This window comes from Petaurus breviceps, unplaced genomic scaffold, assembly GCF_028583685.1.
Source record: "Petaurus breviceps papuanus isolate PSGF00001 unplaced genomic scaffold, PetGlider_PUasm1.0 176, whole genome shotgun sequence".
Lineage (NCBI taxonomy): Eukaryota > Metazoa > Chordata > Mammalia > Diprotodontia > Petauridae > Petaurus > Petaurus breviceps.
In genome coordinates this window covers 15,335,459-15,478,818 of record NW_027185771.1, presented here as the reverse complement: position 1 = coordinate 15,478,818, position 143,360 = coordinate 15,335,459, and the positions used below count along the sequence as shown (strand labels likewise).

Genomic DNA, 143,360 nt, shown 5'->3' with positions numbered 1-143,360 from the left:
TGTGTGATTTGACCAGATGAGACTCTGGGCAGCCATTGAGCCCCCAGCTTTGAAAACCCAGATGTTGGTGCTTCTCTCTCTGGTGACTAATTGTAGGTATGTGATGGTCAGACAGCTAGAAGCCCTATCTGTTGGTCTGCTGAATTGTGTTATTTTCTCTGTATTTTTGTCTGCTTGTAACTTCTGTTTGTATTCTCTGAAGTTCAGGGAGCTGACTTTTTCCCCTGAATGTTTGATTAAAGTAAGATTGTTAGCACCCCCCCCTTTTTTTTAAAGCAATTGGGGTTAAGTAACTTGCTTAAGGTTACATGGCCAGTTATTTTGTGTGGGTGCCAAGTATCTGAGGCTGGAACCAATCCCAGGGCCAGCGCTCTTACTCACTGAGCCACCTGGCTGCCCCTGTTAGCCCTTTTTGAGTTGCTTTCCTTTAGAAAAACAGATAAAGAACCTGTGCTAGCAGCCACCCTGGGTATGCTAAGGTGCTTGCTACTACACATGTCTATACAACACCCTAGTGACACCTGTCCTTGTGTCTCAATGAATAGTAATAAAGATGTGTTAAACACTGTCCTCATATGGTGTCATCACTCTTCATCTGACTTACACAGTGACACTAGTAATAATCATGATAAAGAACTAACCTTATATAGTGCTCACTATGGTGACTAGCACTATGCTTTACAGTTATCTCATTTGATTACAAAATATACCCTAACTAGCAAATTTTATAGTTCATACTGTTCCTAAAAAGTAAACCTTTAAAACAAAGAAAGATAGAGATTTTTCCCTGTGCCCAGAGTAAAAAGACTTCAGGATCCCATGAGGAGATCAAGGGGAGAAAGCAGTTGCAGTATTACTACCTGAGGGGGCAGTGATTGTCCCAACCAACCTTCAAGCAGTCTCACTCCCAGGGTCCTGGTCTTTCCTTTTGTGGTGGTTGACTCTGCCTGTATTTCAATGATATAGTTTTGCAAAGCTTCTTTTTTCTCTAATCTCTTGCTGCTGTTCCTTGTCCTTGTCAAATAGATGGGTTCCTCTTTGCATCTGCCTCCTACACTCACTGAATTTACTAAGACCACCTGGAAGTATGTGGCTTGTCGTTCTTAATCCTCCAGTGTTCCTTCCTTTATGTTTCACTCAAGAGACTCATTTACTCCTCATAAAGGGATCACCTGCCCTGGCCCAGTCTTTCTAATGGGTCTTCTCTGACCCTTTTGCTGTGATAAAGTATGGGAAAGACCTTTTAGAAAAGGAATGGTGGAGATAAGGCAGGGGATATGTTAGGTTCTGTCCTAGGATGACTAGAATCAGAAAGCCTCTAATAAGGAGACCCTCTTTTCCTAAGGTTAATTAGAACTAGAAGCCCCAGGCTTGGATTTACCTTTTTTGGAGAAAAAAAATGGTGGATGGGTATTGGCAATGGCATCTCTTTCACTGTTTGAGATCCAAGAACAAAGCTAGGGTGAAAAGCTCTCCTCTCCATTGAGATGTGGAGTTGTAATGTAATGCCAAAAGAAGGCAACTTCCCAGGTTCAAAATACCAGCATAGGTGCTCTCTATTTTTTTTCAGTGACAAACCAAGAACAGAGAAGATCAAAACATGACATCATTCAAAATACAGCATTTACTAAGTGTGATTAAATAATCTCCAAGTACTACCCCACCCCAGGACTTTCCAATCATTCAATCAATTACAAAGTCCCTGTTCTAAATACTACTCCACCCCTAGGCTATACCTTCATTTGGTCCACCACAAAACCCCTCTTCTCAAATGGAGATTAGTTTCCAAACATAGGTAAAGTACCTTCATTTGTCAATCACAGAGCACAATAAAATCAAAAGTTCCCCACCCCTGGATCACAATTGAATCTACCCCAGAGTTACATCAAGTTTAAACACAGCACTTAATACCCAAATGGAGGTCTTTTCTTCATCTTGACACGAGGCAAGTTCTCAGCAATCTTAGTTCCTGGGGAGACAAGGCTTAGCAAGGCCATAAGATACATTGCCAGTCCCTTCATGAATTTATTCTCTGTCTGTAGAACAGTCCTAGAACCCCTGAACACATTAGCAAAGCCCTCTCCCAGGATTTCTGTAAACATACAACAAGAAAATCCTTCTTCAGGGCTTCTGAACCAACAGAAAGACTCCCAGACCCCTGCAACAACAGCACTGTCCTTCACCAGTGGACAGTATTCATTCTGTCTGCAGGACAGTCTCCAGACCCCTGCAACAACAGTACTGTCCCTCACCAGTGGACAGTATTCACTCTCTGTCTGCAGGACAGTCTCAGGGCTTCTTAGCGAACAGCCAGGTTCCAGGACTTCTTCAACAAAAGGACTGTCTTTCACCAGTGGACAAATCTGGCAAAACAACATCAAAACAGACAGACAAAGTACCAGCAAAACAGCCATGTCTCCTCAGTCCTTCGCAGCTCAGGGGGCAGGTCTCAAAAGTCCAGGGCAATTCAAAGCGGCCACCAGCAATTCTCTTAGTCTCTCTCTCTCCACGAGGTGCTGCTTCCAAAAAGATCTTCCGCCTCTCTCTAGTGTCTCTCCAAATCTACCTCACCAGCTCCTCCCAGTTCAGGACTTTCTTTTCACATCAACAAGCCCATCCCACAGATGGGATTAACAAACTCTGGGTTTTAACACAATCAATTTGAAAATCAAGCCAATACAGGGGAATCTTTAATTGCCATTACTATCACAGGAGTCTCCTCTGGTTCTTCCCCATGTCCTCTCAGGACATGACTTTCCCAGCATAACTATATATCCTTCCTTCTCAAATGTTCTGTGGTAGCTGGGGCAGATAGAAACTATCACAATAAAGTACCAAAACTTGTTTAGTCATTCCCCAATTGATGAACATCCTCTCAATTTCCAATTATTTGCTGCCACTAAAAGGACTGCTTTAAATAATTTTGTACATATGTGATGAAGAATCAGCATGTGTGTCATGGTGTCCTTCCTGAAAGAATTCACTCAGACCATCTCCAAGTTAAATAAAGGCATTTATTGGGGTGATGCACCCACTGGATTCTATTCCTTATGAGAGGCCAGAGTACCCAGCAAGGTTAGGTATCTGGTCTATATTCAGTTTGACAGGATAAAGGGAAGGGGAGCAGGAGGGAAATCAGGACAATGGAATACCTGGAATGTCAGGTAAATGCATACAGATAAGCAAGAATTGGGGAAGAGCAGTTCTGGAATGTCAGGTGGTTGGAAGGGGTGCTTTGTGAAAACATACAGATAAGTCCACAGTGGGGGCATCAAAGCAAAGTTTTCTTGTTCACTTTTTTGGCTGGTCACATTCTTCATTTTATCTCATATCTCAAATCCTGAGTCCTATTTGCTTCATCTGCCTTGGATACTCCCCTCTGCCTCACCATATGAATCCTTTTCCTTTTTGTTTCTTATCTTTTCAGGGTACAGATGATGCCTGTTCCAACTCACCCCCATTTAACCTTCTTCAAGTTCAAAGAGCATACCCACTGATGTGAAAAGAAGTTGAAGTAAAGGGGAGGGTTGGGGCAGTGGTTGAGATAAGGAATGTTGCCATATAACAAGATAAGGTCAAAATGGGTACATGATTTAGACACTTCATCAATTGGGGAATGACTTTACAAGCTGTGGTATATGATTGTGATGGAATATTATTGTTCTATAAGAAATGATGAGCAGGATGCTCTCAGGAAAACTTGAAATGACTTACATGAACTGATGCAAAGTGAAATGAGCAGAACCGGAGAAACATTGTACACGGTAATAGCAATATCGTATGATGATCAACTATGATTGACTTAGCTATTCTCAGCAATCCAATGATCGAAGACAATTCTGAAAAATTTATGATGAAAAATGTTATCTATCTCCAGAGAAAGAACTGGTACTGTCTGAATGCAGATTGAAGCTTACTTTTTTTTTTTTTACTTTACTTTTCCTGGGGGTTTTTTGGTCTGTGTTTTCCCTCACAACATGACTAACATGGAAATGTTTTGCATGACTACACATGTATAACCTATATCAAATTGCTTGCCTTCTCAATGAAGGGGAAGGGGAGACTGAGGGAGAAAATGTAAAACTCAAAATTAAAAAAAAAACAAATGTTAAAAATTGTTTTTACATGTAGTTGGGGAAAAATGAAATAATTTCTTTTTTTAAAGAATAGAGGGTAGGATCAGGGCAGTGTTCAGAGTGGTCAGGCAACAAATGGGAACAAGAAAGATCTGATATTAAAGGAGGGGTCAGGTTAGGGCTAAAGCTAAGGATCAAATGAGTTATCATATTATGAAGGCAAGGGGGCTGCACAGGAAAGAGAGGAGGGCAAGTCGGAGTAAGGCTGAGATGAGGATCGGGCCCTGCTTTAACAGGGGGGAGAGTCACAGAAGGAGGTAAGGGAGCCTGGACAAAGATGAGAGAAGAGGAAGTGGTGATAAGTGAGAGTCAGAACTTTGATGAAGTAAGGGGAAATGGAAATAAGGGGACCAGCATGAAATAAGAGAAGTTAACATCATGAGAACGTCAGGGTAAGGCTGACATAATGGAAAATTGATGTAAAGTGGGGTTCAAGGTTGTGCCCAATCAAGATTGGGTTAGGATTGGATCATAGCTAAGAAGAAGGGATTGTGTGTAGATAAATATAGAAGATAATAGCTAAGATTTATACAGTACATTAAGGCTTGCAAAGCACTCCATAATGTTATATCATTTGATCCTAGTATAATGCCCTTTTTTTTGCCTTTTGGAGGGCAATTGGGATTAAGTAACTTGCCCAAGGTTACATGGCTAGTTTTTTTGTGTGGGTGTTAAATGTCTGAGGCCAGAACCGAACTCAGGTCCTCCTGACTCTGGGGCCTGCACTTTACTCATTTCGCCACCTAGCTGCCCCTATTATGCCCATTTTTACAGAAGAGGAAACTGAGGCAAATAGGTTAAGTAACTTGTCCAAGGTCATGCAAAACTAATAAGTATCTGTGGCAGAATTTGAAATCTGGGTAGATCAGAGGAAGCTGAAGCAAAGAGCGGGGAGTGAAGTAAAGATGGGGGTTGGGAGGGAGCTGGGGCTAAGGTTAAATTGGGGAGGGGTGATTCAGCACAGGATTAAGGTGATGAGGTGAGTCAGGGTGGTGTTCACCTTAAGGGAGGTGTTGAGATTGTAGAGGTTGAGATAAGAAAGGGCTGAGCTTTGGTGGGTTCAAGGCACTGGAGAAGAAGAATCCCATCTGCCACACCACAGACAAAGGATCTCAGGCTTCTTTTCAAGTCCCAGCCAAAATCCCACCTCCTACAGGAAATCCTTCCCAATCCCTCTTAATTACAATAACTTCCCATGGTGGTCAGAAAAATCTATACAAGGACACTCTCAAGGTATCTCTTAAGAACTTTGGAATCAATCTCATGACATGAGACACTGGCACAGGACCGCCCAGCATGTCGTGCCCTCATCAGAGAAGGTGCTGTGCTCTATGAGCAAAGCAAAACTGAAGTCGCTCAAAAGATGTGAGATGCACAAATTTAGAGAATCCACTGCAAATATTCACGTGGACTATTTTGTTTCCAACCTGTGGCAGAGCATTCTGACTCATATTGCTTTGATCAGCCACAGTGGGACTCACTGAAACTTGACTCTAGCATGGCAATGTCATAACGAGGACAAAGGACAACAACCTACCATCGATCCCATTTATTGCTTCTTTGTCCCTGGTTATTTACACATTGGCTCTTCCATTCCGTTGGGGAATTCTTTTGCCTTTCATTGTATTCCAGCCCTTAACATAGTGCCTGACCCATACTAGGTACTGAGAGAAATTATTATTAATAGCCAAGGATTTGGGGAGATCCAGAGCTTCCCTTTTTTCTGTAGTCCCCATTTTAAAGTTCAGTGTCTGGAAGGATATTATTGATAATGAGATTAACTCTCCCCAATCTTGATCAGACAACCCAACCCCTCTCCACCCCCCCAGACTCACAAGGAATTTAATCCCATGGTGTTCTACTGACGTTTGGGTGGGGATAAATTATTTGATTGGATTGTCCAAGGCTGGGGGTAATTTAGAAGTAAATGACATAATTAAAGTTCATTAGAATAGGCAGAGCCCCTCATGGTAATGGAGTTGGTTGCCACCCTTTGGAACACCCACCATGAGGGTCTTTGGCATTCAAGAGTGTCACTGACCTCTTTTATTAATAACATGCTAGCCTTATTAATAAAATTATTAAGTTACCTAGAAATTATGTTTCTCAATTTTTAAACATCATAGTACTTAAAAATGTTTCTTAACTGATTAACTATTAATCATCTTGGTGAATCTGAACCTGTTGGTAAGTAGCCCTCTTCCTCCCCTATAGACACCACAGGACTGATTCTATGGAAAAGGCATTGGAGGGGTAGTCAAGAGAACCAGGGTTATACAATTCTACTTACTGGTTGTGTGGTTTTGGTCAAATTACTTAATCTCCTTGGAAAAAGGCAGCTACATGAAGCCTGGAATCAGAAAGACCTGAGTTCAAATTTGATCTCAGACATAAAACTATGTGACCTGGGCAAGCCACTTCATCTTTATTTGCCTCAGTTTCCTCACCTGTAAAACAGGGATAATAATAACACCTATTTCCCAGAGTTATGATAATAAGAGTTATGAGGATCAAATGAGATATTTGTGAAGCATTTAGCATAATTGGTATTTAATATTTCCTTTCCTTCCTTATCTATAAGGGGGTTGGATTCAATGTCCTTATCTAAGGTCCATGTGCATGTCTAAATCTATGAATTTATAGTCCTACCCAGCAGATACTACCAGGACTAACTATAGTGAGAAAAGTACTGGGATTGGAATCAAGGGATCTGAATCAGAACACCAGCTTAGGCTTCCTAACTGTGTGACCTTGGGCAAGTCACTTAACTTCTGAGACTCAAGTTTTCTCATCTAGAAAATGAAGGAAGTTGTTCTCTATGACCTCTGAGGCACCTTCTAGGCTTAATATTACCTGATGATTGTAGACTGTGGGAGAGGGTTATGCTTAAAGAGGCCTGGGGACATATGAAGGAGTCCTGGCTCTAGGAACAGCAGAGTGGGAAAAAATCCCCTATATTTCTTTTTCTAGTTCTGCCCCTCTATGTATGGCCATGGGTTTCATACTGGCTACCATTCCTGTTGTTATAGCCTCTGCTTATTCAGGGTTTTAATGTGGCCAAAGGGAAGGACTCAGTGGGTCATCATCTTTGGGTGCCTGTGTTTGAACAACACCTCTGCCCCCAAGACACTATTAATCTTTGGAATGGGTGAGGGTGCTACTGAGGGGACCTTAGCATAGCCTTGCCCAAAGCTAAACAGTGTTGGTAATGAGGTAGAAAGGAGTGTTTGAGGCAGGTGGGGCAAACAGGATGAGGGATTTGACCAGCCAGAAAGTGTTCATAGATCATCTGCATTCACAAAGCTCTTCCCTTTTTCCTTGCTCATCTGTATGGATTACATGACATTCCAGGAGCAGCACTCTCCCTCCCCTCTCTTGTTCCCCCTTCCCATTTTCTTAAACCATAGTAGCTCCCCGGGCCCCTCATCCCATCAAATTGTATATAGACCAGACACGTAACTCAGCTCAGTGCTTTATCTCCATGGAGAGCAAGGCTCACTGGGCACTCTGGCCTCCCATGAGGAACAGAGTCCACTGGGTACATCACCCCAATAAATGCCTTTACTTGACTTGGAGACAGTCTAAGTGAATTCCTTCAAGGAAATACCATTGATACATAGGCCTGTTCCTCATCATTCAAGTTTAACAGCTAGAAAGAAGCAGCTAATCATTCTCATTGAGCTAGGGAGAGTTGGGGAGGTAAGGGGATAGGTTGGAAAGTCCAAAGGATGTGTCATTGGGGAAGCAGTTCTCTTATTTGATCATTCAGGGTCTATGAGTACGTATGGGCAAAGCTTAGTGTCCTTATGGGCATCAAATGCCCATATCACTTCCAATTTTCCTCTGGGGGCAGGAAGCTACCCCATTCACACACCTGACTCCACAAATATATCAGGGTTCCTACAGAATGTATTCGTCACGCCCCAGTCCATTGGTTTCATGTTCTCTCTCCCAACTTCACCCCTCCTTTCCCACAGTGCTATACTGACTTTCTCTTGCTGCAGATTGGAAAAAATGAACACAAGGACAAAGATAACTTTTCCAAACACCCCCAGAATAAGTCAGTTACTGGCCCAAGCTATGATTCCATCCATGCCCAGGAAACACTTGCTTTACACCTAACCCAAGGGTGTCACGGGAATGACTTGAAAAATAGAGGCATCAGGTGGCTCATTGAGTAAGAGGCGGGATGACCTAGTGATCGAATCCGGGCTCAGATACTTAGCACCACACCCAGAAATAACTGGCCATGTAACCTTGAGCAAGTTACTTAACCCCAATTCCTTTAAAAAAAAAAAGGAGGCATCCTGGCCCCCAATCCCTGCAGGTACCCACAGGTCCTCATGTTGGATGCAGCCTTACCTGGAAGCTGGGGGAATGGATTATCTGACCTCACAGAGTCCCCTCTAGGCCTATTCCCCTAGTACTAAGGGAGAAGGACCCAAGTTTTCTGCAGTGGAAATGTCCCTTGGGGGAGAAAGGTGGTCTGGACGCCAAGGCTGGTTAGAACAAATGCCCCACCATTCACAAAATACTATTTATTGAGTTCCACTTATGTGGGGCCAGAGGAAGTCTGAGAGTAGGAGGTAGCTGACATTCCCTTGGCCAGGCTTCTCCCTCCCTGGCTCTATAGTCCTTCTGGCTGAGGAGCCAAAGGCTACCTCATTCTCTGGACCTTCCCTTCCCCAGGGGTGACCTGAGGAGGAATCCTTGGCAGGCAGGAGAAGAAGGCTCTAGACACATTCTGGGAATGGCTTGACTTTGCTTTCCCAGCCCCTTTCAAACTGTCAGGACAGGCCACCCCCATCTTCTACTGTTGCCCTAGGTCTTCTGAGATGAGTTTTGTCAAAGGCAGCTGCAGCTGCAGCCACGGCCTCATGACCTTGGGGGCTCTCTCCTTTCTGCCTCCAACATGGAGGTCTGAACCAGGGATGCTGGCGGCCTCTTGGTCCTTCCTGTCTTGCCTTTTCCCTCCTTTCACATCCTTGGCCCCAACTTGGGACCTCCATCAGAGATAACTGGCAGAGACTCTGGGGAAAAGGTGACTTTTGGGGTCTTCTCTTAGTTTTCCCCGTGTCCCTTTCCCCATGCTGCTTTGTCTCAGAGCCAGTCTTTCCAGTCCAGTGATGAGGCTGGTGGTCTTTTTCCTCCACTGAGAAACTAGATCTCTAAGAGCAGAACAGAACTGAGCAGAGAAGATCCTTCAGGAAGTAAACAGCTGTTTTAGGCTAGCTCTCCTGCCCTGATATATGGAAGGCAGCCCCTTATTTCAAAGGTAGTCCATCCCATCTCCTCTCTATAATCAGGGTCAGTGGGAGAGGGCCTGCCAGTTAGAGAAGAAGCATGAGCTCTTCTCCAGGCTCAGCCTTCTAGCTCCACTGGTCAGCAGTGGGAAGTGGGAGGTCACTGCAGTAAGAGCTGCTGACTTAATCCTAGGGAAACAACGTCTTTAGGAAGCTGCTTGGCTCGAGTGCTCCTGGCTGGGAAGATTCCTCCCCACACGGTGCCACCGTCGAAGGACTTTGGGACTGGTGGCTCCCAGCTCTTTGTCAGGCCCTTCCAGGGCATGGTGCCGCTTGGGATTTCGTCTGGAAACTGGTTTCTCTGCTTCTGCCTTTTCCAAAGAGGCCACAGGAGCATCCCCATATGCTCGGTAACCACCAACTAGGCAGTACGTCTCCCCATGCCAGCCCACCTGAGTCTCTCCACAACCTCGGTAGAGGACATGGTAGTGACCAGGCGTAGGGGGAGAAATGGGAGCGGCAGCTGCTGGGAAAGAAATAAGAACAAATCAGACATAGCTGCTTAGCACTACAGGCTTGTAATTCAATTCAATTTATTAAGTACTGATAATCATTTAATATCAATTTAATAACTTCAATAAGGACCAGGGCCTGAACTAATCAACCAGATTAGCTTCTTTGTTCTCCCAGTAAACTGAGAGAATACCTCTTCCTATGTCAGCAAAGCCAGATGGGGCTGACTTTATGGCCATTAAGGATGAGACCCTTTACCAAAGGCATTAAGTTGAGCAATGGGACTTTTTATACGTGGTGAAGAGGGTTACCCACTAAGAGGTTTGCTCCAGAGACCCCAAAATAACCACACACCGGGTACTGCTGAATGAATTCGTCTCAAGTCTTTTCAGCCAAAGAAAAGTAAAATTTATTAAAAGTTCGCTTGCATTAGACACAGAGTAAGTCTGTGCTAGAAAATTCTACGGCCCTCTCACTCACATGGCATTCTATGGCACTCTCACTAATTCTATGGTGCTCTCACACATGGCATTCTATGGCGCTCTCACACCACATGGCATGAGATGGGGTCTTATATACAGAAGGTTGTGGGAGCAATCTAGGGGTGGTCTAGAGGAGTTAATGAGGTCAATGAGTGATTAAGGGTGGGAAGTAGCTGGAGGCTTCCTGGAGACTACAGACAATGGTGGGCTAGGCCAGTTCAAGGGTGGATCATATATTTTGATAGGTGGGAAGTCTAGTAACAGAGACTTGGGCTCAGCCATCAAGTAAGGCTTATTGCCTCATCAAATGGGACGACTTAATCAATAGTCCAAGGGAGGTTCCCAGAGCCTGTACCTCAAGGACTCAAGGAGAGCTCTTGAGGGGGCTCCCAGAGCCCATACCTCATCAATGGCATGTTAGTAGTAAAGAAAGCACAGATTTCCTGGGTCATAATTTCAATGACGACCTTATCAACTTTCTTATTTTATTGTATTTACCATCTATTCAATTAAGAAAATTCCTGGGTCGGCTAGGTGTCCCAGTGAGTAGAGTGCCCTGAGGCCCTGAATTCTGATTGGGCCTCAGACAATTAACACACACATACATACATACCTAGCCATGTGACCTTGGGCAAGTTACTTAACCCCAATTGCCCTCCAAAAAGCAAAAAGAAAAAGGAAAGAAAAAAAAAAGAATTCCTTTCTCATACAATGATTAAATATTTATGGAGATAATAAATTTGAGTGACACAGCCATCCTGAATTGGGATGGTTCTAAAATGTATTTAAGCCTTCTCATCCTTTTGTTCAGGCAGTCAGAACTTAGGTTTTGGCTCCTTGTACATAAGCTCGATAGCTTCTCCAGCTTTAAGGGAATAAACAATATGGATTTACATTATCACCTGCCTCCTTTACCCAAACTTTCAGGTCAACAGTATCTATTGTACAACCAAGCACCGTGTTAGGTACAGAGAATACAATGACTAATATAAAATAATCCTTGCCTTCGAGAGAAGCTCCAATGGGGAATAACAGTGTGTACTCAGGTCAATATAAACCGGATTCCTGCCCCTCCCTTACCCTAGTAAAAAAAAAAAAATATATATATATATATATATATATATATATAATTTGGGGATAAGGAAACACTAACAGCTCAAGGAATCAGGAAAGGACCTGTGTAGGATTTGAATTAAACTTGCAGGGAGAAAGGGATTCTATGCCTGGGGCTAGCCTGTAGGGAGCGTCAGCAAGGCAAATGGGTGGGTCTCCATGCAGAGATGGAGAAAGTCAGGTGAAATCAGTCTGGACACAGAAGCTCTTAACCTGAGTCAGTACTCTTATTTTAAAGATGTTTTGCTAACTGCATTCCCATATAATTAGTTTCCTTTGTAATCCTTTGTGTTTTATGCATTTAAATCCATTACTCTTGAGAAGAAAATGAATCTGTCTTCCCCAAAACTTCCAAAAGGGTAAAAAAAAAAAGCTACTTGGCTCTAGAAAAACTGTGAAGGGTTTTAGTAGACAAATAGCAGAGTTTACTTTATCCTAGATGCAATAGGGAACTACTTAGGCTCTTTAGCAGGGAAGTGACATAAATGAGTGAACCGGAAAAGCATTTAAGTGCTCACTATATGCAAAAAACTGCTAAGTCCTGGGGGAAATTAAGAGAGTCCCTGGTCTCAAAGAGCTCACATGCTAATATGGGGTGACAACACAATATAGGAAGGATCAGATGGAAAATCCCAGTAGTGGGGGTGTGTGTGCAGAGACTGTACTTTAGGAATATCTATTTGGCAAAAGTCTAGAGGAAAGATTGAAGAGGAGAGAAACTGAAGGTAAGGAAACTAGCAGGCTATTGAAGTTTTCCAAGCAGGATATGCTGAGGGCCTGAATCAAGATGGTGGCCCTATAAGTGGGGAGAAGACAGATGAGGGAGATAGTATGCAGAATTGACAAGGCTTGGTAACCTATGGATATGGAGGGAAGGTGAGCTGAGAATCAAGGACTAAGGATGACTCCTAAAGGTATGAATTTGGATGACTGGAAGAATGGTGGTCTCTTGACAGAAAGAGAGATTAAGAAGAGGGGTAGGTTTAGGAGGAGAGATCTTTTGGATATATTGAGTTTGAGATGACAATGAGACAATCAGGCAGAGATACCCAAGCGGGCAATTAGAGATGCTGGACTAGAATGCAAGATAGAGACAAGGTCTGGAGAGATAAATTTGGTAGTCATCTGTATTGAGATAAGAGTTAAATCCATGGGATCAGGTGAGATCACCAACAGCAAATGTAGAGAGAAGAGGAAGGGCATAGGACAGAACCATGAGATACATTGAGGAGGGGAAGGGACCAGGCTGCAGAGAGGAGAGGAGTTACCCAACTGGCACTGACCAGTTGGGTCCCCAGTGGGGCAGCTCAGACTACTCACATGTGGTTTGTCCTTCATTCTCCGAGAGGACCAACGACATCAGGAGGGTGATATCTTGCAAGTAAATTGGATTTAAGAGAGGGAGGGCTGTTCAAGGTTACCAGCCTTACTTTCTCCTCTAGAGCCGTCCCGGTCCAGGAGCAAGATATAGATCAGGAGACTGCAAATGACCCGGATACAGTGGGAAACCTTGATCTTTCTAAGCTAAAGTTTTTCCTAGGTATCAGTTTGACGGAGGCAACACCCACTCAAGGATTAAGGTTGATTAAGAAGTGAGCCTAAGAATGTTCCCTTTTATCTAATTAAAAAAAAAAATCAGCCTGGGAGAGGAAAACCCTCAGGGTTTCTGGCCAAAACAGAAACAATTACTATTTACATTCACCTTGAGGTATCTGGGTCCAAATAATGACCACTAAGTGGTGCTTGGACTAGGACTTATTGCTGGCCAATCGATGAAGGCACGGTCTTTAAGAAAGAAATCTAGCCAGTAAACCCCAAGATATCTTGCTAGGTTTCAGCCATCAAAATGTACCTTCCTTTGGACAGAGTATCCACAAGAAGGGCATGATACCCCATGTGGAAGGAGGAGGGGAGGGAAGGGGAAGGGAAAAGAGGACCAATGATGTGAGGAGGGGGATGTCTTGACTTACAAGTGAATTGGATTTAAGTGAGGCAGAGCTGGGCAAAGTCATCAGCCTCACTCTCTCCTCCAGAGTCATCAGAATCCAGTGGCAAAACATAGGTCAGGATGACTGGTGATGGCCCTGATGCAGTGGGAGGCCTTGGTCTTTTTAAGCTAAGGTCTTTCCCAGGTCTGTTTGTCTGAGACAATACTCATTCAGCGGTTAAGGCTAGGTAAGAATTGAGGCAAATGATGACTTAGTATTGACTTCTCAAAAGAATCAGTGTGGGAAGGGGAGACCCTCAGAGTTTCTGAACAGAAACAACTGTTATTTACACTTACTCTGAGTCATCAAAATCTAAACTATGAACAAGTAAGGCTTGGGCTGGGACCTATTATCGGCCAATCAGTGGGAACCAGACTGATTGGGTTTAAAGTCAAAGAATTAATTGTTCCAGTTTAAAAAAAAAATGAAACAAGACAATGATAAAACAAATAAGGAAAAAAAAAAACCTAGCCCCCCAAACCCAAGATATCTTATAAAGTATAAGATCAAAACCACATGTAAGGATACAACTCTCCACGTGGACAGAGGGAGACAAGAAGCAAGAAGGGGATGTGGGGGAGGAGGAAGAGGAAGAAAAAACACTTTATAGATATATCCCAGGGAAAAAACCCTCCTCCCTACTCTACCCCTATTCCTAGATTCTACTTTTTGGAATGAATGAATTAACACTGTCCTAACCACATTAAATCTGAATTTTTCAAACTGAAGTTTATTAAATTAGAAAAAGACCAGAGGGACCAGAAGCTGAGGGGGCCAAGGACAGAATGTCCTCTTCTCACCTGAAACCGAATACTTTGTCTGGGGCCTCTTTTCTCTCTATATATCTTCCATTGATGATCTCTTTAGCTTCTGTAGATTCAATTATTAGCTTCTATGCAGATGACCAAATTCTACATATCTACCTCTCTCTCTGTTCTCATCAGATATATCCATCTAGTTTGTCCATTAAGCATCTCAAATTCAATGTCCAAAACTTAACTGATTATCTTCTCTTCTCCCCCATTTCTACTTTCTATTGGACGCAAAACCCAGCTTTCCTTCAGTCTTTCCTATTTCTATGTGTGGCACCACCATTTTCCAATCATCCAGTCCCTTTCCAGGCTTTCCCACTCCCTCTTAACTCTAGAGCCTTCACTCTGAGATCATCTCTAATTTATCCATACTTATTGTGATGGGGTAACTCGGGTCTAGGTCAATTTGTGGAACCAATTTGTAAAACCAGTCTGTGCAGTTGTAACTGTAATTTGCATTGTAAAATTGTAATCTGTGAAATCCCTTTCCCAGCCTCAAACTCTGCCCCTTCCCCCTATCCTCACTCGGCCTAGGCAACACCTTGTGACTCCTTTGTTCTTCCTTAATCTCTGGCCCAAATCCCATCTAAACTATCTATGCACTAAAGTCACAAATTCCTCTCAGTCAGCTCTAACCTTTATCTATTCCCTGAGGTCCCTTCCCTCCATCCGGTCAGTCCTGACAATGGCAGCCCTACCCTTTAAAAGTAAAAGCCTGTACCCCTCTCCCTTGCAGGTCCCCTAAGGACTCTTGCCCACCTCTCATAGAAGCATAACAATAAACTTCTACAACTCTCACTCCAATAAAGCCTGAGACCTTGAATTCTTTCCAGACAATATTGCAGGTTTTCTGGTCTTAGGTAAGATCAGAGTTCCTGCTGAACCTATTGGGAGCTATCCCTCATCAGTTGCATGTTATCTCCCCCATTAGATTGAAAACTTCTTGAGGGCAGGGACTTTCTCTTATCTTTCTTTTAGTCCCTGTGCTTAGCACAGTAAGAACTTAATACATATTTGTTGACATGTGAACTGACAGTCAGGTTCACTGACCTGAGTCCATCCTAGACTCATCTTCCTTCCCTCTCATCCCGTGAATCACACTGCACACCTCTCAAGTCCATTTTCTTCTCTTCACTCCCAGTCTCTAAAGCTGAGTCCCTCATCACCTCTCATCCTAATTGGTCTCCCACCTTCCAATTTCTTTCTCTCTCCAATCTATTCTCCACATAGCTGCCAAACTGATATACTTAAAATATCTATCTAAATTTCATTATGTACTCAAAAATTTGTACATGGCTCTCTTATTTCCTGGATAAAATACAGACTCTTCAGCCTGGCATCTAAAGTGCTGGGTCCTACATATCTTTCTAGTCTTACTTCCTATTACTCCCCCCTCTTTCTGCAATTCTCTGTTCCAAACTGTCATGGTAGCTGTTCCCACCCACAAGATTCCATGTCCTGTCCCAATGCCTTTCTATAGGAGGTCCCCCATGTCTGGAATGCAGTACCTCTGAACCATGGCCTCTTAGAATTCCCTAGCTCAGGGACCCCAGTATCTCCTGATCGTTCTCCCAGTTGTTAAAGCTCCCTCTCTCCTGAAATTCTTTTGTATTTTCTCCTTGTGTGTATAGTATCTATCACCACAACAAAATGTAATCTCCTCAAGAGCAGAGACCATTTTGGGTTTTTTTTTGCACCTCCAGCAAGGACTGTTTTGTATGTAATAGGAACTTAATATTTGTTGAACTAAATTAAATCTCCAGGAGCAGATTCCTCTGGCCTTCTTCCATAACTGTCTGTCAGTATCACTTTCATTCTTCCTCTGGCAGGGTCTGCTCTTTCTAGGGCTACCACTTTATCCTTTTTTCCATCCAAGTTCAGCCTTTGAACATGGTGGTCCAAAATTTCCCCATCAATGTGAATGGCTTTCACAATCCCTCCAACCTCCACGGAATCAGCACCTACCACTCAATTCACTCTATGCATTACTTACTACTGGTCAACAAAACCAAAATTATTTTGCTGAAAAGGCTGACTTGGGAAAATACCTGTAGCATCAATGTATACATAGTACTTCCAATAAATGATTCACTAATTCAAGTATCAATGATCTCATCATCATGCATCCTACCATTACTGACCACAAACCTTCCACAACTCATCAGATGGTCTTTGATGAATGAAGTAGCTCAAAAAAATGAGGTTGGAGTCAACTTCAGCCTTTCTAAACTTCCCTAGTCTGGTTCTTGATTGACAGACTACACAGCCTATCATTGGCCTTATATACAGTCTTTTCAGGTGGGTAGGATGGGCCAGAACTTGGACTCTATTGGCAATAGCTTTTGAGAATCTAGGGTCAGTTCCATGGCACAAGACACTGGTGGTGGACTTTTGTGAAGGATCTTCTCATATGGGGAATGGCCCGTTGTGCATCTAGTCACACCCCCACAGGCAGATGCTGTTGTACAGTTACTTCCTCTGTACATCAAGCCTACCTGCTGTCCTGCCCTCCCAGGGAACAAAGGATAAGTTGGAGTTTATATACAAGATCCGGTCAGACATTCTCACTCAGCCAACCAAAGAAATTGGTATCTCTTTGAGAAATGGCAGGGAAAGATTCCCCTGGAATGACCTGTTTATGTGCTTACCTCACCATGGAAACTGTTGGGTAGGGGGGGGCCTGTGAGGTGCTCACTGCCCTGTGAGGTCATCACTGCCACCGTGAGATCACATAAGAAACTTGCCTTAGGACAGCAAGAGTCTCAGTGTCAGAGTTTTCACATGGGGATGGTGAAAACTCTGCTTATAAACTGTTTTAAGCAATGTGGTAGAAGAGCAGCAGCGTTCCTTGGCCCTAACACACAGCCTCCCTCCCAAGCAAACATGTATTTACTAAGCATTTGTATCCCTAGCAATGTGCTAGGTGTGGTCAGAGATATGTAAGAAGTTCTCCATGAAGAACTTGGAGTTTCTTTTTTTTTTTTTTGGAGGGGAGTCCAGATCTGTGATTTAATTGCTGTGAGGAGTTTCCTCCATATCTGCAGATTTGCAGCTGTTATTTAAAGTCTTAAGAGAGGTGACCAGGGTACCAGGAGATTAAGTGACTAGCTATGGGATGCCCCACATCTAAGATGAGTCCCAGGCAGAGGCCTTCCTGACATTGGGGCTAGCTCAATTATCGATCACACCTGCTGCCTCTTGGAGACAAAACTAGCATGCATAATAGAATTATTGTGCTAAACTGCAAGGTCTTAGGCATTGGCAACATTCATAAAAGGAAAATGTATGTGGACTGGGCTGGCCAGGGAGGGCTTTGATGATAGAAGCAGGACTCTAAAAGCATATGGGTTGGCAGGAAGGGGAAGACATTTTGGGTAGAGATGCTAAAGAAATGCTGAATCAACTATGAGCAGAGATAGTATGGTGAGAATGTACACAGCAAGTGAGGACTGTGAAGGGGACAGATGGTCTGACCAGAGTAGAAAAGGGTACATGTTGGAGAACCCTGGATAGGATGGTACTTACTGGTCCACCAGTTCTTGGACCTGAGTACTCATAAGGGACACCTTTCATCTAGTGATTCAGAGGGCTTTACCAATCACTACCCTGATATGCTCGGCAGGTAACTCACCAAGAAAGAGTGTGGAAAGACACTGTGGAAAGAACATTGGCTTTGCAATCCAAGCACCTGGGTTCAAATACTAGCTCTTTTACCATGAGACCTTGGTAAAGTTACTTAAAAACAGCAAATATTTACCCCCAAACCTACTATATGGACATTATTACACCAGCAATACAATCTTGAGAAACATTTATTAAGTACTTACTATGTGCAAAGAATTGTGCTAGGCACTAAAGATACAAAGATAAAACAAAGTCCCTACCCTCATGGAGCTTACAATCTAATGGTCTTACATGATAATTTGAGGAGAGAAAGGCACTAACACCTGAGGGAATCTATATATACTGAACTAGTAAAGAACAATCAATAAACACTTAAAGTTCCTAGTCTTATAATAACACTTCTCAAACTGGAAATTTAGAGGGCACTCTCAAGTCTGAACAACAACAAGTTCTTCTAAGACCTGCCTCATCTAAAGTTGTGTTATAATGTCTGTTTTGTCATCTAATGTTAAAGATGTTAAAGCCCACTAACAATGACATTTACATAGCATTTTAACCTTTGCAAAGTTATTTTTGTTTATTAATAGCTCACTTGAGCTGGGGAATAACCCTGTGAAACAAAGACTAAAGATATTACTATACTCATTTTAGAGATTAAAAAAAATTGAGGTTGAGAGAAGTTAAATGATTCACCTATGACCATGTAGCTCATAAATGTTGGGAAAAGGATTGAAATCTAGGTTGTCTTCTCCCTTCTACCCCAATTACATGTAAACACAATTTTTAGCATTCATTTTTACAAGATTTGAGTTCCAAATTTTTCTCCCTCCATCCCCTCCCCCACTCCTCTTCCTAAAATGGTAAGCAATTTGACATTGATTATATGTGTGTAATCATGTAAGACATTGTTCCATATTAGTCACAATTGTGAAAGAAGAAACAAATCAAAAGGAAAAAACTACAAAAAAATAAAGCAAAAAAAGTATGCTTTGATCTGCATTCAGATTTGGACATGGACATCATTTTTGGACGAGTCCTTTGTAATTGTCTTGAATCATTGTGTTGCTGAGAAGAGCGAAGTCATTCATAGTTGATGATCACACAGTGTTGCTGTTACTGTGTACAATGTTGTCCTGGTTCTCATTTCACTTTGCATCAGTTTTCATTCAAGTCTTTCCAGTTTTTTCTGAAATCTGCCTGCTCATCGTGACATCTAGGTCTTCTTGACGTCATGTCCAGTAGACTTTTCTCAACACCATGCTAAGGAAGCTTACTTTACACAGAAGAGAAGATTAGGTGAAAATGAATGTAAACCTAAACCATCCTGGTACACAGAAAGAGCCATACTCTTGTTTCCATTTCAGCTGCAAACGTCAGGTTCAGCCTTAGGAAATCTGTACACTTTGAGGACTGGAGTCTTTGCAACTTTTACTGTTGAGGGTCCCACCATCCTGCTAGCTACCCTAACTCACCACTCCAATGCCATCCTCAATTCCTCATTCACATTTATCCTACACGTCCAGTTTGTTGTTGAATCTTATTGACGGGGTACCCGGGGTCTAGATCAATTTGTGAAACCAACTTGTAAAACCAGTCTCAATTGTAACTGCAATTTGTCCTTTCCCACCCTTGAGCTCTGCCCCTTCCCCCTATCCCACACTCCACCTAGGCAACACCCGGTGACCCCTTTTGTTCTTACTTAATCTCTTCATTTCTTCTCAGGCCTGGCTCACACCCTCCTTTGTCCTTGCCTTTTGTCTCCTTCCACCAGGCCCAAATCTTATCTACCCTATCTATTCACATGCTCCTCATGGTCAGCTCTGACCTTTATCTATGCACTGAAGCCCCTCCCTCAGGTCAGCCCGACAATGGCAGCCCTACCCTTTAAAGGTAAAAGCATGTACCCCTCTCACTTGCAGGTCCCCTAAAGGACTCTTGCCCTTCTCATAGAAGCTAACAATAAACTTCTACAACTCTCACTCCAATTAAGCCTGAGACCTTGAATTCTTTCCAGACAATATTGCAGGTTTTCTGGTCTTAGATAAGATCATAATTCCTGCTGAACCTATTTGGGATCCCTTCCCCCATCATTATCATTTCTACTCTCTCGTCTCCTTCTCTCTCCTTACATAATATGGGCTCTCATCATCTCACACCTGGACTCCTGCCTTCTGGTGGAACTCTCTACCTCACCTCTCTCCCCATTCTAATCCAAAGCTGCCAAAGTGATTTTCCAAAAAACTCTGGTCTGCTATCACCTTATCTCCTAACTTAAACTCAGCTGGTTCCCTGTTACCTTCAGAATAAAATATCAGCCCTTTTGTGTTGTTCTTGAAAGCCCTTCATAACCTGGCTCCTTTATGCTTTTTTAATCTTCTACTTTATTCCATTTCACACACCCTACGACCCAGTGACATTGGCCTCACAGCATCTCCCCAACTGCTTTTGCATGAACTCTATCCCATACCTGAAATGTTCTGTGACCTCACCTTGGACTCTCAGTTTCCCCTGGCTTTCTTCAAAACTCAGCCAAGATCCTACCTTCTCCAGGAGACTTTTTTCAGTCTTCTCCAATGCTAGTGTTTTTCCTCTAGGATAACCTCGCATCTACTCTACAGCTTTTCAAGTATGTTATTTACATATTGAATCTCATTAAAATGTGAATTCCTTGAGGGCAGGGTCTGTCTTTATATCATCAGTGCTTAGCACAGTACCTAGAACCTAGTATGTGCTTAATAAATGATTGTGTATTGATTAAAGTCTAACAAATCAAGTATTCTCCCTGTGCCCTAGAGATCATGATGAACATGGGAGACTAGAATTTTTTTTTTTTTTGCTTTTTGGAGGGCAATTGGGGTTAAGTGACTTACCCAAGATCACACAGCTAGTTTTTATGTTAAGTGTCGGAGGTCAAATTTGAACTCAGGTCCCCCTGACTCCAGGGCTTGTGCTCTATTCACTGAGCTACCTAGTCACCCCGGGAGACTGGAATTTTTTTGGAGGTATCCAAAAGAAAGTCCACATCCACCTAAACAAGAGATCTGATTTATTATCCAAGGGGTAGGAAAGTCCCTACCTTTAAGGATTTTACATTCTGGATCTCCATTTCCACATGTGCAAAATGGGGGGCAGGAGGGTTGGCCTAAGGCCCCTTCCAGCTCTAACCTCTATGACCTTCAACTTGATCATCATCAACTCCTTGGAATGACTAGTTCTCCCACCACAGATGCCACTTTTACTGATCTTCTGAGGGAGACGTTGCCTCCTTGAATACTTCCTTGTTACCCTTCTCCTTTGTCAGAGAGAGAAGGATGCCATGCACTTTAAACTCAACTAGTCAGCTAGATACCATATCAAGGAGAGTTCTAGACTTTGAGGCATGAAGACTGGAGTTCAAAATCTCACCTCAGACACTAACTGTAGGACTCCAGACAAGTCATTTACCCCAACTTCCTTTTCTCCTAGTGATGTAAAGGGCTTGACAAACTTTAAGTGGATATAAAATGGCAACCATTAGTACTTATTATTTCAACCCAGTATTAGGACAGGGCTCTGGGTTATTTTTTTTTTCATTCCCTGGCCCACATTTATAGTCTAATAATAGGCAGGACATCCCATTCCAGCAGGATCACAAAGCCAAGTCCCAAGAAAGGAAATAAAAGCCCAGAAGTCCATCCATAGAAGCCTTACTCGATCACAAAGCCAAGTCCCAAGAAAGGAAATAAAAGCCCAGAAGTCCATCCATAGAAGCCTTACTTGGGCTAATAATGTGTTTGCTTTTAGCATGATTCATTCACATGCACTATGATTCACATAGTAGTGACAGGAAAGAAAGGGCATTGCTGAATTAGGATGAGGCACTGTGCATTAGTCACCTCCTATCTACCTATTCCAGCCAAAGCCCAGTATTGCCACCTGAATGAATGATGTTCAAAAAACCCAATAAGAGGGGTGGCTAGGTAGCACAGTGAATAGAGAACCAGCCCTGGAGTCAGGACCTGAGTTCAAATCCAGCCTCAGACATTTAACACTTACTAGCTGTGTGACCTTGGGCAAGTTACTTAACCCCAATTGCCCTGCCTTCTCCCCTCCAAAAAAGCAAAAAGAAAAAAAATCCAATAAGGAATTACAGAAAGTGATTTTCTTCACTCCAGAACTACACAACATTCAGCCAGAATCTCATGGATAACAGGAAAGGGAATTCTAGCATCAAAGGCAGCACCAGGTAGGCACAACCAGAGATAGGACATGTGTAACTTTTTCTGTGTCCCTAGGCAATAAGAGTAACTATTGAGAAAGCTCCAGGGTGGTCAGAAAGCTTCAGATAAGAAAACCAGAGTCCCAGGGGCTCAGATGCCTAATACTTCGTCTCTAGACACTAAAGGAGATAATTTCAGAGAATCATGGATAGAACGAACTGATGAAAAGTGAAGTGAGTGGAACCAGGAGAGCAATTTATATAAGAACAACACCACCATAAAGACAAACAACTGAGAGACTTAAGAACTCAGATAGATGAGTTTATTTAGGTCCTTATTTTATTCCAATCAGTATTAATCAACTCAGTGAAATTTCATAGGGGTACTGATTGTTGGCAATTATTAGTGATATACTCATCTAGTAATATGCAGTTAGTCAGTTTAGTTGACTAGTATTAGGATAGGAATTACATACATTAATACAGATTTTACATATTAATGTAACTAGGGATAATTAGATAAGATAGATTCTTTCTTATAATAGGCCTCAAACTTTAAACAACAGACTATAAATTCACCATCCACTGTCTAATAATCTGTTATAAAGGTCTCTTGCCTAACCAAAAGAATGCTGACTAGGGGACTCTACCGACTCTACCGGGCATTCATGAGAGTACCTGGATCTTCATTTTGCTCAATCACTGTGACCAAGCTCAGAATGGGTGGAATTTGTCTTGATGTAGTCTGAAAAGCCCCCCAATTTATTTGTTTATCTTCAGACTACCCTCTCTTGTCCAACATGAGGAGTGGCCTATCTTATGATCTTTTAGTCAGCAGAGATGAATGACCCCTGCCTTGCCCATCCTGTGATTCCCATGCTGATATATCATTTCTGGTCCTCCTGGAGGGACAAGAGTAAGGTCTATCAATTAATGAGATTTTGTATTTTACCTTGCCTCTTCTGAGTGTCTGGGTATCAAACCCTACAGAAGTAAGGCCCTGGGGATAAGGCAGCATCTCAAATTGTGAGGAAGTTTTGAGGTCCACTTCATTAGAGGGAAGCCAGGTTCCTTTAATAAAGTGCTATTGGCTTGGAGCTCTGCCTCCATTTCTCTTATTGTAGATAGGGTGTTTTGGAGCCCACAGAACTCTGATGAATGTAATGACTGACAATGTTTCCGGAGGATCAGTGAGGAAGCCTGTTATCCACCTCCTGATACAGATGTGCCAGAAATGTAGGGGGTGTGTATGTGTTTGCCCATGGAGATCATACAGTGCCCACGAGGGATTTACATATGTCTTTCAGGGAAGCTGGAATAGGCATCTGTAGAGTCTCTTCTTGTGTCATGGGAGAGACAAAATGACTGAGGAAACAAAATATTAAGTAATGTATGCCAATTGCCCAATAAACCCAGACCAGATCACCTCAGCTTAGGCCTGGCCCTCAATACAGAGGGAGACATTAAAAACAATTAGATACATTAAAACAATTAAATACATTAAAAACAATCAGATAAGGCCAATTAATTAAAAGGAAACAATATAACATTAGGTAGTTTGACTTCTAATTATCTGAAAGATTAGGGACTTTCTAAATTGGGTGGGGAGATTGAACAGGCACAATTCCCTAAAATCAGAAAAAGAGGTGTTCCACTGCCCCCAAGTGTGTCAATAAATAATCAAAGGAACATGTTTCCATTGATCAGTATAAGGCCAGTTTTCAGAAAAGACATATGGGTTGCTTGAGATATACAACTGTGAGAAAACTCCTTGCATCAATCTTTGCATCTGACTGGGTATTTGGTCATTATAACCTACGTTTTTGGTTAGGGGTCTCTAAGCAGCAGGTAGAGGGGGTCCAGCTTCCCAGCTGTACAGAACTAGGCTCAAATAATATAATAAGGTTTTCTCCCAATTCTCCCAAGATTTTCTCACAAGACATAAGTTGGACTAGACCCATCATTGAATAGAAAGAGAACTGAGCTAACTTCAGAATTCAGTCACAAGATACAGTCAGTGTGGTTCACTCAATTCCCACAATTAACCGCTTATTGTCCTAATTCCCTTGCTCTGTCTACAGTTATCTGAGTTAGTTTTCGATTCTTGCCAGGAGATGAAGCAGGCAATTGGCACAAGATGTGCTCTCCTCTGAGAAAGGATATCAGGCCAGAATTACATGGATCTTCCCACTAAGTACTATTAATCTAGGGAAAATAATTTTTAGGGTCAAGTTGAAGTCCTGGTCACTATTCCTTCCCAAGAAAGAATCCAAGGCTTGTCTCCCCTCCCACCAAATGCCAGTCTCACAAAGACCATACCTAGGGGCACCTAAGTGGTACAGCTTATAGAGCACTGGCCCTGGAACGAGGAGGACCTGAGTTTAAATCTGGACTCAAGATACTTACTAGCTGTGTGACCCTGGGCAAGTCAACCCCATTACCTAAAAAAAAAAAGTGAATAGCAAATAAATCCAGAAATCAGGGAAGGTATATAGATGAGAATATACTAGACAGTACATAGAATGAATGAACACCACCATTCAGAGTGAGCTATCTCAACTAAATCAAGAGAGTCCCAGATCTCACCAAAGTGGAAATTCCCTGCTGTCTAGTGTAGTAAACTGGGGATACGGACATGAGAGAGTTACTAGAACTTCTACAAATCAGCTTCTTTCTAGAATACTTTTCTCCCTTTATAGACCTCTCCCTAAACAGCATCTGGAATCACGTCTTCTCTCTCAAAGGTGGACTCAAGAAGATCAAGATCTTTCTCTTCTCAAACTTCATTAATCCCACCCCTCAAGAAGGCATGGAGAATTGAGTAATCAGTCTTCATCAATGAGGAAAGTCTTATGTACATGTGAAGCTAGGTGGCACAGTGGATAGAATGATGGGCCCGAAATCAGGAAGAACTGAGTTTAGAAACTTATTAGCTATTTGACCCTAGACAAGTCACTCAGCCTTTGTTTGCCTCAGTTTCTTCAACTGTAAAATAGGGATAATAGAGGGGGGCTAGTTGGCGCAGTTAATAGAGTACCGTCCCTGGACTCAGGAGGACCTGAGTTCAAATCTAACCTCAGACACTTTACACTTACTAGACCTTGGGCAAGTCACTTAACCCTAATTGCCCTGTCCTCTCCCCTCCAAAAAAAAAAAAAATGGGGATAATAACAGCATCTGTCAGGGCTGTTGTGAGGAATGAGATATTTGTAAATCCCTTAGCACAATACATGGTACATACTAGTTACTGTATAAATGTTTATCCCCTCACCCACTCCTCCACTTTTAAGCCCCTGGGTACAGATATGAGGTACAGAAATATACATTTTTGGGCATGGCCACTCTATGTATTTGTTTTGCTTTACTACTTAGTTGTTATGACAGGTGCATTTTTATTTCTCAGTTTTTGATTGGGGGGAAGGGTCAGAGGGGAGGAGGGGTACCACAGTGATAATAATAAAAAAAGAGAGGGCCATTGGAACTTTTTTTAAGTGCACAGAAGAGATCAGAAAGAAGTTCAGAAGTAAACAAGGATAAGGAGGAAAAAAATCTGAAGTAACATGTGCAATTTGTTAGATTCTTTTATTACATTCCTTTAAAAAAGCAAGTGGTAGAAATGGAGATTTGGTTTCATCTGAAATCCTCTTTATGTGTTGTATTTATTGTGTGTATGAAAATGCTCCCTTTTAGGTGTTTAAATTTAGGACTTTTTTTTTTTTTTTAAGAAAAAGCTCTGGTATATGAAGTAGAAAATCTGTGTTCAAAACCTGGCATTGCCATTCAGTTTCCTCGGTAAAATGGGTTTTAAAAAATACCTGTATTTCTATCTTACCAAGAAGTTAAGGCTAAAAGCAGGGAATATATGAGGAATGTTTTGGAAAAAACAAACACTATGCAGTCCAGGCATGCCACATGTCTCATTTGATCCTCACCCCTTTTTGGAGTAGGCATATCAATCAATCAATAAGTGCCTAGGATGTGTGTGCCAGGACCTGAACTATAAGCCAGAGATATAAATTTAAAAAGTGGAAAGTTTCCATCCCATTCTAGGGAGATGAATTTTCACAGATAAGTAAATACAATATGTCTCCAAAGCAAGGGTGGTCTTTGGGGATGGGGTGTAATAAGGGCTTCTAAGAGTAAAAGTTGCATAGGGCAGAAGAGGTGGCCTGGGCAAAAGCCCAGATGAGTGAGACAGAATGTGGTGTATGAGGAATAAGAATCTGCCTGGAACATTGGCATCAGACTATGAAGTGCTCTAAGTACCAAAGTGAGCAGTTAATATTTTATCCTAGAAGTAGGAGGGAGGCACTGAAGTTCCTTAAGGAGGGGAACAAGGTCAAACTTGTGTTTTCAGACTATTAAATGTTCCTAATATTAAGCAATAAAATATTAACTATTAGCAGCTGAGTAAGGAAAATGTGGGAGGAGAGAAACCCATCAGGAAGCCAGTGAAATATTCCAGGCAAGAAGTATGAAGGCCTAAATTAGGGTGCTGGCTATGAAGAGAAGGGGACAGATGTGAGGTATCAGGATTGAAAAGGTTTAGGAACTGATTGGATATGAGTAGGTAGTAAGAATGAAGAGCTGAAGATGACATTAATACACTGTTAGTGAAGCAGGGAATTTTTACTGTCATTCTGGAAAGAAATCTGGAACTATATCCAAAAATCTACTATGCTGTACATAACCTTTAACCCACAGCATGATACCATTATAATACCTATACCCCAAAGATACCAAGGAAAAAGGAAAAGAATACATGCGTACAAAAATATTTATAGCAGTTCTTTTTGTGGAGGCAAAGAACTCAGGAGTGCTTATTAATTAAGGAATGGCTGAACAAATTGAGGTATATGAATGTGATGGAATATTGTTGTACTGTAAAAAATGGTGAAAGGGATGGTTTCAGAGGAATCTAGGAAGACTTATATGAACTAATACAGAGTGAAGTAAGCAGAACCAGGAGAATAATTTATATAAGAACAACATTGTGAAGTCTTAAAAGACTTATGAACTCTGATCAATGAAATGACCAACTACAATTCCAGAAGACCAAAGATGAAATATGCTACCTACTTCCTGACAGAAGTGAGATATATTTTTTTGGACATAGCCAATGTGGGAATTTGTTTTGCTTGACTATGCATATTTGTTGCAAGTACCTTCCCCCCTCCCCATCACAATGGTGGAGGGATGAGAGTGGGGAAGAGTGATAAAAGGAAGAGAAAATAGATTCCTGCTAAGTTGAAATAAATTAAAATTTTTTAAAGTTGAAGATAACTTTAGAAGAATAGTAGTGTCTCAACAGAAATAAGGAAGTTAGAGAAAGGGGTGAACTTCAAGAAAAAGATAATGAGTTTGCTTTTTTGATCATGTTGAATTTGAAATACCTCTTGGACATCCAAGGGGTGTCCAGTAGAAATTGTAGTTGTGGAACTAGAGCTCAGGAGGAAAATGAGATTTGGGAATAATCTGCATAATTGAACCCATGAGAATTAATGAAATTATCAAGTCAGTCAATCACAGCATTTATTAAGCACCTATTTGTTAGACACTGTCCTAAGCCCTGACGACACAAAGAAAGGCAAAAGACAAGTCCTTGCTCTCAAAGAGCTCACATGGGAGAGACAATACAGAAAGAACTATGTACAAACATTGGAAATAATCTCAGAGGGATGGCACTGAAATGAAAGAGGATTAGGAAAGGCTTCTTGCAGAAGGTGAAACTTTAGGTAAGACTTAAAGAAATCCAAGGATGCCAGGAGATGGCAGTTAGGAGGGTGAGCATTACAGGCATGGGGGAGAGACAGTGAGCATGCCTACAGTCAGGAGATGGAGTGTCTACTGGGGAGATCAGCATGGAGGACAGTATCACCAGATTGAAGAATATGGAAATAGGGAGGAGGAGGTGGTGTGAACAAATTGGCTGAATTTGGTGCAAAAAGATTGGAAAGGCAGTAAAGGGGTCAGGTTATGAAGGGTTTTAAACGCCAAATAGAGAATTTGTATTTGATCCTGGAAGAAAGAAATAAGGAGTCACGAGAGTTTATTGAATAGGGGGTACCACAGGCAGACTTTTACCAGGGGAAGTTAGAGAGGAAAGGGCCCAGGTACACACAGGAATAGGGGATAGAAAAAGGATGCTACTCCCGAAAAAGAGATGGAAAGAGATTTGTCAGATAGGTAAGAAGAGAACCAGGAGAGAACAGTGTGACTAAAACTCAAGGAGAAAGAAGTATTCAGAAAGAGAGAATGGCCAAGGGTGTGTCACTTAATACATAAAATTAAGGATGGCCCCTAAGAAAATTCCATTAGATTAAGCAATAAAGACATCATTTGTGATCTTGGAGAAATTTTAGTTGAGTGATCAAAAGGGAAGCAGACTATAAGGGATTATAAATCAGAGGCAAACAAAAGGAGGCATCTTTCTTTTTTCCTAGAAGTTTGACTATTAAAAGGAGAAAAAACATAGGATTAAGGAGACAGTAGGATCAAATCAAAGTTTATTAAGGATCAATCAATCAGCAATCATATATTAGGCACAGAGTATGTGCTATGCACTGTGCTTGTTGTTGTAGATGCAGTGACAAAAACTGGGTCATTGCCACTTGTCTTGACTTTTCTCCTGCCAATGGACTCCAATGACTCTGGAGGAGAGAGTGAGGCTGGTGACTTTGCACAGTCCTGCCTCACTTAAATCCAATTTACTTGCAAGTCAAGGCATCACCTTCCTGTTGTCATCGGTCCTCTCTGAGAATAAAGGACAAGCAACGATGACAGTGACAAAAATCAAACAGTGCCTCCCTTAATGCAGCCTACATTCTGCTGAAGGAGGCAATAGCATTCTACTTTGTCCTCATCAGGTATATTGTGTTCAGCACAAGATGTATGTTTAAGCAGGATGTTCATAACCTGGAGAGGATCCTGAGGAAGGCTATCAGGATGGTGAAGGGCCTTCAGTCCATCACATGAAGACTGGCTAAAGCAGCAGTTCTTAAACGTTCTGTTCTTAGCACCCCTTTACTCTTTTTTTTCCTCTTTTTTTTAATGCTTTATTAACTTCTAATTTACATCATTCGTTTCCGCCAGATTTTGAGTTACAAATTTTCTCCCCGTTTTTCCCCCACTCATCCCCCCAAAACAGCAGTCCCACAGGATACCCCACCTCCAATCTGCTCTCTCCCATATTTTCTCCCATACCCGTTTCAACTTTTCCAGTGGATCTCTATGCCTCAGTGCCTGTATATCTTTTTTTTTCTTAATAACATGTAAGATGGTATTAATAATAGTATATATATACACACACACACACACATATATATATATTTGAATATTTGATTTTAAAACTTTCAATTCCAGATTCATTCCCTTCCCCCCCCTGCCACCCACCCCCACTGGGGAGACAAGCAGTTCAGCATAGGTTGTACATGTGCGGCTAATGCAAAACAATAACATAGTAGATGTATTGTAAAAGACTGATTATATTTCCCTCCCTCCTATCCCACCTCCCACTTGTTCTATTCTCTACTTTGATCCTGTCCCTTTTCAAAAGTGGGTGCTTCCAACTTCCCTCCCCCCCAGCCCGCCCTCCCTTCCATCATCCCCACTCACATCCCCTTCCCCCCTATTCTCCTGGAGGGTGAGATCCCCTATTTAGTGTGTATTTCCCTCCCTCCTCAAGCCAGATTCAATAGGAATAAGTTTGACCCATTCCCTTTTGCCTTCCTATTCTTCCCCTCCATTGTAACCATTTTCCCTTGCCTCTTCTGTATGAGATAGTTTGCCCCACTCTGTCTCTCCCCATCTCCTCTCACCTCTTAATTTCACCTTTTAAGTATCATCCCTTCCTGTTAAATTGGTCCCGTGCCCTCTATCTATGTATACCTGTAAACGTATATACACACATTCACATATGTATTCATATGCCCGCATACCCTCATATAAAGACATATATATATATATACACACATATATATATATTTCTAATCCCTTCAACTACTGAGAAAAGTTTCATAAGTTACAATTATTGTTTTTCCATGTAGGAATGTTAATAGTTCAACTTTGGCCAGGTGGCTCAGCAAGCAAGAGCACCGGCCCCAGTGCCGGGAAGACCCGGCCCAGACACCTAGCACCGCACCCAGAAACAACAACTGGCCGTGTAACCCCGAGCAAGCCACTCAACCCCGATTGCTTTAAACAAAAAAATAGTTCAACTTTGATAAGTTCCTTATGATTTCTTTTCCCTGTTTACCTTCTCATGCTTCTCTTGCTTCTTGTATCTGAATGTCAAATTTTCTACTCAACTCTGGTTTTTTCAGCAAGAATGCTTGAAAGTCCTGTATTCCACTGAATGACCATATTTTCCCCTGAAACATGATACTCAGTTTTGCTGGGTAGGTGACTCTTGGTTTTAATCCCAGCTCCCTTGACCTCCGGAATATCACATTCCAGGCCCTTCAATCCCTCAGTGTAGAAGCTGCCAGATCCTGGGTTATCCTGATTGTGTTTCCACAATATTCAAATTGTTTCTTCCTGGCTGCTTGTAATATTCTCTCCTTAATCTGGGAATTCTGGAACCTGGCTATAATATTCCTAGGAGTTTTCTTTTTGGGATCTTTTTCAGGAGGTGATCGGTGGATTCTTTCCACCTCTATTTTGCCCTCTCGTTCTAAAACATCAGGGCAGTTTTCTTTGAGAACTTCCTGGAGGATGCTTTCCAGGCTCTTACTTTGGTCATGGCTCTCAGGCAGTCCAATAATTTTTAAATTATCTCTCCTGGATCTATTTTCCAGGTCAGTGGTTTTTCCCATGAGATATTTCACATTGCCTTCTATTCTTTCATTTGTTTGGATCTGTTTGACAGCATCTTGATTTCTCACAAAGTCATTAGCTTCCATTTGCTCCAATCTAATTCTGAAGCAATGATTCTCCTCAGTGAGCTTTTGAGATTCTTTTTCCATCTGGCAAATTTGACTTTTTAAGGCATTCTTCTCCTCATTGCCTTTTTGAGCCTCCTTTGCCATTTGAGTCAGTCTGTTTTTTAAGGTATTATTTTGTTCAGTCAGGCTGTTGACTCTCATTTCATAATTTTCTTGCATTGTTCTCATTTCTCTTCCCAATTTTTCCTCCACTTCTCTTATCTGCTTCTTAAGGTCCTCTATGGCCTGTAACCAGCTTGTATTTTCCTTTGAAGCTTTTGGTGCAGGAGTTCTGACTTCACTGATTTCCTCCTGTTCCATGCCTTGCTCCTTCTTATTCCCAAAATAGGAGTGTAATGTTGTAATCTGTCTGCTTTGTTTCCTTTGCCTGCTCATTTTGCCACTCAATGATTTGACTTTTGGGCTTTTTGCCACAGTAGGACTCTGCCACCAGACAGGGGAGTTTTCGTCCCAAATGCTGGGGTTTTCTCAGCTGCTGGAGGTATTAGATGGGTGCCCTCTCTGAGGTCTCCACACGCTCTGGCAAGCTGGACACACACCCCAGGACCTCCACCCTAGACTGCAATCCAGATCCAAGCAGGTTAAAGCAAGAGCAATTACCCCTCAGACTGGTGCTTGGTCCCCCTACACTCTGCAGGCCAGGAGCTGAAGCCACCACGTGGCGCTGGCAGGCTGTGCCAGCGTCTCAGCGGTTTCTCGACCCGGGGGTAAAAAGCCACGCACTCCCACTTACTGGGTCCCAAAGTCCAGACTGCACTGGCCTCTCACCTTGTCCTTCGCATCTGTGTATTGATAAATCTGGAAACGGCCACAGCTGCTGCTGATCTGGAGTCCCTCTGGCTGGCGGCTGGTCAGGCCCGCCCTGGGGCTAAAGCCTCAGCGTGGTGCTGGGCTCGGCTCCCAGAGCGTTGCGCTGGCGATTCCTGCCGGCCTGCTGGGCTGTTCTCAGCGGGAGGTTAGCTTCTCTGTGTCATTTTGTGGGTTCTGCAGCTCCAAAGTTTGTTTAGAGTCCCCTTTTTACATGGATTGGGGAGGGTGGAAGCCGGAGCCGCGGGAGGGTCGTGCTTCTACTCCGCCATCTTGGCTCTGCCCCCAGCACCCCTTTACTCTTAAAAATTATGGAGGACCCCTCCCCCAAAAGCTTTTGTCTATGTGGGTTATATCTATTGGAATTTACTGGATCTTAAAATCACAGTATTATTATGGAAATAGTTTTGACCTAGCAGACCCCCTGAAAGGTTCTTGGGTACCCCTTAAGGGTTCCTAGACCACGTTTGAGAACCAGTGGGTTGAAAGGATATTTAGCCTAGAGAAGCATAAAGACTCAAGAATGTTAGGGTTAAGCACCCTGGAAACTGGGAAAATGGTGCTGCCTTTGAAAGCAGTATGTTCACTGGAAAAGGTTGATTTTGAGGAAAATGAGGTTTGAGGATCAGTTAAGTCCTAATACAGAAAGTGGTATTTGCTAATCTTTGAAGGAAATCAGGGATGCTAGGATGCACTGGTGAGGAGCCAGTGAATTTATGAGGGAAAACATACAAAGGCACAGCATTTGGTTGTGTTCAGTCATTTCCAATTCTTTGTGACCCCATCCTTGGCAAAAAAATTCTTGGAGTGGTTTGCTATTTCCTTCTCATTCCAGGTCCAGCTATTAAGTGTCTGAAGAGAGATTTGAACTGATTCCTCCTCTGTTATTCTATCCACTGGGCACCTAGCTGCATACCTAGCTGATATACAATAAGGCAAACTGACTCAACCATGGGGTGGATGAAAGGCAGTATTATCTATGTTTAATAAGGCTGGAAAGGTAGCGTGGAGTCTGGTTATAAAGAGATCACAGCATCACAAGATTTAGAGTTGGAATAGACCTTAAAAGCTATGTAGTCCAACCCCTTCATTTAAAAGATGAAGAAATAGGATTAAAAGGCTTTCCCAAGGTCACAGAATTTGGTTCAAGAGGTAGGGTGTGAACACAATTCCTGGACTCCAAGCCTAGCTGGCACTTTATCCATTTAATCAAAGACTTTAAATGCCAAATGGGAGTTTTTACTAGACTCTATTACTTAATAGGGTGTCCAGGAATTGAGTAGAGGAATGACATGATCAGACTAGAGTTTTAGGAAAAAGAGATCTGGTCATATTTGAAGGAAGAAGGGGTTGGTAGACAAGACTGACATTTAGGGAAAGGGGATGATTGAAGAAGCAAGCTCTCAGATGAGTCAGCAAGACACAATTCTGGTGGCTAGTATTATCTAAGAAAAGGACCACCACAAGTCACTTAACCCCAATTGCCTTGCTTCCCCCCCCAAAAAAAAGCAAGAGTAAGAAAAGGGGGGTGGCTAGGTGGCGCAGTGAATAGAGCACAGGCCTTGGAGTCAGGACCTGAGTTCAAATTTGACCTCAGACACAACACAAAAACTAGCCACATGACCTTGGGCAAGTCATTTAACCCCAATTGCCCCTCCAAAAAGCAAAAAAAAAAAAAGAAAAGGGCCACCAGTTATAAGCTGATCCCACCATTCTGGAGGACAATTTGGAACTATGCCCAAAGGCCTATAAAAATGTGCATACCCTTTGACCCAGCAATACCACTTCTAGGGCTATACCCCAAAGAGATCACAATAATGGGAAAAAGACCCACATGTACAAACATATTTATAGTAGCCCTTTTTGTGATGGTCAAGAACTGGAAATTGAGGGGATACCCATCAATTGGGGAATTGCTGAACAAGTTGTGGTATATGAATTTAATGGAATACTATTGTGCTATAAGAAATGAACAGGCACTGGGCGGCCAGGTAGCATATCCAGTAAGAGCACCGGCCCCAGTCTGGATGACCTGGGATCGAATCCAGGCTCAGACACTTAGCACCCACCCAGAAACACCTGGCCGTGTAACCTTGAGCAAGTTACTTAACCCCAATTGCTTAGGGGTGGCCAGGTAGCGCAGTAAGAGCACCTGCCCCAGAGTCGAACCCAGGCTCTGATACTTAGCACCACACCCAGAAAAAACTGGCCATGTAACCTTGAGCAAGTTACTTAACCCCAATTGCTTTAAAAATATAAAAAAGAAATGAACAGGCAGACTTCAGAAAAACCTGGAAAGTCTTATATGAACTGATATTGAATGAAGTGACCATAACCGGGAGAACATTGTACACAGTAATTGCCACAGTGTAAAATGACTGATTTTGATAGACTTAGCCCTTTTCAGCAATGTAAGGACCTAAAACAATTTCAAAGGACTCATGATGGAAAATGCCATCCACATTCACAGAAAGAACTATGGAGTCAGAGTGCAGAATGAAGCAGACAATTTTCTTTTTTATTTTTGTTGGCTTTTTTTTTTCTCATGGTTTCTCCCATTTGTTATTCTTCTTCCATGCAAACATGACTAATGTGAAAATGTGTTTAATAGGAATGTATGTATAGAGCCCATATCAGATTGCATGCCATCTTGGGAAGCAGAGAAAATTTAAAACTTATGGAAGTGAATGTTCAAAACTAAATATAAACACATCAAAAAAAGGGCCACCTTATCCTGAGACTGGCACAAAGGCAGACAGAATGGGGGATGATGTTGAAGTGATAGGAAGAATGGGTCTGAAGTAAGCTCTTAACAGGTTGGTCCATTTCCTTCAATAAAATCAGTCAAAGTCCTCTATGGAAGTAGATCAAAAAAGTGTCAAAGTACCCTGAAGAAAGAAAAACCCCATTGTAGTTTGTAGGGCAGAGCCAATTATAATAGAGTTAAGTATCCCTTCTGGCCCAGGAGAGGCTGATTCACAATGTGCAGGTACAAGTTCAACAGAATGTGAAGTGGAAAAGGCAGGTAGGAATGACTCAGGGTTGGGGTTTGGGAAGGTATTGGTGACAATAGGTCAAGAGTACAAAGAATTCAAGGGTAAAAGACAGGTGTAAAGTTAAGAGGTTAATTACAGGGTCACGATTACAATTCCACTACTAAGTAGGTATATACACTCCAAAGAAATCAAAGACAAAAAGAAAGGTCCCATAATAGAACGAAGTATTCAGAGTAGCACTTTTTGTGGTAACAAAAAACAAAAAAAATTTTTGCTTTTGTTTTTACCTCATTTCAATGTATTTATCTCGTTTCTCAATATGTTCCCTCTATCCCATGAAATGCCATCCTTTTTAACAAAGGAAAAAGAAAAAAAACAGTTCAGCAAAACTAATCAACACATCACCTAAATCTAACATTCTAAAGGGAGTCCCATACTCAGCCCCCATTATTGCAAAGGAAGGGCATGCTCTTATCTTAATTCCACATTGTTTAGTTTTGTTTTGTTCTTTCCATTCACTGTTTTAGCCACTGCATATATTTTCCTGGTTCTGCTCAGGGAAAAGGGAATAAAGATAAGATAGATTTTATGTGCCAGCCACTGGGTGAAAATCTTTATAAATATTATCTCTTTTGGTCCTCACAACTACCCCGCAAGGTAAACAAAGAGGGACTTGCCCAGTCACACTGCTAGTGTCTGGAAGCTGGATTTGAACTCAAGTCTTCCTGATTCCAGGTCCAGCATGCTATCTCTACTGCACATCTCACTGCTGACTTCACTTTGCATCATTTCCTCTGCTTTCTCATGTTACTATATATTCCATTTACATTCATATATCACAATTTGTTTAGCCACCCCTAACAAATGAACATCTAATTTGTTTCCCGTTTTTCGCTACTACAAAAATGTTTTGGTGTCTATAAGGCCTTTCTTTTTATGACTGACCTTCTTGGGATATGTATCTAGCAGTAAGATATGGACACTTCAGTTGACTGGGCAATAATCAAGCAAATTATGGTATATAAATCTATCAAATCCTTCTGAGAGGCAGCATGGCATATAGGACAGACCCAGCAGAATAAGGACAGGCCTCAGTGAGGAGTGAGCAGGAGCAGGATTCAAGTTATCTCCCACACAAACTAGCTGTGACCCTGGAGGAATCACAATTTCTTTCAGTACCCAAGGCTACTAGTCACTAAGACCAAAAGATACTAACAGTTAAAGATCTGCATTAGTAGGGTTTCCTACACTGATGAAATCACTGGTCTGGAAAGCAAGAAATAAAAAAATAAAGCTTAAGGAAAATTTAGAGCAAAGTAAGAACCAGAACCATTTACTTGACTACTGAATGTGGAAGACCAGGATTGTCACAGTTGCTCTACTGGCAAAACTTTTTTGTTACAAGAGGGAAGAGCATATAAAGAAATGATTGTGATGCAAAAAAGGACACTAATTACAAACTGGGGGGAAAAAGGATATTTCACCAGGCAAGAAATTCGTATGGCCTGCATAATTATTGATCATGTATCCCATATTAAAAAATTTTGGACATGCCCGCACTATTTAAATAGAGCAGGTGATATTATTGCTGAGGTAGTTTACACTAAATGCAAAACAGTCAAATTAGGATTTATTACACAAAAGTTCACACTATTATGCAGAGCTACACAAAATCCAAAACCAAAGTTTGGCAGCCCTCCTATAGCTACAGACTGGTACTTCACAAGCCCAAAGACTTTTCCTATGCCAATTTAATCCTCCTCTCACTCTGGAGTGGGCTCTTCACATTCTTTGACAACCACAAGTGTCCTCTGTTCAGAGTTATAAATACCCACATTTTCAGTGTCACCGGCTAGCTAACCAGTCAATTCTATGGGGGGCAAAGGCTCTTTGACACAAGTTTTTATGCCTGGGAGGCTTCTCCGCCTCCGAGCAGCCAGCTCAATCTTCTGAACCAGCTCCACATCCCAACGATGAGTCACAAAGCTAAGCACAGATCCGGGCAGCTGGCTCCCCACTCGGCCCACCCTGCCCGCTCTGTGAATATAGTCCTGCAAAGTTGGCGGAAAGTCGTAATTGATAACCAGATCCACCCTAGTACTGTCCAGGCCCCGGGAAGCGATGTCCGTGCACAGGAGGACGTCCCTGGTGCCACTCTGGAAGGCTTGGAAGATGCCCGCCCTCATGCTAGCTGGCATCTGGCCCTGAAGCCTCAGGTGCTGGACCTTGTGGTCGTCCAGGATGTAGCCCAGCCAGTTCACGGTGCTGGAGGTGTTGCAGAAGACCAGCACCGCACCAGAAGAGCCAGGCTCGCCTTCCCCATGCTGCTTGAGGGTCTGTATCAGCTCGGTGACCTTCTCACTGCCCTTGAGCCTCAGGAACCTCTGCCTGACATGAGGCATGAGGCAGTGCAGCCTGGGGCTGGTGATGGTGGTGAGGGAGCCCAGGTCCGTGACTTTGCTCAGAAGCTTTCCCACTCCCTCGGGGAATGTGGCGCCCACCAGCACCAGCTGGGCCCTAGGGTTGAAGGGGTCCTCCAGCTCCGACCGGTGTTCGGCCACGGGGCTCTTGGCCAGTATATATTCCACCAGCTCCAGGAAGCTCTCGTCCAGCAGGGTGTCCGCTTCGTCCAGCACCACGAAGCAGAGCTGCTCCAGGCTCAGCAGGCGCTGCTTCAGCGCCTTCCACAGGGCCCCCGGCGTGGCCACCAGCATATCGGCCGGGGGGTCCAGGGAGAGCTGCCGCTGGACGCTGCCCATGCCCCGGCCGCCGCCGATTTCCCGCACGTGCAGCTCCAGGGCCCGGCCCAATGGCCCCGCCACAGCCCGCACCTGCTCGGCCAGCTCTCGAGAGGGCACCAGCACAAGGGCTCTGGGCGCTGGCAGGGAGGCCACCAGCCTGGGCCGGCTCAGTAGGCGCTGCAGCAGGGGCAGCACATAGCTCAGGGTCTTGCCGCTGCCAGTCTCAGCCGCGCAGAGCAGGTGGCAGCCACGGAGCAGAGGGGGCACCGCTTGTAGCTGCACCCACGTGGGCCACACCAAGGCAGGAGCGGCCTGCTGCAGGGCCTCCAGCACGCGGGGCTGCAGGCCCAGGGCGGCGAAGCCAGCCCCAGCCTCCTGCTCGTGCTCTGCCTCTACCTCGGTCCCGGCTGAGGCCGGCAGCGCGGGCGCCCTGCGGTGCGTGCGCTCGATGGAGAAATGGTCGCCCCGCGAACGCCGGTGCTTCCAGCCGCGGGAGGCCAGCGGCGTGCGCTCCCAGCGGCCCAGCGTCAGACGCGCCGGCTGGCTGAATTCGGGCCGCCGCGCGGCGATCAGCAGCGGCCCGGGCCGCTGCACCGCCGCCCGCGGCGGGGGCCTGCTTCGGACCCCGACCTCGCGCCGCAGCTGCAAAGGCCGCGGGACGCGGATCACAGGCAGCGGCTCCTGGGGCCCTTCCGAGGCCAGGCCCCGGCAGAGCCCACCTGGCCCCCGCAGGAGGAGCACCAACAGGCGCGGTGGAGCCCTGAGAGCCATCACTCTGCGGCCGCTCCTCCAGGTGGAGCTGGGCCGGTCGGACGCGCAGCAGTGACGTCACCGTCGCACAGCGTGACGCACCACGGAAGCCCACGTGCTAGGGGTCGTCTGGGGTTTCGCCTGATCGCGGAGTGAGCAAGGTTCGTAGTCAGTCCCTAGAAGCGCCGCCGGGCGTCTAGTTGGGTTTCGCCTCCCCCACCCCGAACCCGCTACCCCCGGAGTCCGGGCCTGGCAGAGGGTCGGGGTTCGTTAGGGCAGGGTCCCCTTTGCCTCAGAACGAGCGGGGGCAGACCAGAGGCTGCGGAGGTCCGCTGGCGGGGCCGGCGGAGAGGGTCGCCGCGCCCTAGGGTAGGGGCCCGGGGCCTTGTGGCTTAGGCCTTCAAGGCCCCCCTGCCCGCAGACTCCTGGTGGAGGTATAAGTCCGGGGGACCTTGGCTGGCGCGGGGCAGCCTCAGTCTCGGGAGCCCGTGGGAGGAGCCGGACGGGCACGGGAGGGCTGCCCTCCCCGCGGTGGGGCGGAAGGTGGCGCGATGCCGAGACCCTCGATGGGCTTCTGGGCGTCCGGGAACATCTCCCTTCCGAAATGAGAAATTGCCTTCAGTTACCCGAGAACCTTCTTTCAAACGGGAGGGGTTCACAGGCTGTTTTGCTGGAAGCACAGACTCGACCCCGGGCTCCTCGTGGGGACCCTGGGTCATCCGCCCCCCGTGGGAGGGTCTGGGGGTCGGGAGGCTAACCGCTCAGGGTCCTTCGTGGGCCTTCGGGGCCTGGAATCACCTCGATTCTTCTCTTTTCACGTCCAGCCAATTCACCGAAATACCCTTACCCTGTTCATTCACTAAACATCACAAAATCCAGATGAGACACAGCCCCTTCCCGCCCAGAGCGTAGCGTCTAGGAGAGGTGACTCGCGAGTGTAGACGGATTTAAGCAAGTATTTTGGATATTAGAGAGACCCGAGCATGTTTGTACACAGGCAAGCAACCAGCATTAACCGAGCCGGTAGTAACTGGCAGCATCACCTGGCCACAATTGCTGCTGGAAGGACCTGGGCTTGAGCAGAGGTGTGCTTGTTGATACACCGGAATAGCCTTGCCACTGCATCACCCAAATCTACCCAGCTAGGGAGGGCGCAGTGGGGTGAGAGGGTCGGCGAGTGACTGGAGGAAGCACCCAGGCATGGGATCAGGGCTGCACTGGAAGGGTGTACCTTGGCAAGGAATTAGGGGCAGGTGAGGGAGGGGAGGAGGTGTGGAGAAGTGTCTGAACGAAGGGCTTCTTAACACACTCCACTTTCATTGGCATTGAGAGAATGCTGTATAAACTGTGCATTTGTTATGAGAATATAGAGAAAAGAGAGGTCTTTGTGGGTTCAGCCAAGAAAGTCTTCTTGGAAGTAAACTTTGAATTGATACCTGAGTGAAGTAATAGACAGAGATTGGTGGAAAAGGGAAGAGGAGCAGCGTGGCCAAAGTTTTGGATCCAGTAATGAAGAGGCAGGCAGGCAGCTGATTTATTTGCAGAGACACTTTATGTGAGATCTTGAAATCTGGATCCCTGTCCAATATCTGGTTCTGTTACCTCCAGTCTCTGCTTCTTTCAGTCTTTGAGACTTTCACTCTTCAGCTAGAGGCATAGCAAAAAATCTACTGGATATGAGATCAGGAAGACCTGAATTCAAATTTAGCCAGACACTATCTTGATAGCTGTATGACCCTGGACAAGTACTTAACTTATGCCCCAGTTTCTGTTGTAAGTCAGGAACAATGCTTTGGCTTCCCAGGATTGTTGTGAGGATCAAATGAGTTAATATTTGTAAAGCATTTTGGAAACTTTAAAGCATTATATAAATGCCAGCTATTATTATTTTTCGAAGCACTGAGGTGGCACACAAAGTAATTAGATGCTGGGCCTGCAGTCAGGAATACCTGAATTTAAATCCTGCCTCAGACACTTTAACTATGTGATATTTAAACTCTGCCTTAGTTTCCTTAACTGTAAAATGGAGTTCATAATAGCACCTACCTCATGGTTGTTGTGTGAGATTGTATTTGCACAGTGCTTGGCACATAGGAGGGACTTAATAAATGCTTGTTCCTTTCCATTGTTACCCTCAGTGGTTCCCACTTAAATCTAAACCTCTTATGCATTTTAGGGCTATCCTAACTACCTTTCATTTCTCCTTACTGTCTTACTCAACTAAATCATAATTAGCAAATGACTTCCAAACCTTTGTATGTGTTTCATGGGCACATTCTCCTTTCTTTCTTTTTTCTTTGGCCTTTTGGAGGGCAATTGGGGTTAAGTAACTTGCCCAAGGTTACACGGCTAGTTTTTTTGTGTGGGTATTAAGTGTCTGAGGCTGGAACTGAACTGGAGTCCTCCTGACTCTGGGGCCGGTGCTTGACTCCCCTTTCCTCTCTTTCTGACTGGTTATGTTCATCCTTGCCTCCAGATGCTAATGCAAAGTTGATCTCGTTGTCTGAGAAATGAGCCATGAGACACTACTTAGAATCTAATCACTCCAGTTGTACACGTTAGCAGTTATATATCTGTTGTGTGTAATGGAAAGAGTAGTTGATTTATAATTAGGAAAGGTCTGGTTCGAGTCCTGTCTCTGATATTTGCCAGCTGTGTGATCATGAGTGAGCCACTTTAATCTTTTGAAGTTATTTTTTAAAATGTTCTAGTATGGTACAAAGTTTTCTTTCCATAGCAATTTATACATATCTTCCTAGATTTCTCAGACTTAATCCTTTTTGTTATTTCTTAAAATATAATAATACCACATTACATTAATACAGGTTGCTCAGCCATCATTCAATTTTTGAGCAACCCCATAAATTAGTTCTTTGTAACAGCAAAAAGTGCCTCTCTGTGAATATTTTAGTATATATAGGTCCTTTTCTCTCTTTGATCTCTTTGGATATATGCCCAGCGTCTACATTTTAATAGGGAAAACAACATATCAAAAATTGTACAAGAGAAGGCAGGTGGGGGTGGGGTAATCACCAAGGGAAGACTTCTCACAGAAGGTGGATTTTGAGCTGAATCTTGAGGGAAGTTGGGAGGCCATAGGTGAGGAGGGAGATCATTCCAGGCATGGGAGATAAGGAAAAAAAAAAAAGAGATCTGGAGATGGAGTGTTGTGTTCCAGGAACAGCAAGAACACTGTATTGCTACATCTTTTAGAACATGGAGGGAAGTAAAATGTTAGAAGACTAGAAAGGGAGGAAATGGCCAGGTTATGTGAAGACAATTAAAGCCAAACCAGTGATTCCATGTTTGATCTAGAGGAAATAGAGGGCCCCTGGAGTTGATTCAGCTGGGGAAGGAGGGGGTGTTTTTGTGACACAGATCAGACCTGTGCTTTAGGAAAATCCTTTGGCATCTGAGTAAATAGAAGCTGCTTTGAAGTGTGGAGAGTCCTAAGGAAGAAAGGACCAGCCAGGAGAGTGTTGCAGTAGGCCGGGCAAGAGGTGGTGAAGAATCCCTGCCCCAGAGGGCTGGCTGTGTGAGTGGAGAGAAGATGTGAAAGTAGAAACTAGACTTGGCAGCAGATGTGGAGGTGAGAGGAAGAAAGTGAAAATGGCACCAAGATCATGAGTCTGGGTGACAGGGAGAATACTTAACAGTGATAGGAAAGAGAGGAGGGCTTGGGGGGAAGAGAGAATTTTTGTTCTGGACATGCTGAGTGTGAGAAGTCCATGAGATATCCAAGTCAAGATGTCCAAAAGGCAGCTGGTGATTCGAGACTGGAGCTTAGCAGAGAAGTTTGGGCTTGGACATTTACATCAGAGAATCATCTGCATAGAGATGACCTCTTGGGGGCTGGCAAGATGGTCAGTAAATAGGGTGGGTGGGTGGGGTGGTTCTTTTTGTATCATAGACTGCTTTGGCAGTTTGATGAAGCCTGTGGACTTCTTTGTGTAGGATGACCTTTTTGACTGCATAAGATTACATTACTTTAGGGGAAATAGGAGGCACGGTAGAAAGAACATTGACCCTGGAGTCAGGAGGACCTGAGTTCAAATCCAGCCTCAGACTTTTTTGACATTCAGTAGCCTACTGGGCTTGTCACTTAACCCCAGTTACCTCACCAAATAAATAAATACATTAGTGAATATGATTACAAAGGAAATCAATTATATTGAAATACAGTTATCAAAAATTTTTTTTAAGAGTTTGGAGACGCCAGGTTATAAACCCCTGGTACATGCAGAGAGCACAAGATGGCCTGGGATAGAGCCTTCGGAAACAGCCATAGTTAGTGAGTTGAAGAAAAAAATTAATACTAATAGTGTACTCTGATACTTAGGCCAAAGTCTATCAGAAGCAATTTTAATATATATCCAAGCTAATTAGTAGTTTGGAGAGAGAGATATAAACTGACCTGCCTTCCAACATATCTCTCTGCCCCAAGAACATTTCAGGTAACTTTTGTAGGCATCTTGAACAAGGAAAAGATTGTATGTTAAAATGCAGTTTTGGGTTTATATTCCATAATAGTCAAACCATCTCAATTTCTTTCTGACTACTTCCTCTTAAGGAGTTCATTCTTGTGATCATTATCTTAACCTTGAATTTCAGAAGAGCAGACCCCATCTCTATGTGGGTCATGGCAGCAGTCACTCCAGTTGGTGGAGAGGCAGGCATATCATCTAGATTAAGTTTATCACCCTGTATTCCATTTCAGAGGAAGCCCTTTGTTCTTTCCACTTTCCCAAAGGGAAAGAAGGATTTTCAGCTAGAGAAATAGTATTTCAATTTCTAGAGAAACTAGAAAAGGTTTTTTTTTTTTAATATTTGCATAAAGACCCAGCAAAGAACATTGAGAAGGAGCGGTCCAAGACATGGTAGGAGAACCAAGAGAGGATGGTGCCCACGTTGTCCCAGAGGCTGTGCAGAGGTAATTCCAAATTAGCTTTCAGAATGGTTGGATCGGCTTTCAGCTCGTTAGAGATCTTGTTCTGCCACATCTCCCCTCCAGAAATGACCATTTTCTTTTTTTTTAACCATCTCTGCCAGTCTTATTGGCATGAGGTGAAACTTCAGAATTGTTGTAATTTGCATTTCTCTTATTTCTAGTGACCTGGAGTATTTTTTTTTTTTTTTGTTTTTTGTAGCTTTCTTTTTTTTCTTTTAAGACCCCCCCCCCCCCCCCCAAAAAAAAGCAAAAAAAACAAAACCAACCCCAAGAAACAAAACAAAACAAAACAAATTGAGAACCACCTTTTGAAATCCTTTGACCATTTTTCTATTGAGGAATGGCTCATATATTTGAATCAGTTTCCTGTATAGCTTAGCTATCAGACCCTTCTTAGAGAAACTTGCTGCAGATATTTTTGCTCATGTAACCACTTCCCTTCTGGAACCGACTGCATTGATTTCTGTGTGTGTGTGCATGTGCAGAAGCTTTTCAGTTTTATGCACTCAGAATTGTTCATTTTATCTCCTGTGGTCTTTTCTCTCCTTCCCTAGCAACGGTTTTGAAAGACGTCTCCTTCCATGCTCCAAGAAGTTCTTTATGACCTGACCTTTTACTCCCCGGTCATATTTCCACTTGGTGCTGTTGGCTTTTGGTTAACAGTACTTACCAGGGTATGTGATCAGTGAGATGTGGGTCTACACCTGATCTGTGTCAGACTGCATCTCTACCTCTGTTTGCCAGTTGTTGAAGTTCCTGCTGAGGCCGAGCAGAAACTCCAAATTGTTTGGTACTAAAGGTTCTTTACCCCACTTTATGTCTTGGAAGAAACAAATGCCAGGGCTCTGGCTTGTGTCACATGGTGGTTCAGTCACTCGGTCACATGTGTGACTCGGTGCACTTGTCCACAGGTATTTTTTTTTTTGCAAAGATGGTGCCTTTCCCTTCTCTAGCGCATTTTACACACCAGGTCCTGAGACACAAGGGTTAAGTGACATGGCCAGGGTCACACATCCAGTAAGTGTCTGTCTGAATCTTTGAACTCAGATCTAACTAGCTCCAAGCCCAGTGCTCTCTCCATTGCACCCCGTAGCTGCTATGGCACCTGTACTTAGTGGCAGCCACCACTAACCTCAGAACTGGGATTCCCATCATCCAGGCTCTCTCTTCAGAGTAAAAGTGCCCTTCTAGATACTTGCTGTTCAGTCATTTCAATTATGTCCAACCAAAGACACTGGAGGGGCTTGCCACTTCTTTCTCCTGCTCATTTTACAGATGAGGAAACTGAGGCAAACAGGGTGAAGTGACTGGAGCAGGGTCATGCCACTAGGCCAGATCTGAACTTGGGAAAATGAGTCTTCCTGACTAGGCTCTGCACTCCGTCCACTGTGCCATCTTGCTGCCTTATGCCGAATATTTAACTAGATTTTCAGATGTTTACACACTATCATTAATTAAAGGAAGGGAACATGCATTTATTAATTACCTGCTATGTACTGTGTTTCCCCGATAATAAGACACTGTTTTATTAATTTTTTGGACAGAAAAACACCAGAGGGCTTATTTTCAGGGGAGGGCTTATTTTAATGAACATTGACAGCAATTTTAATAAACAGGTAAATGTGAACAAAAAAATGTACCTTTATTCAATAAGCAAATCACTGGGGAAGAACAGGATGACACACTCACTGCTGCAGCTCTGATTGGATGCAGCTCGGAGCGCAGCGTGCGTTTCACAGGGGGAGGGGGGGGAATGGTGCATACAGAGGGTACCGTAATGTAGCGTGTAGCGCAGGGGATCACCTTCACTACAGTAGTAATCTCAATAGGGCTTATTTTCGGGGGAGGGCTTATTTTAGAGGAATCTTACACAGTAAGGGGAGGGCTTATTTTCGGGATAGGTCTTATTATCAGGGAAACATGGTATGTGTAGGCACTGTGCTAGGCATGCTACAGTTACTACTTTATCTAATCCTTACAACAACCCCATTAAGGAAGTGCTTTTATAATCCCCTTCTTAGTGTGAGGAATCTGAGGTGGAGTGGCTTGCCCAGAGTCACACTGCTAGTGAGTGTCTGAGATTTTAATTCGGGGCTCCCTGAATCCAAACCAACCCATTGTGCCACCTGGCTGCCTCCCTCACATCGATTCCCATACTCTTGGGGTTCGGCCCTTTGTGCTGGCGGCTGTGATCTGCCTGTGTGGCACACGCTGCCCCCCATCTCTCCCTTAGGTACCTTGGTGTTTGAGCTTTCCTGGCTTGGTTGGCAGCTGGGGGTGGCTGGCCTCTCCCGAGGTGGTATTGGTCAGTTCATAGAGACAATACACTATAGTTACGAGAGCACTGGGTTTTGAATCAGGAGAGTTGGACTTGAATCCCAGCTATATTTTTTTGGGGCAAGTCACTAAATTTCTCTGTGCCACCAGTCTCTTCCTGCATAAAATGAGATTGAGCTGGAGGAGCTCAGTCCCTTCTGGTTCTGACTGAGGGTTGGAGGGAGTCCTCTGGCCCTTCCAGGTGAAGTCTCTGAAGGTGCAATAACAGAATTGGGGATCTAGATTAGGGATCGCTGAGGTTCAATTCAATTAAGCAAATGTTTATTAATTATTATTAATAGTGCCCACACTCCGCTTGGGGGAGAGAGGGACCGAAAAATGACTGAGAATGAATTGGCACTGGAATAAAAACATGGTTCCTTTTCTCAAGGAGCTCGAGGGCGCACGTGCATATACACCATGCAGTAGAATCCATTGTGCCCAGGAGGGAGAGACAGACACAGAGGGAGAGAAGGAAAGGGGGAGGGCAGTGGCGTGGGCTTCTGGGGCCAAGAACATTTCCTAGAGGAGGCCCCTGGAGCTGGGGCCTAAGTGATGAGTGCAGATATACAGACCGGAAAGGGTGGGATGGGCACAAGTCGAGATAAGCAGCCTGAAGTTCTAGGAAAGTGTGGGGTCAGAAAGTCCCCTTGTTCTTTTGAGATGTTGTCACCTAGCATGCCACTTCCCTTCCTGTCACTGTTTCAGTCACTGAGGCTGCTTTGTTTTCCACCCACGTAGAATAGTGATTGAGTAAATAGTTGCCAGCAACTATGAATCTTAAATTTTGGTGTAATGCTTTGCAAAAATAAAAAGTATCAGCCATAGAGATTGTTTTAAATACCAGTAACTTTGCTGTATGATTTTTCTTCAGTGCTGCTGAAATACTCTTTGGGGTAATCCATACATTTTAGCCTCCATTGGCTGTCTTCCAGTGAATTATCAGGGGGATTTCTAGGTGGTGCAGTGGTTAGAGTGCTAGGCCTGTAGTCAGGCAAACCTGAGCTCACATCCAGCCGGGACACTCACTAGCTGTGTGACCCTGGACAAGTCACTTAACCTCTGTCTCAGTTTCCTGAGCTGTAAAATAGGGATAATAACCTACCTTGCAAAGTTGTTGTGGGGATCAAATGAGGCAGTATTTGTAAAGGCATTCGTCATAGTGGCTGATTCCTAGGAGGTGCTGTATAATTGTTGTTATATCAGGGTGACCCTGGACTCCTGATGTTTGAGTCATGATTAGAGCTGATGAAACTGGAAAGGACCAGTATGGACCCAGTGAAAAATTGTGCAGCTTGTGTGACAACATCCAGGATCGAGTTTGAAATCTTGTTTGACTTTTATAACTGTTCATCTCCCCCCCACCCCTTCCAGCCTTATTGCCCCTTTCTCCCTGCCACATACTCTGCTATTTAGTGACATGGCTTTTTTGCTGTCTGTCTAACAAGACACTTCATCTCCTACTTAGTGCATTTTCACAGGCTCTCCTTCATCCCTGAAATTCTCCCTCCAAAGAACTGATGGAGGCTGAATACAGACCAAAGCACACTATTTTCACTTTCTGTGTGTGTAGTTTTTTCCTGCTGTTGTTTCTTTCCCAACATGACTGATATGAAAATGCCTCACATGATTGCACATACATACCGTATATCAAATTGCTCACCGTCTTAGGAAGCTGGATGGAGGGGAGGGGGAAAATTTGGAGCTCAAAATTTTATAAAAAATGAATGTTAAAAATTGTTTTTACATGTAATTGGGAAAAATAAGATATTAAAAAAAAAAAGAATTTCCCCTCCTCCTCTCTGTCTCCTGGCTTCCTGCAAGTTCCAGCTAAAATCCTACCTTCTCCAGGAAGCCTTTCCTGATCCCCCTTCTTGCTAGGGCCTCCCTTCTGTGGACCCTCTGATCTCTCCTGTTTCAGACACTCTCTCCCTCCTTAGACTGTGAACTCCTTGAGAGGAAGATCTGTTTTTGTTTCGAGTGTTAACACCCTCGCTTAGGACAGTGGTTGGCAAGTAGTGGACATTTAATAAAGGCTTCTTGTTATTGTCATCTTCTTCATCCTCAGCTAACCTCTGCTAAGTTAGAAAAGGGTTTATCATCAAAGGGTTAGCCATGACTCCAGCAACATTCTACTAAGACATGGAAGGACTGTGATCTGCATTGGCAAAGGGAATAACAGCAAATAGTCATAGCTGATAATCAGCTAACATTTTAAGGCTTACAAGGTATTTTATATACTTTGTCTCATTTGCTCATCACAACAGCCTTGTGAGGTAAGTATTGTAGCTAGTTTCCTCATCTGTAAAATGGGGGTAATGCTAAGGCTGAGAAAGGTTCATCAGCAGATATGGATTAAGTACTTACTTTATGCCAGATACCATGGGTCAGGAGATGGGGGGGTACAAGTACAAAGAATGAAACAGTGCCAGCTCAAGCTTACGTTCTAATGAGGGAGACAAGTACATGTGTAAATGTATGCAGCACAGATTCAAAATGAATGCATACAGATAGTTTGGGAGAGAGGGTGCAGGCAGTTGGAGATGAAGTTTGGAAGATGGAGTAGTATGTATGAGCAGTAAAGAGAAGACCACTTTTGTTGGGTTGTACAATGCAGGAGGGGTAGTAATGTCCAGAGAGGCTGAAAAGATAGGTTAGGACTGGGTTGGGAAGCGCTTTAAATGCTAAGCAGAGTTTATATTTGACCCTGGAGGATCCAGGGAGAGCACTGGAGTTGATGAGTAGGGAAGTCACAGTCCAACATAAGCTTACAGAAAATTACTTTGTCAGTAGTAGGGAGGATGGAATGGAGTGGGAGAGATGAGGCAAGGACACCAATTAGGAGGCTGTTTCAGTAATCAAGGAGAGAGGTAATGAGGACCTGCACTAAGGTGGTAGCTATGTTAGCAGAGACAGTGAGTTAGTATAAGAAATATTGGGAAGGTAGGAATGGCAAGATTCAGCAACTGATTGGATAAGTAGGGGTGATGGAGAGGAGTTCAGGATTCCCTGGAGGTTATAAATCTAGGAGCCACAAGAATAGAGAAGTTTAAAAGAGGGAGAGCATTGAGGGGCGAGGGAGTTCAATTTTGTGCTTGTTAGGTTTGAGATGTTTCTAAGACAAATAGTTTGAAATGTCCAATAGGCAAGGGTTTCGTGAAAGCTCAGGGATGATTAGGGAAGAAGATTCACCTCTGTGAATAGAGCTAATTAAACCATGGGAACTGATGAGGTTATCAAGGGAAAGCATGTAGGGAGAGAAGGTGGGCTAGGAAGGAACCTTGGGAGGTATACACTCACAGTTAGGATTCATGAGCCAGCAGATGAAATTGAGATACAGCAGTAAGATGGGTAGGAGAACCAGGAAAGTCAGAGAGGAGAGAGTATCCAGGGGGAGGGAGTTGTTGACAGTGCCAGCTGCTGCAAGTTGGAAAGTCTGAGGTTTGGAAACGACCACCAGATCTGGCAGTTGAGAGATTGTTGGAGAAAGTTCAGTGGGGTGTTTAGGTCAAGCCAGACTGCAAAGGGTGAAGTTGTCAGGGCTGTAGCTCAAAACCCAGACTGTCAGATGATGCCATTGATTCCTTCCACTAATCTACATCTAGATCAATTAATCAACAGATACTTATTCAGCAAACACTATATGCCAGGAACCATGTTAAGGATTGGATATACAGAGATAAAAATGAAAATGTTCTTGCCTTCAGGGAACAACGATATTAAAGGACCTTATGTTCTTATCAGGGGAGGGTTGTGTATGTGTGCGTGTGCACGTGTGTGTGCATGTGTGTGCACACACGAGCCTTCCCAGAGCAGATGTGGCCACTCTGGATGGATACACACAGACTAGGTTCCTTCCTGGATAAGCCTGACCCAAAACAAAGGGGAGTCAGACTTTTCCTCACTCAGGCTTATTATGCCCCCTGATATTCCAGGCTTGTTATATTCCCCCAAAAGCAAACCCATTCTTTCCTTCTTTTTGGAAGCGATTTGATATTTAGAAGGAGAAAACAGCAGAATTCTAGGAGACTGGGAACTTGAGAGACTGGTGAAAAAGTATTGTGACCCTGAACTAAAGTTGTTGTGTTTTATTGGGGTTCCTTGTTGCAGCAGATTTTGGTATCAAACAGCTTAGGAAGATTCCTAAAAAAATTAAAGTGGGGATAATGCTTATATAACTAGTATATCTCTGTAAGCATATTGGATGAGAATCTTATTGTTCCTGTATTCTCTAATACCAGTTTCCATCCAGCTTTAGGTGAAGCATTCACCTTGTAATGACTGTGATTATTTCCTTAGCTAGGGATGGCTTTTGGAAGGTTTGCTGTCCTTTGCAGCATCTAACAATATAACTCAGGTATAACTATGTGACTGCATTTGTTCTGAATGAGGGATCCATGTTTATAATTACAGTGGGATTCTTTCCTCTCATAGAAGCAAATCATTTCAGTGTTTAAGTAAACAGTAAACAAAGAAGTTGCTTTGAGGCATCACAGTATAGTGGAAAGAATACCCACCTTGGCATCAGAAGGCCAGGATTCAAGTCCCAGCTCTAAATTTTAGTAGCTTCAGTTTCTTGATCTGCAAAATGGGAGTGATAGCACCTACACTAACAACATCCCAGGTTTGTTGTACAGTCATTGATACTACCATCATAATGTTCTGAAACATCAGATGCCATGTGACTGAAAGGAAAGAAATCCAGTCGTGTTTCATCATAGAAGATACCCTTCTTTCAGTAGAAAACACAAACAGGACAGTGTTGAAAATAGGTTTAATTTGTTGTGTACTAGAGGGAGAAGCAAGTCGTATGCAGTCTTCTTTTTCTCTTCTGCTTTTGTGTGGAAATGCTCGTTATATGTGGTGATGATGGGGCTAGGGAGAAATGTGATCTTGGAATTGGGGTCCAAGCACAAACACTCCATCATTGATAAGTTCAGAATTAAAAAAAAAATAAATATTTTAAAGATAAAATATCCTCCCCATTCCACTTTTTCTGGCTATCAGAGAAGCAAGTGCTTACTAGTTGGTCTGGGAGCATTTAGGACATGAGACGAAAACTTGAACGACATCTGTTGGTAGCTGCATCAGAGAGAGAGGTGATTGTGCAGGTTGGGAGCCAGGGTAGCATAGAAAGAGTTGAGTGGTATGTGCAGCTGGTGCATTCAGATGAAATGAGGGCAGGACAGGCATTTGCAGTGAGAACGTGCCACACTTGGGTGTGGTGAGTGCTTGACAGAGATTGAAGTAGTTTACTGGAATCAGGGTGTGAACTGATTGCTTGCTAATGGTACTCTCCCCTCTGTTCCCCTCCCCCTCCCCCTTTCCACATAATGCCAAATGAGCCATGAAGATGCCAGTGAGCCATGATGAAAGGCTGTAAGATCAGGTTTCATTTCATATAATATGTGTGCATTGTGGCTTCTGAACTCCCTCCAGGGTTCTGTTTTCAATGGAGATTACCAGGGAAGGGGGGACAGAATAATTGAGGTGATGTGAGTCTGTCTCTCACCTCCACTCTTCCTTTCCATTTACCTTATACACAGACCATTGCTGTTAATGTCAGCATTCTTGCAGTGATTCTATAGGACTATGAGTCATTGAATACCATTGTCTCTGAAGAATTAAGGTTTCAGGTTATCCAGAGGATGATGGAGAGAGATGTCGTGGCTGTGAGCAGCCTTTATCACATTACTAGTGAAAAATTGCCTAGTAGAAGTGGCATAAACAGTATCGTTTGAGAGATCGATGACCAGCAAGAGGTCAAGTGTTAAGATTGCTATTTAGCAGACAGCCCACATGTTACACTGGAATTCAGCCAGGGTCAGGAGAGCTAGAGGAAGGCAAAGAGTGAATGGGCTTCAGCTGGCACCTTTAGGGTCATTCACACTGAGGAGACCCTGGGCTTTATTCCTTTCATACCGGTCTCTCTCTGGTGATGTTGTATGATCACCAAACAGGTTTTATGCATCATGGAACACAGTCTGGGAAGACTTGTAGTTCAGTATCACCCAGAGGGCAGTGGGAGTGAGGGCTCTGGGGTGATGATAACTCACAGCTTTTGTAGTACTTTAAGGTTTTAAAAATGCATTTCTCATGGTAACCCTGTGAATTGTGGGGTGTATGTACTATTGTGTCCATTTCATAGATGAGGAAACTGAGGCTCAAGTAAAGTGGCTTGGCCAGGGTCACACAGCCAGTAAGTATCTGGGCCAGGATTTGAATTCAAGTCTCCTGAATCCAACCCCAGATCTTTTCCTCACTGTGCCATCCATGTAATTTCATCTGTTGCTTTCCCCAGAAGGCTGTTAAAGAATCTAGAATTTGCAATTAGCCTGAAAGCCCAGAAGTTTTCTTTCTCCAGCTGAGTGAGTAGTTTGTCCAGGCAGACAGTGTTTTCAGGTTATCTCACTTTTGGTTGAAACAAAAGCTTCCTGTCCCAGAGGTGTTTGTGAATAGATCTTTATCACCTCTGTCTCCCACCGAGTACATGCTAGACTGACCTTCTCAAAGACAAAATATATTTTCTGTTGTTGAAAGATGCCTTATGGGACATATTTCAAAGTCTGGGGTTTCTACAGTGAACTTTGAAGCAGTTTTTGGTGTCTGTGTCACCAATAAAGAAGTGAATGTATCATTAGCTTCCATTATAAAATTAATGTTAACAGGAAGAAAGAGAGGAGAAGGACACAGAAATAAATATGATGCCATTGATGTGTTTTGCAAACCTACATTTTTTATTGAGGGAGGGACCAAACTGAGTATTTTGGAGCTCAAGTTTCGTTAAAATTTTATTTTATTTTGTTTTTCAGTGGTTTTAATGTTTTTTATAATAAGAGTAAAACTTGGAAAGAAAATTATGTTTAAATAAATATTTAGAATGGAAATAGTCAAATCTTTGCCCTCTATTTATATTTTCCCCTCAATAGGCATATCACTTTTTATTTTCTTCAAAACTATATGTAGTATGATCTGACTTCCTCTCTTAATGTCATCTTGGTCAGTTTGATTGCTTAAAAATGTCGTAGCTTTCATCATCAGTCAGTAAGCTGAAGCCGTTTTAAAGAACAAACATAATGATGAAGAGATCCAAAGAGATGTCACACAGGAAGTTTAAGGAAGCAGGGACCTTTGTCCTAGAACGAGTGGACTCAGGAGGGCCCTGCCCACTGTTCTCACATATTGGAAGGCTAGTCCATGGGAAAAGGATTAGCTATTTTCTCTGTGACTCCACAGAGCAGTGTGGTGAACAGTGGTTACAGAGTTATGGGGAGGCATATCACAGGGCAGTGTTCGAGCTGCCCAAAGGCTGGGCAACCGCTGGTTGAGGATGTATTCTGCACCAAGTAGGAGCTGTCTGAGCATATTTTTGTGACATTTTTCAGTAGTTTATCATGGGAGCTAAGATGGACTTGTGTGTGTTGGCCAAAGACCAATCCAGCTTCATTTGGAGAGGCTCATCACTGTTAACTATAAGGTGACAGATTTCTCTGCCATAGCAACTTTTCAGGGAGACCAAAGTTGTAAAGGGGTTACTGGCTGCATTGGTGGGGGCAGTGCTCACAATGACAAAATCACAGATACCAAAGCTTCCCTTTACAGGGAGCTCAGGATTTTCCAACTAGATCCCACCAACTTGGTTTAGATGCTCAGAAACATCCTGCCTCTCCCAGGATAAGCTCATCAGCTAAAATCTAATCATCGTGGAGATTAATTCAGTTTTGGTACCTTTTGATTCCTAATTTTCCAGCTAACTTCATATTCTGTGAGCTGTGCTGCTTGGTTTCATCATGCTGGAGGGACTAGCTTTCATACTCCCTCTTACACCCACACCTGATCCATCTACTATCACCCCACCATCTTTTCAGCTTCCTTTTGTGTATTGTCTATTAGATTTTAAGCTCCTTGAGTGCAAGGACTGTTTTTATTTTCATCCCCTGCACATAGCATAGGACTTCACACATAGTAGTTGCTTAATAAATGTTTATTGGTTATGACTATGAAGTAAATTTCTTAGTAGCATTATAGTCTCTTAATAGGATTTGAATTCTTATAAAAACTCTGACCATTAAATCCAAATAATTCACATGGAAGCTTAACCAGTTTTCTTTTTTCCTCAACTCTGTAGGCTTTTAAAAATTATTTCCTTCTCAGTTAGCAAAAATCTGCCAACTCCCTCCCACCTTCTCACCTTTATCTCCCACTGAGAAAGAAAGAAAAACAAACCCCTTCTACAAACAGTCAAGCAAAAGCAATTCCCTCGTTAGCTTTGTCTCCCCCAACCCCCTCAAACTAGGTTGCACTCTGAGTGCATCATTTCTGTCTGAGTAGATGGTATGAGTTCTCTGTGATATAGTTGGCCATTGTGTTGATCAGAGTTCCTAAGTCTCTCAAAGGTGTTTATCTTTTTAATTATGTGGTTATTATGTAAATTGTTTTCTTGCCTCCACTCATCCACTCTGCATCAGTTTATACAGGTCTTCCCAGGTTTCTCCAAAACCATCCCTTTCATCATTTCTTACAGCCCAGTTGACTTTAAGAAATTGGGCTTAATTACCCTGTTAATTTGTTCTTATCTCCTGTGAAACCAGGCAGTATTTTATAAATGAAGGCTCCAATGGCATAGCTGTGTACGACTCTGTGTGTGTGTGTGTGTGTGTGCACTCATACAAGGTGTGTGTGTGTGCACATATGTTGTGTTTGTGTGTATTTTAATTTCTCCAAGAGTCTTGGTGACTTTGGGGGTCTTAAGTCAGGTATTGTTGGTTTCCTATTTTTACTCTCCTCCTTGATAATATTCATAAAACATTCTTACCTTGGTGACTTTTTTTTATGGAACTAACCAGTCAGGTCAAAAGAAACAAGGTCAGTCAGGGGCACAAGGTCAGTCAGGGGCAGAGTACCCTGGATCAGGCATAGGATGAAAATAAGAACAATCACTTTGAATGTTAGAGATGATTTTCCCTCTTTATCTTTCTGACTCTTGTTTCCTGTTTCAGCTCACAGCAGAGGAGGAATGATTGTGAACAGTCTCACCCTGTGTTACCAGGGCAAAGTCATCCTGGCCCCTATGGTTCGAGTAGGGACTCTGCCCATGCGTCTTTTGGCCTTGGATTATGGAGCAGACATCGTCTACTGTGAGGTAAGAAGGCTCCTGAGCTTCCTCTCTCTGGAGTAGGGGAAGATTCACCAAAGCTCCTGAACTTATTTTTCAGAGACCTGCTGGAGCCATGCAGAAGGAAGAAAAGTGTGCTTAACTTGTAGGCATGCGCACACACGTGTTTCCTGAATGAATTGTTTTGGCTAAGGAGAGCTCAGCATTGAAAGCCTGGCATTAATGGGTCTCTGGCCTGGTTTATTCTTTGTAGTCATGTCGTGAATCTGAAGGGGGACATGTGAATGAATGCCTGGTACAAGGTCTTGTTTTTCCCTCTTGGAGACAGGTCTGTTTAAGGTTCAGCTCCAGAAAAGGAGATTGACCTAGGAACCTGGGTGCCTTGAGGGGAAGGACTCATAGATAAGTTCTGGAATGGCCTTGGGTGACCTGGGGCTCAGACTAGAATATGGAAGTAGACCCTAATGCATATTAACCTGGTGTCTTGGGGTCATCTGGAGATAAAGGGATTTTACGTGGAGTTGGGCCACAAGTCAGTTACTTAACCTCGCTTGGTCTCAGTTTCCTCTTCTGTACAATGAGGAGTTTCAACCACATAATCTCTAAGGTTCTTCTCTAAATTCTGTGATGTAGGCCATAAGACCGCGCACACGCACACACACGCACACACACATGCACAATCTGAACACGGGAATAACAAAAACGTTTGTGTCCATGATTCTCGTTCCTTCTCCCTTGTGGATTTTAGTGTGCTCCTCTTCATTCACTTGTCCATCGTCATGCTATTGTGCATGTTATAGTTCTGCTTTCTTCGCATTGGCCTCCTTCATCTAAGTTTTCCCTCATTTGGTTCTTATTAATGTCACAGGCACTTAGGAGATACAAAAATGACACAGCCTGTACTCTGGAGGAGCTTACCTTTTGGCAAGGAGAAACAGCGTATACATAGAATATTCAGTACAGACTGTCTACCGTGTAATTTGCTCAATAGAAATATATGAGGATGAGCAAGGGCAGCCTCCCAGAGGAGATGGGAGTAAATGGGATCAGGGTTCAAGTGGAGGGCTGGCGTTTGGCATTGAAACAGTTGCTGATAGAGTGGCAGTCACTGAGGGCTAATGCAGCCAAGATAGGACGGCCCAAATTTGTAGTCGGCTCAGTAACACAGTGGCGTGACCTCTTCCATCCATGTTCAGAGGATGTATTGCACACCAAGAAGTGGAGAAGCTGGGTGGTTGGAGTGATCCTGGGTGGGGTTTTGGAAATGGATGAATGTAGATAAGATCAGGAGCCAAGGAACTCACCTTGGCTAAAGGACAGTGATACAAAGTTGAGCTGGTTGACTATCAGGTCTAGATTTTGAAGGGAGAAGCCGGACGCCAGAGCAGTAATTATGGGGAAGCCTAGAGGAATGGATTAGAGGTTGATATGAGGACAGAAAGTAGGTTTTGCATGGGTGGTGCACAGGAAGGGCCGGAAGAATAAGAGGTTCTGGTCAGAGGACTGGCAGAATCATGGAGGCTGGAGGTAGAGTACTGGTGGGCGGTGGAGAAATCCAGGGCATGCCCGGGCCCTTGCATGACTGAGGCAGAATGAAGATGTGGATCACGGAAGCGCCAGTGTGTGAGGGTCGTCCCCATGGAGATGAAGTCTTTGAGTAGGAGGGTGGGGGTGGGGAGAAGAGGAACACCCTATTTCTTTACATTTCCTGTTTGTCCTTTGTTGTGATACAGTACTGTTCCATTACATTCGTGCAGTACACTTGGTGCCATCATTCCCAGATTGTGCAATGACACGGGTGGTTATAAGCATGTATTCTGTGCTCTCAGTCCCTAGCTACTCCTGTGCAAGCTAGCCAGCAGGGCAAAGCTGAGCACTTTAAATTCCATTGTGTGGCTCTCCATACCTCAAGAGTGTGGGGGCATGTGAATGTATGTGCATGTATACATGTGTGTATGCACTTACATCTGTGTACATGCATGTACTTGCATATGCATGCTGTGTGCATATGTGTATTGTGCACACATATGTATATGTACATACATGGGTACGTGTATATAGGCACAGGAGAGAATTTGGGTGTATTATGCACGTTCACATGCATATAACATGTATAGAGGACTGTGGAGTCTATGTGTATATGCATATATGTGAGCACACACATGTATAGAGAAAGTGTTTGTGTGAAGACAGCTTGGCATAAGGGACATGAGTCAGGGAGGTATAGGTTCAGGTCTTGACTCTGTCATATGGACTGCATAGCCCTGGGAAAGTCAGTGATTTCTCAGTGCCCCAGGCTACTCTTTAGAACTGTAAGGTGCAGAATGGATGCCTATCTGCATTGGCAGTAGGCTTTTACTTACTGGCAGCCCTTTGGGCCACTGAAATCCTGTCCAAAAAAGAGTGTTAATAAATACTTGACACTTTCTCAGAACCTAAGAAGACTTTGATTATTATTATAATTGTATTAACTTAGCTAGTCTAGTATTAATACTAGAAAGGCTAAGTGGGCCAATTAACACAAAAATTTACTTTGAAATAAAAAAATTTCATCCTATTATTTGTATTTTCTTTGCCTCATGGATTAGGAAAAAATGTACTATTTTGAATGACACAGGTTGGTCTTTCAAGGTATTGTTAAATGCCAGTCCTTTTGGTGTTAATGCAAAGGACAGTAAACAATATTTTTAGTTCATATTTCTCAGTTGGCACTTTCCTAATGTTTAGAGCATTTCCCCTTGAGCATCAAAGAAGTTAGATAATTATAGAAAAGAAAGGCCAAGACTCCATTGAAATGTCAAGAAGGGAAAACACTCTATGGTAGTCCCTGTTGAATAGAAGAATCATTTGTAGTGTTGTTAGTAACAAAGGATATTTTGGAAAGCATAATTCTAATGGTAAAAAAAATTGTGTTCTAGTGTAACTGTCAATTCTGTTTCTTCCATGCTATTCGCCAGTCACTTTTCCTGGGGGGGGGCAGGGTTGATGGCATTTTCAGTTATTTGTGGATTCATTTATAGAAAGACAGTTTTTCAAGTTCCGAGCTGGAGACTGCAACATGGCAGAGTGAACAGGACCAGAATCAGCCAACTCTCACATGGCAGAGTGAACAGGACCAGAATCGGCCAACTCTCACATGGCAGAGTGAACAGGACCAGAATCGGCCAACTCTCTCATCCAACTACCCTGGCAGTTATGAATAAAAAGAACATCAGGCTGAGTATGATCAAGTAATCTGAAGAGAAGCTATAGGTAGTGCATTTTTTCCAGCCCAGGTCTCCACAAGGAGATAACCAGGAGCTTGCAAGCACTAGAGTGTGGGTCCGTGCACGAAAGGCTGGCCCAAGAGCACAGAACTTGAATGCTGTACAGGGCAAGCATGGAGAGCCCAAGGCTGTGTAGCTCTAACCTCAGACTGGTGATGGGGAGCATTCGGGGTCTTGACTGAGAAGGCAGCAATCCAGCTCCACTATGGATTGTGCAGCCCCCTACTCTGACCATCCCCTGAGGCCCTTGAGAAACACATCACTTAGTATAAGGAAGAACCAAGGGCAAGACCCTAAACGTGACACGTTAGGACCAAACGAGGCCCTGCCACTCCTTCCAGTGCACAAAATCTGGTCTGACACAGATACATTCAGGTCTTAAGACTGGAAAAATTAGTACACAGAAGAAAACCCCAGTGATAAAGAAATCCTGTGGATCCAGATATGCCCAAGATAAAACTCAGAAGTGAGTCAAGAGAGCCTTGCTTCGTCTAAAAGCATTACATTCTAGTGGTGGGAGAGGTAACAAGGATCCCCTTAGAACTAAAGGTCTTCAAAGGCAATAGAGGGAGTAAATAAGACAGAGGACCTGAGGGTAGCTTTTCTAGGTTTTGATGATTTTTAAGAAAGAAAAGGGAAGGAAAAAATAAACTTGAGAAGGAGGAGGGATGAAGGGAGTTACTACCTCACATGACTGAAACATGGTGAAAGAGTTGGAAGAAGTCAACCATTACATCTTTCATCTAAACCACACAATGCAGGGTTGAAAATATATCTACTTGTACCCACACATGCATAAAGATTTTGGGGCAGAACTATATTGATCCCAATAGGGAAGCAGGTGGGAACATGGAGAAAGGAGATGGGAGTTAGAGGAAGAGTAGACTTATGGAGAGATTAGACATTAGCAAAATAAACTCCAACTTCAGAGAATAGATGCAAAAGGGAAGAATAAAAGGAAAGAAAAAAAAGAATATGTGATCAGGGACTGGGTGAGGGGAGAAGAAGAGAGGAATGGAAACAGATCACATCAAATATATATCACTAGTGTTGAGCGTGCTCTCATCTCACCACCTTTTCTTTGTGAAGAAGGAACCAAGGGAGGAAGGGGATGGGGAGAAGAGATGAGAGAAAACAATATAAGAGCATAGGATGGAAGGAAATCCAGGAGTAATAATCATAACTGTGAGTATGATGGGATGAACTCACCCATAAAATGGAGAATTCACAACAAATGAACAAGAAAGAAAATTATTCAAATCTATCTTGTCCAGTTATGCCAACAGAACTTACAAATGAAATGGCAGCATCAGAGCAAAGAAATGAATGTATAAGAGAAATGGTGAGAAACTAGAAACTTCAGGACTTGGCAGCTGATTAGACTTGGGGTGAACTAGAGTTGGGGCTAACATGTTGGGAGTTAAGTGGCTGGAGAATGAGGAGTTGAGGAGGATAATGCTGAGGTTATGAACTGGGAAAATGGAAGATCTCCTTGACTGAAATAACAAAATTCAGAAGAGGGGAGAGTTGAGGCGGCCAGGTGGCTCAGCGAGTAAGAGCATCAGCCCCAGTGTTGGGATGACCTGGGGATCGAATCCCGGGCTCAGATACTTAGCACCACACCCAGAAATAACTGGCCATGTAACCTTGAGCAAGTTACTTAACCCCAATTGCTTAAAAAAAAAAGAAGAAGAAGAGGGGAAGAGTTTGATTTGGGGCATGTTGAGTGTGAGATTTCTCCAGGATGTGCCGTTTGAAATATCCAGTAGACAATTGGTGAGGTGAGTCTGAAATTCAGTGGAAAGACTGGGGCTGGATATAGGGATAGAACTGGGAGTCATCTTCTTAGAGGTCATGAATAAACCCATGGTAAAGGATGGACTTACCAAAGGCACGTTGAGGGCCTGGTGTGATGTGGATAATGAGCCAGCAAAGAAAGGGTCTCCCTTTTCTCAAAATAGGAGGAAATGTCCTCATCCAGGGGTTCTGGGGAGGGTTGAAGAGAGAAGACAAGGTTTGGAATACCTTCTTTTGGAAAGTGAGATAGGGAATCAAAGAGAAATGAAATGACTATCTTCTTGAGTAAGGGCCCAGTTGAAACTGAATAATGTAAATTTGTAATGTACTTTGTCAGTACAGTTGTGAAATATTCTAGCTGCATGAACTACTCATGAATAGGAGCTCAGGATAAAATAAAAATTGAAGTTATGGGCCTTGGATTTTTGGAACAGCCCCAGAATCAACTCTCTCTTCAGCTGGCAGAGCCTGATTTTTTTCTGGTTTTGGCACAGAATCGAATAGAATGAAGTGAACGAACACCGGATTTGTAGTTACAAGAAATGACTCAGTTCAAGACGAGTCTCTGTCACTTCAGTTCAACATTTATTAAATTGTTGCTGTAGTTTCTCTTCGGGTATTTACACTTCAACTCTCTATTATCCCTCTGGTCCATCCAGAATAATCTTTCTACCCACAGAATTAGCCATGTCATTCCTCTGCCTGGCATTCAAGGCCCTGGCCCCACCCACCAGCTTGCCACTCTGTCTCTTAAAACTTAAACTCCTTGTTTTCATTCATTCTCTCCGTGCCAACCAAGCTAGACATCCCCAGCCCCTGAACGTGGATGTTGTTCTTATGGGCATATATTCAAGATGTTCGTCCTTCTGCCTGCAAAATTTCTACTCCTTCTTTAAAGGCTAACTTAACTTAGGTGCTGCCCTCCCCCAGAAACCCTTCTTCCATTTTCTCCTTAATAACAACCTGCGCCTTCAGGCCTATTTCTTTGTATATTTTACTTCTCTGTGTGTTGAGGTGCTCGATAGTTGCTGTTCAGTATTATCACAAGCTTACTACATGCCAGGTGCTAAATTACTCTGGGTGAACTGATTAGTCTCCCAGAGTCCAAATATTCCAATCTGTTAAGTGGAGGATGATACTTTTTTGCCCTCCCCACTTCAGAAGGTTGTGTTTGGATCAGATGAGGGAATGTTTATGAGAGCACTATCTTTACCGTTTATTTTATTGGCTGTTGGCTATTTATTTTTATTATCTCAGGTTACCCACCCTCCTCAGGCTCAGCTTGAGTTTGGACCTTTAGTCATAGGAGGTGATTCAAAACCTTTGACATTTAAAAACACAAAATTGTACTCTGGAAAGGTTACAGTGGTTTAGAAATACACAGATTAGGTAACCATCAGGGGATACTCTGGACTGTAACTAATTTTGCCCAAAGTGGGAAGCACAGTTATTCCATTCAGAGAAGTAAGATGATAATGTAGCTGGCTGTATTTTGTATTTACATTATGTGACCTGGTCTTTCCCCTCTGGGACTGTTAAAGGGATGTGCTGCCCTCTAGTGGAAGCAGCCTTCATCGAGCGCCCGCCTTCATCAGACCTGATATAACCATCAAAGATGGTACAGTTGTAAGCTGGAAGGAAACTTAGGGGTCATCTCCCCAAATCTGCAGAAGAAGAAGGCCTAGGAAAGGAAAGTGATTGTGCTGGGTCATGTGGGTGCTAAGTGGTAGAGCCAGGATTTGAACCCATGAACTCTGATTCCAGTGCCAGGGAGGGCTCTTTCTGGATCAGATCAGCTCTTTGTTATCTTGGAGCTTATGAAAAGTAGCCTTCATGTCTCTGCTTTCTCATTTCGAATATGGGGATAATAATATTGGCCCCACAAGGCTGTTTGAGGGTCAGTCAGTGAGATCATTTGGCTGAGAAAGTGCTTTGTATGAACAATATCTTTCGTCTTCCTACCTTCATCCTCCTCCTCATTTTATAGGTGAGGAAACTGGAGCTCAAGAGAAGCTGGCCCAGACTCCCGTGGCTCATCGGTCAGTGGGCAAGCCAGCGTTCTCCTCTGGGTCGCCTGACTCCAAAGCTGTGTTCTTTTCCTCCTCCCCCACCCCCTGTTGCCTCTGTCTTACAGACATAGGTCAGATAGAACAGACTCAGCAGCACAGCCACCACTGGCCTTAATGTAGGTTGTTATCCAGAACTCCCTACAAGAATTCTCCAAGACTGTCCTTGGAATTAATTTCTCTCCATTCCTTTTCGCTAACAAAGCTGGGAATCGGCTTGCATCTCCAAACCTTGCTTTGTTGAATACAGCAGTAGGAAAGGAGGTGGTGGTCCCAACACTAGGTTATTCACTGCCTCAGCTCAATGGTTGCCTACTGCCCGGTTCCACTGATTAAAAAAAAAAAAGATGTTATACTGTGGTGATATAGGAAACAGAAAGCAGCAATAAAAATCATTTTACAAGAAAGGTATTTGAGATTGTCAGAAATGTTGGGATGATTGTTGGGTATCAGCCAGTAATTAGTTCAGCACACCTTGATCAAGCATCTCCTACATGCCAAACACAAGGGCCAGTGACAGAAGTACGAAGGGGAAATGTGCCTCTCAGGTCCTGAATCCAAGGGGCTCACCGTGTGTTAAGGGTGGAGGGGGATACACCGTGTCTGCTGGGAAGTAAGTGTGACAAGGCTAAAGGATTCCAGACAAAATGCTGTAGGAAAGGTTGAGAAAGAAACGAGAACACTTTCAGCAGAAGTAACTAAGGAAAACTTCGTGGAGGAGATAGCTCTGAGCTCTGAGCCTTGTAGGGATAATAGGAGGCCTTTCACATTTCAGACATGAGGAGAGGACCTGCTTAAATGAGAGCAGAGTTCGAGGTCCAGTATGAATGGGACAGAGAGGGCGTGTAACAGGTGATGAGAAGCAAGCCTGGGGAGGTAGATTGGAGCCAGATTTTGGAGGATCCTACTTACCAGGCTAAGGCGTTTGTATTCTATTCACTCAATAGTAGGAAGCCTTAGAAGGTTTTAGAGCAGGGAAGTGATAGGATTCACAAGGATGAACACAACTAATTTTGCTGCCTGGACTCTGCTCTTGATTTGGGATTTGGGGGACTTGTTCCCCAGCCTTGAATCTGGTGTTTTCCAGGATAAAAGGTTTAGATGACCAGGAGAAAAGAGAGAAGGGGTTATTCAAAGTTTCCCGGGCCTCCTTTGTGAGCATATGGCATTCTTTATATTGTTTATGCCCAAAAGTGGGTGAAGAAAAGACTGAGATATTCACTAAAACACACACAACAAAGCAGGCAGCAGCTAAAATGGCATGTTTCAAAACAAAACATGATGATGAATAAACATCAGCTGTAGCTCAAGACGCCTGTCTGCTGGTCAGAAGGAAAGAGGCTGTGTGATTCCTCATTGGCTGAATCAGAAGCACTCAACTCACTACACATCCCCCAGGAGCCCTGGATTTGGGCCACCTGGATTTCTCCCTAAATTGAGGATTGCTAAATTAAGCCATCCCACTTCTGTGTTTGTTGGAACCTCAGAGCAGGGAGAGGCCTCAAAGGTCACCTAAACCATCCCCTGAGAATCTCTGCAACAGCATCTGCAAGTATGGATGACTTTCAGGCTTGAGAAGAAATTCACTGCCCTCTCCTCCCCTCAGTCTGTACCTCTTCCAGACGATTTGAATTATCAAGTTCTTCCTTACTGAGCAAAAAACCCTTTCCCTCGAAGTTTCCACTTTGTAGTTAGTCCTCATTCCTCCCTCTTCCCCATGGCTGCCTTCCAGGTGGCCGAAGGGAGCCCAGGAGCTCACCACCTTCTCTTCTCCAGGAGAGCATGGTCACCATTCTGGAGCCGTCGCACCCCAAACTGTGAATGTCATTTCTAAAGGTGGCATCCAGGACTGAGCACGTAACATCAGTTGGGCTTAGGAGGGGATTCAGTCTCCATGCTGTCATCTCTCCAAGTACCCTATTCTCAAGTATTATCCCAGGCAGAGGCCCCGCTTTGAAAATACTGGGAAGCATCCCAGAGAGCTGTCTGCCCAAGGACTAATGTAATACTCTTTGATTTCTTGGCAGGAGCTGATTGACATTAAGATGCTTCAGTGCAAGAGAGTTGTCAATGGTAAGCACAGGCCTCTCCAGCTTTTCTTTGGGGTGTTTTCTTTTTCATGTTCAATTAGTGCTGGCCAGCTTGAAATAGACTTCTGTTCTTTCATTTCATTTGGGAATGATATTGAGGCAGTTGGTACTTCAGAGCCTAGAGTTAGGAAGACCCGAGCTCAAATCCAGCCATAAGCACTTACTAGCTATATGACCCTGGGCAAGTCATGTCACCTTTTGGCCTTCATTTTCTCATTTGTCAAATGGGGATAGTAATGGCACCTGCCTCCCAGGTTTGTTTTGAGATTCAGTTGAGATAATAACTGTCAAGTGTTTAGCACAGGGCTTGTCATAAAGTAGGTACCATATAAGTGTTTCTTCCTTGATAAAAGCCTGCTTCTTTGTGGCAGTGGCCAACAGGTTGCCATTGTGTTTACTAATATGGGACGTGCTTTTTCATTTTGTTTTCATATTTTAAGTTTCTGTAAGAGCAATTAGATTTCTTAAGATGTTGGTAAATATGAAAAGCACTAGGAGTATTTTTCATCTGTAGATATTTTAAGAAACACTGTTTCATAACTAGAATATGGATGAATTTTAAATGGAATTGTCTGTTAAGAATAGTCTGTTCATAGCTTATTGACAAAGTTAATAATACAGTTTGAAGTTTCTGTCTTGATTAGCATTGTGTACTCAGCCTTGTGGAATTCACGATGTGTAGGAAAGCAAAACTTTTTTCCATTTAATCTCATTTTATGAAAATCCAGCATTCAAAAACACGAATTTACAAAATAGATAAATAGGGGTGATTATGTCATAAAATAGCCCATCATAGATTTTCACTATTAACTTTCTGTTCTTTAAAATTTTATTTATATGAACTTTTTAAAGAGAGGCACATTTATGTTAATAGTTCTAATCAAGACATAAAACCTACATTTGCTTCTCAGTAGAAGACTAAACAGTGATAGTACATTTCATCACATTTTTTAGAAAATCCTGTAATGTGGTAACTGTAGGAGATATGAGTCACACACATACTCAGTACTGCTCTCGGGAGCTTAGAGCTCTATTTCTTTTTTCTTTTCTTTTTTTTTTTTTTAAAGCAATTGGGGTTAAGTAACTTGTTCAAGGTTACAGGGCCAGTTATTATTTCTGGGTGTGGTGCTGAGTATCTGAACCCGGATTTGATCCAGGTCATCCCGACACTGGAGCTGGCGCTCTTACTCGCTGAGCCACCCGGCCGCCCCTAAGTAATTGGGGTTAAGTAACTTGCTCAAGGTTACACGGCCAGGTGTTTCTGGGTGGGTGCTAAGTGTCTGAGCCCGGGATTCGATCTCCAGGTGTTCTCAACGCTGGAGCCGGTGCTCTTACTCGCTGTGCTACCTGGCCGCCCCATAGAGCTCTATTTCTAATTGTTCTTGTTTGTGATTGACTTTTTGCCAGAACTGACTGTATCTGTGATATTTACTTGCTGATAGGAGTCAAGCTGGAAATGATGGGCAAGAATTCAGCAGGCAGAGAGGAAGGGAGGACATTTTCAGCACGTGGAACATTGTAAATAAAGACTCAGGACTTGTCAAAGGGCCCTGGAGGGTCAAATCCAGGGGTGGGATAGTGTGAAATCTGGTTTAGAAAGTCAAAGTCATACCAGATCATGAAGAGCTACAAAGAATTGGGTAGAGGAGAAGCATGACGACTGGGAGAATTAGGAAAGGCCTAGTGTAGGACATAGTATTCCCTGAGCTGGACCCTGAGGGAAGCTGGGAATTCTGAGTCAAAGGGGAGGAGGGAGAGCACTCCAGGTATGAATCAGTAACTTGGTTATGGAGCACTTCCACTGTACAGTGAAATACAATTACAAAAGTCACTGATCTTGAAGAGCTTGCTTCAATCAATCAACATTTAGTAATGCCTACTGTGTGCAAGGCACCGTACTAAGCCCTGGGGATATAAAAAAGGCAAAAGACACTAACTGCTCTCTAGGAGCTCACAGTCTTAAGAGGGTAGACAGCAAGCAAACAAATGTGTACAGACAAGTTGCCTATATAAACCGGAATTAAATACAAAATAATTAACAGGAAAGGCACTGGGATTAAGAATCGTTGGGAAAGGTTTCCTGTAGAAGATGGGATTTTAGTTGGAAATTTTGGAAGCTAGGGAGGTCAGTGGACAGAGTTGAGGAGGGAGAGAGAATGCTTCAGGCCTGGGGGACAGCCAGAGAAAATGCCTGGAGCCGAGCTATGGAGGGTGTTATTTGTGAGACAGCCAGGAGGCCCGAGTCACGGGATTGACGAGTGTGTCTGAGGGAGCGAAGTGTAAGAGGACTGGAAAGGTAGCAGGCGGCCTGGAAGTGAAGGGCTTTGAACCCCAAGCGGAGGATTTTGGTTGTGACCTTGGAGCCCATGACAATCTATTCACAAGTGAGTCAATACAGGATAGATACAGAATAAGCACAAAGAATAAGGACAAGTAGACCTAGGGAAGGAAGGCCCCTCAGAAGAGGACCACCTGAGCTCAGCCTTGAAGGGAGAGCATCTCTGGTCAGAGGGAAAACCTGTGCCAAGCAAATTCACTTCAGTTAATGAGCAATTTCTACCACAAAACCATAGTCTGAAGGAGTAACAAACGGGGGAGAACCACAACTAATGGCATCTGAACTGTCAGTGAAGATGAAGGCACTGAAGTTCTTAGATTTTTAACATATTATGGGAACAGAGAAGGAAACTAACTCCTAGACAGAAGAAGAACAGTTTTCCAGAGATACTCACTTTTTTTGGGACCCAGATCTCTCACCTCGTATTATGGAAGAATGCCAAAATCAACAGTCGAAGAAAAAAAGCGAATGGAAAAAAATCCTTAAGGCCATTGGTGTAAGTCTGTGTGATTCTTGGATCCTGACTTGGTCTTAAAACCACTGGGGCTGGTTTTTTTTCTTCCAAGGAATCATCCTAATTTGTCCTTCAAGCATGTATGATGATTGATCTTCCTCAGGATAACCCTGGATCATCAGAAAAGGTTTAGGACTGATGGGCATCTTTTCCAGCCCTTTCACTTTACAGATGAGGAAGCCGAGTCTCAGAAAATTGAATCAAATCCTCCTGTGTGTGCCAGGCACTGTTCTTAGTGCTGCTCTTAACCCGGGGTCTTACAAGCAGTAGGTAGCAAAGCCCCAGTCCCAGTCCCAGGCCAGGCCCCTCTGACTCTAAATCCAAGGTGTTTTCCAGGCCCCCCCCCCCCCAGACACAGTCCCTGACTCCCCAGAGACACGTTGCTAGCAAGTACCACAGATCTGCTGTGTCGCATTGCCTCTAATAGAATAATTACAATGATGATACTACTATTATTAATAATCATTAATGCTATTAGGGTAAGGTTTCCTTTATCAATCAGTCAGTAAACATTTATTAAACTCCTACTATATGCCAGGCACTGTGGTAGGGATTGGGGATACAGAAAGAGACAAAAGACAGTACCTTCCCTCAAGGAACTCATAATCCAGTGAGGGAGACAACAGACACATAAATATAGACAAGCTATATATAAAATAAATAAGAAATAATTAGAAGAGGGAAATCACTAGAATTAAGAGGAGTTGAGAAAGGCTTCTTGTTAGAAGGTAAGATTTTAGCTGGGATTTAAAGGAAACCAAGAAGATAAGTGGTCGGAGCAGAGAAGGGAGAGGGTTCCAGGCCTAGGGGACAGCCAGAGAAATGCCTGGGGCTGAGAGATGGGGTGTTTGATTCAGGAACAGCCCAGAGCCCACTGGCATCACTAGATCAAAGAGTATGGTGGAAAGTAACTTGTAAGAAAACTAGAAAGGTAGAAGAGGGCTAGGTTATGAAGGGCTTTGAATGCCAACAGAGCATTTTACATTTGCTCTTGGAGGCAATAGGGAATCACTGGAGTTTGTGGAGGGGGGTGGAGGGGGTTGTGGTATGATGGGACCTGTATTTTAGTAAAATCACCTTAGTGGCTAAATAGAGGTTGAATTGGAGTGGGGAGAGATGAGGCAGGGAGACTCACCAGCAGGCCATTGCAGTCATCAAGTTGTGAGGAGATAAGGACCTGCACCAGGGACTGCAGCCTCAGAGGAGAGAAGGGGATGTATTGGAGAGATGTTGCGGAGGTAAAATCAGCAGGTCTTGACAGCAGCTTGGATATGGGGGGGGGGTGAGAGAGAATGAGCAATCCAGGATGACTCCTGGTTTGTGAGCCTGAAGGCCTGGGGGAATGGTGTTGCCCTCTACAGTAACAGGGAAGGTAGGAGGGGAGGAGGGTTTGGGGGAAAGATAACGAATTCTGTTTTGGACATGTTGAGTTTAAGATGTCTACTAAAGATCATCTTGATCCAAGTCAAGATGTCTGAAAGGCACCTGAGATGCGAGATTGTAGGTCAGCAGAGAGGTTGAGACAAGGGTAGGTAAATTTGAGAATCACCATCATAGTCATTAAATCTGTGGGAGCTGATGAGGTCACCAGGTGAAGGCAGTGCAGAGAGAGAAGAGAAAAGCACCCAGGACAGCACCCTCTGGATCCTTCTTTAGAGGGCATGATCTGGAAGAGGGTCTAGTGAAGGAGACAGGGAAGGAGTAGACAGAGAAAGGAGAATAACCAGGAGAGAGTACTGTCCTGAAAACCAGAGTGTCGAGGAGAGGTGATGGAGAGGCTAGGGAGAATGTGGATTGAGAAAAGGCCGCTGGATTTAGCAACGAGGAGATCATGAGTAACTTTGGAGAGAGCCAGACTATAAGGGGCTAAGAGAGAGTGAGAGGAGAGAAAATGGAGGCACCTATTGTGTGGGGATTGATCAAATTCAGGGTCGAGGAACATGACCAGGTTTATAAGCAGTGAGTAAGGAGCCATTAGACAAGAAGATGTTAAAAGTAAGGGGAAGTAGAGATGATAGAGGGTGCAGTCTGGAGATGGGTGAAGTGGCATCTCCCAGGTAGAAGGGTTAGCCTCGATAAGCAGTAAGACCACCTTATGGGAGACAGAAGTGAAGAGGGAAGGAGTGGTAGAAGACCCCTGAGTGATAGCAAATGAGGAAGGGAGAAGACAGAGCTCATGGGGAATGACCTCAGTTTTTTTCTGTGAAGTATGAGACAAAGTAATGAGCTGAGAGAGTGGGGGGAGGGAGAGCCATGAGAGGTTTGAGGAGGGATAAAAAGGTTTGAAAGAGCTGCGCTTGAGTGGGATAGTGAATTGATAAGGGGGGTAAAGTTGGCTTGCCTGGTGGCAGTGAGGGCTCAGTTGAAGCTGTGTGACATAGGTGTGTAGTGGACCCAGTCAGAACAGTCATGGGTTTAGCAGTGCATGTATAGGAGTGAAGCTGGCAGATGGCAGGATGGATCCCATGCTAAGGTTTGACTGGCCGTAATCACCATATACTAAAGGGGCCAGGGATTCAAGTGTAGAGTTGAATCAGCTCACCAGGGGGGTCAAGATGGAGAGAAGAGGTGAGAGTGGCTAGTGTAGGGGAGATGGCCTGGCAGAGAACTGAGGAGTCTGGGGCTTGGAGGTCACAGTGTGGACATGGAGGAAGGTTATCTGGAGCATTCTCTTATGTAGACAATCCAGTTACACATGGTGCTGGGTCATTGAGATGTTTCTGTACTTGAAGGCTGTGCCTTCTACTTGTCTGTGTAAAATCTGAGAGGCAGGTACAGATCCATATAAAAGAATGCATTTTCCCATGATAGCATTGAGTTTTAGATCTGCAAGAGACCTGAAAGGCCATCTAGTCCCCTTCCTCATTGGACAGGCAAGGAGCCAGCTGCAGGGCCGCCCTCGTCCCGTCACAAGGGTCCTACTGCTTGGTTTGATCAGAGCGGCCGCTGGGAAGATGCTGTCAATAAGTAAACATTTTTAAGAGCCTGCTGTGTTCCAGGCCTTGTACTGAGCTTGTTCTTCCTCTCTGATTGCCTTCCTTTCTGGTTTTTTTCTCTCTTCACACAGAGGTGCTGGATACCATTGACTTTGTAGCTCCTGATGAGAGAGTCGTTTTCCGTACCTGTGAAAGAGAGCGGAGCAAGGTTGTCTTTCAGATGGTGAGAGACTGAGGGCCCTGCCCCGCTCAAGCTGCTTCCTTCCCTCCCTCCTGTATTGCTTGTGATGCTCTTGCTGCCCCACATTCTGAACATCCTTCTGTTATTTCTGAAGTTTGCTTTCCTCACTGCCCGTATGTTCAGCACGTCAATTATGTGATGACCCTGGTCTGGCCTCTCAGAACTGAGTTTTTCCAAGAATTATAAACATATGACAGTACATTTTTTTTTTTTTGAGCCAAGATAGTCTGGTATATTTTTCTGTTTGAGAATTTAATTTTTATGAACTTAAAAGGAATAATCCAGCTGTGTAGCTTGAGTTATTTATCTTTATTCCCTGTACCCACTTCCAGGTCTTTATATCAGTATCTTCTATTACTGTTTCTGGGGGCCAGAATTAGTTGTTTTTTTTTTTTCCCCAGGAGGTTTTGGGAGAGAAAATTTCTTCTTGCTTTTCTACCTCTGGGAGGCAGTGTGGTACAAGGAAACATCCCCTGATTCAGAAGACGGGTCATTCCACAGTTAGGCCACTTCCTCCCTACATGATGTTGGGCGTGGGACAGAATTTCTCAGGGGCTCAGCTTCCTCCATGTAAAAGGCAGTGTTGGGTGGTGATGAGGGGCTAGATGATCTTTGAAGCTCTCTCCAGCTGTGAGGTTATAATCTTCCCCTTTTTCTGATTTGAACGTTTCTTGGTGTCTTTTCAAAAGTACGTCCTGGGGGCGGCTAGGTGGCACAGTGAACAGAGCACCAGCCCTGAAGTCAGGAGGACCTGAGTTCAAATCCAGCCTCAGACACTTGACACACTTACTAGCTGTGTGACTTTGGGCAAGTCACTTAACCCCAATTGCCCTACAAAAAGGCAAGAAAAAAAAAGTAGATCCTAAATGCCTTTCTAGCCTTAAAAAGCTTCAGCATCAGCTGGATCCTCTGGTTTTCAAATGTTCTCATCCCTTAAACATTAGTATTTGTATAGCAGCTAATGAATCTGGTGATAATGTCCCTTCAAGAGAGAATAGCCAGATTCCTATCTGTACTTAACACATCTACTCCCAGGCTTGTTACTAATGTCTTATTTTGTGTCCCCAGGGATCTGCCGATGCTGATCGAGCCCTTGCTGTGGCCAAACTTGTGTAAGTTCTGCCCAAAGGTTATTCTGAGTGTTTCATTTGCCTTTCTGACAGGCCACCCTTGGAGGCCGTAGCTGTCTTAATCTCTATTGGTAATGGTGCTGCTTGGTCAGTGTTTTGGACTTCACTCCAGTAGTACCCACCTAGAGTGTGGCATTTACTTTCTGATGGGAGCTCCCTTGGGCCCTCTGATGAACTTGAAAGGTGAGGTCAAGTGAAATCTCTGTGACTGAGAAGGCCAGAAGTGGGTGAGCCGCCTTCTGGGGTGCACAAGGCCAGCTCTTCAGACATATCTCTTCTAAGACACCAGTTTGGGGGAGTCTTAGTCACAAGTACAGCAACATCCACTGGGGCTGTTTGTAAACAAGGGTGAGACTTGTGGATCCCTTCCTAAGTCAGGTCAGACTTACTCAGACCACTCCGCTTTCTGAAGCTGCAGAACCCCGGCTGTTTATATCCCTGACACTGGGTAGGAGAGCCTGTTTGCTTCTCCCTTTGTGTCATGAAAAGACCACCAGCTCCAACACTGAGTAGCTGTGGGACCACAGACAAGGCATTTACCTTCTTGGAGCCTCAGTTTTCCTCTCTGCATAATGCAGTTAAGCATCCTTGGCTCCACCTAGCTCACAGGGCTATTGTGGGGAAAGCTCTCCCTGAGTCTGAACTGTTAGTGTTATTACTTGTGCTCTAGGACAGGCCTCCCCCAAGGCTTCATTGCAAGGCGGAGGTAAGTCTCTGAGGCTGTCAGGAAGGTTTTACCTTTGGGCTCCCAGAAAGCAGTGTTTGTGTGACTGGTCATCAGGCCGAGCAGCTGCATTTGGTCCTGAGGGGCTCCTCACCGTGAGGGGCATGCATTACGTTTCCTAAAGAAGTTGTGGTCTGCCTTGGTGAGGAGGCTGCCTGCACCAGAGCAGTTGTGGGTCTTTGAAGTGTTGGCATTATCACATATAGAAAAGGAGGCAGAAAGTCCATGTGCCTGTGCACATGCTGTCCTCTGACAAGCAGCGACTCCAGGCCAGAATGGCCTTCAGTGGCCCACACAGAACAGAAGCCCTCATGAGCCCTTGTTCTGCAAGCTCCTTGTGACTGCACTTGGGCCTGGGGCACACGTTGGCTTTGGAGAGGTCCCCCCTGCATCTTAGTTCTGTGGCCAAACAGTCAGGGCTTCCTTCTCTAGCTGTGTCTTTGAGAGCTGTGATCAGACTCCACGCTTCTATGTTCAGTAAGATTGCAGAGGCTTCCCCAGCTTCCTTACCCCTCAGGAAAGTTGTGTGTATCCCCAAGTGATGTGCTGAGGATCCTCTGTGAGCCGTGTGTGCCTCGCATCCCAGAAGATCTCCGCACATACCTGTGCTTGGATAAGCCCATGGTATCAGCTTGTGCACTCCCACCAGCACAGGTCACAGCCCCTCCACATCTTCCTGTCCATCCTATGCCACTCTCCTTGACGTCCTTGTGGAAATCTTCCATGGGGGAGCCCCTGGCATGCTAGAGGCCTCCTCCTCTTCCTCCTTTATTTTCTTGGGGCTGGACCTCTGTTTCTGCTAATCATTATTACATGATTAGCCTACTTGCACCCCTTGCCTTTTCTTACTTATACTTTCTTCTTTGAGTTAAATATTTATTCCTTTTGTTTCTTTCTTTTTTTTCTAGAGAGAATGATGTAGCTGGTATTGATATTAACATGGGTTGTCCAAAAGAATATTCCACTAAGGTAAACTGATATTTCTTTTTGCTTTAGAAATATAGAATGAAACCTATGTGTGTAATTGTTGTATATTAAATCAATCCTTATGCTTACTTTATTGAAAGCCATGGGTTCAGTCATCATCTAATCTGTTTTCATCTTTGAAAAGATAGTCCAGATGTGACAGCTTGAGTGACTGAAGTGTCTGGGTTCAATACAATATTGTCCTGTCACCCTGACTCCATAGGGGTAGGAAGATTTGCTTTCAATTTATTTCAGCGAATATTTGTTGCCCTCTGGACTGTACAGCCCTTTAAGTATCTTTGATTTGGTCTAGGAGCCTGTACAGCTCCCCAGGGGGACATGAGGCAAAGGATAGATGAAAAATAGAGGGCCTTCTACTACCACTTTCCGTACTTTAATCATTGCTGCTAGGACCTAGAGGTCTTACCTGGCCAGTGTAAACCTGAATACTTGGGCTCCGTCTGATTTGTCTTCAAAGAATTTCCTATTAGTTGTGTAACACAAAGGTTGACTAACCGCATACGACCTGGTGGCCAAATCCAGCCCATCACCTGTTTTTGTACAGCCTGGAGGCCAAGAATATTTTTTACATTTTAAAATGCAATAAAATAGTTTTAAATCCCTGCTCAGCTCACAAGCTATGCTAACACAAGTGACAGGCTGCACGTGGTACTCAGGCTGTGGTTGGTGGCCTGTGTCTCATCATGGGTGGGGCTTGGAGTCCAGGCAGCCTGCCTCTGACACACTGTGGGCATGTGGCCCCAGGCCAGTGGCTCGGCTGTCCTCAGGTCGTTGTGAGGCTGTTGAGATAATGTACGTAAAGCCTGGAAGTGTTCTATCTGTCAGTATTAGCTCTCCCTGTCCTTCTGAGAACAGCTTATCATACCTGTCACCTGTCACCAGGTTAGAGGCTCGAGTCTCAGCTGTAGGGGGGCATGCAGGGTGCATCCAGCGTCACAGGTTCAGCATGAGTGAGTCTTTACCAGTTTAATTATCCCTCTGATGTTTAATCTGTCTTCCTCAAACATCAAACTAAACAGTCATTATTTAAAATCAACCTTTTGAATGTGTCCCGCAGACATTCATTAATACTTGGCATACATGTTAAAATAATTACTGCTGAATTCTCTCCCCTCCACCCTCCATGCCACTGTTAACTTGGCGGCTTGCTGGGTGAGTCATTGGTCTTCACACTATTTTAGAGGCTTTATGTGGCTAACAGGTCCCATTAGTGAAAGCTTGAATTGGATGTCACAGATTGAGGAAGAGAGAGAGCTTATAAATGCTTAGATTAGGATGTTTGAGGCAAGTAATGGTGGAATGAGTGGATACAGTCAACAGGTTGAAATCTCTCCCGGCCTTCCATTTATTTTTTAAGTCCTTAATACTGTTGCTCACTTACTGTGGGATTGGGGCACGCGGTCTCCTAAGTCCCCGTACATTTATCCCTGAGATGTCTGATTTTCCTTTCATGTGTGGAGAAGTTGTTGATGGAGAGTAGTGCAGCCCTTGAGTCCCTCAGAGGTAGGTCTGCTGCAGTGGTAAGGGATAATACTGAAGCTGACAGAAGGTCTTTTCTCATGTGCTTTTTCTGAAGGGAGGAATGGGAGCAGCACTTCTGTCTGACCCTGACAAAATTGAGAAGGTGAGTGACTAGTTCACGCTTCCCTAGACTAGACTGCAACATATTTCTACTAACCTCGTTCAGATTCCAGAAATTACGTAAAAGCAGATTTATAACCTACCTTCTCTTCCCAGCTTGGACAAGATATCAAGCAGGGCCCTAAGCTTTCCCCACTGTATCTTCCTCTGTGTGCGCTGAGCGTGTTAGGTCAATTTCAGAGGCTCCCTGCTGGGCTGGACATTTATAACTATTTTTAGGGAGTTCAGACCCCACATATGTCTGAGATAGACCACAGAACTCTCACACTGCTAATAAGGCAACAATGATAGCGTCTCATGGACGAGCAGTGCAGTGCGGCAGATAGACCCATCTTCCAACCCTGCCTCAGTGACCAGGACTCATTGCCCAGCCTCTGGGAGACTGTAAGCCACGAGGGAGGTATTAACAACAACAATCAGCATCTATTTGGCACTTTAAGGTTTGCAGAAGGCCTTTCAGACATCTCATTTCATCCTCACAACCACTCTCTGAGGGAGGTGCCATTATTTTTCCCCACTCTACTGATGAGGAAAATGAGGCAGAGGGTAAGGGATTTACCCAGGGTCATGCCACCAGTCAGCATATGAGGCCTGATTTGAACTCAGGTCTTCTAAACCCAAGCCACAGTACTCTATCCACTGCATCAGCCAACTGTCTAGAAGCAAAAGAATCAATAACAAGGGCCCCAAAGAACAATGGAAAGATAGGTTATGGTTCAGTTAGGTGGCACAGTGGGGAGAACACAGGAAGACCTGAGGCACTCACAGTGTAACCCTGGGCCTCAGTTTCCTCATCTGTAAACTGATGATAATAACAGCACCTACCTCAGTAGTTGTCAGGATCAAATGAGGTGATCCTTTTAGAAAGCTTTGAAACCCTTAAAATGTTACATAAATGCTAGTGCCAATGATGAGGACGATGTTGGGTATATATTGGATGCAGCACATTCCCAGCCCTGACTTGGGCATAGGAACAGTACATGAGACATCAGAAATCTGTATGAGCAGCAGAGGAGGTGAGACAGACAAGAGCAGGGGGTGACAGACGGACAGTCCACGGGCTGAGCTGTGGGCATGATCTTCACGAAGGCCTCCTGTGCTTTGGTTGGGGACCCTTGGGGGTATACACCAAGATAGACCAGGATGGCAGGCCTGGGCGGGCTGGAGCCTGAACTGAAGAGATGATAGAGATGTCTAGGTAGAGGATGGAATGTCAGCCCCTTGGGTCAGGAGCCATCTCTCCAAGCAGGCAGGGTGCTGAAGACGGCCAGTCAGAGCTGGTAACTTAAATAAAGCCGTAGCTGTAGAATAAGGAGACTTGAAGGACTGACTACAAATGAAAACCTGCCTCCCTCTCTTAAAGGTATTGATGCGATAGGTCCATTTTGGGATGAAGGGCACTGCTTTCATCATCAGGACTAGTTGAACCCTCCTCTCCAGTGCTAGATGCATTGTCTCGGTCTCATTAGGTCCCCGCCATGGAGCAGAATTGCAAAATGAAGACAAAGCTCAAAGGGGTGGCTAGGTGGCGCAGTGAATAGAGCACTGGCCCTGGAGTCAGGAGGACCTGAGTTAAATCCAGCCTCAGAGACATAACACAAAAACTAGCTGTGTGACCTTGGGCAAGTCATTTAACCCCAATTGCCCTACCTTCCCCCTTCCAAAAAAGAAGACAAAGCTCAATTGGGAAAACAGACCTTATAAGAAATTACCGTGACTCTTCTTGACTGAGAAGTTTTGTTGGGGGGGAAGAAGAGAGAATTTATACTCTTACTTCAAGTGGTAACATGATGTAGTCCTGTAGAAGTCAGAAGAGATCCGCTCTTCTGGTCCAAATGTCACCTCAGCGTCGTGGCCCGAGAAAAGTCACTTCACTTCTGAGCTGCGGCATCTGTAAAATGGGGCCAGTAAGTCTTACTTCACAGTAGCTGCGAAGAATGTGCTCCTGAAACTTGAAGACGTAGAAATACCGCTGTCATATTGTGAGCACGTCCCTGTTCTGCGCCCCCGTGTAGCCTACAGTCCAAAGGGCCCCAGTGGAGAAGCTGAGAGGTTAGCAAGGCATGCTCTATCGGAAGCTCCTCTGGGCCTCCATCTCATGCTTTCACATTCTCTAAAGGTGGTGCAGCTCTCTCTGAAGGTACCTGTGTGTGAGAGGGAGCGTTATTGGCAGGCCCATTTAGTCGGTTAGGTTTTAAGCTTGGTCGCCATTTTACCGCTGCTTGTATCATGGGATTTAGAGTGGGAAGGGTGTTTCTGGGTCATGGAGTTGAGTCCTTTCCTTCATTCTGCAGTGGAAGTGACTGAGGTCCAGTGAGGTTAAGTCACTCACCCAAGGTGACCTTGGGAGTAAATAACACGAGCCACAATTTTAACCCAGACCTTCTGACCCAAGATCAGAGTCTTTTCCACCATCACACACACACACTGTATCTATGGTGTAGGGGTATGTAGGTCTTGTTATTACATCTTAAGTGATTTATATAACAACTTACTGATTTTACGGAATTAACATATAGTAGAGTTGCTGCCCCAAGTGCTCCTGTTTCTCTCTCTCTCTGTAGATTCTGAGTACCCTTGTTAAGGGGATTTGCAAACCAGTGACCTGCAAGATTCGGATCCTGCCAACGGTAAACACAGTTCATGACATTGAAAAGCGCTTATCAATTTCAGTGAAGTTGGGGGAGGAGGGAGGCTGCCAAATGAGATGTTAAGATGGTAAGCTCCTCGAGGGCAGGGGCTCTGTTTGGCCTCTTTTTTGTAGCTCAGTGCCTGGCACATAGTAGGTGCTTAATAAATGTTTATTGATTTGAATTGAGGTTGGGAAAGGCAAATAGAGAAGATCTGAGATACCTTTGTGACTTAGATGACAGGAATCCTGTTCCCATAAAAATTGAGTGACATGTCCCTCCTTGGTCATTTTCCTCAGCTTGAGGACACACTGAATCTTGTAAAGCGGATAGAGAGGACTGGGGTAGCAGCCATTGCAGTCCATGGGAGGTAAGTAAATTTGATGGGAAAGAATTTCTAAGAATTGCCTTTTCAGTGGCTTACTCAATCATAGATTAGAGATCATTTTACTTTGTCCCCTCATCTTACAGATAAGAAAACTGAGACCCAGAATGGAGAAGAAGCTTCCCCAAAGGGGCAGAGCTAGGATTTGAACCCAGAACTGACTCCAAATCTCATGTTCTTTCCTTTGTACCACACTGCTTGTTAGGGGAAAGGAATGGATTCTTCTCCATCCTCAGGCCAGATGAGTTTACCCATCCCTCAGCATAAAGCTCCAGCCTTAAGTTGTCAGCTCTTATGGCCAACTCTTGTTAGTAAGAAAAAGGGGCAGTCGCTTTATGGAAATGGGCTTAGCATTCTGTTGACATTCATATAATAGTAGAAGTTCCTTCTTCTGGGATTGAAGCCTTGTGATCAGCTCTTTACCATCATGGGCAATATTGCTACATCATTGTTTCATTCAGCCTTCTCAGGTAGACAGTTCCTAGGCACAGACCCCATCTGCAGTCAAGTGAGCAGTCAATTGATGGGCTCATAAGACCCTACAATCTCCTACTATGAGTGGTGCCGTCAGTGGCCCAAAAAACCTAATAAGAGAAGGAAACCAGGGGCTGGCATGAGTTAAGATGAGTTCTATCGGTCTTCACTTGTCACGCCATCATACATAATGTTCTCTGCATTGTCCTTGTCCTTGTGCACTGTGGGGCCGTGAGTTTCGGTCACTGAATGGTGATGTAGCATGGTGATGCCTTTAGGACCTGCTGAAGTGAACAAGCCTGTTGGGCCCAAATTTACTGTTCCCATATGGCCTTTCTTCTGAGTTTTCCCTCAGTGGTCACTGGCCACTGGCACTTACCAGTGGTCCAAGTGTCTCATTTAAGCGTCCCTTATAATCAGTGCCCCTACAGATTATTACCAGTCAGTTGTCTTACCAAAGGTAGGATAAGATTGATGTTTCCAAGGAAAACCAAGTCAGCAGTCTCGTTCAGCCTTTGAACCTAGTTTTACTCACTGTTTTAGTTCCATCCCCATGGTGGATGGACTTGGAGGCTACTTCCCCGTGTGCTAGTTTCTGAGTTCATAGCAGTATTCTGGATGGCAGAGGTGGTTGGTAGCCTGATGGAGAGATTAGTGGGGTGTCAAAAAGGGTCATAAACACCAGTGGCCTTTCTTGGAGATTTTATTCTCATTAGAGCAAAGTGGAGGGGCCCCTCCCCTGCTCTTTGCTTTACAATTAAAGGGCTATAAAGCCCAGAGGGGAAGCCATAAGAAGAACGGGGCAGGCATCCTTCCAAGCCATGTGCCTCCTGGAATGTGATCTGTAACCTACACAAAATGTCACCATTGTGTCAAAGGGTAAATCTTTTACAGATCGTCTTAAAACATCTGAGAAATTTTAATCTTCTTACTGCATTTTAACTGATAGCTATAAATAACTGAGTAACCAGGATCATAATAAGCTGTAAGGGATGCTAAGTAGAAAGCCATTATTTTTAACTTACAGCTAACTGAGCAAATGATTGGGGATATCATAGAATGCCTGAGCATGTTGTATCTGTAATTGAGCCAGAGTCTTGACAAGTGGCTGGAAGCATTTTGTATTCTCTTGGAGAACTTGTCAATGGAGAGGCTCCTTAGAGCAGACTAAGGTATCAGATGATTCATGGCAGTCCTACAGGTCCAAGAGCTGAGATCCTCTAGTCTCCGACAGCATTGTGGGCAGAAGAAGGCTGTAGCTGGTCTGTTGGGTGGAATCTCTGAGGCCTGGGTTACTGTTCTGCCACAGCCCCCCCCAGGGTTTCCTGATGCTCGGGAGGTGACCTTGGGTTCTCTGGTGCTAGGCCAGCCCAACACTCATCCTGGCTGGCTCCAGCAAGCTCTAATGAGAGCTGACATTCACTGAGCACAGGCAGTCATGTGAAGAGCTTAGGTTATCTCATTTGAACCTCCCAGAAATCCTGCAAGATCACCACTGTTGGTCTTCTCCTCATTGTATAAATGAGGAATTGAGCCTGGTTATATGGGGTTATGCAGCTTGCTTTCTTCTTTCAAAGGAAAAATCTGAACCTAAGATCATCTTCTGCCTGTAAGTTAAACACTTTTTCCCACCATAACTCAATGCTTCACACCAAAATTTCAGTTAGATTGACTCTGTCATCCAAAGACGTCTCCCACCCCCACCCCCCCCAAATCAAGGGCAGAAAGATTAGCTCTAGGCAGATGAGGTTCTGCATCATTCACACCAACAGATTGTGACTCCTTGAAGAATTGAAGCTTTCACTCAAAAATTGTAACTTATTACTTCAGAGAAACCTCTGTCTCTGTCTCCATCTCTGTCTCCTCTGGGCTTTTTCTTCACCCAAGGCCGTTGACTTTGGTAGTGGCTGCAGCCAGTGTTTCCTGTGCTCTGTAGCACAGAAGGAGATCTGTACCCAGCTGGGATGGTGTGAGCCATTGACAATGAATTGCCCAACCAGGCCCCCAAGGAAAGGGCCATCAGCCCCACAGACATGCTGCACTTCTTTCCTCCACCGGTCAGGGCATTGTGCTGGACTCTCTGTGGCCAAAGAACTCGAGTTTTACTGGGAGATACAACAGGTACACAGGGAGACGGCATTCATAACTTGAAGGTGAAGATTCAGAGGGATCTATAGGAGCACATACAGCCTGGAAGGGGAATGGGGGGTTCATGGTGTGAGGGGATTGGTCTTGAGTTGTGTTTCCCTCCCTGAATAACATGTTCTTCACCTTTATCATCTGGGCACTTCCGGACTGAGGTCATCAGCTGTTTAATTGGAAACTCCCTCAAGGACCAGGACCCAGACGTTTTTATTGATTTTTCTTGGATCGCCGTGGTGTCTCCCCTAGCCCTCCCAGAGAACCATCCCACATGACAAATAGTATGTTTTTTTAGAGAGGACAGAAAAGCTGGCACAGTTGATTGGAATGTTGGAAAACTCTGAAAACCTGTGGACCTCCCCACGGAGGGGCTAGGATGGGGGTATCTTCTCATCTCTCTTCATTGGAGTCCCGCTTGATTTTGTTACATTTACTCACGGTTTTTGGTGTGTTGTTTTCCCCATTTCCATCAGTTGTAGTCACTAGGTCTCTTGTTTTCTTGAGCCTTCCTACTTCACTGCATCAGTTCATGGAGATCTCTCCATACCTCTCTGTAGTCGTCACTTTCACAGAACTGCAGGGCTGAAAGGGATTTCCAAGCCTGTCTAGGTCAGTCTGTCCATCTGAACTAGAATCCTCGTCTGCTCTTGCCTATTCCCCGTTCCCCAGCCCTCCGGGGGCCTTGACAAGTAGTCTGTGCTTCTGCTTTGTGGCTGCTCTCTCCATCTCCTGAAGCAGCTCGTTTGGGTATAAATCCAGTTGTTAGGAAGATTTTCCTTACCCGTTGATTGTGAACCTCCTTCTGCAGTCTTGTGCTGTTGTTCCTGGTTCTGCTGTCTGGGCTAAGCAGAAAACATTGAATCCCTCCTTCACAGGGTGAAATAACTCATTAAATACTTTAAAATAATGATCTCATGTCCTCTGAGTCTTCTTTCCTCCAGGCTAAACACACTTCCTTTCTTCTACCAGCCTTTTTTTTTTTTTCTTGGCCTTTTGGAGGGCATTTGGGGTTAAGTAACTTGCCCAAGGTTACACGGCTAGTTTTTGTGTGTGTGTGTGTGTGTGTGTGTGTGTGTGTGTGTGGGTATGGGTGTTAAGTGTCTGAGGCCAGAACCAAACTTGGGTCCTCCTGACTCCAGGGCCTACGCTTTATTCACTGCACCACTTAGCTGCCCACTACCAGCCTTTTTGATGGTTTGTATAGCAGTGCCCTCACTCTCTGGACACTTTAGTAATGGCCTCCCTGTGGCTCGACCAGAGCAGAATGCTCATATCTCTAGAAAATTTGGGAGTTCACAGAACACTCTTCTCCTGACAGTGCCCAGTGGTCCGTAATGCAGGTATTATTGTCCCTGTCTCACATGGGAACAGACTGAAGCTTTAAATAGTCTACATGATGTCCAAGGTTGTCCAGCCCTTAATGTTAGAGCAAGGTCTCCTCCCTCTGACTCAGCCCTCTTTGCCCTCGATCATGTCTCCCATCCTCTTAATCATATGCTCTAGACAGGCCCACTGTGCATGAAGCAGGCAGCCAGCCATCTTGGTCACTCTCTTTATAATGATGCGACCCTCTTCCAATGACACACAGCTTTTTGTTCCCTTGCCTTGGGGGAAGAGGGGTAGCGAGGGTGATTCTTTATGTAGGTAGAGTACAGTGACTTCAGTTAAGCTGCACTGTCTTCGTTTTGCCATAGTTGGACTAAAACAAAAACGACCGAGTTTTGGTTTCCTGAGAGACTATTCTTGCTATAAAATAACTAGTTTTTCTACCTTTTGTGTCTAAATCTAGAATTCCCTTGAAGTATATAATTCCCTCATCATAATACCTATAGCATGAATCGGTGAATCCTAGGACCTGTATCCTCCCAGATACACAGACACGGGGTCCTTAGGATGACCCCCTGGCACTTACTGACTGTTCACCAGGCGGCACAGCATGGCTGCTGTCTGGGGTAGGCCACACATTTTGAAGAACATCTTCATAGCCTGAGTCTCAGATGCTTTCAGAACTCTCCTGTGGGTGTTCTCCCATCCCAGTGATTTATCTCTGTCTTGTTTCTTAGCTTGTGAGCGTCCTGTTTTCTTTGCCCTTTGCTTCAGCAGCTCAGACTTGTCTATATCAAAAGGTTGTTTAGGGGTAAGGGATCTTCTAGGCAAAGAATTGGTTTGCCCTCCTCTCTAGTACATTTTCATCCTTGAATATATATCTTGATTAAGTGGTCCTAGGGATTCCCTAGCTAGCATCATTCCTCTCACTATAGTTGAAGATTTTCTTTATTGAATTTGAAGCCCCTTGCAAGGTATGCCTTGAATGATTTTTATCCCTCTTAATTTCTAGGTTACTTTTCACTTGCCATAGGATATTTCCTTCCTTCCATCTTTCCTCCTTCCTTCTTTCCCTTTCTCCTTTCTTTCCTCCTTCCCTGTTTCCCTCCTTCCCAGCTTCCTTCTTTTCTCCCTCCTTCCTTTCCATCTCTCCCTTCCTCCCTTCTTTTTTTGAAAGATAATCTTTATTTTCTATGGTGGTAGCCTGTTTGACTTTGCTAGGTAGCCAGACAGGGCTTGGTTTTTCTTCCCTCTGCACCTCATAGCTCTGGTATTTTTAATCCTGGGCTTTCAGTCATTCCACTCATTTCAGGAAACATTTGGTGGAGATACAATGGTGGAAAATGGCATAGTCCTGACTTACTTTCTGCTATAGGGAAATGACATAGAGATAAGAGTCATGCAAGGCTAAGGGTTAGAGGAGAACCAGGGCAAAACAGAGACAAATTGTTAAGGGAAAATTTGAGAAGAGAGGGAGTCCTTCCTGCTGAGATCACGGATCAGGACATTCATTAGGGGTGGTCTTTCAGATTCCTTACCATTGCTCATTATCAGCTTAGATAGGATCCCATTTGTCCTTCAAGGCTGGTTTCATTGAAAGCAACTTCGGAAATATGTGAATGTCGTGCTTAATAGTCTGTAGCTGGCCTCATGTCCCACAAACCAGGAGACCCAATATTCGGGCATTGTGCTGTCTGTATTCAACCTTCAAGGTTGAAAAATTGATGGATCCAAAGTGATCCTGACATAGCCTTGGTCGGGCTAGTTTGGGAGGTCCAGGGTCCCTCTCCCCTCCAGCCCCACAGTCTGCTTGGACATCATGCAGAGAGTAATTCCAGGACTTTAGTTTTTGTGGCTTCCAGTCTTCTCAGAACTAGTGCAGGTATGTGGCCTCTGAGTCACATTAGTCACGTCCACCTTGTTATTCTCTCACCTACCACCAATGCACCTTCACTCTTGTCCCACATTGATGTTTATGTTGGGGATCTGGACTGATAGCATGAGTGGGTCAGAGTTTTTTCTCTCTGTTGCACAGGGATGCACCCTCCCACATCCCACTGAACCAAAAGTGCCTTCTGGTTTCATGAGAGTCAAGCTTCTTTCTGGGACTCTCCAGGAAAAGCATGATTGTGTTACCTGACAACCCAGAGAAAGTTTGGTGTATATTTTGTTAACCTCAGTGTTTTCTCTCCCTTCTTTTGTTGTAAAGGAAGAAGGAAGAGAGACCTCAACATCCTGTCCACTGTGATATTATCAAAGCCATTGCTGAAGCTGTCTCCATTCCAGTAATAGCTAAGTAAGTTTTTCTTATTAATCAGTAATTCAGTATGATCTAAATTGGGCCTGGATGCTAGCCCATGGAAATTTAGCTGGGGAACAGAGTTTACTTTGTAGTTATGGTTCTGCCCTTTTTGTCAACATAGAGGGCAGGGGTCACCACTTATTTTAGTGACAGAGAGATAGGAGCTAGGGAAATCACCTACCAAGTGAACATCCTTCAGGGATATTTTCCGAGTTTCTGAGTGACTCCCAGTTCAGTTTTGTTCTGCCTTCTGCAAACCCAGGAATCGGTCCATATTCTCCCTTTTTTGGCTGCCACCACTTATTCTTCCAACCAAGGCTTTCTCTTCTCCAGAGTCCACTAAACAGGGCTCAGCTTTTCCTTGTCTCTGAAGTAAACACACACTTTTTTGATGCCTCTTAAGATTTTTTACTATTTAACTACTAAACCACTTAAGTAGTTTTTGCTACTGTGAGGGAAACATACTTAAAAATTACAAGCTTGGGAAAGTTCAAAGAAATTTCTGCTGTTGGTTGGAATGTAAATAGACGCAGGCCTAATCATCTCTTTTAGCCCTTTTGTTTGGCTCCTTTACTACATCATCTTTTGTTCTTGTCTTGAGAGAACCTTAGAAGGTGACCCCCCCCCCCTTCTAGCTCCCTTTTTGTTCTGAGACTAGTGATCTAGGGTTTTTTCTCCATTCCATATAAGGAGGGTTTAAATCTCAAAGGAAACCCTAGACCATCATCTCTGTCATGGTATCTTCCCATTCCACCAAGGACATCCTTTGAAGTCACTCCTTGAAACAAGGTGAGGCCATAATGTAAGGCAAGGGTACAGGAACAGACCAGACATGGGGCCTAGGTGGAGATGGGGAGGCAGGAGCAAGGGAAGCAGTTGGAGTTAGAAAAAACACAGGTGCTGAGTATCACATCAAAGCACCAAGTCAGCAGGTGGGCAGACAAGAACTGTAGAGTAGCACAGCATTTGGGGATAGGGTGTACAGTGTGTTAAGGATACCTGCAGCAAAGAGATACCAATGCCAGGGCAGAAGCCAAAGGTGTGTCCAGCCAAGAGCCTGCAGGTGGGACCATGGGAGCCACATTTGGGGACTGATTGTCAAGTCAGCTTAGCCGAAAGCAGAGGCTTGAGTAGCTTCTGCTTGTTTCAGATCTAGGTAGGGTGGGTGACTGGGCCCCTCCAGGAGGGGACTTAGAAGTGGTTCTGGGAAACTTGGGACCCTTGATCCCCATGTCCAGGTCTGGGTTTTATGACTTTCATCTTTCTCACAGCAATGTCAGAGGTTAGACAGTGGGTCAGGCTGCAGAGTGTGGGCGTATTGTTAGCAAGCTGCTCGAGTTACTGTGATCTCCACAGAGTGCTCATGCCTCTTAGAATGCTGCAGCCTGCTGAGATAGGTGTCATCCTCCCCACTTAGCGGCCTGCTGAGACATGGCGACACGTGGCTATCGCCTCCATTGACTGTCCTCTTGTCTCATTCCCATTAGGGATGCTCACAGCATCTCAGGCAGGGGTTGGTCTCCCATCACCACTCTGCTTTGTGGGGTTGGTCTCATAATTGCAAACAGTCATAACTCCCTGCGTTGGCTTTCAGCGGAGGATCTCACGACCACATCAAAGTATATTCAGACCTAGAAGCCTTCCGGCAAGAGACTTCAGCATCTTCCGTGATGGTGGCACGCGCAGCCATGTGGAACCCATCCATCTTCAGGAAGGAGGGCTTGCAGCCTCTGGAAGAGATCATGCAAGAGTACATAAAATATGTAGGTCTCATTACTTGTCAGAACAGTCACAGAGATTCTGGAAGGGACCTTAGGGATTGCTTTGTCCACCTCACTGTACAGAGGGGAAAACAAACCTGCAATGCCAGAGTAACTTATCCAGTGCTGTACAGGTAGTGCTGGAGCCTTGGTCCCCTGCTTTTTCTGTCGTACTGTGTTTATCATCATCCCTCCCCCTCCCCAACCCCTGCAAAAACCATGGGTGTGTGTGTGTGTGTGTGATATTTGTAATATGACAGCTGATTATTTGTGCTGTGCTTAAAGCTGCCAAATTATTTTACTTATGCATTATCTCATCTGATTTTTACATCAACAACCCTGTGAGATATGTACCCCGGACGTTATCCCCATTTTACATATTAGAAAAATGGGAAGTGAAGTGCTTTGCTTATTGTCACAATGCTTTTTTTCCCTGTTCACCATGCTGCCTCTGGTTAAAGCTTTTTCCTTTAAAATCCTTCTCATTTGGGAGCATCGTGTTAATGCACACCCCTGACCTCATGCTCTGATGTTTTTTTCTCCCTTCTTGGTTTTTCAAACACCTCTTTTTTTTTTTTCTTTCCCCTTGCTGACTCCACTAAGATAGGGGAGATTCTAGATGAAGAGTCCTTAGAGCTCCTTGCAGAACTGGCCAAAGACTCACTGGTTGGCCTTGGTAAAGACTTGTGTCTGTCTTTTTTTTTTTTAAAGAAAGCATAACTTCTGCCCTCATGAAGGCAGTAATCTTCAATGGTAGGGAGAGAAGGAATGGTGTAGACATGACATTATAGAATAAACAACTTAAGAACAGGGACACAGCAGATTAGCCTCCCACCCACATAAAAACAGGACAACCTATAGTGCATATCAGTGCAGTGAGCAGAGTAGAAGGGGTTAATGTAACAGCTGTTGTGGACAAAATCATCTCCATGGCAATATATCTTTGGGCTGCTAATCAAAGCCATTTCTAAGAATCTCCTGCTTCATTCCCAGAATATTTTAAACCCATGAGCCAGGAAGGTGAGATTGGGAGTTAGCGATTCCTAAGCCAGTTTCTCTTAGGGGGAGGGTTTGAAGGAGCTGCCAGATGCAGTTATAAATAAATGCTTAATGAGTATAAATAGGTGAGGGGCAAGGGGATAACACTTGAGCCTAGAAAATAAGAAGTTGCCAAAATGGTGTTTCTGTACTGCTTTTGTCCCACTGACAGAGGGACCTTAATCATATCTTTGACTTAAACAGTCACACAAGTTGGCCAAGTAATGGAATACTGGTGGAGGGATGAAAGGTTCTGAACAACAGAGGCACTGTGATCCACAGTCCAGAAAGAGTCTAGAGCAGCTCTCTTGTTCAGTGAAGGCCAGTTACTAAACACCATAGGGTGGCATGGTGTGTCCTCAAACAGCAGATCATTTCACTTTCTTTTTTTTTTTTAAAGCAATCGGGGTTAAGTAACTTGCTCAAGATTACACAGCCAGTTATTTTTGGTTGTGGTGCTGAGTATCTGAGTGCAGATTTGATCCCCAGGTCATCCTGACACTGGAGCTGGTGCTCTTACTCGCTGAGCCACCTGGCCGCCCCTAAGCAATTGGGGTTAAGTAACTTGCTCAAGGTTACACAGCCAGGTGTTTCTGGGTGGGTGCTAAGTGTCTGAGCCTGGGATTCGATCCCAGGTCATCCCGACACTGGAGTGGGTGCTCTTACTTAATGTGCTACCTGGCCGCCCCTCATTTCACTTTCAAGCCTCAGTTTCCTCTAATGTAAAATCAGGGATTTGGCCTGGACTGAGCTCTAAAATCCTTTCCCTTTCAAACTCTTTATGGTCATCCCCCACACCCATCCCCTTCTGGCCAGTAGCTTTATGTATTTCAGAAGGGAAATGAGATCATAAGGGAAAAACCAAGTGTAAGTTCAACTTGTGAATTTGAAAAACATAAAATTGGGTGAAAAAGAGATGTTCTTTCAGACTTTTTGGTTAGCCTGTTAAGTGACTCCCTGTGCTCTCTTCCAGTGGGCATGCTATCACATAGGAAAGAAACAGCTGACTTGTTTGAGCAGAGCGCCTCTGCTTAGCCTGCCAGGTGTTGCCTGTAGAAAACAAGCTAAAATAATGATCGTAGGTGGCCTTGCCTCCCTGCCTGGCTGGGGTACACCCACTCCCAGTCTCACTGTGAGCCAGTAACGGCACCTTTACAGTTGTTGAAGATGCTGAGATAGAGAGATGGATATGCTTGGAACAAGGCAGAATGTGCTTTCATTGCTAAATAGAAGAAGCACAGGTTGCTGGGGTGAAACCACAATGAACTGATGAAACAGCCAGAGGAAATGGAGTGAATAAGGCTGGGCAGAGTTTTGCAGAGTGAGATGACTTGTCCTCTCCCTCTCCCTCTCTCCTCTCTGTCTCTCCTCTCTCTGTCTCTGTCTCTCTTTCTCTCTCTCTCTCTCTCTCTTGTGTAACAAAACCAGACTCTTGAATTGTTCCCTTCATCTTGGGGTGCAGGCCACTTCTTCATCTGTAGTAGTCAGGTTTAGGATCTCTCCTGCCCTGCAGCATTGAAGGGGCAGCCCCAGGAGGGCAGTGAAGGGAACCCTGAGTTTGGAGTCAGAGAACCTGACTCTCTCCACCTTGGGCTTGTCACATTGGCTGACCTGAGTTCAGTTTCCTCCTCTGTAAAAATGAGAGGATTGAATGACATGGCCTCTTCCAGGCCTCAAGCCTGTGGTTCTGTGAAGGAATGCATGTGATGTGAGGGGAGTCCTCCTGCCTGTGGCTCTAGCTAGGGTTGGCAGGGGCTTTCCTTGGAGTAGGAGCTCTGAGCGTCCCGCTCATTGATGAAGGACCCTTTGCCCACCTGGGCCTCTCCACTGCTTCTCAGCCTAGGGACATGAATTGCAAAGTTTACTCATCATGTGCAGAGCACCCTGAAAGCTAAGGGTCAGGAAAAAAAGAACAGTAGTGACAGTGGCCAGCTCATTTCATCCTCTCTTGGGGCATCCTTCACCTCATGTCTGACTTCTGATAGTTGGCTCTTCACCCCTTACTTGGAGGGATCAAATACTTAGTTTAAGATACAGCTTTTTCTGTGGGACTGAACACTCTTTCCTGCTCATAAGAGGATCCAGGTGTTCAAATCCTCCAAAAGCTGCCCTGGAGGGTCCCCTTATAGCGAGGGAGGGGCTGCCCTCGGTGTCAGAAACCTGGGTTCATGTCCTGACTTTGACACTGCCTAGCCATGGAAACTTGGACAAGTCAGACAGTGGTCATCCTCTCACAGGGTTAGCATGAAGGAACCACTTTAAAAACCTTAAAACATTATTACTACAACCCACAGCAGTACCAAGGAAGTGGATCTCCTCTCACTACTCAAGAAAAATCCCGCCATCCTCATGGACCAGGCAGGAACCATAGGGCTGTATTGCAAAGGGCCTCAGAGTCCAGCCCTCTCATTTTACAGATAAGGAAACAGACAGAATTTGAACCCAGATCCTCTGACTTCAAAGCCTCATGAAGGGTCATAAAAGGGGGTTCTCTTTCCTCCCTCACTCTTCACATAATCCCTACACCTCACTGACCCCTCTTCAGCCCTGTCTCCTTTCTTTATTTTTCCTCCCAGGCTGTGAGATATGACAACCACTACACGAATACCAAGTACTGCTTGTGTCAGATGCTGAGAGAACAGTTAGAAACTCCCCAAGGAAAAAAGCTCCATGCTGCTCAGTCTTCCCAGGAAATCTGGTGCGTATGGGGGAGAGCCAGACAGACCTGCCACCTGGGGAAGAAGCCCCTAGACCAGGGCCAGGCCTAGAGGTGGCCGGGATGGAGATCCATTCCTTTCCTCCAGGGTTTTTGTCAGACGTCGGGATTCGCAGTCAGTTAGTCAGCAATCATTTATTGAGCACGAACTGTGTGTCAGGGCTTGGCAACACAAAGACAAATCCCCAAACAGTCCCAGCTCCTGGGGAGTGGCCGTGTCCCCAGGAGGGGGCCAGGCAGAGCACCACTAAAGAGCCCTTGAATCACCAAGGAGCTTCCCTGGGCTGCCAGGCTCTGGCCCCCAACTTACATTCTGGGGGCAGGTGTACTTCTCTGTAAAAGGTGACGACTTACTGCCAGGAACCCCATGAATTTCTGATGGCTTTTTGGCTACTGGGGAAGATCCAGGGGAGCATGAGGACACAGGTGTAAAGATGAAGGCTGCCATGAACATGGGCCCCTTTGAAATGGGAGGCCTCTCCAGCTGTGAGTGTTGGAGAAGTCAGGAGGACAGAGGTGGCACAGGATCGGCCAGGCTAAGAAAAGGGGCCCCATTCAGTGTTCTTGCAGGCCAGTCTGAACCTACTGCACGACATCCCTAAGCAAATGGTTGTCCAGACTGCCCTGAAGTGTGGCCTCTGGGGAAGCTCACAAAGAGGTCCTTACCCTGTGACCTTAGTCCCTAGAGCTGTGTCTTTCTGAATGCAGCTCAAGGCGGCAGTTTTTTTGGCTGCCACATCACACTGCTGACTTATAAATTTTCCAGATCCTTTTCAGACACGTTACTTTATGTATTTCAGAAAGGAAATGAGAGCTCAAATGTAAGTTGAACTTGTGAATTTGAAAAACATAAAACTAGGTAAAAAAGAGACATTCTCTCTCAAACTTTTTGGTTAGTCTGTTAAGTGACTCCCTGTGTTCTCTTCCAGTGAGTAGGTATTTAATAAACATTTATTGAATTAAATTGAATACAAGGAGGTGAAAGACTATGGTTGTGGAGTATTGCATATATTGTCGAACACAGTTGAAGTGTTAGTTTCTTGAATTTCTTATTCCCTTTTTTGGATTCTTTGTTACTAGGAATGGCTCCCTGGGCAGGGAATGAGGGGTGATATATTTGAAAATGAATCAATAAAAATATTTTTAAATGTAGGGTAATGGTAGGAGATAAGGTTGGAGAGATAAGTTGCAATAGGTGGTGATGCCACTGTTCTCACATAGGAAAGAAACAGCTCACTTGTTTGAGTAAAACTGCTTTTAGCTTGCCAGGTGTTACCTGTAGAAAACAAGCTAAAATAAGTATCCTCAGTGGCCTTGCAAGTGAACCTCACTGCCAGGTCCCCCATCCTATGCTGGTGAAATTGATTTCTTAAGCCCATATAAATCTTTACACTTAACTCTGCTCAGTTTCCTGTTATTAAATTCAGCCCAGCACTCTGCCTGTAAGTGAAGATGTGTGTAGAGCTCTGGTCTAGGCTAGGGAAAGAGAGTTTAGGTAAGACATAGTGCCTGCCCTCACATAGAGATGATGAGAACAGTCAGCATCATGTGATAAGTGCATTAAAGAGAAACAAAACATAAATATTGTGTGAGATCTCTGCCAACCAGAGGGCTCAGAGAAGGCTTCCTAGAGAACATGGCTTTAGAGTTGAACTTTAAGCAATGGCAAGTAGGCAGGGTAGTTAGTGCTTTCCCCCCATTGTAGAAGTGATTATTGTTTAGTCATCTAGACTGTTTAGGTCACAGCTGGCCATTCCTTATGTTTCTGAGTCAGTGTCTTGGGCAGGTGGTAGTTCAGGGAATGACCTCATTGGTTCTGAAGGCAGCCTTGGTGGGCAGATTTCTCAGTGGAGAGGTGAGGTGGCAGTTGTCCTAAAGGTCAGGCCCTGGCCAAGTGCGTGGCATTTCTTGGACAGGATGAGGTGAGCTGTCATTATCTCATACAAAGCTCCCTGCTGAGCTTCCAGGGCTCTCTTCATCTTTGCTGAAGCCACATGTTGGGTGGGGTAGTTAACACACTCACTGCCTTTACAAAGAAAGGGTTGGTTGAGAAGCAGCCTTGCCAGTGTATCTCCGTTATGTTCATAAAGACCCCCTAAGATCAGGATCGATTGGATGGTCTGAAGCCTCTGGCTGGGGCATAGTTATCCCCTTAGTGCCCCAGTAGCACAAGACAGCAAGTGGGCACTTACTAACTGGCCAGCAGTTGCCAAATTGTATATTTCTAAGGGACGACAGTGCCTCCTCGTGGTGGTGATAAACTATTGCAACCAGTTCAAAGCAGTACCAGCCCCTTAATAGCAACTGTGTGAGCTGAGGAACTGGTGAGATGTGGCATGTGGTAAGAGGTGTGTAGCCTGGTGGGGCCAGGAAAATGAAGGGGGCAGAAGGTAAGCACACACCAGTTTGGGAGAGAGAGGGCGTAACATTTTTCTGATTCCTGCTGGGTCATGCTATGTATTCCTAAGGAGGCTCTGGTGTCATCCACAGTGACGCCTTTGAATTGGGCAGCTTCTATGAAAAGACGACTGCAGAGTTGGCAGCCAAAGCAGCCACGCTCCAAAACGATGCTCAGGAGGACGACGACCAGGCCGGAGATGCTGAAGTCATCAAAATGGCCGTTAAGTTTGACAAGTGAGTCACAAGCTCATGCGTGGGAGGTCGCTCCAGAGGGAATGGCAAAAATCACCTGGAGGTAGTGTGCTCCAGAGATGGGGTCCTAGACTTGGATTTGGATCCTGCATCAGACACTCATCTATAGGAGCTATAGGAGCTTCAGTTTCTTCATCTGAAGAATGGTGCCACCCACCTCACTAGGTTGTCATGTGTGGGGAGAGTCCTTAGGCAACCTGAACATGGTACATAAAATCTGATTGTTATGGGGTTATTGTTAGTGAACCCTATTGATAAGGAAGCCATTCAAGCCTTTCCTGATGGCCTAGGCCCAAACCCGATTCATCATCTTTTCTAACCCCCATGGAAACAACTTTGATCTTGGATTTCTTTCTCAAGGTGTTTGTGTTAAGTTGTATGACCTCTCCAGGAGTTCTCTGAGCCCAGAAGATAAGTTTTTCTTGGCTTACGTTATGAAGCACCCCCTTCCCCCCTCAAAGGAAGCTCAAACATTTCTTGATAGGTTTTTTATTCTTGATTTGAAATTCATTATAGACATCTCTCTCCCAAGAAAGTACATCATTCTGAAAATAGAAACTTTTTTTTCTGGTAAGAAGTTCTTTGAGAGCTTATGATGCCCTCCCTCTCCTATTATCTTCCTTGTTCAGAGATCAGAGGGGAGAATTATGTAACATCAGAAGAACAGCACGTTGCTGCCTAAATCCAGGAATCTGTCTTCCCTGCCCTCCCTTCTTCACTGCTGCTGCTGGGCCCTTTTGCTGGAGGAGGTTAGCTGCCTCTGAGGGCTCTGTGACAGAGAATGTCTTCCTTCTCCCTCCCCGTTTCCCCATTCCCATGCTGCCCGTGCTCTGGGCTCTTTCCCAGAACCTCAGCCCTTTTTGAGCTTTCTGTTTTCCTGATGCTGTTGTCATCCTGTTGTGACAGCTGCACAGGCTGCCTGGGATGCTCCTGCTGATTTTCCCCTGTGAGTTGCTTTGCTTTGAATCATGAATTTCATCCCTGCATGTGATTCTCCATCTTTTGTGAGCTGGGATTTGTCCCTTCCCTGAGACTCTGAGGGAAGATCTGATGGTTGCAGGGCCTTCATTCTAGAGGTGACTTCAGTGACCAGGGGCAAGGGACATGCCTTTCCTGCATGTAGAGAGAAGGCCTTAGGAGCAATAGGGCTGACCATCCCCTTGTAAGAAGGCCATCGGGTGACAGAGGCAGCAGCTGACTTAGCAGAACATCCAGATAACAAGGCACTTGGAATCATGATGCTTTCATTGCTCTCCTCTGCCTGAGTTGGGTCCAGCAGCTCTGCTACCCAAGGAGTGCCAGACTCCTGCCATCTTTCCTCTTTCTTCTCTTCCAAACCAGACGGGACTGCTGGTCCTCATCAGCATGGTTTGGCTTGCTCTTCTTGTGAGCTGGGATGGCTCCTTTTGGGCTGGTGGCACTCCTTGGTGGGCAGGTGGACATTGGTATTTAGATCTGGGAGGGACCTAGGGGTGATCTAGTCCAGCACTGTCATTTAACAGGTAAGAAAAGTAAGGACCAAAGAGAGAAAGGTCACACAGTATCAAGCTGCAGAGCTGGTGTCAAACCCACGTCCTCTGACGTCAGAGCCAGTGTTTTTCTGCTTCCACAGTGGTGAGACTTGCAAAGTGTCCCAGGAAATCTCAGCCTCTCCGGTCAATGAGAGATCAGTGTTGCAAGGAGAGCTCCCCTGATATGATAGTTCCATTCCCACAGACCACCCAGCTCCTCTCAGTACTTCCTCTGTTCTTCAGAGAGTCAGTCATTTGAGATCCATGAGCTTCATATGAGAGAGGAGAGCACCTGAGACCCACCTTGCAGATAAACTGCATCCCATTACAGTCCATCCTTTTGTCTTGGCTGCACCCAGCAGAAAGTGAGAACTAGTTGACAATCTTTTTTCCTTTTCTCTTTCTTCTCTTCTCCACAAATAGACTTATTTTTGACTTCTTTTCTCCATCAGGAGACAGTACCCACCCCAGATCACACCCAAGATGTGCCTGCTGGAATGGTGCCGGAAGGAGAAGTTAGCCCAACCAGTGTATGAAACAGTGAGTTTGTGGTGGTAGAAGTTCATTCTTCTGTGCCTGCAGGTCTGGCAGGCCTACAGGGGAAAATCCATTTCATGTCTGCTTCAGTGAGTTGGGAGGGGGTCCTATTTGGGGCAATAGATTAGCCCACAATTAGCTCAAAATAGCCCATGTGTGGTTTGTTGAGAGTGGGGAGTGGGTAGAAGTCAGACTGGTCCCCATATTGGTCCAGAGACAGACCAGAGCAGGCCTAGCACCAACAAGAGCTTCTCTGAGTCCACTCACACCAAATCATCTAAGAGACCCAGTTCACTAAGTCTCAAACTGAGAGGTACCTTCCAGAGACCACCCCATCACAGGGCCAGGACAGTGGCGATGCCCTCCTGTAATGTGTATCTGGCCCAGTTGGTGAATCCTGATTAATTTAAAAGTTAGCTATTGAATTGGAAGCAGTTATCTAGTATCTGGTATATGCCACTATCATAATTGTTTCCTGAGTGATGATAGAGCTAGGCAAATTTTGACCTGGTTTACCAAACTTAAAAAATCAATAGGTCAGCTTAGAAGGGGGTTGCTAGTGGTGTGTCTCAAGGACTTCTCCTGTGCCATTCAGTGACTTGCAAGGTTAAAGACATAAATGAAGTTTTTACAAGTCTGTAGATGACAAAGCCAGGAAGGAGGCCAACACTGGGGGTGACAGAGTTGGGTCAAAAAGATCTTTATAAGATAAGATAAAGCAGAAGACCAAATCAAGTGAGAGAAGACTGGATAGGGATAAATGTCATATGCTTGGCTTCAAGAAATCAGCTGCCCAGAAAAGGAGGGGAAGAGGTGTAGCTAGGCAACCCTTTGCATAAGAAAGGTCTGGGAATTATAGTATATGGCAAGATCAGTATGATTCGTCAGTAGGATAACACAATCAAATATTATCATGTTAGGAGAGGTCCATTGTCCATGGCAAGGAGGAGGTCAGCGGCTTCTTCCCTAGACAAACCAGATTGGGCAGCATGGGGTGCTCAGTGCAGGTACCCCATTGTAGGGAGAACATCAGCAAGCCAAAGGTAACCCACAAATAGGAAGGTGGGAGTCCATGCCTTGTGAAAAAAAGTTGAGATAGCCAGCAAGGTGACCCATGCAGAGGTGAATGTGACTGTACAGGTATCACTAAGCTCATTTAGATGAGGCCCAGAACTGGACCATGGCCCTGGATAAGAGGGTGTCTTATGAGATGATGGTGATGATGAGGATGATGACGATGATGATGAAGATGATGGCAGAAGCATTGACCTAGTACTTTAAGGTCTGCTGAGTGTCTCACACATACTTTCGCATTGTATCCTCACGACAACCATGGGACATAGATGCTATTATTACCCCCATTTTATAAATGAGGAAACTGAGGCAGACAGGTAAAGTGACCTGCCCATAGTCAGACAGCTAGAATATGTCTGAGGCCAGATTCACACTCAGGGCTTTCTGACTCCAGGCCCATGGACTACCCACTGCACCCCCAACTGCCTTAGAAACATGATAGGTTGTGGGGTAGCACTGCATCTTAAGAAGGTATGCTCATGTTAGGAAATCCAGGAACCAGCAGAGAAGTGTGGCGGGGAGCACTTGAGTAAAGATCAGTGGAGGCAGAAACAAGTAATTTAGTCCTTCATGTATTTAACGTACCACACAGACAAAGGAAATGAACAAGGTCAGGAGCCTAGCCCAGAGGACTTTGGCTATCCAGGTGCCTATAAAGGCAGAGCAGCTAATAACTTCTTGAATTGTTTTAATTAATTATTTCATCCTTCAAAAGGTAGAAGAAGCACCAAAAAGAAATTCTAGTCTGGATTGATTTTCACTAATAAGGAAGAATTGATTGCTAAGAAGAAACTGATGGCAACACTACAGGAAAAAGTATTAACTCCTTAGAATTTGTGATAGAGAAGGAAAGGAAAGCCATGCATAGTCTGACACTGACCTTAGATCTTGAGAGAGCATATATATTCCAGGGAAGGATAAATAGATCCGATTACTAAAATTCTAACAAGGGAGGATAGCCCAGAAGGGATGTGAAACTCTCAAGAAGTCATACAGAACAACTCCAGTAAGAAGAAATAGTGGGACTTGTCTGAAGAGAACAATCTGGGTACATAGAGAGCTTATCCACCAACTTAGAGTTTCCAAAGATAAGTACTGTTTATGGAAGCAAGGGCAGGTAGCAGAAGACTGGCACCATGCCATAAGAATGGTGTCAGGAATGAGAATGAGCTGCGGTTGAGAAGGAAAGCAAAGGAGGGAGTGAGGAAAGGAGCTGTGTTTGGGGGAAAGAGGAGGCCATGGGATCATTAGTTTAGAGGCTCAGTCCAGTGCCCTCATTTTACAGTGAGTAAACTGGTGAAAAATTCATTCCAGGGAACTCCAGGGCTCTCTTCCATTCCAGCTCTCTTCCTGACTTTTGGACTGGAAAAGACATCAAAAACGACTAATAAGGAGTTGACTCCCAGTCTACATTAAGGCACTACGAAGGGGTGCTTAGATATTCTTGATGAATTCAGGTATGAAAGCACTAGTGAATTTGATTGCTGGGCCACTGTCAGTGATAGATGAAAGATTATAATGAACGGGAGGGTGGCACAGGGCTGGAGGACAAATGTCCCAATTTTGGAAAAGGGGAAGCAGGTAAAATCTGCAAACTGGACTTAAATTTCTTGCAAAATTCTAAAGCATTATTAAAAGGGATAGTGAGAGAGGGAAGCAGTGATCACAAAGAGCCAGCGTAGTTTTGTCAAGATAGAACATAAAAGTCCAATTGTATTTCCTTCTTTAAAAGGGCTCCTGATCTGGTCGATCAGGAAAATGTGTAGTTTGCCTAGATGTTAGCAAAGGGTTTAATAAAGCATATGCTGCTGTTCTTATGGGAAACATGAAGGGATATGGGCTAAATTTTAGTATTACGTGAATTGAGAATAGGTTGGAGGAACCAGCTCAGAGTAAACATTATTGGGCACAATATCAATTTGGAGGTAGTTCCCCAGTGGATTATCTGCAAGGATATGTGCTTGATCCTGTTGCAGTCTAGAGGCTCTGGGAACCTCAAAATTCAAAGGCCAAAGATGGGGGTCCTACTTTGAAAGAATTCAACTCAAGCCTTCTTTCAGTCAGAGACAAGGTTGATTGTTTCACCAAGAGAAGCCAGCCAGACTCTTAAGGAATCTGAGCGATCTAGTGGGACCAAGATGGACACTTAAATACAGTGGTCAAGGAGTGGTCCAGATGAAATCAAGGAATGGTGGTCTAGGGTGGAACCAGATGCAGACAATGAGGGCCACAATAAAAGGGCAGTTAAAAAGATTATTGGCCAATGCCTCAGCTGAACTCTAGGGATCTGAGTTCAGAGCCTGGGTTCCTGGAATTCATGGACTAGTTCAAAGGAGGAGGAGTCCAAAGCCCATACTCCAGCATTCCTGTGCTTCTTCACATTTTTATCAGTGATAAGTCTTATATTTGAGTTTTTTTTTAAATGGCTTCACAGTTTTGGAGGAGACACAGACAAAAGTGTGTTTGAGAAACTTAATATGAGTCAACAGGGTGATAAAGCAGTCAACACTCCTGGAAAGTGGGCTGTATTAAGAGATTCCTTCTAGAAATAAGGAAGTGACATCTCTGCACTGTGCCCAGGGCAAACCACCTCTGGAACATGGGGTCCAGTCTGGGTGCCACACTTTCAGATAAAATGGAGAAGAACATCAGGAGAATGGCTGCCTCGTTCATGTCTGACATATAAGAATCTGGGGAAGGAGTTGGGGAGGGTTAGCTTAGAAAAGAGAAAACGGCTCTGGGGAGGCATGGAGCTATTCACAAGAACTTCTGGGCTTCCCTGTGTAAGGGGGAGATGAAACAATGGGTAGAAGGTGCAAAGGGGCAAATTTAGGCTGATGAAAGGAAAAGTGTCTTAATAGAGAACTGACCAAAGTGGGATGTTTTGCAGTGCTGGGAACCCTGAAATGTCAGGGTCCAGGGTGAGTCTGCCTGTAATGAATTCACACACTCAAGCCTTCTTTCCGTCAGAGTGGCAAGGTTTATTGTAACCCAATAGGAGCAGGCCATATTCTTCGGGTATCTGAAACTTAATGGGGTGAGATGGTACTTACAGACAGAAAAGGGAACAGTGAAAAGATCTGGCTGGCATTAAGGAGTGATAAGTTGTCTGGGGTAGGCCAAGAGGACAGTGAAAGACTGCTAAAGGACTATTGAGTGTCTAGGTGGGCTAGGCAAAGATGCAGGGAACAGTTGTATCGAAAAATTCTGGGCTTGGGTTGCTGAAATGTATGGGGAAAATTCAAGGTCCGGGTCCCATCACCCCATCAGGATAGGCCACATCAGGAGCAGGTGGCTTGTTCTCATCCAAGTTCTTCAAATGTGGCTTAGGTGACCATTTGTCAGACAGGTTGTTGTAAGGTTTCTGTTTTAGATATTAATCAGGCTAAATGGCCTCTGAAGTCCTTTCTTTTTGAACTAGTTTGTAGGAGAATGGTGGTTTCAGTGACACAAAGGAAGTTTTAGGAGAGGGTTTCACAGGAAAGATGAGTTCTGTTTTGGACATAACTATTTTGAGTTAAGCTGTTCAAAAGGGAGTGAAACATGACTGGAGATAAGGAAAGAGATTGGGGCTGGACAGACAGATTTAAGAATCAGCTTCTTGGATATGATCATTGAACCCATGTGAACTAATGAGAATACCAAGAGAAGCAGCATACAGTAGTGATCTATATCTAAAGACCCCTGTGGGCCATAGAGTGTGACTTGGTTTTAAAATGTAGTATTATCTATGTTATATTATATTTTTATTTATTTTGTTAAATATTTGCCAGTTACATTGGGGCTGCCGGCAGGAGAGTTGCAGTCTACATGTGGCCCTTGGGCTCCTATTTGACACCTCTGCTAGAGAGTGAAAAGAGAAGAGGCCCTTGGGGAAAGGCATGGGTGAAGATGCAACTAAGGAAGGGTTAGAGAGCTGGGAGAGAGCTGAGAGCAGGGTCACAGAAATCTGGGAAGAACACTGAGAAATGGCTGTTCACTTTGGCAGTGAGGAAAGTAATGACCAGATTCCTTCTGTGATACAAATGTGTTCTGAAGACCTAAACTAGGGAGAGTAAAAACAGAAAGAAAACTGTAGACCAATATCCCTAATTAATATTGATGCCAAAATTTTAGATAAAATACCGGCAAGGACACTACAGCAGCACGTCACAGATGGCATAAGGTGAGCAGGCTAGATTAATTTCAGGAACGTGGGGCTGTTTCAGTGTTAGGAAAGTTATAAACGTAATTGACCATATTCATAACAAGAACAACAAAAATCAATAGATGCAGAAAGGGCCTTTGATAAGCTACCACGCCTGTTCTTGTTAGAAACAGTAAAAAGTATGGGAATAAACAGATCTTTCCTTAATGTGATCAGTGGCATCTTATCTAAAACCAAGAACCAATATCATCTGTAATGGAGATTAACCAGTAAGGGTGTCCATTATCACCATTATTATTCAATGTAGTGCTAGGAATGCTAACTGTAACAATCAGAAAAGAAAAAAATTGAGAGAATAAGTGTAAGAAAAAAGGAAATAAAACTCACTTTTTGCAGAGGGTACAACCAAAGAGAGCCAACTGAAAAAAAAAAAAGAAAATAAGCCCACATAAGTAACTGGTATTTCTATATGTTACCAACAGAATTCAACAGGAAGAGAAAGAGAAATTCCCTTTAACTACAGAAAGTATAAAATAATTGCTAAGACACATAGGAATTATATGAACACAGTGATAAGAGAAGTTAACCTGTCTGCCTCAGTTTCCTCAAGACAATAGCAGCTAACTCCAGGGTCTTTGGGAGGGTCAGTGAGACCCTCATTTTGGTAGAGCTCTTAGCAGGTGCTCAAGCTGACAGATTTGTAGTGGGCCAGTCAACACAACTTTGTGATGGCCTCTTCCGCCTGTGAAGGAACATGCAAAGGAAAGGCTCGGGCATGGGAGCTTCTTACATTCTTCCCCGGGACCCTTGAATTACTGGTGCCAGCTTTAGGCTTGGCCACAAGGGCATATTTGGGTTCTCCGAGGCAGTCCCCTCCGGGCCTGTGCCCCATCTGTGCTCTCTCCGTCTAGATCCAGAGACCTGTGGACCGCTTGTTCCGCTCCTGTGTCACCGTTTCTGAGCGCAAGTACTGCTCAGCACTGTGGTGAGTAGCATGATGTCACTTTCTCCAACCTGCTGCCCCTCAGAAGGTTCCTGCCTCACCCAGGGTTTGGACAGAAAGGGAAGAAAGGGTAGGGAAGGGGGGAGCGAGAGACTTGAGTTCCCAGCCCCCACCTCTTCCTGTCTGACCCTGACCATGATCCTTGGCCTCTCTGAGGCTCAATTTCCCCATCTGCAGACTGGGGATAATACCACCTCATTAGTCCAAGGGCAGGCAAGAGTCCAGCATCTGAGACCCTGCCTCTCTCTGTGCTAACACCCAGGACAGCTGGAATTTCCAGCCATCTAGTAATATTCCTAAAGCTGGGTATTTCATTTCGTGCCTCAGAGTCAGTAACTTTAGTCAATTTTTGCTCAGCAAATGTGGATGGAGTGCCTCCTGTGTGCCAGTGCTGTTCTGGGCGCTGAGGATCCAAAGGCACCATGGGAAAGTCCTGTCCTCAAGGAGCATCTGTTCCTCTGGGGAAGCAGCATGTGCCTAGATCGGTAAATAGAGAATGGTTCTTGAGACCTGAGCAGGGAGCAGCCAGTGTGGACACGCCCCCAGTGAGGCTCCCAGATGCACACCTAAAGCGTGTCAGAGGCAGCGCTTCCTCAGCCCCAGAGCACCTCCCTGCCTGCCCTGCCACAACGTAGAGACATTCTTGTCCATAATCTCATGTCCAGACTCTGAATAGCTTATTCAGGGTAAGGGGTGAAGACACATGCTGAATTTGCCTTACACTTTCCCTGGTGACCATTAGTGGAGAGCAGCTCCTTGGGGGACCAAAAGAAATGACATCTGTGATGGTTGGACCCTGGAGGGAAGGGTCTTTAGAAGCCAGCCTTCTTCAGATCAGGCTCCATGAAGAGCCCAAGGCCTGAGCTTTGGCTGACCTTTGCCTTACTGCCTGTCACTCTGTGCTTGGTCCTCTGCTAGGGACAAGTCCAAGAAGCTGGCAGAACAAGCTGCAGCCATCGTCTGCCTGAGAAGCCTGGGCCTCCCTGAGGGGAAACTTGGTGATGACACACAGAGCCCCCTTATGCACAAGCGCAAGGTGGAGGAGAGAGAACTTTGGAAAGACAGAGAGAATGAGGAGGCCCTTCCTGGAGGGGTCCCTCACAAAAAGCCCCACCTGACCATGGGAACCAACAACAGTGCTCCTGACAGGCCATGACTCTGCATCACGTTCTCGTACACTCCCCACCACCACCCCCAGGATCCCTCTGGACCCAGAATTTGGAACCGATCTGTGGGAAGCTCTGAGCCTTCTGGAAGGAGCGGGGTATGGGTATGGGTGTGGGTAGGGCCAGGGTGGAGCCTGGGGCTCAGGTTTTGGGACTTGGAGCGACTTAGCTCACCCCACCCCACCAGGTGCTGGGAAGCAGACTTGGACTGTTTGGAAGGTTTCAGGTGTAGATGAGAAGCCTGCCTTACCCTTCCATAAGACAGGTCTGAACACCACTGCAGGGAGTGGAAAGCAGCCATTCGGAACATGCACAAGCCAGTGACAAAGATCTGTGGGTTCACTGTGGATTTGGGATGGGCACAGGGGGTGGTGAGGGTGGACATTGTGTAACTAGGGGTCTTGGGGAGGGAAGATAGAAGAGCTGGGGGCCTGGAGCTAGGGGGAGGGGAATTTTGGAGAGGACACAGAACGATGTCATCCAGGGCTGACACCACAAGTCCAGAGCCCGGGAATCTTCTGTGGCACTAGCTGTTGCAGGTAGCCGCCTCTGTTTTCCCTCAGTAAAGATGACCCTCTCCACTGAGTTGAGCCTTCACCCCTGGGAGCATCTCAGCCCTCCTTGAGGCTACTGGAGGGGCAAAGAGTGCCTCCCTCCACTGTCACTGGAAGGGTCTTCCTGAGCTATGAGGGCCCAAACTTGTGAGTGTCTTTCCCTTTGCTTCAGGTCTAGGTGGGAAAAGGGCAAAAGATTTCCCTCCTTTCCTCCCACTGAGCACCACTCACCCACACCCTCTGCCATATCTCCCAAGGGAGATAGTTGGAGCAAGTGAAAGTGTCTGCTTGGGGAAAGTTCCCCCATCCCAGTGGTAATTGACTGCTGTCAGCCACCAGTCATTTTTGCCACTAATTGGGAGAACCTGGGAACCAGATGGACAGAGTTCTGAGCCTTCATAAATTGAACTGCTGGTGAGAGCCTTCGAGGCACTGGAGCATGTGCAACTAGAACTCCTGACTGATCCGAGGACCCTCCTGGCAGCTCCTGATGATCCTGGGGGAATTGGGAGCTCCTCGCCCTAATGAAGGGCCTTCTTCCTTGCCTCCATGCAGTCTTTTCATCATTTGCATGGGTCTGGTGTGGAGGAGAATTAAAAAGGGTTAAGCAGTCTTTTGTGTCTGCCCTCCTGTTTGTACAGTTAGCGGGAACAAGATCCAAAGGCCCATTTTACTAATAGGAACACTGACAGATTAAAGGTAAAAATGATGCTTGGAGCACAACTGGAAAAAATACTGCAGGCTTTTGAGAACCTTTGTGGTGCCATATATAGAAAGAAACCTCGGATTTTAGCCCCTCTTCGGACACTTACTGCTTGTGTGCTTGTGAAAGTCACTGTCCTCACTAGCTATCCATTTCACAAGGTTCTGAGGCAAGTACTTTGTAGATATGGGAGCCAGTCAAAGGATTAGCAAAATTGAAAGTAAACCCATTCATCTCAGGGAGCTGGTTTAAAAAAAAACAATGAAATTAAATTGGCTTATTTGATTTTTAAAAAACCAAATTACCAGTATCAAAAGTGAAAAAGGTGAATTCACAGACAATAAAGGAGGAAAAAATTTATTAGGAGCTATTTTTGCCTATCTGCTAATAAAACTGACAATTTTAAATAAAAAATGAATGGATATTTGCAAAAATATAAATTGTCTTGGCAGCAGAGTAAATGTAATATTTAAATAACCCTATCTTAGAAAAAGAAATTCAACAAGCCATAAATTAACTCCCAAAGAAAAAAAATCCCAGGATGGGTTTAAAAGCTAATTCTACCAAAGATCCAAAGAACAATTAGCTCCAAATACTACATAAACTCTGAAAAACAACAGGCAAAAATGAAGTCCTACCAAATTCCTTATGTGACACAAATATGGTCTTGATACCTAAGCCAGGGAGAGTCAAACCAAAACTATAGACTGATTTCCCTAATGAATATTCATGCAGAAAAATTTAATGAAATACAAAGAGATTACACAATCTATCACAGAGATCATATGCTATGACCAGGCTGGATTCATACCAGGAATGTAGGACTGATTCAATATTAGGAAAGCTATAAATATATTTGGACAAAAGAAACAAAAATCATTTCAATAGATGCAGAAAAAGCCCTTGACAAAACATAAGCCAGTATGGGAATAGATTCCATAAGCCATCACTCAGATGCTTGGCTGATGTTTCAGGCCGGAGAATTCCAGAGTTGGCTCTCCTGAGGGGAGGGGAGGGGAGGGGAGGTGGAGGGAGGCAGGGGTGCCTTGGTGTAATAGCGGCTAATGTGCCTTTTCCATCAGATGTTTCCTAGGGTTTTAGAACACTGTGGGTATGGGTAATGGACCTGTGGTCATGGTCAATAGAGTAGGATTAAGTAAACAAATGAGAAATTTGGGGAAATCCTGCCCACGTGGAACTGAATGGAAGTATGATTTGTATTCAGAAACTATTACAGGACCAGGGAATCTGCTGATTGGGGTCTGCTTCCAAGACAAGGAGGCAAACAAAGACACAGGAGTAACCTCCAGGCCCAAAGATCTGTGCAGTTCCAGTGAAATTGGTGGCATACACCCTGTGGCACTATTTTCTGAAGGAAAAACTTTTGTGCTCTGGCCTTGGGTCCTGTGCCCCCACCCTTGAGTTCCCCAAGTCCCTGTGTTCTCCTGCAAGATTGGCTCCCCAACCTGGAAGGAAGTGGCAGGTTCTCATTAATTTCCTCCCAGTAAGAAACAAACATCTCTGACCACATCTTGTGCTGCCTCCCACACTCCTGGCCAGGGAGGGGGCGATGGGGTTCCTGTTAAAGGTCATCCTGCCAAATCAGCCACCCCAGCTTCCTAAACTATAAACAAGGTCCCCACCCCACAGCCCCCTGGGGGGAGGGGAGCCCCAACCCATCAACTCATCTTTGTTTAAACAACTGAAAACCCACCTCCCTGGCTTTTCCTGTTTAAATAGGCTAGTCCCATAAAATGCCTTATTTCCCCCATGCTCCCCACACACTTCTGATGGGTCTCCTTCCTCTGTTAGTACCTGCAGATTTATTTTGGTAATTGACCCAGAAATGTGTTAACTTCTAAACTAGTTTAATTCACATTCGTAACATCTCTTATTTGTTATTCACAAATATTCAGTATAGTGTCCAGTGATGACATAAGAAGGGAGTGGATATCAGTGGAGACTAGCCTGATGATTGAGAATGCGACCATTCCTCGTCCCCAGCAGGCCAGGAAAATGTCGAAGCTTTCATACTGGTCAGTTTTAGGTCTTTTAATTTGGGGGAGGCTTCTATATTCTTGACAACCTCTGAGTCAGTTTCCTCATCTGTAAAATGGGGGAGGGGGGCGGTTGCTACGGAGAAGCAGAAAAAGTTCAATTACATTATTCTATAAAGTGTCTTCCAGCTTAATTAAATTGGTAGTAGGTCCCCCTCCCAGAGCCCAGGCAGCATCTCAAGTAACCAGTATACACAACAAACACTGTGCCCCTGAGCACCCTTACCAAGAAGGAGTTGAATGGAGGTGGGTAGGGGGGAAAGACCTAAATTCCCACAGGGACTACGTCTTGGAGAGGACTCACGGTTTGCCACCGTCCAGAGATGAGTAAATCCAAAGATCTCTCCCACAACCCCTTTGCCCTTCCTTTTCCTGAATTTGATTGGGGTAGAGGGTAAGAGATTACTAAATACTTTTTGTACTGCCCTAGGGTAAAAAAGGTGCAGCTTGCGGATCACTTCCCAGATACTCACTGCCTGGTACCACCTTTTCCCACCCCACTCCCCTTCGGCTTCTTTTTATGGGTTGTCTTCCTCCATTACTTTGTGAGCCCTTCAGTATCCCCAGGGCGTAACACAGTACCTGGCACAGTAGGCCTTTATGAAATGTTGACTATTGGCTTTGAAACTGCACCGCCAGCTACACAAGGGAAAAACTGCACCACCACTCCACCCTACTTCAAAGAAAAGGGAAAAAACCCCACCAGTCCAACCCAGGCCCCCAAAGGTCTCTAGCCGCCGCTTTTTGGGGGCTTTGAGATGGCCCTGGTTTTGTCTTGCTGTGGACAGGGAAGTAGGTCTACCTCCTCCTCGGCCCTGCTCAGCGGCTAGTGGGGAGAAGGGGGTTTTGCCCCTCTAGTGTCCTCATCACGGGGCCCGGAGCTCTAATCGCTTTGGGAAGGACGCTAAGAAGTCATCGGTGCTAGAGAGGGCTCGAAGACCTTTTTCCCCGATTCTCGCAAGCCAGAAACCTGGGGTCCCGCGCCCTCAGGGAGCAGGGTCTCCTCCCACGCTGAATGGGGCGGACGGGGCGGGGTCTTCTTTCTGGCCCTGTCCCTAACATAATCTCCGCAGTTTTTTTATGCTGCTCTGTCCCAGCCCAGCCTTGCCCACACCTGGGGAAAGAATGCCTCCAAGAGGGAGACAGGACTCGGGGCTTAATGGCCAGCGGCTCGGTTCCCCCACCCCGAACCTGCTGGCTTCTCAGCGTGGGGCCCCGTCCTCTGGGCGGCTCCAACCCAAATGACGGATTTCATTTCCTAGGAAACTTGGGGAACGTGGGAACAAGTTTTGTCTGTTAGTACAGCTGTGTGCCCTAATCCTACAGTCTTCTCCGGCTGGCTGTGTGGCCAAGAGCTTGGGCTAACTGGCCGAGCCTAATAGGTTAATCCCGTTTCCCCAACCCCCACGCGCACCCCAGCGGAGCTCTGGGTCAGGCTGGAGTCACACGGCCCTAAGCCACCTGCGTCCTCCTAGTTCTTGCCCGGAAACACAGCTCCACCCCCAGTCCAGCCCTTCCTCCGGCCCCCGCCTCTTTCGGCCCTACCCGCCCCACCCACACCCCAACATGAGCGGGTGAATTCCTAGTTAGAGAAGTGGAAGGGTCTGGGACTACGCACACAAGACGTTTCTATTTGCTTCAGGATCTCCTGGTGCTGCCCATTTGCGCAAGGGGGACGCTTTGGGTAGGAGGCGAGGAGGCAAGCTGGGCTAATTTTTGCCCTTCTTTGCAGACAATGGACGATTTATCCAGGTGTGCTAGGACCGGAGACAGGGCAGGCACCCACCATCCTCCAGATGGTAGAGCCCTGAGAACTGGGGGAGGGGAAGGGCAGGTGGTCCAGAAAGAGGAAACGAGAAATGCTGCAACCCCGCCCCATACTTCTGAAAGACTGTGTCAGTCTGTGTGTGCTTATGATAATTCTGTAGGGGCTTTGAGGAAGCTTTGTATTGGCTAAAGAGCTTTTTTCTTTGCCCTGGCTTCTCTTAAAGTTGGACCTTGAGAGGAGGTCCAGAATTACATTCCAGAACGTGAACTCCTTGAGATCAGGGACTGTTTTAATTTGTCTTTTGATATGATTCCGTTCAAAAAGCATTTATAGAGGCCTACTATGCATCAGGCACCATACCAGGACCCGGAGATACAAAGACCAAAAAAAAATTCTGGGGGTGGAGGGAAGAGCAGGAACACAGATAACCCAAGGCAACCTTTATACAAGGTTCAAAATACTGTACTTTGGTAGGTTGTAAGATAGTAAAACCGGGGTGAGGGCAAGAAAAGTTTCGTAGGAACAGGCACACAAGCTTAGCTTTGAAGGAGCTAAGGGAGCAAAGATCCCTATCCTGGGATAGGCATTCCAGGCACGTACAAAGGCTCCACCGTAGGGGATGGGGCATCCTTTATGATAAACCAGTTTGGCAGAAACAAAGATTGTGTGAGCAGTATTAATGTGTAATGTTTCTAGAAAGATAAGCTGGACAAGATTACAGAGGGCTCCCTTCACTGCTCTCCGGATCTTCCTTCTTCACTCCCTTTTAGAAGTCTTCTCCCTTTAGAAGGTAAGTTCCCCGAGGTCAAGGACTGTTTTTTTCCTCTTTCTGTTTGTATTCCCAGTTTAGCACAGCCCTAGGTATGGAGTAAGCAAGTAAATAAATGCTTGTTAAGTTGATCTTACATGCCAAACAGAGGAGTTCACTTTTTATCTTAGCCTAGGGGCAGTAGGGACCCATTCCAGCTTCAAGAGCCAGGGAATGATAACACCCATGCTTTAGGAGCTGTCAGTATAGCAGCAGTGTAGACGCTAGGTTAGAAGTCTGAGAGACTGGAGGCAGGGATATCAATTAGGAGGATACTTCAATACTCTTGGTGAAGGGTGATGAAAACCTGAACTAGGGTCATGGATGCCTTAGTGGAAAGAAAGGGGCAGATGTGAGAGATATTCTGAGGTAGCCATGACATGACTAGGCTATTGGATATGGGAGTGAGGGAAAGTGAAGAGCCAAGGATGATTTAGTATAGATTATGAATCAAGGTGACTAAAATTATGGTGGCTCCTGCACCTGAAATAAGGAAGATAAGAAGATGGATAGGTTTAGGGGGAAAGGTGAACAGGCTGAGCTTGAGATGCCCCTAGGACATTTAAGTGGACAAGTCTGTCGAGCACTTGGAAAAATTGGGGCTGGAGATCAGATGTGTGAGATCTGTATGTGTAGATTTAGGAATCAGGAGAATGGAAATTATAATTGACTCCAAAGGAGCTGATGAGACCACTGAGAAAATAGAAAAAGCAGAGGACTCAGGGCAAAGTTTTGAGTATATAGATAAGCAAAGGGGGAGGGGTATGGACAACGGCCAGATGCAGGTAGGAGAGCTTGGAGACAGCTGGACTCAGTGAAAACTCAGACAGGAGAATGTGGGCACCTTTGTCCAGTTCAGGCAGAGTAACTGAGAAGAATGAGCACTGAGAAAAAGCCTCTGGATTTAGTCATTAAGAGATCTTTGGTATCTATGAAGAAAGCTATTTCAGTAGACTGGTGGGGTGAGAAGTCATATTACAAGAGGTTGAGATGTACGTGAAGAGTGAGGAAGTAAGATAATCATAATCCAGAGGAAATGAGCACCCTGCTGTGTGACCTTGGGCAAGTCACTCAACTTCAATTGCCTCACCAGAAAAATAAAAAGAAAGAAAAGAACATCCTACTGTCAGTGGAGAGTGGGTAGGTAGACTACCTACCTTGATGAAAGGAAGCATCTGTTGTTGTTTCACTTTATTGTACTTTTTTGTTTGGAGGGAAGGTGTTCTGATGGGAGAGGGGGTGGAAATTCATTGGAAAGTGACCCTGATATTTTAAAAAACAAAACAGAACACCAATAAAACATTTAATTTTTAAGTCCAAAAAGATAAACTTTTGGTATCCTCCCCTCCAGTTCCCTCCCCAAAAAGTGAGGAAATTTACATAGCCAATGAAGACAACTTTTGGAATTCCGTTGTAGAAAGGGGAGAGATATAGGATTCTATCTTGGGATAAGAGGTGCAGGCAAAGGCTTTTTTTTTAAGGATGAAGGAGGCCTTGAGAGTTTATAGGCCTTTGGGGAAAAGTTGGTAGATAAAGAGAGACTGCAGATTAGAAAGAGAGGAGGACAACTGAAGGGGCAAGTTACCCGAGACGACACTGAGCATAAGCGGAGGGGTTGTCTTTGGCAAGGAGGAGGCCACCTCTTCCTCCAAGGCACGAGCAGGGGTAAAGAAGAAAGTACCTGACTTACACAGAGCAGGCCACAGAATAAATGACTGACCATCCAGCCTCCCTGACAAGCCCCCCATTTTATTATAGAGGAGAATAAGGAGGCCAATGGCAAAGAAATGAGAGTCTGTGCCATAAAGTGCAGCAGCAAGACTGGAAAGGAGGGGGCGGCCGGGTGGCACAGTGAGTAAGAGTGCCAGCCCCAGTGTTGGGAGACCTGGGATCGGTTCAGGCCTCAGATACTCAGCACCACACCTAAAAATAACTGGCCTTGTAACCTTGAGCAAGTTACTTAACCCTGATTGCTTAAAAAAAAAAAAAAGACTGGAAAGGTGGAGCCTTAACAACTTGGATTAGTTACTTGGGTCCCAGCAGCTTCCCTTCTGTCCCCTCAACCTCCATGGCCCCTACCTACCTCCCTGGGCAGCCAGAGCCCCAGGGATCCTGCTCTCAGACTAGCCATTTATGTATCTGACTGGGGAGCTGGAGACTTGGGGGGAAGCGGGGGCAGGAGGTGGGGGGGGGAGAAGATAAGAAGATGAGGAACAAATAATAAGGTTTAGGTTTGGTTTGGGGCTCCCAATTTCCTTCCCCTTTTTACTTTTTCTTGCTCAAACCTTTCTCAATACAGATTTTGGCTTCTCACCTTCCTGTGTCTTCTCCTCACCCACCCTACCCCCAAGGATGCTGTCACACAGTTTGATATCTCCTGGAGAAATGGGCCGTTCCCCTCTCCCTCCCATGCATACATTTCTAGTTCCCTCCCACACTTGGAAAGAGAGGACAGTACCCATAATAGAAGTGAAATCAGAGGTCCTGGGTTTGTACTATCCCAGATCTGCTACTTGGTAGCTATATAAACTTAAATAAGTCACTTTCCTTTGTTGATTCTCACTTACATCATCTGTAAAAAGGAAGGGTTTCTTCTCCACTGTGATCAATTAACATTGCAATTTTACAAGTAAGGAAACTGAGGCCTAGACAAGTTGTGACTTTCCTACAATCACTTATATTAGGTAGCATCACCCGCTTCCAGGGTTCTTTTACACATACAACATTGACCAGAATTCAGGGTTCTTAACTTGGAGGCAATGAATTAAAAAAAAAACCAAACTTTTTTAATGAATATATTATAGTATAGTTGATTTCTTTTCAGGAGGCCCTAAGTTTAAATCCAGCCTCGGACATTTACTAGCTGTGTGACCTTGGGCAAATCACTTAATCCTGTTTGCCTCAGTTTCCTCATCTGTCAAATGAGCTGGAGAAGGAAATGGCAAACCACTCCAGTATCTTTGCCAAGAAAACCCCAGATGGGGTCACAAAGAGTCAGACATGACTGAAACAACTAAACAACATTTTGTTTTATGTATAGAGATGCCCCACATATAGCAAAGTCCCAGATGTAGCATGGGAGGGTGTTGTTGTGTGACTTGAAAGGGAGGCAGAATAAACATATCTAGCCTCTTTCTCTCTACCCTTCCCCGTAGGACACTACTGCCAGGAAGTGAAGCAGGAGATCGGGACCAGAGGTCACTCTGCTCTTCTCAGAGAGACAGAGTAACTGACTAGAATTCTATCTATCTGTTCCCACAAATATTTTTTTAATGTTTTTCTTTTTTTTTTTTTGGAGGGGCAATTGGGGTTAAGTGACTTGCCCAAGGTCACAGGGCTAGTAAGTGTTAAATGTCTTAGGCCAGATGTGAACTCAGGTCTTCCTGACTCCAGGGCCTGTGCTCTATTCACTGTGCCACCTAGCCACCCCCCACAAATATTTTTAGTCTGGGGAGATATGATCAGATCCAATCTAACTTTCTGCCCACTGTGTCATTACTGGGGGAGGAAGAAGACCCCAAGCTTTATAGCCAAGGCTTGACTTGCTTTCCATGCACATAGAGCAGGTAGCCATTTATCCAAATTGGGAGCAAAACACACAAATCAGAGAAGTTATACATAGGATAATATATACTACAATACAGTGAGAAGGAGCTCTGCCATTCAGCCCAGTCAAGAAAGAGTTCTTGGTCTCACCTATGAAGAAACTCTGGGAAGTCTTTAGCATAGCAAGCTGGGGATAGGGACATGATGGGAAATGTCAATTCCTCTCATGTTGTCCCAGAGTCCTTTCTTCCTTCAGCAGTCTGAAGCGGGGTTAGCCTCTTCCGTCTTCCTTCTGAAGCTGGGAAGCACCCAAAGCACTGAACTGAAGCTCTTTCATCACCCACTCAATCCAGTCCCTCATGCAGGGGAGGGCATTCGTCTCCACCAAAAAAGGGAGTCCCATAGCAATGGGCTTTGGGACTGGGGCTACATATTACATTGAAAAACATATTCTGAGAAGACGTCCGCAGGCTTCTCCAGACCATCGCTGCTATTCCATGTTCCATGACACAAAAAGGGATGAGATGAAGTCTAAGGTTGTTTCCAACTCTGAATCTATGATGCTATGAAATGAGCCTAGGAGTAGGATCAGATATTATTGTCCTCTTTCGTTTTTGTCTTGTATCACAGTGCCTAGCACAAAGTATTCACTTAATAAATTCATGTGGAGAGAAACAGAATTAGAAGCAGAGTTAGAAATGGAATTAGGGTTAATTCTGTTAGATACAGAACTATACTACCATCCAGCCCAGATCTCTCTACCTCTTGAGAGATACCTTGTTCAACAAATATCTCGATCGTTAAAATTAGGTATACTGCATTTGCTTAAACCATGAGCCTAAGAACCTTATCAAAACAGAAAATAAGATTACTCTGGCTTAAATCCATGTTTGGCTTGTAGTGATCATGAAAGTTATGTTTAGTTACAGATGCCGTTTTAAAAATTTTTATTTAAATCTTATTTTTTCCTCAAATACATGTAAACAAAAATTTTAGTGTTTTTTTTTTAATTTTGAGTTCCAAATTCTCTGCCTCCTCAAGAAAGCAATTTGATATACATTATACTTATGTAGTCATGCAACATATTTCCATATTAGTCATGTTGCAAAAGAAAACTCAGACAAAAAAAGAATAATAAAGAAAAGTTAAAAAGTATGCTTCCATCTGCATTCACTCCATCAGTTCTTTCTCTGGAGATGAATAGCATTTTTCATTATAAATCCATTAGAATTGTCTTGGATTTTTGTATTGCTGTGAACAGCTGAGTCATTCACAGTTGATCGTTGTACAATATTGCTGTTACTGTGTACAATGTTCTAGTTCTGCTTGTTTCACTTTATTTCAGTTTGTGGTAAGTCTTCCAGGTTTTTCTGAAATCATCCTGTTTATAATTTCTTATAGCACAATAGTATTCCATCAAAATTATATACCACAACTTGTTCAGCCATTCCTCATTTGATGGGCATCCCCTCAATTCCCAATGCTTTGCCATCACAAAAAGAACTGCTATAAATATTTTTGTATAAGTAAGTCCTTTTCCTTTTTTTTAATCTCTTTTAGATACAGACCTAATAGTGGTATTGCTGAGTCAGAGGGTATGCATGATTTTATAGCCCTTTGGACATAGTTCCAAATTGCTTTCCAGAATGGTTGGATCAGTTCACAACTCTACCAACATCAGTGCATCAGTGTCCTATTTCTCCACATCCCCTTCAACATTTGTCATTTTCCTTTTCTGACATATTAGCCAACCTGATCGATATGAGGTGGTACCTCAGTTGTTTTAATTTGCTTTTCTTTAATCAGTAGTGATTTAGAGCATTTTTTCATATGACTATAGATAGCTTTGATTTCTTCTGAAAACTACTTGTTCATGTACTTTGACCATTTGTCAATTAGGGAATGACTCATATCTTTATAAATTTGACTCATTTCTCTCTACATTTGAGAAAGGAGGCCTTTATCAGAGAAACATGCTGTAAAAATTTTTTTCACCAGTTTCCTGCTTTCCTTCTAATCTTGGATACATTGGTTTTATTTGCAGATGCCACATTTTAAAAAAGATATCGACCATCTGCTTTGTATCCGGTGTAGCTAGAGGCAGCTAAGTGTAGTGGATAGAGTACTGGTCCTGGAGTCAGGAAGACCTGAGTTCAAATCCAGCCTCAGATATTTAATAGCTGTGTAACCTTGGGCAAGTCATTTAACTTGTTTGCCTCAGTTTCCTCAACTGTAAAATGAGTTTTATAATAGCAACTACTTCACAGGGTTGTTGTGAGGATCAAATAAGATAATATTTGTCAAGCACTTAGCAAAGTGCCTAGCACATAGTAGATACTTAATAAATGTTTAGTCCCTTCCCCACTTCCATGACCAGCATAGGGGGAACAGGAACTTTGTTGATACCAAGAATACAGATAAAAAAAAAAAACAACCACAGGCTCTACCCTGATTCATTCAGAGTTGCTAAATCAACTCCTGGATTGATTTGTATAGATCCAGATAAAAACTGGGACTTGGTAGTAATTGAAAGAAGTTTTCTTATCATGTTCCAAAGAGCAGATAAAGTTTAAGGAGGAGTTTGAGGCCAAAATGAGGGAGTCAGATATAACCAGGCCCAAAGGTTTCCAATGACTTTTGTTGGCTGGCTGGGTGTGCCTGTGGGCCTGCCTCACAGAAACAAATGAAATAGTCTTCTAGGTCAAATGAGCTGAGACTGCTTGCTCCCTGGGGGGAGAGGCCACATAGCACCTTCAGCTCATTCAAAGAACATAGATTGGTAGTAAAGAAAAACAGAGGTCCTGAGAAAAGTCAAGTCAAGAAGCATTTATTAAGCATTTACTATATTTTAGGCACAATCAGAAAGAAAGACAGTCTCTTTCCTCAGGGAGCTTATGTTCTAACACGGAAGACATATCAAAGTAAGCTGAAAAGAGGTATGGGGGTAGAGGGTGGGGTGGAGAAAGTCCAGAGAGTCAAGAGAGAAGCCTGGGGAGGAATGAAGAAGTGACTGACCTGAGTGTCCTCCTTAAAATGGAGTTTCTGGGAAGATCCAGTGAATCAGAGCAAATGGTCCCAGGGACAGAATACTTTCTATGTGAGAAATTCAGAGCCAAAGTAAACTTTCAGGGTAAGAAAGTTTCTCTTCTGCAGAGAAAATTCTGAGAGTCAGGAGTGTAGCCCAGGGAGGAAAGCAGTCCAATGAGGAGCCAGTGTAGGTGAAAGTGCCATAGAAGAAAAGCAAGGGGGGGTGCGGCAGAATCACCCAACAATGGACAAGACCAACTCACAGTACAGGAGCCTTTGAGTCAATAATATATCCAGATGGGCAGTGACATTAGTATCTCTTCAGGGCAGCAGCAGGAGGCAACAATCTGAGAGGCAGAGAGGAATATCAGCCAGGATATAGTTAGGGATGTGTGCTTAAATATTTAACAACCAGCTCTCCAAAAGGGGGGAAAATGTACAAGATACTTTTAAGTTTAATCTGCATCATTAAATGTTCACCATCATTTTCTTAAGCCTAGGAAATCAACAAAACAATAAATTTAGCCAGGATCTGTAGCATTTGCTGATTTCTAAGGTGTAAATGCTCACATTGAGAATTTAACAATCAGCTCTCTAAAACTAATTTGAGCTAACTCTATTACACCCCTGGAATGCAGCCATTGGAGTATTAGTTGCTCTATCCCACACGTATTCCCTGATCACACCTGTTTATCCTGTTCATTTTCTTTTCCAAGGGTGTGGGAATTTTATAGGAACATGCACTTAGGAGCTGAAAGGGATCTTGAAGGCTATTGTGTTCAGAAAGTATAAAGTTGTGAGTGAGGGGATGGAAAGAGAGATTTTCTTTGTCATTTTTTTTTTACTATGCTGTTTCTTTAAATATCTTTTACAATTAACTAATGAATCCTCTAATTGGTTGAATGAATGAATCAATGAATGAGTTATAAAGCATTTACTATGTATGAGGCATTGTGCAAAGTTCTGAGAACATACATAGAAAAAAGAGAGTCTCTGCTTTCAAGAATTTTCCATTCTGTAAGCCATATATACTGTTCTGGGCCAGGGTGGGGTAGGGGGAGGCCCTGCAGCCCAGTTCACAGTGGTAAGTCAGTTCCCCAGATGACTGTGGCACTAGGAATTAACTCCAAGGGATCAAGGGTGATCCTTTTAATGCTATTGGCCCAAGCCCCTATTTCTGGTAAATTATCCCCAATATCATTCCTCAGTACAGTTATTATCTCCCTATATCACTGGTTGACCCAGTGATTAGCCTCCTAACAGAACCATCCAGAAATAGAATGTGTAGATAGGATTGAGGTGAATTCCCTTTTGATGGAGATCTTCAAGCAAAGTTTCACTAACCACTTGTCAGAAAACTGCAAAGGGGATTTCTGCTCAGATAGCGATTGGACTACATCATTGCTAGGTGACTCAGACGTCATCTGAGGTTGCTTCTGATTTGGGGTTTCTATGAACTCATAAATGTCAGCTATTTTTATTGTCATTCTTGAACAGGTCTCTGGGCAGACCCTGATTGGAAGATTCATGAAAAGACACATAGAAGAACAGCACAAGATGAAAGGCCTATGTGTCAGTTCTTCTACATTGGCCAAAAGAGCGCCCACAAGATAGAATGTGGACTCGTAGAAAACAGGGATGGTTTTGTTTTTGTCTTTGTATGCCCAGTTCCTAACAGGGGTGTTTGGGGTGTTCAGGGAGGATCAGCGTATGAGCTCTTGTCAGGGCTGTGTGTCTACCTTTGCTGCCCACCTTCACCCAACTCTGCCTGTGGCTCCAAGAAGCTGCATCATGCACAGCGGCCACACCCCAGTAAATGGTTTTGGCAAATGGGCTAAACCAGGTTGAGGGGAAGTGCCGTGTCTCAAACCCATTGCTGAGTTCGTGTGGTATCTTCCCAAGCACGTGAAGATGTCACCTGGCAGAATGGATGGAGAACAGTTTGTCCCAGTGTCCATGAAGGAGCTGAAGCAGATGCTGTGGAGTAATTAGAGTTTGGTAAGACACCAAGGTCATGCACTGCATCCCAGGACATCTCCAGTTGTCTTGACTTTTTTCTTGCTACTGGCCTGCATTGACTCTGGAAGAGAGAGTAAGACTGACAACTTTGTGCAACTCTGGCCTCACTTAAATCCGAGTCATGAGCAAGTCAAGGCAACCCACTCAGTGTCATTAGTCTTCTTTGAAAATGAAGGACAGAGGGGCGGCCAGGTAGCACAGAGAGTAAGAGCACCAGCTCCAGTGTTGAGAAGACCTGGAGATCGAATCCTGGGCTCAAGATACTCAGCACTCACCCAGAAACACCTGGCCGTGTAACCTTGAGCAAGTTACTTAGCCCCAATTGCTTTAAAAAAAAAAGAGAAGAAAAAGAAAATGAAGGACAGGGAGTGGCTAGGTGGCACAGTGAGTAGAGCACTGGCGCTGGAGTCAGGAGACCCTGAGTTCAAATGCGACCTCAGGCGCTTAACATTTACTAGCTCTGAGACCTTGGGCAAGTCAAGTGGCAATCCCAATTGCCCTGCCCTCCCCCCTCCAAAAAGCAAAAAAAAAGGGGGGGAATAAAGGATAAACAATAACAACCCAATGGGGTGACTGACATGTTGTAGGTGCTTAATAAATGCTTATTGATTGATGAGTTAAACTTACAGATCTATCAGAGTTTGTCATGAGATACTAACATGAACACACTGGCTTCAGAGAAAACCTGGGCTCAGATCCCAAATCTGCTGCTTATTACCTGTGTGAATTTAGGCAAATTGAATAACCTCTTTGGGCCTCTGCTTGTTCCTCTGAATAAGCAGGGCATTGTATGAAATGACCCCTGAGGAGGCACCCTAGCCCTCCTTCAAAACAAACCTCCATGCCTTTGGTGTGTAATCAGTCTCGTCTCAACACATCATCAAAGTACCCAGGGAAGGGGCTGATTAAGCACTGGGGAGGTACGGCAAGTGTATGAGATTATACTGGAGGTGAGACTGTCTTCCTCCCTCCTAATCCCATCATTCCAACACGAAGAACTGCTAATAAAAAATAACTTTGTTTTCTTGTGAGGCTCCTGACCTCCCTCACTTTGCCTTCAAACCTTTATCTTGGGACCCTGTGGCTGGTCACAAGGGTAATAGCCCGAGTATACTCTGGGAGAAATGTACCTTACTTCTTTTACCCCCAACAGCCATGTTCCATGCCCATGTCTGATCTACCCTCTCCACTCTGCCTCACTCCACTCCTCACTTTTCTCTTACACCCTTTAGAAGAAGAGCCTGCATCTTGAAATACCAACTGAAATTCTCTCTGTCACTCTCCTTTCCCTGCAGGCTGATGGCAAAAAATGACCTTTCTAAATGGGACCTGTCCTTTACCTCCCCATCTCTGCCCTAAATCTGAGTCAGAGAGAGAAAGAAAGAGACTGAGGCTTAGCTTCCTGGGGCTGGGAGGTGAGTCTAGAAGGGAAAGATGTCATGAATCGGGCCTGGAGGTCAGGGAGAGGAGTTCATATGTCTGAAGCACACAGATGGTACCAGTCTTGAGGAATGACTCAGGGTGAATTCATCTCCAACATGACCTGATAGGGTTGTCTGTCCATCTGTCCAGAGAACTGGAAGGCTCAGCTAATTCAGCTGCCTCAGCTCCCCCATTTCTATCTTAAGTCAACCAGCTTTTTTATCTTCTAAGCACCTACCATGTGCTAGGCACTGTGCCACTCTCCGGGGATGTAAAGAATGGCAGAAATACCTGCAGTCAAGGAGCTCATGATCTAATGGGGGGAGAAGGCATGCAAACAGTTATGTAGAAACAAGATATAGACAGGATAATGGGTGATCGTTAGCAAAGGGAAGGTTATAACAATGAGGTCTGGGAAAGGCTTCTGGAAGAAGATAGGACATTAGGAAGGAAGGAAGCATTAATTAAAGGACTGCTATGTGCTAGGCACTGGGTGCTTTACAAATATTCTCTCATTTGATCCTCATAACAACCCTATGGGGTAGGTGCTATTCTCATCCCCATTTCAAATTTCAATTGAGAAAATATTTGTACAAAATACTTAGCACAGGGTCTAGCACATATAAATGCTTATTCCTTGTTCTCCACCTCCCTCCCACCCCCATTTCACAGTATGAGACAGAAAGAAGTAAAGTGACTCGCCCAGGGTCACTGCCATAGATACAGATGCTGGATTTGAACTCTGGATAGAATGCTGGGCCTGGAGTTGGGAAGACCTGAGCCCAGCATTCTATCCAGAGTCCCTTCCTACTGTGATGTTCTATATTAAAAAGCTCTGTTCACCTCTGATACTTCACAACTTAAGGGTCCTCTCTAATTTTATGTGCTATGACCCTATGATTTCTACCATGTGCTTGTCATTGGGGGAGATACTACAGATTGAGAAGACAGAGTCCCTTGGCCTCTTAGAGATTTAAATCTAGGAGAGATAAGACAGTATATCAATAACTACAGTACAGAGGGGAATGTGATAAAGTATCTTAAGAGAGGTACAAAGTACCCTGGGGATTTGAGGGAGAAGTCACAGTTGATTAGGGAAAAAGAGGAAGGTGGCATATTCTCAGGAACTACTTGGGGATTTCTGTGACTTCACTAAGTCCCCTAGTTGGGTACCTCTCCTTCCAAACCCCTGCTTTTTTACCTCCTTGTGTGAATAGTCTTCCCCCCATCATATTGGAAACTCCCGGAGGGTAGGGACTGTCTTTCTTTTTTTTGTATTTGTATTTCCAACACTCAGCTATAGTTGTTTGTTGTCCATTTTTTGAAGAATACTAACGACATCCTGATGTAACTGGTGACATAATGACTTCCTCATGAATTGGATTTAATGAGGCAGAGCTATGCAAAATCATCATCTTCACTCTTCTAGTCATGGAAGACCAATGGCAAGAAAAAAGTCAAGACAGGGGGCGGCTAGGTGGTACAGTGAGTAAAGCACCAGCCCTGGAGACAGGAGGACCTGAGTTCAAATCCAGCCTCAGACACTTAACACAAAAACTAGCCATGTGACCTTGGGCAAGTCACTTAACCCCAGTTGCCCTCCAGAAAGAAAAAAGTCAAGACAACTGGCAATGTCCCAGGATGCAGTGCATAACTTTGATGTTTTGATGTTGGACTAAACTCTGAGCACTCAGTAACTCATTAGCTGTGGGAACCTGAGCGAATAATTTAACTCCTCTGGACTTCAGTTTTCTCCATCTGCAAAATGGGGATAATAAGATACTTTAGTGGGTCACTGGGAAATCAAATAAGATCTGCAAAGTGCTTTGCAAGCATAAAGCTCTATATAAGTATTAACATTTTATTATTATTAACCCCATTAATTTTATAGATAGGAAAACTGAGGCCCAGAAATATTATGATTTACCCAAGGTCATACAAGTCTCATAGCAGAAATGGGATTTAAACCCAGGTCTTCTGACTTCAGAACAATTTTTATCATGAGTCTTGGATCATTGAATTGATTGGACTAGCTGTCTTTCGCAACTGATTCTCATTATACCATTGCTGTTACTACAGACAGTGATCTCCCCATTTTTCTCACTTTGCTTTGTATCAGTTCATAGAAGTCTTGCCATATTTTTCTGAACCACCCCTCTCCTCATTTCTTTTTTTAAATCTTATTTAATATTTTATTTTTTCCTAATTACACGGAAAAACAAATTTAATTTTTTTTTCAAATTTTGAGTTCCAAATTCTCTCCCTCCCTTCCCTTTCTTCTCATTGAGAAACTCTTCTTATTTCTTATATCACAATAGTACTCCGTCACAATCATATGCCTCGTTTAGCCCCTCCTCAGTTGATGAGCATCTACTCAATTTCCAATTCTTTGCCAATACAAAAAGAGCTGCTATTAATATTTTTGTACATGTAAGTTGTTTTCCTTTTCTTTTGATTTCTTTGTAGTTCAGACATAGCAGTGTTATTATTGGGTCCAAAGAGTATGCAGAGTTCTATAGCCCTTTGGGCCTAATTCCAAATTGTTCTCCAGAATGGTTGGGTTAGTTCACAACTCCACCAACATTTCATTCATGTACCTATTTTTTCCTCATCCCCTTCAATATTTGTCATTTTTGACAGGCATGAGGTGGTATCTCAGAGATTTTTTTTAGTAATTAATTTATTTTTAGTTTTCAACATTCATTTCTATAAGATTTTGTTTCAAATCTTCTTTCCCTCCTTCTTCTCTCCCCCTCCCCAAGATGGTGTGTAATCTGATCTAGGCTCTACTTATTTATTCATATTAAACACATTTTCACATTAGTCATGATGTAAAGAGGAATTAGAACTAATGGGAAGAACCACAAGAAAAAAGAAACAAAACAAAACGACACCAAAAGGAGAGCAAATAGTATGTATGCCTCCATCTGCATTCAGTCTTCAAAGTGCTTTCTCTAAATGTGGATGGCATTTTCCATGGTGAATCTTTTGGGGTTGTTTTAGATCCTTGCATTGCTGAGAAGAACTAAGTCTATCAAAGTCAGTCATCGCACACTGTGGCTGTTACTGTGTATAATGTTCTCCTGGTTCTGTTCATTTCACTCAGCATCCGTTCATATAAATCTTCCCAGGTTTTTCTGAAGTCTGCCAGCTCATCATTTCTCATCAATACTATCATAGCATAATAGTATTCCATTACATTCATATACTACAACTTGTTTAGCCATTCCCCATTTGATGGACATCCCCTAAATTTCCAGTTCTTTGCCACCACAAAAAGAGCTGCTATAAATATTTTTGTACATGTGGGTCCTTTCCCATTTTTATTATATCTTTGGGATACAGACATAGAAGTGATATTTCTGGGTCAAAGGGTATGCACAGTTTTGGGCATAGTTCCAAACAACTCTCCAGAATGGTTGGATCAGTTCACAACTCCACCAACTTTTCCAAATTTTCTCCAACATATTTAATTTTCCTGTTTTGTCATGTTTGTTAATCTGATAGGTATGATGTAGTACCTCAAAGATGTTTTAATTTGCCTTTCTAATCAATAGTGATTTAGAGCATTTTTTCATATGAGTATAGATAGATTTGGTTTCTTCTTCTGAAAACTGCCTGTTCATATTCTTTGAGCATTTATTAATTGGGGAATGGCTCTTTCTTTTTATAAATTTGACTTAATTTCCTATATATTTGAGAAATGAGGCCTTTATCAGAGAAAGTTGTTGTAAATTTTTTTTTATATTACTTCATTGTCTATGGCACCTTTTAGCAAAATGTAGTTTCCCTGATTATCTCTTCTAATTATTTTTGCTTTTGCTTTGTCTGAGATCATGATTGCTACCCTGCCTTTTTTTTTAGTTCAACTAAAGCATATTAGATTCTACTCCAGCCTTTATTTTAACTCTATATGTCTCTTTCTGTTTCAAGTGTGTCTATCTTATAAGCAACATATTGTTGTCTGATTTCTAATCCATTCTGCTGATTCCATTTCGTGGGTAAATTCATCCTGTTCATATTTATAGCTATAATTATTGTGTATTTCCCTCAATCCCAGTTTTCTTCTGTTTCTTCTTCTCTCCCTCTTTTTATACTGTCCCTCCTCAAAGTCCATTTTACTTCTAACCATTGCTTCCCTTAATCTGTCATCACTTTTATCATCTCCCTTACCCTCATTTCTTATCCCGTTCCATTTCTGTTTCACTACTGGGTAAGTTACATTTCTATACACAACTGAGTGTATGTATATACATGTATGTGTATATGTATATATTCTTCCTTCTTTGAACCAATTCTGATGAGAGTAAGGTTCAATCATTGCCTGCCACCCACCTCCATTTCCCTCTCTATGATAAGTTCTTCCTGGCATTCCTCTTTTATGTGAGAAAATTTTCTCCATTCTACCTCACCCTTCTCTCTTCTCTCAGCACATTCCTCTCTCTCACCTCTTCATTTTTTTTTTAGATCATTCCAACATAATCAACTCACACCCATGTCTTCTATCTATTTAAACTCCTTTAATTGCCCTAACATTGATAAAGTACATGCAACGGAATTACATGTTATCATCATCTCATATAGGGATAACTATATTGAGAATATTGAACTATATTGAGACCCTTATGACTCATATTTACCTTTTTATGCTTCTCTTGAGTCTTGTATTTGAAAATCAAAATTTCTATTCTGCTCTGGTCTTTTCATCAGAAATTCATGAAAGTCCTTTATTTTGTGAAATATCTATTTTTCTACTGAAGGATTATGTTCAGTTTTGCCAGGTAGGTGATTCTTGATTTAATCTTAGCTCCTTTGCCTTCCAGGATATCATATTCCAGGCCTTCTAATACTTTAACATGGAAGCCACTAAATCTTGTGCTATTCTGCCTGTAGCTCAATGATATTTAACTTGTTTCTTTCTGGCTACTTGAAGTATTTTCTTTTTGACCTGGGAGCTCTTGAATTTGGGTATAATATTCCAGGAAGGTTTCGTTTTGGAATCTCAGGAGGTGATTGGTGGATTATTTCCTTTATTTTACCCTCTGGATCTAAGATATTAGAGCAATTTTCCTTGGTAATTTAAAAAATACTATGTCTAGACCCTTTGGTCATGGCTTTCAGATAGTCCTATAATTCTTAAGTTATCTCTTATCAATATATTTTCCAGGTGAGTTGTTCTTCTGATGAGATATTTCATATTTTATTCTATTTTTTTCATTTGTTTGATTTTATTTTATTGTTTCTTGATGTCTTGTGGAATCATTAGCTTCCATTTGATCACTTCTAATTTTTAAGTAATTATTTTCCTCACTGAGATTTTGTACCTCTTTTTCCATTCGTCCAATTCCATTTTAAAAGGAATTCTTTACCTCGGTAAATTTTTGTGCCTCTTTTACCATTAGGCCAACATTCTTTTTTTTTCTTACATTGTTTCTTAAGGTGTTATTTGCTTTAGTATTTTTTTTGTACATCTTTTACCAAGCTGTTAATTATCTTTTTATAATTTTCTTGTGTCCTCATTTTTTCCCCCAATTTTTAGTCTACCACTTTTATCTCTATGTTTCTTTCAGGAAATCTTGTTGAGCTTGGATACAGTTAGCATTTTTCTTTGAGGCTTTGTTTGTAGTTGTTTTCACATTGCTATCTTTTGAGTTTTTGTTTTTTATGGTCAAATTCTTTTTTGTTGTTTTCTGTTTATTTTCCATCTCATTTCTTGACTTTGAACTTTATGTTAAAGTTTGACTCTGCTCACCTGAGGTACCATCCCAAGCTTCAGGTTTTTTTTTGTGCTGCTATTTTCAAAGCTAGTTCTGGAGGTCTGCAAGTTTTTGGTGCTTCTGAGGTGGTGCTATCCTAGAAGAAGTGTGGTTATTGTTCTCTTGGTCTGCACTCTGGTCTATACCCAGGAAGGGCCCCTGGTTTCCTGCAGCCACAAGTGCTCAACCCTGGAACTGTGTCAGAGCCAGCTTCACGAAGTTCCTGAAAAGGGTCCCCTATAACCTCTTTCTGACCCCCTTACCATCTCTGGGCTGAGAGCTCCTGGATCTGCTACTGCTGCTGTGACCACTGTGGCTGCCCTTGCACGTGTGGGCTCTGGACAGGCTTCCACTCCCATGTCACAGGCTTCTCTGGCTGACCTCATACGTTTCTTAGGCCAAAAGAATATTTCCCCTCGACCTTCTGTTGACTCTGTTGCTCCAAAATTCGATTTGTGCTGTTATTTTAAAGTTGTTTGGAGGGCAGGGTTGACAGAATTCAGCGGGGGTGCCTCTAATCAGTATTTTTTATATATGCTTTTTGCCTCCCCCATTAGAATGGAAACTCACTAAGGATGAAGATGTTTTCTCTTTTTTTGTTGTTTTCTCTTTTTACACATGTTTCTTCCATGCCTGGTACAGTGCTTCGCACATAGCAGGCTCTGAATATTATATGATTGTATGATTGAAAGAACATTAATTAGCATGGTGTGTACAGGAGACAAAAAGGAGGATTGTAGGTGATGGGCAAACATTAGCACTGGAAGTGACCTTGGAACATAGCATGCCAGAGTAGAGGAAATCTTTAAGACCATCTACTTCAAACTCTTCATTTGACAGAAGAGGAAAGTGAGGCCCAAACAGGTAAAGTGACATGCCCAAGCTGACAGGCATAATTGGTGAGGTGTATGCTTGGGCATGGTATTTTTCAAACCACTCAGACAGTTTCTACTCTAACAGCTGACCTGGGCTATCTCCCTCTCCTGCCTTCCACTACCATCCACATTCTTTTGAAAACTCTGGCCAGATCCTTGGTCTTAGAAGAAGGAAAGAGAATCACTACAGAGCGGGAGACCCTGGAGACAATAACCTGGGCCAGCTGACCTACTAAACTGCCTCCCAGATTCTTACAGGGCTCACCAGGGTAGGTGGGAGAGGAGGGCAGCATGGAAATTCCCTCAGCCAAGCATGACAGGGTGAAGTCATGTCTGGAGATAGGGCCGTCAAAGGCTGACTTTGTTTCTAACAGGAGAGAGAAGCAGGAAATACAATGAAACAGCTGTGCTGAAGGTGGGGATGGGGGTCAAAAAGGGGATGGGAGGAAGCACCCAAAGGTATTGTTAAAGGTTTATGGGGAGTGAGTCTTTCAGAGCTCCCTGAAGCCCTGGGGACCATGTGCAGGGCCTTGAGGGTCATGTTACCAATGAGGCCCACTGGAGGGTGGAGGCATTGGAAGGGCTGGGGACCAGGAGAGGGAGGCAAGGGATGATTTGTTCCACATTAAAAAGAAGTGAGGAATTGGGGAGGGGGCCAGAAGCAACGTGGAAGGGACAATTCAATGAAATCTGACATCTGGGAATACTGAATGCAGTAAAGTAAAAATGAATCATGAAATATATAACTGGGATCTTACAGATCATCAGATCCAATTCCCTTATTTTTCAGATAATAAAAAGTATTTGGAGGAAGACAAGATATTTAATGATTTGGAGTCAAGTCCTTTCCCTTTTGGGGGGGATGTTTCCTCATCTTCCCAAGCTCTGACCTTTCATGAGGGGTTAGCATTCCTCCTCTCTGAATTTCTTCCCATGTGTTTTTCATGTTTCGTATGTGCTATGAAAGGTTTTACAGGTTGTTTCACCTGAGTAGATTAAGTTACTTGAGGGCATGATTATTTCATTTTTGTTTTCATACCCTCAATCCCAGTTATTGTTCCTGGCCCTAACCTAATTCTGAGGTGCTTAATGGTTGTTCTCTAAGAGGAACAGGACATCAGGAAGGTGATGCCATGACTTGCAAGTAAACTGCATTTAAATGAGGGACAGCCGTGCAAAGTCACTAACTTCACTCTGTCCTTTGGAGCCATCTGGGTCCAAGGGTGAGATATAGATTAGGACAGCTGGAGATAGCTCCTTAATAAAATGCCTCTGAATTTAATGTATTTGAATCTGTAAAATTAAGGGGTTGTACTAAATGATTTCCAGCTCCGAAAATTCTATAATTTTTATCATGCTGTGACTTTCCATCCTTCTCACGTCTGCCCCTGAGAAGTTAAGGAAATTACCAAGATCTGTGACCAGGCTGTGACATGAGGTGGGCCTAGTCCACCAGTGCACATACTTTGCATTCACACCACAGATGGGCCCAGAAAGGAAAAGGAAGAGCATCCTAGATTGCATTTGGGAAATTGCACAGCATTTTTGATAGCTGAAAAGTAGCTCTCTACTGCAAAAAAATCCAACTTTTTTTTTTACACCAATATTCTTCCATGGCTGCAAATCACACAGAATACCATAATTGTGGGAGAACCAAAAGTGTGAGTGAGATCAAAGGTAATGGAGATACACTTGGTGGGCTTAAAATCATCTGGAGAATTTTACCTAAAGAAAATTTGGAATCAAGAAATGATATAAGAAGGGGCGGCCAGGTGGCTCAGCGAGTAAGAGCATTGGCTCCAGTGTTGGGATGACCTGGATCAAATCTGGGCTCAGATACTCAGCACCACACCCAGAAATAATAACTGGCCGTGTAACCTTGAGCAAGTTACTTAACCCCAATTGCTTAAAAAAAAAAAAAAAAGAAATGATATAAGAGCAGCGGCCAGGTGGCACAATGAATGGAGTGCCGGCCCTGGAGTCAGGAGGACCTGAGTTCAAATTCAGCCTCAGACACTTAACTCAAAAATTAACCATGTGACCTTGGGCAAGTCACAACCCCAGTTGCCCTCCAAAAAGCAAAAAAAAAGAAATGATATAAGAAATGTCATCCTGGAAATGAATGATGGGAAAGATGGTGGGCCCCCAAATATATATAAATATATGAATGAATAAATGTATGTACACATATACTATATCATATATATACATACATACTGCACAATACATATATGGATATATATACACATTTATCTATGGATATACCTATATTTGTATATACAGTATATATATGTGAATGAATGTGTATACATGAATATTGTATACACAGATATAACTATATCCACAGGTGTATCTTCTATACATACACGTATGTAAATGTTCACATGTACATGTATGTATACATATGGACACATATACGCACTATGTACATGCATACATTTAAAAAAAAGGAATTTGGGGAGGGGGAAGTAGGAAGATGGTGAGGAGGCTTCTCCATCATCAAGAGACAGAGAAGGGCCAGCAAAACAAGCAGAACTGCCAAGGCTGCCTTCACTGAGGGTTGTGGTTGAAATAAGCTTTTTCCCACATAACCCCTATTAGGGTTGGGAGTATCTATAAAATATTGAGATATAAACTATTTTTTTTGAGGGTAAGGGGAATGAAACAAGGGGAATGAATACTTATTAAGAATATAGACTATACTTTCTGTTGTACTTTTTTTTTTTTAAATTTTAAGTAATACAGTGGTTTTTATTTAAATTCTTTTTTCCTCCTCCACACTGGCAAAAGTTCTGATGGAGCTTAAAGTTTTGTAAACATTTTAACTATCCCTCTTCCCCTTTTTATACATTTGCAAAGCAAAAAGATCAGGAACCCAATTGTTGATGGTGCCCTGTCTCACCATTCAATGGATCAAAAAATCATATATTTTAAAAAACAAACTATGTTTTTTACTGTTTAGTTCTGTTATGAGTGAATATTTTTATGTAAATATCATTGGAAACCTTGGTTTGCTAGTAGATAAATCAAATGAATACATTGAAGGAGTTTCTTAGGGCATTTCCTAAAGATTTTAAAATTGGAGCCAAGCAAGATGAGCCAGAAAGAGGAATCCAGTCTGGCTGTCAGGAGCCCAAGGAATGCTGTAAGACCTGGAGGAAGGCCTGTAGTGTGTGAAGTTCGGTGTGGTGATGGATTTCCTGGATTCCACGGATGGGAGGAGGCATTCTTGGGCTGTGCTCTGGGTTTTGGGGAGGTGAGGCACAAGGATGAGATCAAAGATTAGCAGAGGTGTTTTAGAATTGAAGGGTTGGTCCCTCCTCCCTCCCCTGCCACCCTGGCCGGCTCTGTGAATATCTCCGATTTAGAGTTAAAAGGGATCCTCAGAGGTCCTCTAGACCGAGGCAAATGGCATGCCCAAAGTCATGAAGAGAGTAGCAGTCAGGATTATAACTCACGCCCTCTACCTATAAACTAAGTGCTCTTTCTACTGAATCCTGTTGCCTTCTCATTCTTTCCACATCCTTGCCTCTGGGTTAATATGCACACAACCCTCAAGATAGTAAGTGTGTCTGTTTTGGGGTGTGGAGTTATGAGGGGGAATGGAGAAAACTACTGGTCCTACTCACATGTCCCCACTGACACTCCAGGCATGGGTTTGGTGTCCCTGACCAGCAGCATTCTCAAGTCATGGTAAGGGTCCCAGACTTTTCTGGTCAGTGGGATGCAATCTCCTCCACATCTCAGTGCCTGGGATCTCTGGGGTCTGGGAGTGTCTAATTTAAGGCCCTCAGTCACCCATGGTCATCATTTCATAGGATTTCATAGTTATCGAGGAGGTCATCTGTTCCAAACTCGTCATTTTGGAGATGAGAAAACCAAGGTCCCCAAAGTGATGTGAATTGTCCTAAATCGAAGACATTACAGTAAGTGGAGGAAGCAGGAGTAGAATCCAGGACATATGGGGCCCAATCCAGGACTCTTCCCCACACTTTACTATATGTACTACTTCATGTGGTGGATGACCAGAAAGCCAGGACCTCTTCTGAGGAAGGTTTGGGAAAGGGAAAGGAGAGGGAACAGACACCAGATTGAGGGGACATAGCTGTCTCCAGATGAGATGCTCCAGTGTTGCGGGGCAGGGGGATGATCAGAGCTGGGCCTCCTCCCCCATCTTCTGCCCCTGGAACTGCTCTCTTTTCCTTGCTTTGGGGATGAGGGTTTTGTTAAGGAAGGAGGTAGGGGTGCTCCTGGGGTTCCAGGGTAAGTTCCCTGAAGTATGGAGGGGAGAAGGCACATCTATGTTTTTTTTTTTTTGCGTTGCTTGCTCTGAGAGTCTGTTTTAAAGCTTTCTTCTTCTTCCATCCTCCCCTCCCCATCCAGATCCCTTTCCCCGTTCTGTTGCCCTCTAGGGCCCTTCACACCTGCTCCCCAGGGGGGGTTTCTGGGACACCTGCCACTCTTGGCCGTTGGGTTCACTTAGCAACCACTTCACACCTGGAGGTGCCTTGTGTGGCTTCCCCAGTCCTACTTACCCCTAGAGGTGGTGGTGCAAGAAAGGGGGTAAGAGAGGATCACAAGGAATGTGAGTCATGTGTTTCCCTCCTCCCAGGGCCCCCTCTATACCATTGTTGGGGGGAAGGGGAAGCTGGTGATATAAGGTTATGCTTAGCACAGTCCTAAAGAGTCCTCTTGGGTCTGGGCCCGGTTTGCCCCTCTGTCTGGAAAGAGTCCTCTCTCTTTGAAGGTAAGATAGAGCGCCAGGCCTGGAGTCAGGAAGACCTAAGTTCAAATCCTACTAGCCATGTGACCCTGGCCAAATCACTTAACCACCACCTGCCTCAGTTTCCTCATCTGTAAAATATATAATAGCACCTCCCTCAAAGTGTTATCATGAGGACCAAATGAAATAATAATTGTAAAGTGCTTAGCATAGTGCCCGGTGCTCAAGAAATTGCTTGTTGACTGACTGACTAAAAGCCCCAAGAGTCCTTCTTGTGAGCACAGCTACGATTTCTTTCTTGAGTGAGTAAACAAGCCAGACCTTACCTCACCCCTCCTGAATGCTCCTGGGCTCCCTCTTCCAGGACCCCTGGGAACCTACCCATTGGGGATGGGGCAGGGAGCTTCAGGCTGCCCAGAGATGTTATTAGTTCACCTGCAATTAACCTGTCAGGAAGGGCTCCCAGGGCCCCAGGACAAGAGGCCACCAGAGCCCACAGGGTAGCAAGCCTCAGGTCTGAGGCAATCATTTAGTTCCTTTGTCCAGGAGGAGCTGAGAGCTCCTTGGGGATCCAGGCAAGGCCTTGGGGAGATTGGGAACAACAGCTCAGCTACTCTCTCATTGGTAGGCCTGTGGTTCTACTTAAGGCTTATAAAGTGTTTGTTTTTGAGTAAGTATGGGAGGTGGGGGGGGGGGGGTGGCGGCAGAGACAACCTTACCTTGGGCCAGCCCTGGAGGAAGGGGATGCTGCAAGGACTCCTGAAAAAAAAAAGAAATAGGAGTTTGGTTCAATGCCTCCAAACCCATTTTAACTCACTACTCCACAAACCCCATGAAGCACTCTCTGCAGGCACAGGTAGCCACTTGCACTGGTTAGAATAGCTTACATTTAAGCACCTTAAGGTTTTTTTTTTTTTTACAAAGGGTTTTTCCTACAGCTCTCCCGCCTGTCCAATGAGACAAATATTTTTACCCCCAAACCCCCCACTTTACAGATGAGGAAACTGAGGCTCTGAGAGACTAACCTTCATGATCACCCTGCTTGTGTCTGTCCTGGAATTTGAACCGGAGTCCAGAGAATGCAGACATTCCACCAGAGTGGGCCAATGCAATCTGCTCTGTCCAAGGAGGGTGTAAAAGTGAGACCCAGGCCCTGTGCTGGAGTTGCAGCCTGGTAGGCGGTTCCAAGCACCACCTGGAGATGGGAGAGGCAAGAGGAAGAGTGGAGATTCTGGCACTAGGGGACACAGCAGAGGGTGCTGACCACTGGCCCTTAGGGAGATGAACAGGAGTCTCATCCTCATCTTAGCTCCCTCTTTACCCTGCTTTCCCCGATGTCTAGCTTGTCACATGGCGTGAAGTGACCCCAGATGGTTCTGCAGAGGTCAGCTCTGGCACAAATCCTCCAGGATCCTGGGAGGATTTCAGATACTAAGATCACCCTAAGTCACATCCTGTTGGAAATGACAGAGGGGCATCAAAAGAAGTCCTTCCCAAGCCCCTAGATTTCAGGGTAGTTTCAAGTAATGTGGCAGGTTCTGAGAAGGGCCTGAATTAGTGGTAGGATGCTAAGATCTGGGTAGAGAAAGTGTGCCTATTCCTCACAATTCATAGATTCACTGATTTTCTGATCTAGAAGAATGCTGGATTTGGATTTAGGGGTCCTGGGCTTAAATCTCATGACTGCCATTTATTCCTGATGGGATCTTGGACAAAGCCCTTAAACCCTCCCGGGGCCTTAGTTTTCTCATTTGTGACATGAGGGGGGTAGGCTAGATGACTTTCAAGGTCCATTCCAGCTGTAGATGGATTATCTATGAGTAATCTCTGTGGTCCCATTTATGTCTATAACCCTGGGCCAACCTTCCCATTGTACAGATGAGATAACTGAGGCCCAGAGAAAGAACTGGGATTTGTCTAAAGTCACCCAGCTAGAAAAGAACAGATTTGAAACCTGAACCCAAGGCCTTTGACTCCACCTTTACTGTCTAGTTTAATTTTTGTGTTTGCATTCTTAATACCTAGAACAGTGCTCAGCACATTGTTGGTCAGTCATGTCCCACTCTTTGTGACCCCATCTAGGCTTTTCTTGGCAAAGATACTGGAGGGATTTGCCATATCCTTTTCCAGCTCATTTTACAGATGGGGAAACTGAGGCAGAGTGAAGTGACTTGCCCAGGGTCACACCTCTAGTAAATGTCTAAGGCAGGATTTGAACTCAGGAAGAAGCCTGCCCCTCTATCTACTTCACCACCTAAGTACAAATTAGGTGCTTAATAAATGCTTGTGGACTGAATCTTTCCTCTCTACTATGCTGGTTCTTCTTTCATTTCATGGTGGATGCTGTTGTGACCTGTTTACTTCTGATAAAGTTATAAAATATAAATGTGTGGTTTTATATATGCTAATGTTTGTGCTGAGAGGAGAATGGACTAATGTGTGGGCTGGGAAGGGGTGCTAATTGCACAAATTGAAGGGGGGGGGTTAAAAGGGATCAAGATGATGAAAGAGAAGAAATTGAGAAGGAGGAGTCACATAGCATTAGGATTTGGTGTTAGCTGAAGGTCTGCAGAAGCAGCTACAAGGGAGTGATTTATTCACCCAGGGGCAAGTAAAGCAGCTGGAAAGGTCTTAAAAGCAGTAAGCACACAAAGGAAAATTTCTCCTTGTAGGGAGAAGGACCTAGATCAGTAGAGTCAAAGAGGGCAGAAACGTCTCTTGGACATTGTCTTGGACATTGTGTACATGAAACATGGAGAGTAATTATAATTATCATCATTATTCTGAAGGTTATGGCCATGGATGGAGCACGCTGTCAGGTCCCTACCAAGCTGTTAAGGCCAGTGGTATGTTGTATATCAGCCAGAGAATCAAAGATTTAGAACTTGCAGGAACCTTAGACTTTGGGTTTAACTCCTTCAAATTACAGATGAGGGACCTGGGGTTTAAGTGACTTACCCACAGTTTACATGTTAAATTAAGAAGCAGAGCCTGGCTTGATGGGAGGACCAACCTAGAGAGGCCATTTGGCTCTGGGCATTTTCCCTGGCTGTCCCCCTTGTCTGGAACCCTCTCCTTCCTCATCCCAGCCTCCTGGTGTCAATGACTCTTATCAAGTCTCAGCTAAAGCCCTACCTCCTTTAAAAAGCCTCCGCCAGTCTCCCTTAACTCCTTTTTGTATCTTGTCTGTACACGATTGCTTGCATGCTATAATTTCCCATTAGATTTTAAGTTCTTTGAGGGCAGGGACTGCTTTTGTCTCTCTTGGTTGGGCTGGCACATTAGTCTTGACTGTCTGATAAATGAAGAGAGCCTTCATCACCATGACTGCAGTGACTCACCAAGGCCAGCCATTTAATAAGGGGAAGGGAGGCTGTGATCTATGTGGGTAGGGGGAGAGGAATATCCACACCAATTCATGAATCCTTGAGTGCAGGACACTAATCCCTGCTTACTTTCCTGACAGCTTTTCCAACAATAACCCTGCTGGGTAGCTAGTGCCGGTATTATTTCCATTTTACAGATGAACATACTGAGTCTCATTAAGGTTAAAGTACTTGCCGGGGCAGTGTGGCAGAGCTACAATGAAAACAGCCCTCCTTCCCCTAAGCCAGGTAGCCTCCTTCCCTAGTGTGTGAGGCAAGTGTGACTCCAAGGCCAGGGTCTGTGCCGCTCCTGGGAATTCTTAGAAGGTAAGGGGAGGAGAACTCCAACAAAAAATAAAGTGATGGGGGTGTCAGCCAGGGGCAAGAATGTGGTTTCAATCTGGAACCCAGGGAGGTTGATGATCCATTCGGACATAGCTTCTCCACCGAAGGATGGCTTGGAGGGGTTTTGGAAGGGGGTACTTGGCAGGGGATTGGGATGAGTAGGACAAGAGCTCACGCATTGTGTCAAACTAGACCGGGTGACAGTGTGCATTTATTTATTTACCTGAGGGCACATGTAGCACCATGCATGCTGTCTGTCAATCAGGCAGCAAACGTCTATTAAAGCACCCACTGTGTGCTGGGCACGCTGCTAAGTAAGCCCTACGAATACGAAGAGAGGAAAAATAGTGCCTGCCCCAGGGACCTCACAGTCTAATGGAAATGATCCACAAGAATGCAAGGATTTCCTTTCCCGCTGTGTCGGGGGGTTGGGGTGGGGTGGGGTGTGTGTGTGTCTGGGTCCTCTAATTGGCTAAACCTGTGTTATGCAAAGAGTGAAGAGCAGCCAGGGACGGAGGGGGGGATTCCACAGTCTCTAGACCCCCAGTTCTCGCAAGATCACAAAACTAGCCAAAGGCGCGATCCAAACTTAAGGTCCGAGGACACTCCTGTCCCCGGGAGGCTTTGCAAACCTCCAAGAGCCTCGGGGTTCCTCGGTTCTGCCCATATCCCGCTTCGTCCAATCAGGAGAATGCTGCCCACCCAATAAGGCGGGTTCTCTTCTCCCATTGGTAGTTGTCTGACTCTGCCTCCAATAAGGAGCAGTTTACTTTCCTTCTCTCTGCTCTCCCTGAGTTAGGAGCGGACTTGTTCTCCTCTCCACTTCAGAGCCTTTGTCTTGGGAATTAGGTAAGCGGAGACACTGAGTACGACCGTGCTTCCTGGGACCTCCACAGGCTCAGAACTACAACTCCCGGCAGGTCGCGCTATCTCTACATCTTTGGGATCACGTGGTTTCCTCCTCGTTTCCCCGCCCCCTTCTCCTTCCTCCTTCCCCCACTCTGTCCCTTGCCCCTCCGTCGCCTCCAGTCACGCGGGTTCAGTAGAGAGCGGGGGAAAGGGGCGGGGCCTGAGGGGCCCGAACGCCGCTCGGGTGGCCAATGGGATGGGCGGAGCGGGGGCGTCCTTCCCCGCCCCCGGCCGTGCGCGCGCCTGCGCGGGGCTGGAGGGACGGGAGCGCGCCCGGCGGCGGCGGTGTAGGCGGCGGTCGGGGGGGCGGGTGGCGGTTGGAGGCGGAGGCGGAGGCGGCCCAGCTGAGGGGCGGCCGCGTTCACTTACTCGCTCACTCCTTTGCGCTGACAGGCAGCAGGCCGGAGGCCCGGGCGAGGCTGGGAAGTTTTCGGCAGAGCCCGGCATGAAGCGGCGCTGAGGCGAAGCAGAGCCGAGCCGAGCCTCCGCCACCTGAGGAGAAGGAGGCGCCGCCGCTGTTGCCGCCGCTGCGAGTCCCCGGCCACGCCGATGACTACTGCAAACTGCGGCGCCCACGACGACTTCGACTTCAAGCTCATCTTCGGGGAGGACGGGCAGCCGCCGCCGCCCCCGCCCCCGGGGCCCGCAGGTGAGGGCGCCCCCGAGGCCCCACCCATCCACCCCCACATTATCCCCCCCCCCCCTCCTCGGGGCCTGCCCGCGGGGCCCGGCCGGGGAGCCTGCGGCGTCCGCGGGGGAAGGAAGGAGTGCGGGGCAGCGCCACCGAGACCAAGATAGAGACTGGGGGGAGGGGCGGGAGGGAGCCAGATGGGAAGGGGGGCATGGCCGGACTGGAGGAGATAGCTGGGGGGGGGGGGGAGCGTGTAAGTAAGTGTGTGTGTGCGCGCGTGTGCGCAGGGCATGGTTTTACTACTGCCCCGTGTGTGCGTGCGTGTGTGTGCGTGTATGTGTCTATGTCTAAGGAGGAGGGGTTGGAGGAGCCTCGGCCTCTGCTCCCGCCCTCCTTCCCGACCCCAGGAAGCCTTCACACCGAGGTCTCTCCCTGCATTTGTAAAGTGGGCCGGCGCCCCCCGCCCCCCGCCGAGCTGAGGATCCGCGTCTGATTTCAGACGTGTAGGAAAGGCTACGATGCCGGTGTTTTTCTTCTGATCCTAATGATGGGTGTTTAGCAGATCCACTTACTGTAGAGAAGATTTGAGAGGCGCTAGGGAAAGGGCCCTGCACTTGGCATCCGTCAGATGGGGCTCAGATGCGACCAACCTGATCACCGGCGTCTCTGTGGGATCTTAGGCGCATAGCTTAGCCTCTCCTGGCCTCAGTTTCCTCGTCTGAAAAATGCGGGAGTGGGATCAGATCGCCTTTCTAACGCCACTTGGATCTTAACCCCTGTTTTCTCTGTTAGAGAAAGTGAAAAATAACTGTTACAGTTGCACTCACAGTTACTTTGCTTCCTTTTCTGTATTTTATTCTCACGGCTTAATGTGGAGTAATGTTTGTATCTGAGATTTTCAGATTTATCGAACACAAACCTGCTTCAGTCTTGAATGCTGTGTGTGCCTTTGGGGGTGGACGGATGACATCTTTTTCTTCATAAACTTAACCTTGGTAGAAAGTTGGGGAATTGAAAAGCGGGTTCGTGCTCTTATTGTAAAAGTTGTCAGTGTTTTCTATAGCATAGTAGTCGTTATCCGTGGTTGTTTATATATATATCAGTCAAAAGCCATAGTGGAATAAGAGAAAACATAAATGAACATTACTGATGTGGAAGTAAGAAATGCTGAAACTTGAAAGGAAACGTTTAACACTTCAATTTGGGATGCCATTTGGTAAAACAAATGCAAGATTAGAAGCAGATTTTAAATGCTCTGTTTTGTTGACCCTGCTGAGAATAGTTTAGTCTTTCATACCTTTTTGGAGTGGAGCATATTGTTGAGAAACTAGTGAGAATATCCTTGGAAAATTTATGCTTTTTTTGGGAAGTACATTGTTTATTGTGCTTTATAGAAGTTGGGGTATTTAGTAATTTGTGAACGTGTTGGTGAAATCTGTATTTAGTTCTGCCAAACAGGCAAGAATTGTTAAAAGCCTATTTTAATATTATGTATTTATGTAAATCTGGACCAAGTCTGTTTGAAAGGATAAACAAAAAACAAGTGTTCTGAAGGTGTATTAAGTTTATATTAATAAGGCAAAATGTTTTGTAAGTTATTCTTAAAGATTTTGTTCAAATGTCTGAGAATAGTTAGATGATTTTCCATAAGAAAAAGTTTATTTTGAAAGACACATTTCTGCTATAACCAGTTTACTAGTTTAAAAGGAATTTTGGAAGGAGAGACCAATGCATTACTCAAAATCAAAACCCCTGTAATAGTTGTAAAGAGGACTGACTAGCTTTAGGTGGAAACTGCTTAATTGAGTGCTGTTGTGACCTAGCTTGGAATCCTGTGGTAAACCTTTAATTAGACTTCTTAAATGTGTATTTGAATGGTATAAAATCAGACTAGAGCAAGTTAGTCTTTGTGGGAGTTCTGAAATAAACTACTTGATTATTGTCACTTTGATCAAGTCAGCATTATATTTGCATAAATATATCAGAATTGTAGTAGCTCTTCAGACTACATAGTGGATTGTGCTTGGGAACAATCTGTTATTTTGGTCACTTTTTATCTTCATTTTATCAAATACCTAGATTTTGTAATAGTAAGCAGTTTCAACTCAAAATATATTTAGATTTTCATAGATAATTGGAGTTAAACAGTTTGATTATAGAAGAAATAACTTGATTTTTTTATTTCTTCCAGCTCTAAATTCTGTGATTCCTGGCAGTAAGCATTTAATAATAAATATTATTTGTCAATAAATTCTCTGTAGAACTGTCTTTTATCTCTTTATTCCAACAAAAAGATAGTGAATAAAGTAAAAGTTTATTGTGTATTCATTCATTGTTTCTGAAAATACAGTTTTCCTGATTTTAAGGGGAGAACCCTCTGATGTATTTCATTCTTTTTATTTTTAAAAATTATTCATACATTTTGTTTTGACAGCAGATACTTCCAAACTTTGCAAAGTACATTCCATGGAAGTTATTTTATTAATTTTTTTTAACAGCAAAGGACTCATGTTGCAATTATGATATGAATGTTGAGGGTTATACTTGACCAGAGTTTTGTTATATCTTCATTTTGAGTTTATTTATGTTGTTGCACTTAGTATGTATAACATTCTTTTGTTTCTGTATCATTTTGTACAAGGCTTTCCATATTTCCTCTAAATTCTTCATATTCATCATGCCTTAAGGTGTATATGTGCACCATACGTATATGCTATTATGTTTGTCTTCCATAATTTGTTCTGTCATTTCCACAATCATTGGGCAGGCACTTTCTCGGTTTTTGCCTTTTTTTGTCATTACAAGTGATAGTTCTGTAAACACTTTTGTGCATGTGATTTTGTTTTTTGTTTTTGTAACCTCTTTGGGGGCATAGTTTTGGTAGTATTGATGGATCTGATATTGAGATGGCTAGAGCATAGGGTATGAACAATCAGGAACTTTTTTTTGCATAATTCTAAATTATTTTTCCAGAACAGTTGAGCCCATTCCCAGTTATACCTTCCCTGATTCAATGGGCAGAGCTTAAATTTTAACATCTTTCCTAGTTTGATGGACATGAGCGGATACTTAATGGTTATTCTAATTTTTGTGATAGTTATTTTTTTTAATACCCTTTGACCACATCTCTTGGGGAATATATCTTGATGTATTTATTTCAAACCTCTGTTAAGCTAGGCATTTGTTAGCTATTTAATGTAAAGATTTTTCCGCCAAGCCTTATCTTCGGATTTTAGCATCATTGCTTTTTTTGGAGTGTTCAAAAGCTTAAAAAATTAATATAATTGTTATATTTTGCATTACTGTACGTGTATAATTTATATAAAATCCTTCTCAATGAGGAGTGGAGGGGAGGGAGGGAGAATTTGAATTTGGAACTAAAAAAATTAAAAAAAAAATTGTTAAAATTGTTTTTACATGTAATTGGGGGAAAATAAAATATTAAATTAGTATAATTGCAATTGTAATATGTTTTATTTTTTGTTTGATGACAAATCTATCCATAATTGTAAAAGATAGATCCTTCCATTCTTTAATTTTTCTTAATGGCATGGCTTTTTAATTTTTAAAATGCATATCCATTTGGAATTGTGGCATAAGATGTCCTTATTGTGTGTTTCAGTGCAACAAATGTTTTAAGATAGTTATGATTTTAGAGTATGTTAAGATTTATTCCAAGAATTACACACAATCCTAGTATGTTAGAGATGGAAGATGCTCACAGGGGCATAGTGACCTGTACAAGATCGTTGTAAGTCATTAAGTGAAACTCTCCACTCTTTTGGCACTTTAGATTTAATAGCAAAAGGAGCAGTTAAAAAATTCTGGGATTAAAATTTATTGGAACCTGAAATCAGCATTCATTTTGATGTTAATCATTTTGAGTTTTGAATGAATTATGATTTGAAGTAACCAAAAGTGAGTTTAACATATTTGCCTTTAGGATGAACTTGTCTGGTAAATTGGGTCATCTCCGTTTCTCAGATTCTGTACAGTATTGTTAGTTTTTGTTAAATATTCCTTCTTGCCTTTGAGCAAGGAAAGTAGACTTGTTACAGACAGAGAGGAATCTGATGGAAAATCCTGGCTTTTTTTTTTAGTAGGTCCCATTTGTTCCAGTTTGTCAAATTACAGAAGATGTGTACTGTTTGAGCACATCCTAGTCTGTCTGATGGGCTAGTGTGGTTTTAGATCTTGTTAAAGGTTTGAGGGGCCTTTACCACAACTGAATCTCCATTTGTTCTCTAATTAGAGTGTTAATCATAACACGAGCAAAAGGAGATTTCTGTTCCTCTGAAAAACCCTTAAGTCTTCTTGCTTAAATTTATTCTGGTATCTTTTTTAAGTGGGCATTTAAAAGTTGGGAGGAGAAAGTAAACCAAAGAACTAAATTTCTGTATTAAAATTGTTAGAATACAAATGTTTGTCACAACCTAATATTTCTTTGAACTGTTTTTAATCATACAAAAACATACAAATATATACACATATAAATATATATTTTTGCTCTTTCAAGGTGGTGTTTTACTAACTGAAGCTGCTTGAAATTAAAAGAGAATCAGTGCTTTCTTGTAAAAGCTTACTAGTTCCCCAGATCTATAATAGTGTAAGGTCCGAACTGAATTAAGCACCTGCTTTGGTTTTAAATTTGTATTATCTTTTCTCTTTTTTAAAATCTTAGACCTAGCTTTCAAGTGCTGTACTTCAAATACCAAATAGGAAACTTAAAATAATGTAATTCGTCAGTCGTTAGTAATACTGTGGATAACATAATTTATTTCAAAGGGCAACTTCCTTGATGAATTTTTGTTAACTTCATCTTTCAGGCTCTAATTTAGGTTGACATTTCATTATCTTTATTTTTATGTTTTATTCTTTGAATATGCGGATTCAATATTTTCTTCTTCCTAAGTTTCTGTTTGTTTTCCCAAGCCTAAATATTGAATTTTTAGTCTAAATTAAAATTACTAAAGAAGTTGCCAATATTAGGGAGTTCTGGAGTGGCATGTTAGCCCCCCTCCCTTTTGATTCTGCAATTTCCTCATTTACTATTTTCTTTGTTTTCTTTTTTAAAGAAAAATAATTGGCCTGATACATTTTTTTGGTGAGATGTAAAAAAAATTATTTAATTGTAAGCATATACCTAAGAGCTGCCCTCTTCTCCCTCAAAACTACATTCCTTTTTATCCCCCAAGTTTAATATTATTTTATTTTTTCCGAATTTACATGTCAAGAAAATTTTTAGCATTAATTTTTACAGGATTCTGAGTTCCAGATTTTCTCCCCCCCCCCCCCCCCTTCTTTTCCCCTCTTCTGAAAATGGTAGCTTTTGACATAGTCTGTACTTGTGTTATCAAAACCTACATTCTTTCTACTGGCATGTTGAAGGAAATTTTTATTTTCATAGTTTCTCTACCATTTTAATTCCTGTTCTTCAGAGAATGAAAATATTAGCCCTAAGAAGAATTTTCTTTTTTTACTCATTACGTAGTAACTTTGTTTTACCTGTGTCAGTTTTTGGATTATTTACATATAGGACTTTAGCATTTTCTTTGAATGATACTAAAACCTTTCCCCTACCACAGCATCTTTTGCTTTAAGCAAACAGATGAGGAAGGAGACATAGACGGTTATATGAATATATCCAATTTAAAGTCTTGCATGCTTTGAAATATTTGATTTCTTGTTTAGCCCTTCTAATTCCATTTAGATATTTTGATATAAGTTTAATTTTCTCTTCCATCACGAGTGTCTAGCTATAAGCACTAATGCTTTATCAGTATTTTCCTTTTTTTTTTTTAAAGAACACATTCTTTGCAGAAGTAGGGGGTTACTTTTGTAATTTTTTTTTTTAATTTTAGTTATAAGGGATGATGACACTTTGGAAAGGAAATGGAGAGAGGTATGGGAAATTAGGTAGTGTAAGAACAGAATATCAAAATGTATGAAGAAATAAAGAATATTTGTCCAGCTAACCTGTTTTCTAGATGAAGGTTAATGTTGCTTACATGTGCAAATCTTAATAAGCATGGAATTATGAATGATGATGATGATGATCTATGTAGTGCCTGTCAAGCACTGTGCTAAATGCTTTACCAAGATTACCTCATTTGTTCCTCACAACAACCCTGGAATTGAGGTGCTGTTATTATCCCCATTTTACACTTGAGAAAACTGAGTCAAATGGTGGTTGACTGACTTGTCCTAGGTCACACACAAAGCAAGTTCTGAAGTTGAATTTGAACTCAGGTCTTCCTGACTATAAACTCAGTACTCTATTCCACTTTGCGCCACCTATCTACCTCAGATTATAAAGATAAATTCCCCTGGCAGGGAGAAAGATAACTTATTTTCTGTAGAAACTTAATGATGTGTTTTTACAGCTCTTTATGTACGTATTAGATTATATGTATAAAGCCTCCTGAGGTTGAATAAAGATAGTCTATATAAATTAGACTTGGTAAGTTTCATTGGGAGGAATTTAATTTTTATTAAAAATTTTATCTCTAGAGCTCTAGGTCCATCTGTGATCATTAGCATAAATTAGTAATAGAGGGTGTAACCTAAATTTGTATTGGTGTTGGGGCTTTCTAAATGTAAATATTGGGGGTGGGGCAGGAAAACCTTTGAAAGGTCTCATACTTCAAGTTACAGAAAACCTCATTGTAATTAGAACTGTTAACTCAATTCTTTCTTTGACTTTTCCCTTTGCCAAATTACAGAAGGAATACTTTGGCATTTTTCCCAGTCTCTCTGTTGGAGGAGGTAGCTCACCATGTACTGAGGTTACAGTTATATTAGATGTCATAACATTAAAACCTCTATCATGTATGTTTCAACAGCTAAGACTTTGTCAGTCTTTAGTAAGAATTATACCTTGAACTCAAAAAGTTGATTTAGTATCATAAGAGAACTAAGAAGTTTCAGGCTCAAGAAATAATTTAGCATTCTTCAGTTAGAATTTATTTTGGCCAAATTCTATTAGTGTTCTGGCAGTATCCATCTATTTCTCATTAAATGTACATTAAGAGCCCTTATTTGGTTTGTTTGTTTTTTTTTTTTGGTGAAGCAGTAAATTAGTTATTTTTGGTAAGATATTAAACATTTTTTTTACATTGCTGGAGATAGTAATAAAAAGCTGCAATATCAAATTGCAGTGTTTTACAAAAAAATTTGTTCAGATTATGTGGATTAGAAAAATTGAATGTGAAAGATATTACTTTTAAGTTTTGCTAGTGGAGTGACGAATGATTCTTCATTACAGTATTTAGCTTTAAGTAAGGGAGTGGTGTAAGAGTCAATAGTATTGCTCTTAAAGATGTGAGAAACATGAGTAGGCTGGGCCTCATTTGATAGTAAGCAGCACTTTGACTGTTCACAGCAGTAACATAAATAAGGGAGGTGTTGTCTAAAGCTGCCCTGGTGGGTCAGGGGAATAGACATAGCAGACTTGGCAGAAAGCCTGGCCTCTAAAACAACATCCAAGTCATCAAATTTGCCCAGGCATGCCATGCGAGGTTCAAATGACAGTGGAATTTAAGATGAGTGAAATGATCAGTGTGGCCTAGGATAATCACAAGCAGGAGCAAGCTTTTTAACAAGCCATCATTTTACTCAGACTTCACATAGATTTGCATATGTTTCTAGTATTTGTGTGGTGTTTATATGATTTTTTTTTGCCCAGTTCTCACCTGCATGAGTGGTCAAACTCTTGTAGACTGGTAGAATTTGTCTGACTTCAGGAAAGAGAAACAAGTAAACCTGTAAGATTTAGTCTGCTTTATGAATTGACAACCTACCAGAAGCTGAAACTTAATCACTGTCACAGTTAGTTGAATATCCTGGTATCACTGCCTGAAAGGGAATTGCAAATTTAGGAAAGCCAGCAAAATCCCAAGTAAACTGGAGAGGTAACTTTCAGAGTTTATTTTCAAATATAACTGGACAGTGTCAGTATGCTTTGTACTGCAACAGGTGAAACTGTGTGTGTGTGTGTGTGTGTGTGTGTTAAAAAATACTTGAAATGACATATTTTTTTTAATGTTTTGTTAAATTTTTATTAGTCTTACTAGTTTTATACTAGTCAAATCAGGTATAAAATTGGTTTAATTGAAATCTTTTACAGCAGGACTCTTCCATTGTTGATTGTTGTTTTGTAAGAGAAAATACTGAAGGTGAGCACCTTTAAAAAAAAAAAAAGATTTTTCAATAAAGCATCCAGTGGTCAAAGTATTTTTGCCAACATCATGCGACTTGTACTAAAATGTGTTTTTCATTAGACTGTATTTGGAAAATATTTACTGTAAAGGCCTTTTAAATAAATTGTTGCTAACTGCTCAAGCCCTTTTAAAATCAAGTTCCAAGATTAGTATAGAAAAATACTCAATTCTACCTTATTATGTAATTAATAGTAAAATGTCATTAAGTATAATTTTTATTGGTTTATTAAGTAGTAAATAAACAAGGCATATGTTGTTTGCAACAACAAGGCAAATGTTTCATTTAGAAATCTTACTGTGTAAGTATTGGGATTGGGGATATAGGAATGAGTCGTGGTAGAAGTTTATGGGAATACAGATTGTTTAGCTATACTCTTGAGCAGCTTATGTGTATGTTTGTGTGATTGTGGGTTTGGTTTTTTTGGTAGGGGAGAAAATACTGGTTTACAGTTTATTGCTTTACTTGCCCAAACTGCGCACTTGTTGGTACTGAGATGGAGAAAACATTTTTCAAACATTTCTATTTTTAGTTTTCCTCTAAATTGCTTGTAAATTGATCTATCAGTAGGTATTGTATATGAGGATAGAATTATGGATTAATGCCACTGTTTGAATTATCTTTTATGATCCTCTGAAACTAGAATGTTGCTTTGAGTTACAAGACTAGTTTTCATTTGTCAGAGTTGTAAGATTATTAAAATGGATCCTTTGGAGTCTCTTATGAAGGACAAAGGGATAACATCAGGAATAATGAAGACATTTTCAGTTGGTGAATTTTTGAAGCAGATAGCATCAGTTCTTTAGGTTTTCCCATTGATGAGGCACCATATGCAGTATTAGGAAAAGCAACTCTTTAATTTTTATTGTGTTGGCAGGTCATGTATGAAACCACATTGGAGGGGAAAAAGATAATGCGATACATACATTTAAGGTACTGTTTTTATTATTGCAACATCAGAATATTAAAAATATTTAGTGAATGTTCCATCTGTTATAACCACTTAAATAGCATTACTTCCTTTGGGAGAATGGGGTTCTAACATTTTCCTGCTATGTAGGTAATGTGTCTTACCTCTTTCACCCATCCCTTAATTTCTACCATTTTGTAGAGGCTCTATGGAGGTGGCTGCACTTGGGTTCAAGAAGCTTACAGGCTTTGCTATTTTAGGCAAAACACTGAACTGCTTGGAATCTCACTTTCTTTAATTGAAAAATGACTGTAACATTTGTACCACCTACCTTTACAGGGAAGTTAGGAGAAAAGTGCTTTGCAAATCTTAAATATGTATTATAAATGTCACTGCTTTTGAAATTTG

At 43.7% G+C, this 143,360-nt stretch overlaps 4 protein-coding genes and 1 long non-coding RNA gene across 10 annotated transcripts in view; 3 read left to right on the top strand and 2 right to left on the bottom strand.

Annotated features, from left to right (window-relative positions):
* Positions 1-9,492: 9,492 nt before the first annotated feature.
* On the bottom strand, positions 9,493-16,849 carry DPEP2NB (DPEP2 neighbor). Its single transcript, XM_069085704.1, has 2 exons — positions 16,783-16,849; positions 9,493-9,905 (listed from the first exon to the last, which is right to left on the bottom strand). Exons 1-2 carry the CDS (start codon positions 16,847-16,849, stop codon positions 9,586-9,588), a joined length of 387 nt encoding a protein of 128 aa, XP_068941805.1. The 3' UTR covers positions 9,493-9,585.
* A 17,499-nt stretch (positions 16,850-34,348) lies between these two features.
* On the bottom strand, positions 34,349-38,419 carry DDX28 (DEAD-box helicase 28). The gene has a single exon (XM_069085691.1). It carries the CDS (start codon positions 38,364-38,366, stop codon positions 36,711-36,713), a length of 1,656 nt encoding a protein of 551 aa, XP_068941792.1. The 5' UTR covers positions 38,367-38,419; the 3' UTR covers positions 34,349-36,710.
* Positions 38,420-38,425: 6 nt separating this feature from the next.
* On the top strand, positions 38,426-102,484 carry DUS2 (dihydrouridine synthase 2). Of its 4 annotated transcripts, XM_069085692.1 has the most exons (17): positions 38,457-38,506; positions 43,183-43,275; positions 54,609-54,751; positions 63,881-63,926; positions 69,863-69,954; positions 71,041-71,084; positions 72,735-72,795; positions 74,390-74,437; positions 77,019-77,084; positions 77,384-77,454; positions 83,621-83,707; positions 85,308-85,476; positions 89,088-89,209; positions 91,718-91,861; positions 93,843-93,930; positions 100,060-100,133; positions 101,070-102,484. In XM_069085692.1, exons 2-17 carry the CDS (start codon positions 43,242-43,244, stop codon positions 101,305-101,307), a joined length of 1,527 nt encoding a protein of 508 aa, XP_068941793.1. In that variant the 5' UTR covers positions 38,457-38,506; positions 43,183-43,241; the 3' UTR covers positions 101,308-102,484. The 4 variants fall into 4 exon arrangements, with proteins under 4 accessions (XP_068941795.1, XP_068941794.1, XP_068941793.1 ...); XM_069085694.1 differs by lacking the exon at positions 43,183-43,275 and having other exon boundaries at positions 38,426-38,506; XM_069085693.1 differs by lacking the exon at positions 74,390-74,437 and having other exon boundaries at positions 38,454-38,506.
* Positions 102,485-106,196: 3,712 nt separating this feature from the next.
* On the top strand, positions 106,197-116,421 carry LOC138159390 (uncharacterized). The gene is made up of 2 exons (XR_011167889.1): positions 106,197-107,189; positions 115,278-116,421. It is a non-coding gene; the product is annotated as an uncharacterized lncRNA (long non-coding RNA).
* Positions 116,422-132,828: 16,407 nt separating this feature from the next.
* The window catches only part of NFATC3 (nuclear factor of activated T cells 3), a 184,585-nt gene continuing 174,053 nt past the window's right edge, over positions 132,829-143,360 (top strand). Inside the window, exons 1-2 of one of the 3 annotated variants that reach the window (XM_069085683.1) lie at positions 132,829-133,134; positions 133,588-133,843. In XM_069085683.1, the coding sequence (XP_068941784.1) occupies positions 133,744-133,843 (100 nt within the window). In that variant the 5' untranslated portion in view covers positions 132,829-133,134; positions 133,588-133,743. Of the gene's footprint in view, positions 133,206-133,482; positions 133,844-143,360 lie in introns of those variants that run through there. The other 2 variants (XM_069085684.1, XM_069085685.1) reach the window with 2 other exon arrangements.

Bases quoted from the DNA above. Each gene is read 5' to 3' on its own strand.
- DPEP2NB (XM_069085704.1), bottom strand. From the start codon at position 16,849: ATGTCTGACCGGATCTTGTATATAAACTCCAACTTATCCTTTGTTCCC. The intron at 9,906-16,782 runs GTAGGCTTGATG...TTTCTTTCCCAG, and splicing joins CTGGGAGGGCAGGACAGCAG to CAGCTGCCGCTCCCATTTCT.
- DDX28 (XM_069085691.1), bottom strand. From the start codon at position 38,366: ATGGCTCTCAGGGCTCCACCGCGCCTGTTGGTGCTCCTCCTGCGGGGG.
- DUS2 (XM_069085692.1), top strand. From the start codon at position 43,242: ATGGTGCCCACGTTGTCCCAGAGGCTGTGCAGAG. The intron at 63,927-69,862 runs GTAAGCACAGGC...CTCTTCACACAG, and splicing joins GTGCAAGAGAGTTGTCAATG to AGGTGCTGGATACCATTGAC. The intron at 85,477-89,087 runs GTAGGTCTCATT...TTTTCCTCCCAG, and splicing joins TGCAAGAGTACATAAAATAT to GCTGTGAGATATGACAACCA.